General features: G+C 34.4%; 3 protein-coding genes across 5 annotated transcripts; 2 read left to right on the top strand and 1 right to left on the bottom strand.

Moving 5' to 3' along the window:
- Positions 1-9,656: 9,656 nt before the first annotated feature.
- Positions 9,657-56,027, bottom strand: LOC128229944 (unconventional myosin-Id-like). The gene is made up of 23 exons (XM_052941869.1): positions 55,895-56,027; positions 50,390-50,598; positions 49,516-49,609; positions 40,524-40,689; positions 40,048-40,197; positions 39,575-39,694; positions 38,871-39,083; positions 38,098-38,243; positions 36,949-37,009; positions 36,306-36,470; positions 35,643-35,702; positions 35,185-35,330; positions 31,477-31,531; positions 28,574-28,651; positions 24,453-24,619; positions 22,186-22,390; positions 21,404-21,525; positions 20,269-20,370; positions 19,714-19,858; positions 19,007-19,108; positions 18,583-18,699; positions 17,807-17,955; positions 9,657-17,540 (listed from the first exon to the last, which is right to left on the bottom strand). The coding sequence occupies exons 1-23, from the start codon at positions 55,993-55,995 to the stop codon at positions 17,378-17,380; spliced, it is 3,036 nt and encodes a 1,011-aa protein (XP_052797829.1). The 5' UTR covers positions 55,996-56,027; the 3' UTR covers positions 9,657-17,377.
- A 3,655-nt stretch (positions 56,028-59,682) lies between these two features.
- On the top strand, positions 59,683-89,405 carry LOC128237159 (proteasome activator complex subunit 3-like). 2 transcript variants are annotated; one of them, XM_052952451.1, is made up of 10 exons: positions 59,683-59,828; positions 66,078-66,110; positions 66,514-66,576; positions 67,114-67,206; positions 69,226-69,259; positions 69,636-69,748; positions 73,497-73,565; positions 84,900-85,022; positions 85,312-85,398; positions 87,040-89,405. In XM_052952451.1, the coding sequence occupies exons 1-10, from the start codon at positions 59,784-59,786 to the stop codon at positions 87,118-87,120; spliced, it is 741 nt and encodes a 246-aa protein (XP_052808411.1). In that variant the 5' UTR covers positions 59,683-59,783; the 3' UTR covers positions 87,121-89,405. The 2 variants fall into 2 exon arrangements, with proteins under 2 accessions (XP_052808411.1, XP_052808406.1); XM_052952446.1 differs by lacking the exon at positions 59,683-59,828 and adding an exon at positions 65,662-65,776.
- A 7,021-nt stretch (positions 89,406-96,426) lies between these two features.
- LOC128243218 (complement C1q-like protein 2) lies at positions 96,427-134,305 on the top strand. Of its 2 annotated transcripts, none has more exons than XM_052960867.1 (4): positions 96,427-96,566; positions 127,672-127,871; positions 128,276-128,335; positions 132,704-134,305. In XM_052960867.1, exons 2-4 carry the CDS (start codon positions 127,694-127,696, stop codon positions 133,114-133,116), a joined length of 651 nt encoding a protein of 216 aa, XP_052816827.1. In that variant the 5' UTR covers positions 96,427-96,566; positions 127,672-127,693; the 3' UTR covers positions 133,117-134,305. The 2 variants fall into 2 exon arrangements, with proteins under 2 accessions (XP_052816827.1, XP_052816913.1); XM_052960953.1 differs by lacking the exon at positions 96,427-96,566 and adding an exon at positions 97,401-97,461.
- The last annotated feature ends 9,874 nt before the right edge of the window (positions 134,306-144,179 follow it).

Raw genomic sequence — 144,179 nt, 5'->3', positions numbered from 1 at the left:
GTCTATAAAAATCATAACAAGACTTTTGAGTTTTGACCTACGGAATAATTTACTGGTCAAGTACAAACCACTAATATTTAATTGTCCTCTATGGCAAATTTTGTTAATAAATTTCAACCATGTGAGTCGTGACCTTGACTTTTCACCTACTGACCTAATAAACTACAGAGGTCATGTCACCATTAACCCAATCCAGCTAGACCATTGACATACTGGCCATGTACAAATAAAAGGTATGAGACTGGTCAAAAGCTGCCCTCAACTGTAGTTTCATCATCATAGATAAAGTTGTTCTTGAGTTATTGAGCCGAAAAGGTTTTCCAAGCATCTACTGTGACATTGACCTTTGACCTAGTGACCCGAAAATAAAATTAAAGGAAAATATGTATGTGCTAAGTTTCATAGAAAACGTCGAACCGTTTCTCAAGTCATGATGTCTAGGCAATAGTGCATATATGTACCTCTTCACCTCATCACGCAACGAATACAAATTTATTTCCAATGCTCCAATTTACATTGTCATGCACTGAATATCCAAGACTGCTTTTGGCATGAATTATTCTATCTGATTGGATCTTGCATATCATGTTTACAGTCAATTTGTTTTATTCTCGATTTGTTATGCCTTGTGCAAACGGAAATGTGTTTCTTTGCATTACAAGTCTTGCATTGGCTGCATTTTTGTATTCAGCTATTATTTCTGTAATTTATTATTCATGTTGTTTTTGAAACTAATTTCAAGCACGAACATTTCTTCAATATTTTACCTAGGACTTTTAATTTTATACTTTTGTCATCTCAGATGTGGTATTCATAAATTACGAATTTAACAAGATAAAAAATTAATGACATTGAGCGCAATGATAGAATACGACTCAGATGTTCACAATATTCCTTAGGTGGTGAAATTCATCGTAGTTATGTTTGTAAGCACTTTAATTTTGATAGAAATTAAAGTACATTTTCCATTCCCTCTTAAAGCAGAATACGCCAAACTTTCAACTATTTTTCAAAACAATGACCTTGATATCCTTGGAAAATTGTCTATGTTTGTGAGAAATATTATGCAAATAGTATATGTACAGCGGACCGCTAAGAAACTACGAGCAATGCTGTTTTAATGGCACCAAAATAAATATTGCATCTGTGTATAAGTTAGTCTAGAGTTTATTAACAAGAAAGTGAACGTATAACAGAGCGGAGCGCAGCGCAGCGAGGTATCCGTGGTTTCTTTTTGGAAATGCCATAAACTGACAATCCGTTTATTTCTTTATAAAAAGGAGAATTTCATACAATATATACATAACACAAACAAAGAAATACAAAGACATACTATGAGCTTATCATATCTTCGAATAAGTGTTTATGGATAAACTTTTATAAAAAATGCAATTAATGTTCTTAACAATACTTTTTGTTCTTAAATAAGTTTGTACGGTAAGAAAATCATAATATAAAGTGTTTAAAATACTAATTTGCTTTGATCTCATATCACCAATGAAGTAAGTTGGTAAATACAGTTGAAAATTTGACTGAAAATTGTATTGACACAAATATATTTTTTGGTATTTTTATAGCCTAGGACAATGGTTAATGGTGTTAAACAATTTGTTTACACCAAACTTGTTAAAAAGCTTAGCTTGGCTCTGTTAGAAAAAGTGAATCATGTGTATTAAAGACTGATTATATTTCTGCTAGAAAATGTTTTGACAGAGAGGTACAGAGACCTAAATGATTCTGCTGGTACAATATGCAAAATGGAGTTTTAAACAAGGCCGTTATAAATAATGACAGGTTTTGGAAATCTATTGGTAAAATAGGAGTTAACCAAGAAAGGAGGAAACATATTCCAATGGAAATTCAACTTGATGATGGTTCTATATGTCATGATGTTAATGTTGTACTTGATAAATGGAAATCAAGTTTTAGTTCTTTGTTCAGTACGCATAATAATAATGTCTTTGCGCTTAACACTAATACTCTTACAGATGATTTCATTTAATGCAAAAATCTCTGTTATAGAAGTGAAAAAGGCTGTAAATAAAGCTAAAACTGGTAAAGCCATTGGTGCGGACAATGTATATTGTGAAGCTTTAAAAATGATTCTGCAAATTTGTTCATGCATTCCTTATTTAACATTTGTTTTAATTCTAGTACGGTGCCAAGTATTTGGAATCAGTGTATAGTTAACCAAATACCGAAGTCATCAAGTACGGACCCTAGAGATCCGTCATCACATAGAGGAATTAGTCTTGCCTCCTCATTGTATAAAATTTATTGTACTGTGTTAAATGATTGGCTTGGTTATTTGGTTGAAAATCAAAAGTTACTGGATGACGAACAGGGCGGTTTTCGCAAAAACAGAAGTACAATAGACCAAATCTCTAGTCTTACTAGCATTATTGATACCAGAAAAAAACGCAAACAGTCGACATTTACAACTTTTAGAGAAAATGTGTGTTTTATTATATGCAAATGACATTGTTCTACTAGTACTTTTAAATGCTTTAGCTGATTGGTGTATTCTCAATAGCATGATAATTAATAATACAAAGAGTAACATAGTTCCCTTTTGTCCTCAATTTGTACGATTTCAACTTTATATGTGGCAATGACAGTTTATATGCTGCTGGTAAGTATACTTACCTTGGCTTTGTTATCAATGAATTTCTTGATTATAATGTGACTGCTAAATCCTTGCTCAGAGTGCTAGCCGTGCCATCGGGCTTCTTATTGCTAAATATGAAATCGTTGGTGGTATGCCGTATGACGCATACACTAAATTATATGACTCTATTGTTTGGCCGATTATAAGTTACGGTGCATCTATCTGGGGTGTAAAATCGTTTTTCTGCATCAACGCCGTGCATAATAGAGCCATGCGTTTTTTTCTCGGCTTTGGGAAATACACCTAATGATGCTGTTTCAGGCGAAATTGCATGTGTACCAGCGATTATCTGTCAGTGGAAGTCTATAGTCGGACATTGGTCTAGGTTGTGTAATACACCTGTGTCTCGTGTTTATAAACGAATAAAACTTTGGGCAAACGGCAAGGCATGTAGTAAGAACAAATCTTGGTTTTATTATGTAAGTGAGAGAATTTTAAGCCTTGACGTAGATATATCTACTAATGTGAATGACAATGTACCAAAATCCACCGTTGTTAGCCAGTTGTATGATAAAATGATGTCATCGTATGTCAATGATTGGCACGAGTCTATAAATGGACCGGAAGGTATACGTGGAAGGGGTTGAAATAAGCTAAGAAATTATTGCAAGTATAAAAATAACTATTCTGTTGAAAATTATTGTAGATTGATTTGCCGCCAAAACATAGGGCAGCGTTAAGTAAATTTAGATGCGGGGTAGCTCCTATTCGAGTCGAAACGGGCCGATATGAAAAACTTGACCTAAATGATGGCCTTTGCCCTTTTTGCAACTCTGTTGAATCAGAAATACATGTGTTATTCTATTGTAGGTTGTATAATAATATACGAATGCCATTGTTAGAAAAGGTGAACACAATTAATCCATTATTTCAAAGTATGTCTGATAAAGATAGTTTGTTATAAGTTGTATTTTAGCAAATAACATGTTGTCAAGACTTAGTGCCAAAACCTGCAACGATAATATGATGTTTTATTTGTGAAAGTAAAGTTGTTGTTCTAATACTTAAATTATTGTGTTATTTTACGTATAGCTAAAAATTAATGCTTTATATAAAAATCAGTTCATCTACGGTCTGACCGGGGTGATAATCGATTTTTACACCCATTTTTTAATTATGCACGATTGTGCGCGTTCATGTTTTCAGTACTTTATTTTGTTTGATTTAGCAAACAAGATTAGCATTGGTTTCTAGTTTCTTACTTTTGTAAATAGATATATGGTATTCAATATTTGTGCAATACTTTGTGTTGTATATATATCGATTTTAGATGTTGTATTAATTAAGTATAGTATTATTTTTTGTGTGCTATGGTCTGTAGTACAGAAGAGGAATTGATACAATTCGATATTTTGTTTAAAATATCTCGCTTTTTGGGGGATATATTCTGAAAATGGGGAAATCAGAGGCTAATTTGTGGAATAATAAGTGTCCGTCGCGTGTACCGAATACGACAAAGAAAGGTAACAGAGCCCCGGCTATTACGTTAGTGAATAATAGTTTACTTCAATTCTTTAAGGTTTATTTTGGTATTCGAATATTCGAATATTCGATCGAAAGAATTAACGAATATTCGAATATCAATTTTGCCATTCGTTTGCATCCCTAGTCTGTACATTGAGTGGCAATGCATGTTTCAAGGTATATTTATTATGTGATGTATATATGTTGTATTGATGAGACGTTAATAAACTATCGAATATAAATCTACTATTTGCAACAAGATTATGTAACAATTTTATTTTAAACTATTTACGTTTATTTTATAATAATGTATACCATATATAATAATATCATATTATTTTTCGATGTACCTATCCAAAGGCCATGTTTTCCAAAATGTTTATTATTTCTAGAACAGAAGTTCTTGTATTTCGTTATGATGTTTTAGGAATAAAGAAGTGTCACCTAGTCTCCAATTTTTACTGACAATGACTATACAATAATAAAAAATAGCAATCTATGTATACCATATGTTGAATATGATAAATATGTTATACAATAACATGTTTTATATTGATTTTGTGTATTTTGGGCCGGTGGCCCTTGTTCACTTGAATAGTATGAAATGAATTTAATTGAAATTCCTTGTCATAATTATTATCATTATTAATATTTTAATCATTATTATGAAGATGATGATGATGATGATTATGATGATTATTATTATTATTATTATTTTTTTTATTATTATTAATTTTCTTTTAATATTCAAGTTAATGCAAACATTTATCCCATGATCTTTGTTTAAACTATGGTGTCAATGTTTCTGAGTGTTCATGTCTATTTGAAAGTTGTTTTTAAAACTGATGTCAGTGTCCAGTGCCAGTGTCGAGTCTTTAAAACTGGAAACTTAAGTTTCGCAATGTATTTCATTTAATCATATTTTAACTCTAAGCTAAATACTTAGATATTTCAATGTTCATGTTTGACGTACAAAATATATCAATTGGCATTTGTTGTACTCTATAACCTTGCATCCATTCAGCGTAAATACCATTTTTTCATTTAGTAATTATTTTCCTTATATTATGTGAAGAAGAAGGTTTATTTTCAAAATCCAATAAGCTATTAGGCCCATGAAGACAAACACAATATTTACAAATATTCACAATTATGGTACATACACATTCATGATTAGAAAAAGGCACACAATAATGTTTAAAACAATGCTCAAAAGAAAATAATGACGATAATAGTTATAATATTCAGTTGAGTGACATTGCAAATACACTACATTTTTCTTTATTACTTCAGATCTAGTACAATGTTTACGTCTGACTTGAAATTATAATAAAATTAAAGGAGATTTCATAATGGAATAAGATATTATGACGATAACGTGCTTAGAATTATAACAGTTGAATGATGTACTATATGTAAGAGTTGTCTCCCGTTTAGTGCGAGTTTGTGATGATGTAATACTATTGTGCGTATCGTTGTCAGTAAAAACGTCAATATTGTTTGAAACTTGACATAATGACGTCAAAATAACGGCATCGTCATACGATATGACGTTTTCCCGGGGAAATTGACGCAAATGTCTTCGCAGAACATAGATACATAGATAGATAGATAGATTTATTTCAGGAGGGAATGCACATACATGGACATTTAAAATGAACAACATGTATAGTAAATAACATTATACATACATAATATTATCAATAGCCATGACAGGCACACCGAACCAAGGATGACACAAAAAAGAGAAAACTCTTATTTCCATTGTGGTCCTTGGTTTTGGTGGCATGGCATATGGAGACATTGCATATTTAAGTAATAACAATTTAATCACAACTAATGATTTTTCTAACGTTTGTTTATCAGACTGCGCCGGTAAGGTATACTTATACATTAAAATCAATGTATGAACACTTAACTAAACAATAACGTTTCAGATTTTCTTGATTTTTTTATTTGTTATATATTGAATAAATTAGATGCAAAGTATTTTTCATATGTGACGTCGTATATTTTTTTAATCAACAAAGTCTACGATTTAGTGGGACAGCCCTCGTATATGTGCCTTACCCTCGTGCCTCATAACAGTGTTCGCGTCATTTTTTGTTGTTTTAATGCACCAGTCAATTGTAACCACGGCCCCCCAGGTCCGGGGGTATACCGGGGATAGCCGGGGAAATGGACCGTGTTTTTACCTTTCAGGTGGCCCCGCAGTGCCGGGTGAGTGCGGTGGTTTTGTCTTCGCTTTAAATATAGCGGGGAATGGGCCTTACCTAGGGTCCCTGGGATGCGGGGGCATTTGGCGGGGATTTTACCATCTGTTCGTCCCCGCAGGGCGGGGATTTTAGCCGGGGTTGGCTGGACCGAAAGTCAAAGTCCCCGCTTTTCCCCGGACCTAGGGGGAACCGTGGTTATAATTGACTGATGCATAACTACTTACTTTGCCCTGCAGTTTCCATTGTATTTTCATTGATGTATGCATTGCTCTAAACAAGATTATGGTGGTTTTAGTACCAACTGACGGTCGTAAAAGGTCGACCCGTACTTCGCACACACTGTAGTTATTAATTTTGTGTTGCTCAGTTGTGATCATTGAATGAATTTTGGAAATAGATCTTTGCCTACGCCGGGGCCGAGGATTTAGATCGCAAACCATGAACGTATTAGTCGAACCTATGGTTTCATTGTTGTGTCCTCCAAGAGAGGATCTCTTTCCCAGAATGTATTGCTCTTGTAGTTTTTTTTTGTATTAATGTTAAGTACGCAGGGCTTGCCCTTGTCTTTGTTGCTGCGCCAAGTTGAATTAGATTACCCGTATGATATAATTTGTTTTGTCATATTTCAAACCCTTAACCATGTTTCCAACTAAAACACATATCAAAATAATAACTTTGTAAAAAAGTCAGGACGAATATTATTCTGTATATATATCTATTGTACTTACAAAGCTTAATCCTGCCTGAAAAGTGTAAATAGTTTTAATCCATAAAATTACTGTCAAACAACACACCTTAACATAATTTAATATATACATACATCAGCTTGTTTGTGTATAAAATATGTTATCAGTTTTCCTGGATTTTTTACCCTCAAACCATATAATGAAAATGTAAATTATTCCCTAGTTAATATGCGTATACAATCAAACGGTTGGTGCAAAAACATTTGCGTGAGAGATATGTTGAATAAATTCAATTTGAATACGTGTGTAATGTTAATATAACTTTCACCCAAATACAAGCTTATATTAAAGTTCGATACATTGTGTAAATTTGATAGTATAATGTTATTAAGCATATACTATATTCTGTAACCCTCTCAATAATGCATGTTAAAGTTGTTTTTAAATATAAAAAAAATGTTACGTTATGAATGCATGTAGAATGTAAAAAAAATGAATGTTTAAATGGTATCATTTTATTTTCTACAGTTTGATTGTAATTTTGAATTATAAAAAAATGCGATATGTTTGCATTTGTCGTTATTTTGTAGTATATTCGGCTATATGGGTCTTTGATATTCTGGTTAAAAATGTCCGGTTTTGCAAACTAGCCAGAATATCGTTTATAAATAACTTATCAAAGCTGTACCATATTGCCTGGGAACAAATAACAACTAGCTTATCTGCGGGTAAAAACCTATCCTGGAATATTTACTTTTGGTGTGGACGACGTAGAATATACATATTTTGCAAATTTACATTAAAACAAGAGGCCAATGAGGACCTACACTCTACCAGCATGGCATGTTTGATCATTTCCTTTTCAGAGCTTGTACGTATGGGTAATAGGCAAACATACTGATAGTTTACTTGGAACGTGTAAGTTTATAGGCACCGCAAATACAGTACTGTAGCTTATAACGCGCAATGACAATATGAATGCTCTGCTGATAACAGAAATGTTGCCAATTCAAGGGCCATCATCCAGTCATACATAGGTGGATCTGGCTGTAGGTTGCTAAGGACGCCATAGGTTGATGTAGGCAGTTACTAAGAAGTAAGTGGTTGCTTAGGAGATCATGCCTGTTAAGAAAGTGATTGGTTGCTAAGGAAGTCATTGGTTAACAACGAAGTAAGTGGAAGCTAGGGAATAATCTAATTGCTTAGGTAGTCACTGGTTGTATAGAAAGACATTGGTTACCAGGAATGTAGGTATTTACTTAAGGTTGTCATTTGTAGTTAAGGATGTCATTGGTTGCTAAGAAGGTCAGCAACCTAGATTTTTGTCTCATTTTACGTAATATCAAGCATAGAATAATTGCATCTCTATGTATGTGTATTCTCTGTAAACTCTAGTAAAGGTTTACTTTCTATTGATATACGTGCATGATTGCAAGTTTCTTCCTTTGTACGTGTGCCCTACTGCCTTATTTCACACAGCATGATCAGACGAAATGTGCGACCAATCCTTTGACATTTAAAGTACTGTGGTTTTTGACTGAATTTATAGTATGTCTTTTTTATACAAGGAAACAAATTGTCAATAAAGTGTCAGAATATAGTGTGGTAAAGTGCTTTTCCTATATTAAATGTTTATTCATGAAAAAATGGTATGTAAATATAATGAAATACAAAAATATCAACATTGAAGGATTTAAAATGTGTTACAGTAAGAGGTTCAAATTTACACATTTTTCATAATTCTAAGATATATTTATTCTGTTCCTTAGAAGTCACTAAATGCATTATTGTGTTCTGAAAGGATATCACCATCATAAAATAACATTATTATTTATTTTTGATATACAATTATCGAATGTGATAACATAGCGTAAAATCACTCTTTTTTATTAAACGTTGCAAATAATCAAATAAGTATTAATGAATTAAGGAATATCTCATTCATAGTCATTCAATACGAAATTTATGAATCTAAAACATTGTAAAACTTGTTTAATAAATTCTGTATTGAATGACCACCAATGCTAAAATTCTCGATAGAAAGTTTAATAGAGTGATTTCGGCAAGTAATATTGAGCCTTTTTGAACCGTGTCCTCCTGGAAATGGACCTTTGTGGTCTGGGCCTTCCTGGTTCTGGACCTTTTTGAACCGGGTTGTTTTGGCACTGGGCCTTTTTGAACCAGGTTGTTTTGGCATTGGGCCTTTTTGAAACAGGTTGTTTTGGCGCTGGGCCTTTTTGAACCGAGTTGTTTTGGTACTCGACCTATTTGGACCGGGTTGTTTTGGCACTTGCTCTTTTTGGACCAGATTGTTTTGGCACATGGGTCTTTTCGGACAGGATTGTTTTGGTATTGGACCTATTTGAACCAGGTTGTTTTGGCACTTGGTCTTTTCGGACAGGATTGTTTTGGACTGGACCTATTTGGACCGGGTTGTTTTGGCACTTGGTCTTTTCGGACAGGATTGTTTTGGAATGGACCTATTTGGACCGGGTTGTTTTGGCACTTGGTCTTTTCGGACAGGATTGTTTTGGACTGGACCTATTTGGACCGGGTTGTTTTGGCACAGGCCTTTTTGACACCCCACTGTTATGTCCGTATATAGAAAACACAACTAATAAATACTTGACTCGCTTTTAATAGTGTCTGGCAATAAAAATATAATAATTACAATGTATATGATTTACAACTAATATGACAGAATACACATTAAGCCACCATAATAAGTAACAATGCAATATAATATATACAGACCGTGTCATATGAACAAAAAATAAGCACTTCGCATAATAACAATTGGATTTTTTTCTGTAACATATAAAAGCGAAATCCATTCGTGATCCCTGTTTGGTGATAAAATATGTCAAGTAATAACTGAATTTGGTGGAAAATTTGTAGGAATATTCAATGGATATTTCATAAATTTGACAGAAATAAACCCTACATGTACAACATGTTAATAATTCAAGATTATTTTTTTTCATACTATCAAAATTACATACCAAGGTAAAAGAATATATGCTTAACTTAGTTATTACCAGTTATTTAGCTCTCAGAGGAAATTAAGGCCTTGACAAAGTTTCTCTTGTGCATAGAAAAAATAACAACTGTTTAACAGTTAAAATATCATAAAAAATAATCATATACAAATATTTTCAGAAACTTAATTGATAAAAATATTTTGCAACCTAATCAAAGTTACTTTGATATTTTTTTTTCTTGAAAAAATGACCTATTTAGTGTTAACTGACATCAGAGCCAGAAGGCTTATCAAACCATACTATGGGTATTATAATCCTGTAAAAACTTGTACAAAAAACTTCTTAAAACACAAAAAAATGTAAAATACATATACATGTATAAATACAAAAACAGTGTTCAAATAATATATTTCACAAACATGTAAAAAGTTTTAACAAAAGTTTACTCAGCAAAAATAAATTTCCATTCAATTTAAAATATCAAGATGGTTTTTTTTAAATTATGTCTGTTAATTTGCTAAATTTCTTGTATGCAAATCCATTGCAGTTATAAAATACATATTACTGAATTTGCTGGCAAGATTTCATATCACAAATTAATTTCATTCCATGTGTGTCATAACAAAGGGTTGATTTTTATCCTGGAAAATATTTTCCATGTACTTTTAATCATAGTGTATCTATTCAATGGGCTGACTGTTCAAAACTTTGTTAAGAAAAACAATGTTGTAAACGTCATTGTTGTTAAGTTTTAAATCTCTACCGCTCTGGATATTTAATGGATACACTTAAGATCTGCTGTGTTCTTAACAAGATTTAAGACAACCATTTCATCTGTACATTTTATTTAAATATTTGAGCACATTATCAACAAATTTCACGCTTAAAAATTTACAACAATGTTCTTAATCACATTGTTAACTGCAATAAAGTTCAGAACAATCGTCCCATTATCTACTGATTTCCTTTTCTAGGAATGAAAATGAAAGAGCTTAAAGTTTAGAAAAGCATTCTTAAAGAAATCAATGCTTAAAGCCTAAACAGATTCATACAAACTCACTTTTGTCCATGAAATATTAGTAAATAACTAGTATATAAGTTTGTAAGTATACAATCAAAGATTGATAACCTTTGCTTCCAATAAAGGTTGTTTTCAAAAGAAAGAGATACTTCAAAAATACTTGGGTTGAATGCAATATCCAATTTAAGTAAATCTTATGATCATACATCATTGACTTCATTCACTCTATTGGTCAGTTATTAATAACCAAAAATCTGATTAGCTACATCGTTCTTAGATCCAATTAAGACCAATATTGAATAACAGCCCTGGGTCTGAATTCACTAATGTCAATCTGGATTCTGAATTCGAGACTCAACACTCAAATCTGCTAATCTCTATTTCATTATATGATTGTTTTTAGCAGAGCAATTATGGTAAAACTGGTCATATATGTTGCACATAAAATGTTCAACAATTATTTACACATTCTCTGTAAATAATACATTAAAGATAATTAATGACATATAAGTCTTAAACTTAGACTCAAGAAGTTAGTGACCTATTTGTCCTCGATGAAAAATGAAGAACATTTCGTAAATATAATTACAAAATTGGTAACAATTCCAAAACAAGACGTTTATCCAAATTTATCTTACAAGTAACATTTAATGTACATTTGATTTTTTATTAGAACACAGCATTTCCAATACTGACTTAGAAGTTTTTACTACATATATCATTATTTTATTCCTAAGAGAACTAATCATTGATTGTATAACTGTATTCATAAATCTACTGCATACAATTGTATAAAGCCAGGTCAACTTGTTCACTGGTTATCCTGCGGCCATTTTGAAAATTCAAAAGAATTGATTGGTTATTATTGGCTAATCAATAACCATTGTTGGTATCTTTGACCAATCAAAAGAGTGAACCAGTTTTATACAATTGGCTACTGGTACCTACTATGTAGGGAAAATCAAACTCTGCCACCATCAACGACTACATCTAATAACAAGAATACTACACAAATATATCACCTAAAAATGGAAGCATTGAAAATATAACAATTAAACACAGGCATTTGAATAAGGCTAAGAAAAGCAGCAACAGTTAACAATTAACAGCGCTTGAAGCACTGATGCCAGTTGACTGGTCCAATTGATTGCCCACTTAAAACAATGTCTATAACTCCACATGCAATTAAGTTTGTCTCCCAAAATAAACAAACTGCTACACATTTGTTGGGTATTGTCACTGTGTGGACGTGTTTTATGTTTACGGTTTCAAAGTTAAAAAGTCAACATCTAGCTTAGCATGACAACAACAACATTGCTGTGAACACCATCATGTTTTTCAACAAAATAATTTCTACAACTTTTTTCTTATATTAAAAAAAGACAACAAAACAACAGAAACTAACCAACAGTCTAAGCTGACTCAGTAAATGAATTTGATTGGTTAGTAGTTCTTATTGGATAAATATTGACCAATCAACAAACATTTTAGATAATTTTGACCAATCCAAAAACTTCTACAATTTGCTGCTGATCAATTGATAGGATGTCACTTATAAAACAAGACAATATTTACAGACATAATAAATAAGAGGTCCAGTTTTGCCCAAATACACTTATGTACAAAAGTCATCATTTTGCGAATTTCCATAATAGTATATTAAGTACACAATATAGTTGAATAACATAACTGATTACATTGTATGATATATATGTACTTGTCATGTACCGTTGTCTTAGCTTTTAAGTCACCGGTTTTAATCATTATTTTTTTATCAGACTTTTATCTATTTTGCTTGTCATGGCTACGAATTAAAAAGGCACTTGAAAGTCACCATGGCTTAACTGAATCAGAAAGCCAACCTGCAACTCTCCTGACAAAAAGTACTTTTTCAAAGGCACTATTCATTTTACAATAATTTCATCAGATCTATTTAAGATTATGCATAAGTCATTGAGACAAGGGAAAAAATAAAAATTCTATATTCCAAAATAAAATTATTATATTCCAAAATAAAATCTGCATAAATTCTGATATGTAATTTTCCATGTCTAAGCTACATAGAACATCATATATTTAAAGTACACAGACGGCTCGCAAGAAAGAAATGAAATGGATGTGGATTTCAAATCCTAATTTCAAGACATATGATAAACTAGCTGCTCTAATAAAACACACAGTGAAGACATTGAACTAGGCTTAATTACAGTAAATATTTTCTTAAATAAGGATGATTAATTTTATTTAAGTCCAATTCTATATTTAGATTACCTATAAAAGGTTAATCATAATTTTGACTGGTTAATTAGACATTTCTTTAATACATCAAATTAAAGGTCAATTTCTAGTTTAATAATAATTATGTACTGAAGAAATAACTTAAAATCATGTTCGATCTTATAATCAAAGGTACAAAAAATAACCAAGATTTTTAGTTCAATGTGCAGTGGGCGTGAAAAACTAAAAAAATACACATAAGCAAGTACTTGACGCCCCACATCCACTTAAGAAGTTCTGTTGCTACGCAGGTGGTGTGTATTAATATATTCATGTTCAATATGTCATGTCAGGCGACTAGTCGCATTTCTGAAATACCGCTCTCTAAAGACTGTCGGCTTGCAGCTGACAGTCTAAAAATGAGTTTTCCTTTGAAATCAAATAAACATTTAATTTCAAGATGTTTATTCCTACCACTTATAAATAACACTTTGGTCATACGCGTGTTAATAATATATTAGAGGTAGTTAGACTAACTACAGATATCTTTTTCTTCTGCCAATATTAGCTCTGGTATTAAAATAACTACGGTACATGTAAATAATTTATACAGTGAACATAAAAATGACAAAAAGCTATGTATAAATACACAGAAGCAAGTTTACAACATTGATACACCCTGTTTAGAAAGTTAACTGGCTATCACTTACATATTAATAAAGCATATCAAACGACCATGAGGCCACACTGAATAATTTATTCGGCCTGACATGACCCGACTCACAAAAATACATATAATCCAAAAGTTCTTTAGCCTGTTGGGTGGGCATAACTTTTTTTTAATTTTTCATTACAAAAAAAATTAAGCTGTTAGGAAGTAAATAACAAAGAGCCCTACCTAGCTACCCAAACCTCAATATGTGAGTTGTTAAAGCTGCACTCTCACAGATTTAATGATTTGACAACTTTTTTATGTTTTGTCTTTGAACAAGCTAATTTTGCGAAAATTCATGGAAACTAGTAATATAAGACTGCTGACAAAAAATCAGATCTTAGGTTTGCATATTGATGTTCAAACATTGATGTTTTATGCATTTTTCTTAAAGTGTTAGTAACGCTTTTAGACATAAAACAGCAATTTTTCAAACAAAAAATATGAAAACCTGCGATATGATGTTTTGTCAGCAGTCTTACATCACTGGTTGTAAGGTATTTATGCAAAATTTGGCTCATTAAAAGACAAAAAATAAAAAAAATGTCAAAAGGGTAAATATTGGAGGGACCAGCTTTAAGGCCGAACAAATTATTCTTTAATTATATATATGTATATAAAATATTTCAATATGGAATAATTCTTATCACAATAGTAATGACATGGTGACAACATACATGTTTTGATCTAATGGCTTTTTTACAGAAGCAGACGTTAAAATATAATAATAAATAATCCACCGTTACACATATATGGAAGAGTTAATGCGATGAGACCATAGTAGTCTAACAAGCCGAAAAAAAAATTGTTTGAAAAGTTATGGTAATGCCACCAAAATAAAAACATACAGTATATAAAACAAGAGGAACCCAGAGCCAACACAAACTCTCATCTGTTGTTGTTGTTGTTGTTGTTGTCAGTCAAAAAAGGGACATAACACAACAATTATTAATGCCATAGTTAGGTGCCTTGCTGTACATCTGTGTGGGTTTTTTTTTATGTTGTATCAATGCATACCAAGTTTCATTTGAATACCTTGAATGGCTAAGGTCACCATCCACAACAACAACGCCATGGAAGGCTATGACAAAACCTCAACTTCATTCTTAGAAAGACAGAATCTGATGAGGAAAAAAGCGAATTATAAATATTTGCAACATGCATGTATAAACCGGCACCAGGCCTACAATAAACCATTATGAAAGCAAACTGTATGTAGATTTATAACCATATCATAATGTACACAAAAAACAATTTAACCACTTCAAAAATGTCCAACATCAATGCACCAAAATAGTATTTTCTAATCAATTTTCAAAACACCCAACAACAGCAAATCACTTTAGGCTTAAGTTTAAAAGCTAAACAGAAATTATTGTAAGGCCAAATTAAGCAAATAATTTACAACACCAATTAAACTCATTTATAAGTCATAAAGGCAAAAATGTATATCAAAACAGTTCAACAATCAAGTTCTATTCATTTCATTCATTGAAACGCTTGTCTATGCTAATGTTGTACATTGGTCAATATCTTAGCATCTTATTTAAAGATAGTGTCTTATAGATTGGCAAAAAGCTACTTCTGAGTAGAAAAGTTCATGGCCCGAATGCGACTATTGTAAATCATTACCCGTAGTAGAATGACTCTAATTGTTTGTATCACGCCTCCAACATGATTGACGCAATACTTTTGGTCCAGAACTGGTCACGCGGTGGCCCCAAATTTTTCCATATTTTGTCACTAACATATAGTGTACCAAATTGGTGTCTTTTTTTCGGATTCTGATGAATAATGAAACCCTTCCCATAAATAGATCAATGAAAACAGGATGTCAACGTGATATATACATTTTGGTGTTTGTAAGTGGCCCGATATGGGATATATGGCGCTCAGGCAACCATATTGGGGTTCAAGCTTTGCTCTTAAAATGCATTTATCACTCAGTGCTGATACGGTATGCTAGAATATTCATATAGTTTGGCCAAAATCAAGTGTTTTAATGCTTATTTGATGGATAAAGCAGTTTGATGTCAATGTATAACACAATCCCTTAAAGCACTCGATCAGATCATTTCTTCCAGCTTTTGAAAAAAATGTTATAACTGACACTTGATTATAGATATATGTAGTATTCCATTTCTTATCAAAAAGTATTTTAATCCTCAAACTTTTCACCTTTACCCAAAATTACATGGCTAAGGAAATATCATTTTGTTTATAAGTAAAGATGAAGGCATTCAGTTGCAACGTTTAAAAATCAAAAGCTGAAAGCAAACTCATGTTTGTTTGATCAAATCATTACGCATTTAATAAATTTCAAATACAACGTCTAAATTTTGAAAAATTTCTTAACTTCAATAATAAAAACCTGTACAGTAGTGACATTTTATTCAAAGTTTATTGATCTTACCGTAATACTTACCAACATTCAAAGGCCAGAATATCACTTAACAACATAAAGCTGTAGGCCTATTGTGAGTCATTCATAATTAACTTCAATCGAGCAAACATTTTAGGTGTGTAGAAATGTGAGGCCTAAAAAATTGCTTGTTGCCGGTAACCTGACCCTACCTTATAAAAGCCACCAACCCGTGTAAAAAAATTAAAAAAATAAATAAAAAGAAACTGGTCTACCTACTACAAACACATTTTCTAACAAACTGTCATTAATTTTTGACAGTAATGAGTTCCATGACAACGTTCCATGACAACAGCAATTTATGAGTGACATTTGCAAGAAATAGCGCTATTTGCAATTTGACAAGAAGTATAGTGAAAAAAAATCCCTACCAACCCTACCTTGTAATTTTGGGATCTTACCATAAACAAATATATTTTTAGGTCTGAACAGTTCTCAACACATAACCTAAGTTAATAAACATGTGAAAGAGTGTTGTCCCAAATGTAAGACAAAGTCATAAAGGTTAATCAAATCCTTTTATTATTAATCGGAAATCATCAAAATCTTACATATTAAAAGGTCAGTAAAAGTTACAAAAGTTTCAGTATTAGACTTCAAACGTGAATTATTTAAAACCTACATCACTATTATAACGAAAAACCCCTTGGGCGAAAGAAAATTCTTGTCTTACGGGCATTACTTGACAATAAATAAAGGAATAGTTATGGGCCTTCTTCATCAACACAAAGGACCATGACAAACTAGTATCAATTACGTACATGACGTAAATGACTTCTTAGGTGCTCATAGAATACATTTCAACATGTACAACAGTATCATAATTTTTGTTCTCACAACTTATAATGTATATACAAGCTCATTAAAAATGTAATCCAAATACACTTCACTTAAAATTCAACCCTCGCTACACTTCACCTAAAATCAACCTTCGCTACACTTCACTTAAAACCTATTGCTGCTACACCCAACTTAAAACCAATCTTGCCACTACGTGGCGCTAGGCCAAAACAATGCCAGCACTTGTCCATCTTTCTTAAACACTGGTCCTCCGTTCGCTGCGGTGCTCTTTATGGCCAATTGTCGGGACTTGTTTCCAAGGTTACACGTTGGTTGCTTGGATACGGTGAACTGAAGTTGACTATGGATCACTCTGAAATTTGCAAAATAAAGTTTCAATATGTTTAAGCAGTATAAAAAATGAACAATTTCTTAATATAAATTAAACTTTGACCACTTCCAATGTTTAACAGTAAGGCACGTAGCTAGGGCCAATTTGGTATTCGGAAGATCGATGACAGACGGCATATTAACCCCTTCAGCCCCTATTTCAACTGCATATATACGTACAGTCATCTACACGTCTGACATTGATATGTGCGCAATGCTTCAATATAGCATAAATTTTACAATACTTACGTTTCCCATATCCTTGCCATAATGCCAACGACTTCTCCTACTCGCTCCTCGTGGCTGGGCGAGTTCAAACAAATGACAAGGTCATTTCCATCAGTAAGCTTGAAAACTATCAGTTGGTCCACATCAGGGCTAACTGTAAGTCCTGTGACCTTGAATGGATATGTAAAACATTTTGTTAAGCATCTTTAGACTGGTATGGATATGTAAAACACACCAAAAGCTGTCAGTGGTTCTGGGCTCACTGCAAGACCTGTGGATGAGTTATGTAATATGGATAGAAATAACATTTTATTTGTATTGCTTGTTACTTGCTGGAATGGCACAATTTCATGATAGGCTTGTAGTTCTCCAAGGGACCATTGTCTGATAAAATTGTAATAAAATTGTAGTCAGTCAATCAATCAATCAATCAATCAATCAATCAATCAATCAATCAATCAATCAAATCAAATCAACCAACCAACCAATCAACCAACCAACAAACCAACCAATCAATCAATCAATCAAACAACCATAAATTTTTTGGCGTTACCCTGCTGGCGAGCATGAGCTTGTACATCTACATTGTACTTCTTAATTGGACTGCTATCAGAGGTCTAGAATTTTCAATCAATAGATCAATCAATCAATCAATGTATTGCTATTTCCTGTTGCAGAGGAATGATTACATTCATGGGCTCGTACATTGTAGTTTTATTTTGGATTGTTACCTAAGTATTATTATTTCCAATCAACAAATCAATCAATTAATGAATCAATCACTGTATTGCTATTACCTGTTGTAGAGGAATGATTGAACGCATAGGCTTGTATTTCTTTTTTGGATCCAGCTTGTAAATGCCCCTGTCTGTAATCACGATTGCACGATCTGCACACTGGTTGTGCTTGTTCACCTGGGGAAAAACAGGGGAATCATATTTTACTGCACTTTGATATGTCATTATGAGATGACAATTTGTAAAATAATTGCATTGCAGGTTAAAATAAAAATGCATACAGTATGATATTAAGTTGATTTTTTTTAGATTTGGCTTAATATTTTATTTCAAAAGCACAAAATTATGAAAAGTGTAATAATGAAAAACACTTTTAGTCTATATGTCCCTCCTGTTGGTTTATAAAATGTTCACATTTAGCACATTTTCCCATTTTCTCATTTACCACAGGTAAGCTATTATCTTGGAAAAGAGGCTTTCCTACCTTCTTACAATACGATGAGAAGAGCACCTTGTTGAAGCCATCGTGGGACTTGAGGGAGGTCATTTTGGTGACAAAGTCAATGGTTGACGCATTGTCCTTGGTCTGAAAAAAAGAGAGAATACTGTGGGTCAACTAAAATCAGATTGCACCGGTACACTGAAGAACATTGAATAACAATACTCCTCACACTTTCTCAACCCCATCCTATTTATGTTCATGGTGATTCATTGCTATTTAAACAAAAAAAAATAACATTCAGCTTAAGAACAGGCCACATTCTGTGGCTTTTTGTTTGTATTCCCACTTTTGCCCTGAATGCCTTGTAAACCAGACACTTGAGCAAGCAAGGAGTTCAAAACATTCTACAGTGTGAACAACACCAACCATTTCTACCTTTAGTCTTTGGGCACTGAGTAGGCCATACACTTGGACTAGCTTTTGAAAGAATCAAACATTATCTATAACTGTAGCCTGGTAGCCATGTGATTCTCTTCCCTATATTCTGCATGTTCTATTCCGATCTCTGTCCACAAAGCAATGAGTGGGCTGTTTACTGTAGCGCTGAATGGACAAATGTAATTTAAAATTCTGAACAATACTAACAATTCCCAGTTATTTTCCCTCCTTTGTCTTTCTTTCTCCAGACCAAATAGAGCAATGTGAACTTAACAATATTCAACATTTAACAAAATAACCCAAACTCTTACGGTAGCCAAATAATTTCCTTCCCACTTCCTTCTCATGCCCCACTCGGATCTCTGGCCCCGGAGCATGGAATGTGCCGAACACTTGAGCTGTAAGGCTGGCCGCTCATCCTGGGGCACCTTCTGTAATATCATGTTTGCACGCCACCTAAAATGGACAATGGTATAACATGTTAAGAGGTTTATTTCAAATACAATATTGAAGTGCTTTTAGGAGAGGCCTTGACTCCTGATTAACACAATCATGTAAGGGAAAATGAAAAGGAAACTCAAATAAAATTGATTTAGATACAGCTGAGACACAACAGTTACAGACGACAGTTACAGATGATAGTTACAGACAACAGCTACAGACAACAGTTACAGATGACAGTTACACATGACAGTTACAGATGACCGTTACAGATGACAGCTACAGACGACAGTTACAGACGACAGCTACAGACGAAAGTTACAGACAGCAGATGGACAGACAGTGCAACCACTACATGCTATCATAATGCCTCCTCTCTGGGACCAAACAAATAGCTTACCAATCAATATGCCAAAATTCATTACCTATTGTGAGCCTTTTGGAGTTCTCCCACCCAGCCTGACAAGACCTTGGGTGGGGTCGGCCATTTTATGCTCTTTCCATAGTCTCGCATCTTACGGACATTCCTGAAATCCAAATTAAAACAATAAAGCTCCTGAGCAAATTCATATTTAGAAACAGTGGTTGCGTTGGACAGACACTGATGAAAAACAATTGAGATACCAGGTACAGGTTTTCACCAACATCGTGATTTTACGACACCGCATATTATGTTGGTTATGTGTAAATTAATTACTTAAAAAGGCACTCTTACTCCCAAATACAGTTTACCTATTTTACCATTTACCTTTAGCTATTTGAATACACAGTTACAATCTTGTGATCAGTAATTAATATTTTCCATAAATGCATTATTTAGGACGTAGTTAAAAGTTTATCACTCAAAATTGAGGATCAAAATACATGTGTTTGTATTGATTTTGAATAAGAGTGTCACTTTAATGTTACAAATTCACTCTTCTCCTGAACTACACAATAAACAGGTTGAGGAGTGAGGTAACAATCCATATAAGGGGTAATTGTCAACCTGTAATTGATCGGTTGATTTCATAATGAACTTCACTGACCAATAGCATACTCAGGTTGGCTATTTTACATATGAATACATGTAAAGAAAACCAATAAATATGTCTATACTTGTTCTGCATATCATAACCCTAGTGCAAGAACTCAATATTTGCAAATAGAAATAGAAGCAGTTATTGAATTCTCGCATTGAGATGATGATATATGTACCATAATTATTCTATTAATAGCCCATCCTCTGATAATCACCCACCCCCCCAGTTTTCGACTTGAAAAACAACCATTTTTGGGCAAAGTCATGCAAAAACATTGCCTCCTTTAAACGCGTTCTATCTTCACATTTTTGTCTTTACGCCCAAATATTTAATGATGAACAATTTTCATCTCGGATTATTGAAAAGCAATTGTCTCTAATTTACACCCAATCCCCTACTTTGAACTCGGGTATGATTCTCATAAACACCTGGGCGATTAAAATAATAATTATGGTATCTGTGGCAAATACCAGATGTTCATTTTTTACTTTAATCCAACTTGTGAGAATATAGAAGTACAGTTTTCTATCAGCCTCACCTGAACTTCTCCACAATCTGTTTAATGTACGACCGCATTTTGTATCTACGAAATCTCGACATGATGAAGTAGATGGCTCGCATTTTCTTAGCCTTCCTTCTTGCATTTCCACCGCGCCAATTCTGTGTAAAAGTAATTTTTATATGTATATGTACAGGGTGTGTTACAGCTTAATCTTCATAATTACGGTATGTCAACCAAAAAATAAATGTAAATTTATGTCCAATCAGCTGCTTATTTTGAATTTTGAAAATGCATTCTTGACAAAAACTGTTTTCCCCTATATTATTTTAAACATGTGAATCACAGGCCGATTGTTCAGACCTTTGATAAAATTAACAACATGATTAACAACATCCTTGTAAACCTTTGAATGTTGAATAGTCAATGCATATGCTCACATATTAATAATCTAGTCATAAGAAACATATTTCTTGCTTATGACATGTTTATGATAAGATCTAATTTTGCTTGCCATGTTTCATATACTAAGAGTATAGCACATGGCTCTTAAACTTTACTAACATTTTTGTAAATCAGCTTTAATGAGGACCTAGATTTGATGAAATCAGTCAGTGGCACAACCCAGTAAATCCTATAATGGTCAAACATTGCCAATTTGGCTCAAAATCTGAACATTATACAGCTGTGCCAGTAACATTTTTGTTGAAAGTTGAAAGGTTAAAAATCAAGCTGGTTTTAAAAAAAAACTGATTTTGGTGACTACGAATTATAATCTTAAACTCAGAGATTTGTTTTTCTTTCATTGTGACAATTCCTACCTTCTGCAGGAAGAGTATGATGCCGGGAATGAACTTGTCACGTTCTTCCTCCAAAGCAAACAGCGTCTGTGGTGAGCGAATGAAGATCTTGGACTTCCCATATTCAACATCGTCATCAAACCTCATATGGGAGATGATCGCCTTCACTCCATCATACGCCGAGCCATGGAAGTTGGGCCATGTGTACTTGGTGATCATTTTGTACCTGGAAAAATAAAAGATCATGTGAATATTAACAAGAGCTGTCACAGAGACAGCACGCTCGACTATTCCGCCGCTTTTCAATGTAAGGATTGAAACGTTTTGGCGAAACATGCATGGATCACTGTTAGATTAGATTTCAATGCAATACATGGTGTGCTGAGCATAAGAAAGGGGCAAAAATTATATATTATAAAAGATAGGGTTCTCTTACTTGATTAAATAAGAAGGTTAAATAGATGGGAGCCTGTGTGTAAAGTTTCAATGCAATACATGATGTATTCGCTGAGGTATTGACTTCAAAGTGGTTACATGCAAAACCGTAACCAGAATTTCTATGTCGAATAAAAAAGGGGCCATTATTTTAATTTAATGCAAACTGGAGTTATCTTACTTGGTTATTTAAGTAGATTGGATGGTTGAGTACCATTGCATAAAGTCTCAATGCAATCCATCAAGTAATTGCTGAGATATTAACCTATGTGTGCTTACATGCAAAACCTTAACCAGAATGTCTAAGTCAAATAATAAAGGCCCATAATTTGCATTAGATTAAAAAAAGTGTTATCAGGGAATACATATCTAATGTTTCAATGCAATACATGATATATTTGCTGAGATATTGACTTAAATGTAGTTACATGCAAAACCTTAACCAGAATTTCTAAGTCTAATAATAAAGCGCAATTATTTTGCATTAAATGCAAACTAGAGTTATCTAACTTGGTTAATTAAGTAGGTTTGATGGTTAACTATCATTGTATAAGTCTCAATGCAATACCTCAAGTAGTTGCTGAGATATTAACCTATGTGTGCTTACACGCAAAACCTTAACCAGAATTTATAAGTCAAATAATAAGGCCTATAATTTGCATTAGATTAAAAAAAGTGTTATCTGGGAATACATATCTAATGTTTCAATGCAATACATGATATATTTGCTGAGATATTGACTTAAATGTGGCTACATGCAAAATCTTAACCAGAATTTCTAAGTCTAATAATAAAGCGCAATTATTTTGCATTAAATGCAAACTAGAGTTATCTAACTTGGTTAATTAAGTAGGTTTGATGGTTAACTATCATTGTATAAGTCTCAATGCAATACCTCAAGTAGTTGCTGAGATATTAACCTATGTGTGCTTACACGCAAAACCTTAACCAGAATTTCTAAGTCAAATAATAAAGGGCATTTATTTGCATTAAATGCAAACTAGAGTTATCTAACTTGGTTAATTTAGTAGTTTGGATGGTTGAGTACCATTGTATCAAGTATCAATGCAATACCTCAAGTAGTTGCTGAGATATTAACCTATGTGTGCTTACACGCAAAACCTTAACCAGAATTTCTAAGTTGAATAATAAAGGCCTATCATTTGCATTATATTCAAATAATTGTTATCTAACTTCATTGATTTAGTATCTTAGATAGTTGGGAATACATAACCAAAGTTTCAATGCAATAACTGATGTATTTACTGAGATAATGACTTAAAGGTGCTTACATGCAAAACCTTAACCAAGGTGTGACGCCAACGCCAACGCCGACGCCACCGCCGACGCCAGGGTGAGTAGTATAGCTCTCCTTATTCATCGAATAGTCGAGCTAAAAATGAACGGATTGAGGTTTCAAACTTTAGAAGCCCTGCTGTGTACCCAAAAGATTTCAAGAAGGCTGAGATAAATTACCTGGTGTTGACCTTGTGTGCCAGCAAATTTACTATATAGTTCTTCATGAGTTAAAAAAAAATAACCAACATAGCTAGAATCACTCAAAGTGAGTGCAGAGTGCAAATCCTGCTGAAACTGTGTACTTGCCTGTTTTCAAGGCAGAGATAAATGACCCGCGGCCATATTCAATAACAAACTAAAATTTAACTTAATATACAAGTAGAATCAGATTGGTTTGATTAGAATGTAAAATATATTGTCAATAAACTGATTGAATCACTGAGGCATGTCTAAGGATAAGGACATGCACTATATTTAATATCAGACCTGGTGTTTACATCAAATGCCAGCAAATTTAATAAACACTTCTTAATAATTTACACAAAATTACCCACCTAGCTAGGAAGCGCTCATATTGAGCACGGAATGCAAATCCTGCCCTGCGTACTCGTACGTTTTCAAGCAGACCAAGATACATGACCTGGTGCTTACATCGGGTGTCGTCAAACTGGCACGGGGATTTGATCTCGTTGGGCTTGATGCAGCGTACATAGTGCGGCTCCTGAAATCCAATGAGTTTTATGATTTCAAACGAAGACCTCATTACAACACACAATATCAATATACACATTATACCGAAATAACTTTAAAAAACCAACTTTGGTTCGGTGTTTTTTTTATATCACAATATTATGTTGATGGTAAAAATGGAACTAAATAAAACTTAATAAGTGTTATAATACCTATTGTCTCTTCAAAAGTGAACCATATATATATATATTTATATATATACCATATTTATGTAATATGCATGGCAAATATATATCAGTATACAGACAAATAGCTTAAAATACAGAAAATGTCTCATGTACAATGAAGAATATGGTATAATGAAATAGAGAAGGGAGTCAGTTGTATGTACCAAGGTCAGTCATATGTGTGAGGGTCAGTCTTATGTGTGAAGGTCAGTTGTATGTGTGAGGTCAGTCATTTGAATGAGGGTCAGTCATAATTATGTATGAGGGTCAGTTGTTTGTATGAGGGTCAGTTGTATGTATGAGTGTCTGTATTAAGTAGGGATGCAAACGAATATTCAATCAAACATTTGGTATTCGAATGTCAAAATCGGTATTTGAATATTCGAAAAAAAGTTCAATAAAGAGAATAAAAACACTTTTGTCTACAGCACTTGTTGTTTATAAAGTTTGTTTGTCTTGTTTTTACAACGATTGGCCCCTAATGCCAGAGGTGTGAATGTAATGACAATACACTAAACATGCGTCGTATGTCATCAAGTTAGGGACATATCATCGGGTACTATAAAAAGTTCCCCTAATTTTACAATTACTGGCTAATCAGCTTTAATACAAATGTGTTATCTTGGCTGCAAAATAAGCTGTGCAACATAGCTCAAATTGCCATGATGATATGAATGCCATGTACTACAATAATGTTGTTACATAATATATGCTTTAAACTGTTGTCCATGATCGATACAGTGTTCGTGCTTTGAAATGTAGATGTATAGTATAGCTTTTTAGGATATATTTTTCTATCGTTGTAAAATAGATGAGTCAAATCCACATATGTTTTCGTTTTATTATTTTACTAGTTCCTGAGTTGGTTTGAGTTTTCCATAGTTATATTAAGTCAATTTAGAGGTCAATATCAGAACGAGGCTGCTCGTCCTACGGAAAGACCCTCCATTGGTGCAAAACGCTATTTGACTGGGAATCCATCCATTTTCACATTGTTTACAAATAAAAAGGCAGCGGAATTGAAATTATTTGATTTTGTTTTTTGTTTGTTCAAAATGTATTGCTTTTCTCTTCCAGATAATGGAGAATTTCAAAGATACATTTGGGTAAAATCAGGGTCCAACCCGCTTACTGGCTACGACAAAGTAGGGTAAAAATGCCCCGGCTATTACTACAGCGAATAATAATAGTAGTTTACTACATATTTTAAAATATACATTTCGGTAATCGAATATTAGATCAAAAGAATTACCGAATATTCGAATATCAATTTTGCCATTCGTTTGCATCCCTAGTATTAAGTGTGAGGGTCAGTCATAAATATGTAGGTCAGTCGTATGTACCACTGTCAGTCGTATATATATATGAAGATCAGTGGTATATGAGTCAGTCATAAACACATGGAGACGTTCATGCTTTATTTACATGTTTGAAAATGATATCAAATTCAAGTTGAAATCTCAGTATATTCTAAGATATGATACCATTCAATAGATAATAAATCAAATAACATTTTCAGAATAGTATTCACAAGTTTGATGATAAACTTAACAGGAGGTTTGTTTAATTGTACCTGTCCACCATCCTGTTTCAATAAAATAAGGAGTCAAAAATATATATATTGAAAAACATTTCATAAAAACCTGTAATGCAACCATAGAAAAAAATAGTTGGAATTCCCCTTTTAACATTTTTATTTGACAAAAATTGGCCACTCCATAAAAATTACAGAAATCAGGGAAACATGCTGATAATATATATATATATAACTAAAATCCACCAACTATGTTTAACATAATATAGATAATAATATGTACAAATTATTTTCATCTTGCCTAAGATGACTTGAAGAATCAGCTTGTACATGTAACATGATTTCAGCTGGATTAGTTTAGACTTATTTTTTTTAACGATTATGAAACAAGTTATTATAACATTATATGAATCTCTCTCGGTGGCATGATTTTATGAGAGAGTGTGATCTTGTGTTGTGGGGGAAACCAGAGTACCAGGAGGAAACCCACTTGTCCAGCTTGGTGACCACAAACCAAACTCACATGCGCCCAGGCTGGGAATCAAACCTGAATTGCCCAGGTGAGAAGCGAGTGGGCTAACCACTGCGCTAACTGGACAACCAGCATTGAACATATTCTTAAGTTAAATTGGACAAACAAACATTTTAAATTTAACTTTTAACAATAAATAAATTTTGCAACATGAAAATATAAAGAACAAGCAATCAACATTATTCTTTCATGGCCTAACAATAGACCTTAAAGTTCAATAATTAACACATTTTTATGAGTACTTTGAAGTCAACAGTGTCAATGCCCTCAACTACTACCGTATTTTCCCGAAAATAAAACGAGGAAATTGTCTCCTGATTTTAACCTGAAAGTAAGGAACCTGTCTGATAACCGAGGCAAAAAGAATTTCAAAATGAATAAAGTTAAAATCAGTAAAATATTAAGACAAAAATCATCAATTACAAATGCTGTTACGCTGACTCTCATATGACTGATATTGATTATTATTTTTTACCAGCTATTTCGCAGGAAACGTAATTAATTTGTACGCCTGGGTTTACTGGAGTATGTCTATGTATGTATTTGTTTTGACCTTGCGGACAAGGATAACCTGTGAAAGTGCAAGCACTTATTTCCAACGGGGTCCTTTGTATTTTGCTGAAGGGACAGCCTGCTGAAGAGACAATGGTGGGATACAAGGAATCCGGTTGCGATACCCTAGCTCTTTTTCGTAGCGATCCCTTGGTTCTTTTACGTGCTCGGTGTAAAGCACTGATACACGGGGTACAACTTTCCTGGGTTAAACCAGTACTGAGTACACCACTTTTCCAAGCACTACCCTTTAAATGCCGAGCGGCAGGCAAGGAAGCTACTTGTTCCAACTTTTAACGTATTTTGGTATGTTGCAGCCAGGGATCGAACCCACGACCTCCTGCTCCGTAGGCGGTAGCTTAACCACTAGGCCACGGAGACGGTATGCCCCTGATAGTAGTTGGTTTACCAGTGTAGAGACAAATGTGATCATACAGTATTCGAATGACAGATTTATTGTCTGTTGATTCAGGAAGTATGAGGCGATAAAATAACAACAACACAGGCAATCAGGCCCCCGTGTCAATCGAGATCTAAGGCTTAAGATCGTAACTTTCTAGGCGTAACTCCATTTTTGGTGTAAACTGTGTTTCAATAAAAAAATCATATCTACCATAACCATCATGTCAAATAAAAATTTACATGACAATAACCAAAAACCAAATCATCAATTTAAAAGGTACATGTACAATAATTGTTTTATATTTTCACAAGAAAGTGCATTTTCTGGCAAAAATATAAAAAAAAATCAGTGCAACCTGGATTTTTCTGTATTTGAGTTCTTGCGACAAAATGCATAAACCGTTTTTTTATTTGGTGTTATCGATATGCACCCGCTTCAGCAGCCCATCCTTTTCAATACCTAGCTAAAACCCTATAAACATGAGTGTCACATATCAAAGCTAGAGTTATGGGCCATGCTGTACGCTGTCCATATTGTCCCAGGCAACATGTTTACCAAGTTTCATCTTTTAGAACCTTTTTCAAGTTATGGCCAAGCTTAAAGTTTTGCACGACGCTAAGGGTTATGACAATACCTCAAATCTTTTCTTTGAAAATAAAACACAACATCACTGTATTTGGGGTTTCCATCCAAGGACCGAAATCCTTGTGATCCAAATCAGTTCAATGTTACCCTACCTTTGTGGCAAGCCTGTCGACCAAGGAGATAATGGAGTTCTTGAAACTTGTGCCCGCCGTCTGTGGTCTGCGAGTGGTCTGAAAAAATCATAATGTCTTTAAATGTTAGTTTTTATTCCCTTATGTTCATTACATATCATCTCTAATTACACTAATGTAATGTAACATTGGCGTCATTTTGCCCATCTAACTTAGCGTCAAGCTAAAATTATCATATGTGGCAACAATTGTGTCGTCACAGAGCGCAGAAACAAATTGCTTTTATTTTCCTAGCCTGTATGTATGTATATAAAGTATATGTACAGTCCAAACTCACTATGTCGACTTAGGAGTCTCGACTTTCCTATTGTGTCGACTTTTTTCCCCGGTCGGGAATTTATTCCTTCTTACTCTATATGAGATGAATCTGCTTGTGTCGACTTTTTTATCTCAATTTTTTCGCAATGTAGACCTCCTATTTCAGTCCCTGTGGTCTAATTTCACACTTTTTCTTTGTTCCTTATGTCAAACTGTAAATCGAGTTGTAGGTGAGAAAATATTCATGACGGTTTTCGGCATTTTGCTAAATTACCATGTGTGTCAAAATAACAAACTGTTATAATTGGAGGATAATTGGTAAGTGTGAAAAATTAAAGTTGCCTGTTTATGTTTTTGATTAAGAGACATTTATTGCTCAAGCTCAAGTTTATTGGTCTTATATCGTTCAACTGCCGATGTAAACATCAGACATCAATCAAACTCAAATGTGTTGGGATTGGTGATATCTTTTGTAATTTGGGTGTGTCCAATGTTCCTGACTTTTTTTCCTAGGTGCCGACAAAGTTGACCAGTCACCAGTTTCAACTGTATATATATACATATAGGCTAGGAATAATAAAAAATAACTTGTGTCTGCCCACGTGTGTGTAGTGTTATAAAGATATCCTACATTGTTGCCATTTAGTACAATACTTAAGAAACTTGTTATGAAAAGTTGTCAAGCTTGCCTAAGGCTCGCATTTGAACTTTTCCATACTTGATTCATAATTTATTAGTTTCAGATGGTAACTTAAGTAAGATCCTATATATAATTTATATATTATGTAACACCATTTAAGCCTAATTTCGTAGTTGGTTATAGGCTTATATGAATCACACAACTTACATACATGAAGTGTTATAGTTTGCAGCCATTAACTTCAGTTTGATTGTGAAATCGATTCATGTATAGAGCATGTATAATATGTTTATAATTTTTCAGTCTTTAATCTGTGTAGAAACCAGGGCTGTTGTCCATTTTGCAACTCCATGGTAAAATAACAGAGAAAAAAAACATACATTGTTTTCAAAAACAGATGGAAAAAAATGACATACATCAGTCAATAAAAAAGTATTTAATACAAAATCAGGGGAAGTTGTATGATAAAACAGGATCCGTCTCTTCAATACAATACATCTGTATATGGAGTTTGAAGTCAATACCACAAAGACTTCTGGAGTTATGCTCAGTACAATATGTATATATAAAATAAAGCAAAGGGCAATAACTTTGTATGAGAAAGAAGAGTTATGGTTCATGAGTTATGCACTTCTCATCAATGCCAGCTATCAGTCATATGAGATTCACACCAATATCTTGGATAGTTATGAAGAAAGAATCCTTACAAAAATGTGTGACAGACACATGCATGCCTACTAGCCTTAACCTTTGAGTGGGGTATAATAAAGCTGCCATATTTTTTTTTTACTGTCCTTACAGAAGTTCTTATCAAAACAGTTTACAAACCACTATCAATACAGATTTAAGATATACTTGATATTGATGATTGTTAATTAAATTACCATAAATACATGCCATATTTTCTCAAGACCATTCAGGGGGATTTGTTCAGAAAGGCTGAAAATTCAGGGGGATTTTGGTAGTATTCAGGGGGATTTTTTAAGCATGGTTTAAGTTGGTGAAATTTCAAAGTATTTTTAGACACAAGTAAGAAAAAATATTCACATATATTTTGCTATGAAAACTTTTTCATTATACAGAATTATATGATGTCATGATTTATCGTATTCTTATAATACACTGTCATGTCATACTGTAATGCGCTTGTAGAACAAAATATGTCATTGGAAAATGTTTTCGAGGCATTTATATTAAATTTACCATCCTCCAAAGTCCTTTAAAAAATTCTGCTTAATACTATCAACTATGATGACATTCAGACAATAAGAGAATGGAATAAATATTATTAATTTCTTCCTTTTCAAAAATAGTAACATTTTTTTGCCTAGGATCATTACTACAAATTAATCACTTGTTGTAAAAGTTTCCTTTTGGCATTTATCAAACCTTTTTAAACAGTCATTTCACCCTTGCGGAGTTGTCTCTTAACATTCAGTTTCACTCACATACTGTGGTTTCACTTAATGTCATTAGTGTCTATCAGATGTAAAATCTGTCCAAAAATCATTTTTTTTAAATTCCAGGGGATTTTTATCTCCCGCCGGGAGACCGGGGGATATGGATCGAAATTCCAGGGGATATTTACCCCCACCGGGGGATATGGCATGTATGCATTACTGACACCTAGGCCATCCTTAACAATTATTGGTCTGCAGAGGAACTAAAATCACACCAAAATTACCCAAGAGTTTATAATGCTAAAAATTTCTATTTATCTGTTAAGCATGTTGTTGATTTGGATGATTAGTCATCACTCAACCATAAAAGCCTTCTGACCTACTAATATAAATCTGCATCGAGCTACAAAAATCTAAAAAAAATTGAGAAAGACCCTTCATGTACATGTATACCAACTTCAATATATAAATATTCAAATCAACTTCGGGCCACATATATGTACTGTTTATATTTCATATTGATAACCAGTTGATAGGGACACCTATACACAATTTATAATCGTTACCTCGGTGATTGACACTTTCCCCTCGGGCCACATCATTTTGATCAGCTCATCATTGCTGAAAATCACACAGTAGTCAGTAATAACTGAGCAAGCCATAAATTAAGTAATGTTAATGTATCTTATATAGCGAACAGTACAGTATATAATGTATTCACACAAACACACTTACTCACATTAATTAGGTGTTGTGTTTATATAAAGTCTTTTGCCTAAAGCATTTTTTTTATATATTTCAACCCTTTTCATCATAGATATGCCTTTTAACTCTATATTTCAACCCTTTCCATCATAGATATGCCTTTTAACTCTATATTTCAACCCTTTCCATCATAGATATGCCTTTTAACTCTATATTTCAACCCTTTCCATCATAGATATGCCTTTTAACTCTATATTTCAACCCTTTCCATCATAGATATGCCTTTTAACTCTATATTTCAACCCTTTCCATCATAGATATGCCTTTTAACTCTATATTTCAACCCTTTCCATCATAGATATGCCTTTTAACTCTATATTTCAACCCTTTCCATCATAGATATGCCTTTTAACTCTATATTTCAACCCTTTCCATCATAGATATGCCTTTTAACTCTATATTTCAACCCTTTCCATCATAGATATGCCTTTTAACTCTATATTTCAACCCTTTCCATCATAGATATGCCTTTTAACTCTATATTTCAACCCTTTCCATCATAGATATGCCTTTTAACTCTATATTTCAACCCTTTCCATCATAGATATGCCTTTAAACTCTAAGGTTATGTAACTAGGGGATTAACTAGGATTTGTTGATGTGTCAACTTATCTACGAGGGAGAGAGATAATACCTTGTTAGGGCAACAGTCTCAAGAATTTTATTCAGGGATTTCTAAGAGGTTTTGTTTTTATAATTGCTTGTTTTTTGTTATTTTCTATTGAAAATGGAAAATCAAGTTGCATAAGTCCAATGGATGAAAACTGGTCCAAGCAAATGAAATCTTACACACCTGAGTGTGAGTACCTTTTGCCACCAACAACTCCTTTAACACTTGTTTTTTTTCACACAAGTATTGCAAAAACACGATTCCAAATGAATTTATTTTCAAAACAATTTTCCACCATTGTTTTGTTTAAGATTGTGTTTTTTTAACAAATAAAAGTCATTAATGGACAATTATTAAAGCCTTAAATATTGGATGGAATGTGAGTATTGACTCTGGTAACATATCTACGAGCTTCATTTAAAGATTTAAAACAGCCAAAGTTATAGTCTTAACACAATGTTGCCATTGCCAACACCAAGGCTATGACAATACATCACCTTTATGCTTGGTACAACAGACAAGCTTAGAGTAAGTCATATGCTTAACTAGAGATTGCTTTTTTGAAAAAGCGCTTGTCTCCCCTATTGTGTGGTCGTAGCTGAGAAAAAATAAATGATGGACATGAAATTTGTAACTTTGGACTGGAGACAAACCAACAGTGAAGTTTGGTTTATTCGATTATATTAAATAGTGAAGAGAAGAAAGTGTTGTTGATTAATCATGGAAAATGTAAACGAAGTTTGCATTGTATGAAGTTCCTGGGCGCAAGCGTTATTCAATTATTGATCGGAAACCATTTTTCAGCTCACAGTCATCGTGACCATGACCTTTTACCTACTGATCACAACATCAATAGGGATCATCTACATAACCAACTTGCATACCAAGTATTAAGTTCTTGGGTGCAAGTGTTCTTTAGTTACTGAGCGGTAACCATTTCTTCAACTCAAGGTCATGGCAACCTTGACCTTTGACCTACTGATCTCAAAATCAATAGGGGTCATCTACTAGTCATGACCGACTAGCGTACCAAGAATGAAGTTCCTGGGTAAAAGCGTTCTTAAGTTATTGAGCAGAAACCATTTTTAAGCTTAAGGTCACCGCCAACGTATCATTTTTTACCTGAAGGTAACCTTGACCTTTGACCTTTTGATCTGAAAATCAATAGGGGTCATCTTCTAGTCATGAACAACTAGCTTACCAAGTATGAAGTTCCTGAAACCAAAGGATCTTTAGTTATTGAGCGGAAACTTTTTCTTCACTTCAAGGTCATGGCAACCTTGACCTTTGACCTAGTGATCTCAAAATCAATATGGGTCATCTTCTAGTCATGACCAACTAGCATACCAAGTATGAAATTCCTGGTTGCAAGCGTTCTCTAGTTATTGAGCGGAAACAGTTTCTTCACCTCAAGGTCACGGTGACCTTGACCATTGACCTACTGATCTCAAAATCAATAGGAGTCATCTATTAGTCATGAACAACTATGAAGTTCCTGGGTACAAGCTTTCTTTAGTTATTGAGCAGAAACCATTTTTAAGCTTAAGGTCACTGCCAACATAACATTTTTTACCTGAAGGTAACCTTGACCTTTGACCTTTTGATCTCAAAATCAATAGGAGTCATCTAATAGTCATGAACAACTAGCATACCAAGTATGAAGTTCCTGGACCCAAAGGATCTTTAGTTATTGAGTGGAAACCGTTTCTTCACCTCAAGGTCACGTTGACCCTGATCTTTGACCTAGTGACCCCAAATTCAATAGGGGTCATCTACTAGTCATGACCAACTAGCATACCAAGTATGAAGTTCCTGGGTCTAAGAGTTCTATAGTTATTGGGCGGAAACGAAGTGTGACGTACTGACTGACTGACTGACAGACTGATGGACTGACTGACGGACAGGGCAAAAACAATATGTCTCCCCATGAATGGGGGAGACATAAAGATATTACACGCAAATGATTTTTACATGGAAGGTCACCACGACCTTGACTATTGACCTTGTTACCCCCAAAACAATTGGGATCATCTAGACATCATGACCAACCTCACTTCAAAGTTTGGTGAACCTAGATCAAAGCATTCTCCTGATATTGCACGGAAATATTTTTTTACATTAGAGGTCACAGCGACGTTGACCTTTGACCTTGTGACCCCCCAAAATATAGGAGTTTTCTAAACCTCATGATCAACCTCCCTACCAAGTTTGGTGAACCTAGGTCAAACCATTCTCAAGATATTGAGCGGAAATGTTTTTTACATTGGGGGTCGCCGCGACCTTGACCTTTGACCTAGTGACCCCAAAAACAATAGGGATCTTCTACACCTCATGACCAACCTCCCTACCAAGTTTGGTGAACCTAGGTCAAACCGTTCTCAAGATTTTGAGCAGAAATGTTTTTGTATATTGGGGGTCGCCGCGACCTTGACCTTTGACCTAGTGACCCCAAAAACAATAGGGATCCTCTACACCTCACGACCAACCTCCCTACCAAGTTTGGTGATCCTAGGTCATGCGGTTTTCCAGTTATCGATCGGAAACGAAGTGTGACGTACGGACAGACTGACGGACTACCGGACTGACGGACAGGGCAAAAACAATATGTCTCCCCCAGAGAGGGGGAGACATAATAACAAGACAAGGCCATTGTAAGATCAGTGCTCCAGCTAGAATTTGAAAAGGGCAGGGTGCTTAGGTCAGAAAGGGCACTCTTGATGCATATGAATATGCCTTAATGGGGCACTTGCAAGGGCCAATGTTCAATTCTTATTGTTAAAATTGACTGTAAAACGAAAGGGCACAGATGTGTGTAGTAAAAAGGCAGCACGGTGCTGGAAAAATGCCCCACTCCGCTTTTAAGGCCTAGCTGGAGAGTAACAACTCATCAATTTCGTACCTGTTGTACAGCAGTCTCTTAAAGTCCTGGAAAAGTGTATCTTTGTTCTTGTCAATGAAGCTGTTGACGGAGTAGGTGACGTCGCCGGCGTAGTGCTTGATACGGAAATCACGCTTGTGTTCCAGGGTTTTATCCGATGGGTTCAGCTGTGAACATTGGATAAGAGCTCGTTCTTATTAAAAATCTCTCTAAAACTAAAGACTCTACGGTATGGGAGGAATTCAATTACAATGTTACTTAAGCCACAAACTAAGTCAATTTAAGGAAACACTTTACTTAGGAGTTGCAGACTTGGCTGATCTAGGCTTCTCATTACAGTATTAAACATGCATTTAGAATCAAGATATCAATATATCAAATTCTTGCTTTTCAAAAGCAAAGCAGACTTAACTCTAATGTTTTCTACTTAAAGGGAAGCAACTCAATTACAGTTTTCAACATCACAAATAATAACTCACAGATCTGCATGTGTATCGATCATTCTTACTCAACTTCTGGCTCATAGCGGTCAAGAACATCTAAAAAATCATACAGAGGAACATATGAAAAATCATACAGAGGATTTTTAATTCTATCAAATAAGTTAAACAGAACCATGGTTCAACATCATATATAACAGTTATCAATCTGTTATCACATGCCCAACAGAGAACACAGGAAGCTTTGTTGAAGTATCCGGACAAACCCTAACTAGAAGGCCAGGGACCGTATTCATAAAACAACTTCAATGATTTTTTAACTTATGTATATGTCCTCAAATTTCATAGTCAAATAAATATAAAAGTATACTGTGTTTAGCATAAAATGCTCATCTGTGACGTTCCCTTCATTCAAAACAGCAAGAATGCCCTTAAATTGTGATGTCATTCCAGGATGTCACATAACACAATTAACAAAGGGATTTAACACCACGAATTGGTTACTTACAACTTCAGTTTGTAAATATTAATGGAATCTACGTTCTCCCCAACTCCATTTCTTTCCCCACACTTATACAAGCCTAGTCAAAGATTGCCAGAACTCCCCTCTGAGGTTGTTCCAGATTGTTACCTTCCGCTTAAGTATGACATCAAATACCAGTAGCAGGTTACATACCACTATATATTTAAATAAGTTCTCACCTCATCTGTGACTTTCCCAACACTTAGACAAGCTTCATCCAAGATGGCCAGAATGCCCTTGTGAGGTTGTTCGACGAGGTCACAGATGACTTTGTTGTTGAAGTAGTCCACGTGTTGCCACGCGATCCCCTCTCTCATGTACTCTTCTTGTTCCTGTTTCAACACCTAGGCAAAAAAAATGTTTGCTTCACAATTTTGGCAAGAACATTAATAGAACCTCTATTACTAGAACTGGTAAGTCATCTAAATTAACACTTTTAACAACCATAATTTTTACACTAGTGCTTGGCATCCGAATTTTTTTATTAAGTTCTGCTAAATAAAACCCGGAATTTGAAAAAGCCCAGACAATATTTTACCAGTGAAGGGCTTGCAGACTGGTGGTATTTTGAATAGAGTAGAAATTTGGCCCCCCCCCCCCCAAATAGGACAATGTGCTGTATGTGTAGATTTCACTGTATAGTTTTAATTTGATATTCAACTAGTTTAGGAAAACACACACAAAAAAACACCAAAGATGTATCAAGAACATTGTGCCATCAAATATCTCTGTCTCCACGTTAAGTTCAAAGTCAAATCAATAACTAATTTGTAAGTACAATAAAAATGAAACAAATTCTAGTAAAGACTGGTTTAAACTCACCAATTCAATAAACAGCTGCTGAAGCTTCTCGTTACAATAGTTGATACAAAACTGCTCGAAACTGGAAACAGAAAATAGTTTATAGACAATTACGACTGGCAGTCACAGACAGAAACTTAATGGTATTGGTGTTTTCCTTGAAAAAAAATGATAGCAAAATTAATACCTCACAGATAATTGTAGCTGGGAATCGACAAGGGAGAATTAATGGCATCTAAGTTTCTAATTTACCTGAAATGTCATTGCAGTTTTAGAGATTTCATAATATTTATTGGAAAATCAATTTAGTAATATTATTTTGCAGTCAGTTTTAGCATTTAATGTTAAGGTATATAGATAGAGATGTTTTAATTTTATAGTTAAAGGGAGGCTATTCAAATATGTTATACTTAAGAAAGTAAGAAAAACTAATAAAGTAAGTTTAATTGTATTATCCATATCCAGATTTTCAGAAACAAACAATGTTAGTTAATCATTTATCTGGCTACCAAAGAGACAGTCAAAGCCTTTTGTGTTCACAAATCTAAAATCTGAACAAATGAAATAAGAGTTCAATTAACACCAATCTGATTGTAACTCAATCATTCAATTGAACAATAAAGGTATAATAATTCACTAAATAATAGCAAATGGTTTTATAAACTAATGGATAACATTAACCATCTCTTACATTCAGCCTCCTGCAAGTGACCAGGAGGTCAGTTAGGCGCCCATTTGTGCTATGTAAATTACAACCATCATATCAATATGGTAGAATACTTGAAGAATGAAGACAGTGGGTCTGAATTTCTCAAAAATCTAAAAAGGCTAACATGTTAAAACATCTTGTTCATTTAGAAAACTTTTTGCTTGAACTTGACTATAAATCAAAAAAAGTTTATTGTCATTATGTTAAAAAAATTGCAGTAAAAAGTCTGAAAACTCTTCAAAATGGAGAACATTAAGCATATACCAAAAGACAAAAATAGATTGTTCAAGATATCAGAGCCTATATTTCACTAAATCATACTTTCAATCAACAAGAATAAACAATGGAAGAAGATTGCAAGCAAAAGTGTTTTAATTTTTCACTTTTAAACATTTTCTGCATAACCGATGAAATTCTATTATTTTATCATTTTTTAAATTATTATTTATTCCATCACAAACCTGTTGTTGTCGAAGATCTCAAAGCCGTAGATATCGAGGACGCCGATGACAGTATTCTTGCCGACAAATTCTACGCCCGCTGTCTTTGGATCAATCGCCTCGTTGATTCTTTTTACAATCCATGTGAACATTCTGTCATAGATTGCCTGAACACAGAGCATAAAAAGGAAAATGAAGAAGTACACAGAGCATAACAATTGAAAATAAAGATTAGAAGTACACAGAGCATAAGAAATGCAAAAAAGGAAAGCAATGGATCAACCAAACTTGGCATAGAAGTTTAAGTCAGTAGACCAAAGTTTTTGACATAGGCAAAGTCTGATGTTTTGAAAACTATTACTGAACTTCAAGTTGTCTATCCTTTCTTGATAACATAGTGTTGAGTGTTAAGTAAATTTCCTGCTATGAAATACTTCACCATGAATTCGGAAATACTATCCAAATCAGGTAATTCTTTTGCCATCAAAGTCATGTTCTTTTACATAAATTTCACAAGTCGTTGAGTCCAAAGTTATAAAACTTTGGTAAAGTTAACAATGTGATTTACAACATCGTTGTTTACTTTAAAAGGCAAAATACTTTATGAAGTGCTCAAATATTGAAATAAAACAAATACAGCTGACACTGTTGTCTCAAAACTTGCTAGACGTACTTTGGATCATAAGCATATCTGTGAAACTTCCAGACCAGTACAGATTTGGAAGTTAACAAAATTGTTGTTGAATTCAATAAAGCTCTGAACAATTGGCCCTAAGCGTTTAAAACCAACTTACCTTGGCAAAGGCATCCCTCGCATAGTATGCCTCTGACACAGTCAGCCCCTTATCAACAACATTTCCTCCCGCAGCGATAACACGGTGCGTTAGAGCCTTCGCTAAGTCGTCATTGGTAACGTCGATAAGACCAGCGATATCCGACATCAACTTCCTGTCTTTCACCATTGCAAGGTCATGAACGTCGTCTTGAGCCTCATATTCTATGTTGCCCTACAAACCAAAAAATATTTAATGCAACATATAATTCTTGAAATAGATGAATACGTACAGAAAAATGAGTAATTTGGATTTTAACATAGTATTTCTCATCCATACCAAAAACACAAAATTCAGTTATACAAATAATACAAACAATATTTTTTTAAACATGCAAATATAATTAAATGGTAGCAATCATGATCAAATTTCAAATTTCAGTAACTCTAGTAATAAATGTTCAAATGTTTTAACACCAATATATTCTTTGAGAAGAACAGCTTTATCAATTTCCATATTCTTGGGAATATGTGTCATTTTACAATTTCTAATTGGTAATAGTGTCAACTATCAGCCTATCAACATTGCCGATTTATGAGTCTTTATGACTGTTTGTTTTGCCATGGAAACAAATCCAGTGGATAAGTGATCTATTAATGTACGAAATCCAAATCTTAAAATCATTGTTTCTGTCCAATATATAATAGGAAGTAAGAAGTCATTACCAGAAGTATGACTGCTGCCACCACTTTCCAGAGTGTCTCCGCGTGTTTGAAGGCAAACCCCATGGTCTTCATGGCATTCATAACATTCCTGTAGTCTGATTGGTCATTTATGGTCGAACACTGGGGAAAAACACAAGACAATTTCATTCATGTTTGCACATTGATTGCAACTGCCTTTTTTTACAATTTTAAATCCAAAATTTATAGGCTATACATTACTATTCTATCATTATGGATCAAGGATGTTTATCAATGTAAATTATGTTAAACAAGTATTTTTCTTTAACAGTATCAAATCAACTTTAACAAATTGCCTTAAATATTTAAGGAAAAGCAGGATTACATATCAATCAATTCTTTTCAAATTAAACAGTCACCCCACCCCCTCTTCCCCCACCCCCTGAGGTATACATCCCATCAATTCAGACCCCTGACATTCACAACACCAAACTCAACAACCGTTAATGCATTACCTTAGAGTCGCCCCCCTGACAAACAAAGTGGTATTTGTCTGTACTTCGAGCTAGTTTCATCTCAGCCAGTTTGGGGTCAGTTGCCCCCGACAACAGTTGGTAGAAGGCATGGAAATTCCGTTCGCCATGTTGCTGGTGAACTACTCTTGACTGAGAGATGAATCATTGTTATTATTTATCAATAAAGTTTCCAATTGCAACAATATCAAAGTATGCAATATTTTCCTCTTTTAATATATATACTTAAAAAAAAATGAAATTAAATTACCTTATGCATTTTCAATGCAAATTTACCAAAATGTTGACTTCTTAGATTTATAGGATCTACTTGATGTCATCATGAGACTTCTATTTCTATTGTTTTTATTTTTCATTTATACCACACGATACTTATAAATGTTATTTTCAATTATCTTGCCATTATCAGGAAATTGGCTTTTGAAATAATTAACAAACACTAAGACAAAAGTCCCCACCTTTTCAAGAAGATAATTGTTAATATGGCCTCCGATCGGATCTCCCTTGAAGTCGAAGTTGATGTCCATATATTTTCCAAACCGACTAGAGTTGTCATTCCTGTTGGTCTTGGCATTTCCAAATGCCTCCAGGATTATGTTTGACTTGATTAGCACCTCCTTTACTCTGAAAAAGATAATTATATTATAATTTAGTACTATAACTACCTTTAAAACCTGACTGGCAATTAGCTAAAAATGATAAAGCATCTGACTGGTAAACAGTTAGCTCATTTGGTAGTGAACCTGACTGACAAACAGTTAGCTCAGTTGGTAGAGAACCTGACTGACAGTCAGTCAGCTCAGTTGGTAGTGAACCTGACTGGCAAACAGGCAGCTCAGTTGACAGTCAGCTCAGTTGATAGTGAACCTGACTGGCGAACAGGCAGCTCAGTTGGTATCGAACCTGACTGGCGAACAGTAAGCTCAGTTTATAGATAACCTGACTGGCGAACAGTTAGCTCAGTTGGTAGAGAACCTGATTGGCAAACAGTAAGCCCAGTTGGCAGAGAACCTGATTGGCAAACAGTAAGCTCAGTTGGCAGAGAACCTGATTGGCAAACAGTTAGCTCAGTTGGCAGAGAACCTGATTGGCAAACAGTAAGCTCAGTTGGCAGAGAACCTGACTGGCAAACAGTTAGCTCAGTTGGCAGAGAACCTGACTGGCGAAAAGTTAGCTCAGTTGGCAGAGAACCTGACTGGCAATCAGTTAGTTCAGTTGGTAGAGAACCTGACTGGCAAACAGTTAGCTCAGTTGGCATAGAACCTGACTGGCAAAAAGTTAGCTCAGTTGGTAGAGAACCTGACTGGCAAACAGTTAGCTCAGTTGGCAGAGAACCTGACTGGCAAACAGTTAGCGCAGTTGGCAGAGCATCTGACTGGCAAACAGTTAGCCCAGTTGGTAGAGAACCTGACTGGCAAACAGCTCACTTGGCAGAGAACCTGATTGGCAAACAGTTAGCTCAGTTGGCAGAGAAACTGACTGGCAAACAGTTAGCTCAGTCGGTAGAGAGTCTGACTGGCAAACAGCTCACTTGGCAGAGAAACTAACTGGCAAACAGTTAGCCCAGTTGGTAGAGAACCTGACTGGCAAACAGCTCACTTGGCAGAGAACCTGACTGGCAAACTGTTAGCTCAGTCAGTATAGAGTCTGACTGGCAAACAGCTCACTTGGCAGAGAAACTGACTGGCAAACAGTTAGCTCAGTCGGTAGAGAGTCTGACTGGCAAACAGCTCACTTGGCAGAGAAACTGACTGGCAAACAGTTAGCCCAGTTGGTAGAGAACCTGACTGGCAAACAGCTCACTTGGCAGAGAACCTGACTGGCAAACTGTTAGCTCAGTCAGTATAGAGTCTGACTGGCAAACAGCTCACTTGGCAGAGAAACTGACTGGCAAACAGTTAGCTCAGTCGGTAGAGAGTCTGACTGGCAAACAGCTCACTTGGCAGAGAAGCTGACTGGCAAACAGTTAGCCCAGTTGGTAGAGAACCTGACTGGCAAACAGCTCACTTGGCAGAGAACCTGACTGGCAAACTGTTAGCTCAGTCGGTATAGAGTCTGACTGGCAAACAGCTCACTTGGCAGAGAAACTGACTGGCAAAGTTAGCTCAGTTGGTAGAAAACTGAGTGACATTACACCCTGTGACACTTGCAAAAGAAGAGCAGCCTACCTAGCAATATGGATGTACTCATACAAGAAGAAAATCAAATCTTTGAAATACCAATGTAAGGATCTTTTTGTAATCAGAGCTCCTACATATTTTGAGTAAAACTACCTTGTTAAACTTTTCTATAAACAAAACCTACTTTTACAGTTAAAATAAAATAAAATTAATAGATCTTTTTAAATTCTAATTTTTATGTTGAAGATGCAGTTGAATAAAAATTTACATACTGAACTTACGAAGAGATGTAGGGTACATCTTTACTAGATTTTATCTCGATATACCTATTTACTTTGTGAACATGCATATAATAAACCATTGTAAATTGAATGCATGAAGAGATCATTATGATATCTTTTTTAAAAATGCATACATCTAATTCAAACAAACCATCTACTAATGTTATAAATCAATGAGGGGCGGTATCAAAGGTATGCATTCAATATCTTTATCTAAAGAATCTTTACACTAAGTGAAATTCAAGATTGACTGTCATTGAAAATCAGCGAATCAAAATATCCAGATAAAACTGCATTTATCACTCAAAATATTTATGCAGAGATAAAATTCTGTATCTCTATATATTTAGTTTGAAATACTTCTATATTTCACTGAAATGCAAAATATGTATAGATATTTATGTTGATTTTTATATAACACCTTTAGAAGTTTTCCCCGAGATAAAAAAACAACATGATTGTATCATAAAGAACAAATCAAATTCTAAAACAGAGTTTGCTGATTTCTTAAAAATGAAACATAATGAATATTTTCTAAATTCTGAAAACAGGCACTTCACATGCAGCATACTGGCAGGCATACTTAAATTGTGCACACACTCTTTAAGGACTTGAATATAAGAATTAACTGCAGATATGGCAATGTTTGAGTTTTTGCATTCATGATGTTTTGTTTTAGTAAATAAACTGTGAGGCTATTGTTATAACTGTATATGAGATAAGTTACATTTGCAGTGGCGTTGTTGTTTTTTCAGTTTAATTTCCGATGCTTATCAGAACATATACTTTTTCCCAAAATGTGATAGTAAAAAAATCGCAATTATATTGTTTAAAAATAAAAATAAACATTTTTTAATGAAAATAATTGGAACCCAATCACAATTGTGTACGGAAAAGTTGGTGTTGGCCTTTTTGATGATTCAGTTCCCAAAAGGCATTGACCAGGGTGGCAGGTAAAAACCCCACGCAATCCATGTCTGTCCACCCGGCTACTTTTTTATGCCACCCCTATGACCTTTAGCAGGAAAGGTCTCCTTAGAACCCGCCCACTGTCAGTGATTGACCCTGCTTCTTTTAAACATGTTTAAACTGTTATGAAATCCCCAACTTCTAGGGAGAAATTGAAATGCCTATTTTGTCTGAATGACAACTTTGTCCCAATCAGAATGGCCTCAAGCCCCATTCCAAAAATGTTGGAAAAATGCACCGATTTGAACCTTGAAGATTCAAGCATGATAGACTTGTCACTCAATTATAATCATTGTAACCATTGATATGTTTTCTTTCCCAACATCTAATGTTCAACAGTCAGTGTTATTGTTTTTCATTTATGTAAATATGAACTAGTTTGGAAACAATTCATAATATCCAGGGCTTTTTCTGCCCAATTTGGGAAAAAGACCCTAGACATTTTGGGAAATTTTGCGTCGTGAAAATGCCGAAATTGGGAAATTTTACAGTTAAAAGAAAAAGCTGTCTAGTCTCCAGCGAATTGGAAATGGTTTTATATTAGTTTATTTCCCTTTAAAATACCCAAAATGGCTGATATATCAATCCTTGGGTGTAAATATCTATTGCAATAAATCGATCATGACATAATATTTTATACAGATATCTGAATGTGATGAAAATGAATGATTTCCGAATTCAATTATCAAAAAACTTAACATCACATAATTGATATGATGTTGATAATGATCCAGTACATGTAAAAAGACTTTCTAAAAAAAAAAAAAAAAAAAAAAAAAAATTTTTTGATTGGGATTTTTTTCTGAAAATTGGGAAAAATATCTTATATTTTGCTTTGGGAATGGGTCCGATAGTCGGACCCGTGGGTACTTTAGAAAAAGCCCTGATATCATATGAAGGCTGGCGCGCCTTCAACTTCAATTACACACATATATAACACCTACTTTCTAAATGTCATCTGATATATGCTCTTATTATAATACACCACATTCCACCAAGGAAAATGAGTAAACTTAAAACTCCCCCTTATTTATAAACTTTGCCATTTATTATTGAGCATGATATTTATTTTCATGATAAGAGCCGGACATAGGCTTTTAAGTGGCGATATATATACGTACATTATAAAACTGGGTTAATGTTAACTTTAATACAATGAATAGATGAAAACAAAGGGTGTGTTTTACAATAAAAGAAACCAAAGTTGTACATATATTGAATGGGGGAAATTAATCACTTTTCCTTTTGTATTTTGTTTTTGAAGTTAAAAGTGTTTCCTTAAGACGTAAAAAACAAGGGCTTTCACAGAGACAGCCTGCATGACATTTTCACCACTTTTCACCAAGATTTTTCAATCAAATAATAAAGAGCCATTATTTGCATTACATGCAATATAAATATCTGGCTTGACTGGTTAATAAGTAGGATGGTCTGGACTCTGGAGCCATTGTATAAAGTTTCAATGCAATAAATCAAGTAGTTGCTGAGATATTGACGAATGCACCCTTATATGCAACACCTTTACCACTGGATTTTCTAAGTCAAATCACAAAGGGCCATCTTTTGCATAATATGAAAGATAGAGTTATCTGATTTGATTAAATAAGTAGGTTAGATAGATGGGATAGTAATGACCTTGACCTTTGTTTCCTGAAGACCTAAAAACACAAGGGCTGTCTCAGAGTCAGCTGATGCTCGATGTCTTTACTGCTTTAAACCATAAATTGGATTTTAAGTCCAATAATTAAAAGGGCCATACTTATGCAAATCAAATATCTGACTTGTTTGATTAGGTAGGTTGGATGGTCGGGAGCCATAAATGTATAAGGTTTAATGCAATAAATCAAGTAGTTGCCAAAGATATTGACAAATGCAAACATATATTAAAAATCTTTACCACTAGAATTTCTAGGTCAAATCACAAAGGGCCACCGTTGCACTATATATATGCAAGATAGAGAGTTATCTAATTTGATTAATTCAGTATATAGATGGGCTAGTTATAACCTTGACTTTTGCTATAATAGCATGCATTTTATGCGCGACAAACTTTCCAATGGTGTTCTACAGTTGTGTAAAGTTTGATTTAATTCACATAAAAATGATAAAAGTTATGGCATACAAATGAATTTCAACTATAAAATTCATAGTTAATAAGGCTGACCTCCAAGTGTGACCTTGACCATTGAGATGAGAGCACAGATATTATGCGTGACAGACCTTATCATCATGTTCTCTACAATTGTGTGAAGTTTGAATGAAATCACTTTTATATTGACAAACTTAAGTATTGCTGAGACAAGAATATAACAGACAGTCACACAGACGGTCACACAGACGGTCACACAGATGGACGCACAGATGGACGCACAGACGGTCACACAGATGGACGCACAGATGGACGCACAGATGGACGCACAGATGGACGCACAGATGGTCACACAGATGGACGCACAGATGGACGCACAGATGGACGCACAGACGGTCACACAGATGGACGCACAGACGGTCACACAGATGGACGCACAGACGGTCACACAGATGGACGCACAGATGGACGCACAGACGGTCACACAGATGGACGCACAGACGGTCACACAGATGGACGCACAGATGGACGCACAGACGGTCACACAGATGGACGCACAGACGGTCACACAGATGGACGCACAGATGGACGCACAGATGGACACACAGACGGTCACACAGATGGACGCACAGACGGTCACACAGATGGAAACACAGACGGTCACACAGATGGACACACAGACGGTCACACAGGTGGACGCACAGATGGTCACACAGATGGACGCACAGACGGTCAGACAGATGGACACACAGACGGTCACACAGATGGATGCACAGACGGTCATACAGATGGACGCACAGACGGTCACACAGATGGACGCACAGATGTTGCAAAAACTACATACCTCTCTAATCAGCCTGTACATGCATTGTATCACAATTTTCTCATGAGTCATAATTCATATCAATAAATTAACAAGATGTTGCAGACCATTAATTCTTGTGAATTCAGACAGGAAATTGGAAGAAATCTTACAGCATTGTAAAGTTAATATAAAGAAACATACATGGACTCCTAACAGCTTGGAACAACCAGTTTATGATATTAATGTTTCATAAAAAGACATGAACACAGCAAACTGATGCAAACATAAATGTCCTTTGTTCTAATAGTTGATAAAGGGACTTAATTGCTATTATTTAAGCAAGAGTTATTGGACTGATACACAGTTCCAAAATTTATTTTTTTCTCTTAGTTTAATGCAGGGAAAAAAATCATATTTTTCTCTTAGTTAAATACAGAAAAAATATCATCCATACTTTATTGCAAAAAATTGGAAAATTCAATCACCTTATAAGATATCATTAAGCATTGTTTTTCATAAATAGAAGGCTAATTTGGTAGGTTTTTCTCTGACCTTGTGAAAAACCCTTGCATGTCAGTGTACACATATCATCTGTATTACTACGGAAGTAGATTCCCCAGACACTAGGTACTTTTTGTAGCAAACATGATCACATCTTTCCTCATAACAACTGATTAACATAGGTATACTGTCTACGGAAGCCAAAATAATTATCCTGAATCATGTTTAAGCTACAATGTAGCTTCCTTATCCTTTTTTTCTAAAAACAATCTTTCAACACTGATTACTAATACACAAGTTTCTAAACCATCCTTGGAAATTGTACAAAAATAAAACAACTGTTAAGCCATCACACATATTTCTACTACTATCTTGGGTTACATGAAATTTATTATAAACAAATGATAATATTTATTCCATTCTCTCTATTAGTCTGAAAGTCATCATTTCTGATAGTAAGTAGAGTTTTTATTTAATTTGGTGGAAGGTAAGCCCAATAAATTGTCTCTTATGTATATTTTTCTATGAAATATTATGTTCGGCAAGGGTATAACATATTCTTATCACCATCACTGTGTCTCATAAAAATATAAGTGATTTAAACAGAAGTATAAATAAATTCTTCTGAATGTAGAGAAGGTAAAATGATGGTTAGAGAGCAATAGCAATATAGATGTTGATTGATAAAAAACCTGGTATAATATCAAAATCCCCTGGTATTATTTAAAAAAATCCCTGGAAAAATGTCAAAATTCCCTGGTCCAATGTCAAAATACCCTGGTGAAATGTCAAAATTCCCTGGACTAATGTCAAAATACCCTGGAATGGTCTCCAGAAAAGGCATGTATGTTTATGGTAATCTCTAGCAAAAATTATTTCAGAGCCTTTTCTCCGGTATGGGGAATGCGAGGGGGAAGGGGTGGTCTAGCCTATCTTTGAGAACAGCAAATGCTGGAAATACTATCCGGGCAAATTCCTGAGGCTTTTTTTAAAAACAAAGAGGGAAGTTCAAAGATTGAGGAAAGCTGATTTTTATCAAGGACACCTGATGCCGAATCTTAACCAAGAAAACAATCAATGAACATAATTTGGCCTAATGAGGAAATATATATATACAGACTTTTTTTTAGAATAATTAAGATGTTTTCAGTTGGAAAACACCAAAACACACTTCAAACACAGGAAGATTGGCAGTTTTTTTCAAGATTACTGTCGCTTTTACTTTCATTATCTAAGAGCTACGCCAAGAGCAAACATGCAAATTAAACGAAGTTAAAACCTACCACATGATGTATATGCATACATTTATGCATAAAGCCACAAACAGGATCATTCAACAATCAACAGAAATATACTACCTATCTTGATTTAAAAGTCTGCATTTTTTAATAAATGAAACTATTTGTTAAGAATTTTCGGTATTCAAAATATTTTATTTTTTAAAGCACCTTTTTGAGAACAACAAACAATTATAATTTTGGTCATGCATTTTAACTGAACATGCGTGAAAAAGTCAAAATTTATATTTTAAAGATGATACTTTAACATTTAATGAAGATTTATAGCCATAAAATACAGGTAAACCCATCAAAGCAAATACAAGATTCATTGGCAAATATTTACTGAATTTGCAACTGATAAGAAATGAAAAACTGTACATAAATAACATTGAAATCTAAAAAATGTCCTAATCTATGGAATTTTAATTTATGATTACGTTCAGTCTACATGGTCTGTAAGACATGAAACAAAAAAAAGAACTTTTTTGTTGATTTCTTCTTAAATAATAACAGTCTATTTTCAATGATGACCAAGAACTTGAACTCACCAACATCTTAGCCAGAGTTATGGATGTGCTTTACGTTTGACTAATTTATGGCTTTGCAAACATGTTCACCTGGAAGTTTCTATTTAATGTCTCGGTTACCAGTTAAAGACAATCTTCTCAGGCTCTCTAGTTTATACTTTTTATATTGGTTGTAAGGCCTAAAAAAAAAAATTGTTTGGTTAGGGTTACATCCTTTTCAAAAATAGGTAGGGTAGGTAGGCTTTTTATTTTTTTTATATATTTTTTTTTATTAGGCTTTATATAAGAATATCATTTTCATCATTGGAGAATGGTGTTAAAGCTATCTTCTTTATAAGCATTTAAGGTTTAAACTACATATTGAAAAGCAATTTAAAAAAAAACGAAAAAAAAAACAATTTTTTTTTTTTTTTTTTTTAGTTTTTCATTTTTTTGTTCAAACTGACTATAAAAACGGTAGGGTCGGCGCCTATTCCGTAGGTAGGGTCGGGTAACCCGAACCAAACGTATTTTTTTTAGGCCTAACAGAAGCTAACACTAGCTTATATAAACATGCACAAATTTGTTTCCTGGGTAGAAACCAGTACTGATGGGTTTGATCTCGAAAGCTGAGGTTATGCCTGGACATTTATAATCTTTAGCCCTTATGGATCTTTATTAAAATGGGGCCACGGTCTGCACATCTTTGGTCTAAATATCCCATGAGACAATGTCATTGCACCAATTGAAGACTTGGCAACAGATGGATACTATTCCATATAAAAATAGAAGGAGTAAGATCCATCTTGCCATGAGCCCTTGCAATGACAATTCCTTCATCAATTACATTTGTGTTGATTCTTTAACAAGGGGATTTAATTCCAAGGTGTATGCCATACCGTTCAACCTCCTTTCTCCCGCCAACATTGGTAACCGCGGCGATGTAACGCATGATGATCTTCGATGCTTCAGTCTTACCGGAGCCACTTTCCCCTAGAAATAGTAACAAAACGCATGTCTTTGCAGCTTTAAACATCAGATCATGAGCAGTCATACTGAAATCATTTCCTTCTATTATTCAAATTTCACTTCCCTAAATCCAAAGAGAGGCACATGGTGTTTAACAAATAATAGTATTTTTTGTATTTTTTTATGAAACAAGAATCATTTGGGTTGGGTCTTAAAACTAGGGTTGGTCAGGAAACCATAACCTTTACATAAATTATATTTGGCCTCAGCATATCGACCATTGATTCCAAAACATGCACATTTGGTATCAAATAAAGAGGCTGATGAACGCTTTTGACAATTTATGGGCTGATTGTCCAGATTTGTGTTCATATGCCATCATTGTTAACTTTAAAGGTGAAATATTTACGAGCTCATATACATACATAGATGACGTTAACAATGTTGTTACGGTAGCTTAAATAAATTCCTTAAGAATCAGTCTAATAAATGGCATTTTGCTTAAATTGCTCATGGAACAAATTATGTATCACTTCATAGTATCGACACACAAGTTTGCTTCAAATTTAAAAGCAAGGAAAGCCCTCAAGAGGGTTTCTCAAAAGTCAGTTTGGCTTCAAATTAAGGCAGGGAGCTTCCAATGGTTCAACCCCATTGGAAGCCCAAAACGCCCCCCCCCCCCCCAGAAAAAAAAAAAATGCCAAAAATGTTACTGCCTTTCAGTAGCCAAGTTAATCACATTTGTGCATCTCCATGTATTCGAATCACTTATATTGTATTGCAACAAACCTTAAAATAACGCACCTGAAATAACGATGCACGTGTCCCTAGACTTCCGTTTCATGGTCTTGTATGCGCTGTCTGCGAGCGCAAAGATATGTGGCGGCCTCTCGTAGATCTCGCGGCCCCGATACTGGTCCACATAGCTCTGGTTATAGATATCCATGGTTTTATACGGGTTGACGGATACAACCACCTCGCCAATGAACGAGTAGATCTTGTTCTTGTCATATCTGAGAAAAATGAAAATACATGATGATAAAATATCCAAGAATAACAAAAGAGCTGCAGAGGAAACGTCAATGCTCGCCTGTTGTTTCTTTCAGTAAAAAAGAGAGAGTTTATATATGCCTTGCGTAATTGTCTCTGGCAAAATAATATGTGTTTTGTCTCTGGCAAAATGTGTACCAAGTTTTATTTGATTATCTTCAACACTTTTTGTGGCATGGCCAAAGTTAAAGTTGTTATACTATATATATAATATTTGTACTAGTGTGATAAGGGTTGATTAGTTTCAACGTTTTATTCAAACTTCTTAACAGCATCATAAAAATAATGTCATAAACATCAAATATACAGGTCTACAAAATTAACATACAGTACAATTAATACCAACTTTTTATAAAAGAAATTAAAACACAAATTATGCATAAACTCTGGAAAAGTATAAATTTAGTGTAACTTTTTTCCAAAATCAAAGTATTCGATCACAAAATAGTTTTTGATTTTGACCCCACTTATCCTTGTAAAATAAGCCAACTTGCTACAGAAACTTTATAGCAACCAAACAAGGATTTTATTACAATTTTAGTGTTTCTTTTGAAATATTAATGCATAAGGTAGAATGTAAAAGGTCAAGCCAAGTGCTTCAATTGATAACATTGGTCATAAGGCATGCAATATTTTGCCCATAACTTTCATATTATGAACTGGTTTTGCTAAATTTTGCATTAATAAATATTTGATTTGAAAAGCCAGATAACCCATTTATCAAAACCCCATAAATGGATTGGAAAACCAGGAATGCAATCTAAGTGCTAAATTTGAAAGAGTACGAGTAGGAAAGATCTCATACATTTAAAAAAAAGTCAAGTTACTGACCAGTAATGAATTGTATAAATCTTGGATAAGTTGTCCACTGGTTATGTTTTGGCTAATTTGCACATTTAAAGGATTTGATTGGTCCATAATATATTTTGGATAAATATTGACCAATCAATAAACATTTTGGTTTTGGCTAATGATCTGTTGAGATATCCACTATATTTTTTGAACACCACCTCTTCTTAGTTAGAAACATTCAAAATAAACTGAAATTAAATGTCATTCTTTGTTTTATATCAGGTTCCTAAAATACAGAAAACAAATGGGGTAAAATAGTCGTTCGACAGTTTATATATTAGATGGCTGATGAGGTCATAGTAAAATTGTCCATTTGAGGAATCTCTGCTGAGTGTGTCGTAGCTAACATTCACAGTATTTCCGAAAGTTGACAATTTTAGTATAACACCGTCAGCCATCTTATACCAAAACAATTTAAGGGGAACAATAGTTTGTTGTTAAAACAAATTGACATTTCAATTAATGTTTTTATTTTATTATATCCAGAAATCTACATTGCTGTTGAAATAGAATTGGTAAGCAGAAAACATGCCTCATTTATAATCATGACAGATCATGAGATTCCATGTCTGACGATTCCTTCATAATTATTAAAAGTTTCGATGGTCAGTTGGATATTTAATATGCAGCGATAAAACAAAATGGTATTGGAAAAAATGTGCATCATTATTTTTGTACAACTGCTTTATACCATTATTTCATCTAAAAACAAAGCAAAAATCATGACTATCTGAGATCTACTCCTTCTCTAGATCTTAGCTGGCAACATTACAAAACAACTGGGTAAGAACAATTCATTAAAATGTGTTAGATAAAAAACATTTTAATTTGTTCTTGGTTGATTATCGTCTTCTTATTTGCTATCATAAAATATACTTGTTTTTACCGCTATTAAAGGGGCTGTACTCTGTATGATAAAATAGCGAACATTTAAAAAAAAAATTGTCGAAAACTGACATAAACATGGCAACGATGTGTACAATGCATTGAAACTTACTAACTGAAGTACTACATACATGTTGTTTACAATTTATTTAAGTTAAGCAGTTATTTCGTATTTTTCCATTAAAAAAGATTACTGGGTATGTCTACCAGGTAGAATTCATTCCTTATGCATGATTGGCTAGTGGGTGTTATCACATGATATTACCGAGGTAGGTGTATAGCTTAATTATGTCACCCAATTAGAGTAAGCCGTCATAGCTCAGTGGATATGACGCTGGACTGCAATTTTGGCGACAGGGGTTCGAACCCGGTTTCCGACACATTTTTTTACATTTTGGTACTTTTTTTTACAATTATGATATCAAAGCGTAACACATTCTATAAGAATATTGTCCTAAGATTCGTTACAGAACAAAACTTTTTTGGTGCCAATCTGGTGTACAGACCCTTTAAACTGCTAACAATTATCAATTTTAATTTTAAATTTTTGATAATCATTTAACCGATTTTTGCTGACTTGAAAGACAATTAACAGACCAAAAACTTGATCATTGTATTATCACTATCAAGATGTAGATATTTTTATCGAGAAATATATTGAAATAAATAATTTCCCACTAAATATTCATAAAAGTTATTATCAAAGGTTTGTTCGATCGATCGGCAATTATAAGAATTTCCCAGAAGGAAAAAAAATTACAATTATAAACAATGACAATAGAAACTCCAGCTATAGTCATTATCCTTCTGATGATTGTGTCAATAATGATCTGTTTGTATTCCGATTAATTGCATTTCCTATCTCCAACACGATCACTTAATGACATCTGTACTACCAGTCTACACTTAACTATGACTTACAAGGACATTTTTACATAAACTCCCACATACTATATGGTCATTAATACAAAACAAGTCAACTAAATTAGTACTTAGATGAAAGGCCTTTTGAGGGCAGTTTTGGTCAAGTCAGAAGTTCTGTTTATCATTCATTCTAAATGTACATATTCCACAGAGCCTTCTATGCATTTCAGAACAAAATGTTGAACTTCAACTAGGCAAATAATATCTCTTAAAATGAGATTTAGAAAATATCAATGAAAACTAGAGGTTTGTTTTCAACAATAAAAACATATATGTCTCCCCTCATATTATCCCTTTGTGTTGAGAAATCGTTGTTAAACTATAACACCATGTTGCTTTAATCCACACATGTATGCTTCAACTGAAGCCAAAACTCGGTAATATCATGTGATAACACCCACTAGCCAATCATGCATAAGGAATGAATTCTACCTGGTAGACCAAGAAACTTCTGGTTATGTCTCTAATTCAGTGTCACTATGACTACGCATGCTCTGTTTGGTATAATAGCTTGACACAGTCTTTAAAAAATAAGTTACAAACTTGTCAAAATAAAATAATGAGATTTGTACTTGACTTAGATTCCAGAGCCCATATTGACCCATCCCACTTTAAGTCCCTTAGCTGGTTACCGGTCCACAGAAGAGTTGAACAGATAATGTTGTGTCATGTTTTTAAGATAAAAAATGGCCTGTCTCCGGATTACATGGGTGAACACTTTATTTCGCAAGATTCCGTACATAATTATAGTACAAGACTTAGTCAAAAGGGTGGGTATTGTCTACCTAAAGTCAAAAGTCATGGTTCTAAGTCCTTTGCTTTCTCTGGAATTAAACTATGGAATGATTTACCTGTAGAGTTAACATTGATCAACAGGTTACAAAGTTTTAAGGTTGCCATCAAAAGGCATCTTATGAACAGTATTTAAAATTGTTTTTACCTATTTCGGCTCAGGATTTTAAATTGTTTGCTAATATCTTTTTACAATTTTAGAAATGTGTTTTAAATCCTAGCTGCAAACAGGAGTGTCACTAAATCAAGATTTGACTGTGATATACATTTTTATGACTCAATAGTACTTTTACACATGATTATATTTAGGTCCGCCTCTCTGTGTCATGCCGCCAATACAAAGGACCACAATGGAAATAAGGGCTTGCCCTTTTTTGTGTTATCCTTGGTGTTGGTGTGTATGTCATAGTTTTCTCATATGTGATATAGTATTTAATAATGCTCATTATTTTATCCTATGTTATGTTGTTAACTATGTATATGCTTCCTATGCCGAAATAAATCTATCTATCTATCTTGGTAAGTGTTTGAACAAATGAGAGGTCTCTAAGACGCCTATGAGCAACATCACATTAGTGGTCAAAATTAAATTTTGTTCAATGGGTTGGCATTTTTTTTCAAATTTGCCAGACACCTTTTTTGGTATATCAGCAGTCATAAATTTAGATCAGGAAGATTGGCTAATTTAACAGAGGCTGAGTGGTAGACAAAAGATAATTTTGAACTCTTAAGCTGGTTGATGGGTGTTATTATGTGCCTATCAAATTAAAATGGTCTCTTGGCATGTGCCAGCATTAACTATTCTTAATTCCACAACTTTAATTTCAAATTAAGTGAAACATTAACAGCTTTTCAAACAACTTCACACATTAAAGAAAACAGACTGCTCAGCGATCAATGATTCGGAGTACAATTTTGAATTATCATGTGGAATTTAGTACTGAAAAGGGGTGATCATATTGACCAAGCAGCCATACATTTACAGTTTGCAAAAGACTCACTTCAATCAATCAGTTGAATCGTATCTTAAACGTAGGCTGGTGTCAAACATTTTTTAGTGCTAAAACAATTCAGCTGTTCGAAGTAGTTCAAATAATTTTGTGTTGATGGATCTTTTTTATGATTTTCAATATGGCAAATCCTTCAAGTATAAATTGTTTTGTACCAAAAGTGGGTAGTTATTCCGATTGGGACTCCAGGTTAAAGCATATTGCACCTATAAAACATCATAAAAACAAATTACCAGATAATGCTATTTATATTTGTTCTGTGCTCTAAAAAATAAATATCCAACAAATTAGTATGAGTTTGATTTGTTTTTCTTCATTTCATACTATTAAAATATAACGATATATACATGAAGGGCACCTGCAATGCTGCGGTTCACAGTTCTACAACATTCCGAACACTTCGGATGGGGCTGAGTTGTTACGGTTGTATTTACAAGGTCTGTCTTAAAGCTTGCCAGAGATGGTCAAGTTTGGAAAAAGGATTTGCCATATCAAAAACCGTAAACAAGATCCATCAACATACAATTATTTGGACTATTCGAAGCCCGTGATGAGGCTGTATTCACAAACAGTTAACACTGTGACTACATGGTGCAAAATGTCATTGTGACAGTGTTTTGATGAACTGAAGTAATAGGAGTATGTTTCTCTTAATTTATTTGCAAACAGTAATAATACCACACCTGTAATCAATTATGACATTTATCGGCAATTTTGAAACGACCCCTGCGATGAAACCGGTTTGTCATTTAAAACAAAACGACTAAAAGGCAATATTAACAACAAAATGTATTACCTTAGTTTCAAATTGTTCATAAAAGCATCCAATGTAATGTCATTTAGGAGAACAAAGTCCCCAACCCCGAATTCGGGCCCTTCATGAACACTGCCCGCCATGTCGAGTGATTTCTAATCAACCCGGAACTGGCCTATTTACCTGACTAAATAAACGCCCTACCATGAGGCTCGTGTCCCTAAATTAAAGCGCGTGATGTTTTTGTTACTGTGTTATGATAACTTACGAGGTTATTTAACAGAAAATACTAGCCGCCCAGAAGTTGATCTCAAACAAACAACGTTTATGATCTCATACCATAATGTATGGCAAATAAGGTATACAATGTATAAAATAAAAATGAATGACATGGCGGCAGATACATGTTTAAATTTAGAAAAGGATACCAAACATGGGTATTGGAGGGTCATAAATTTCAACACACACAAACATACACACATATACATACCTTTATGAATGTATACAACTTGAATTTCTAACAAATAGTCACGTGTGAAATAAAATTCTACCAGTATATTTTCTTATTCCTAAATAGGCAAACATTTGTATCGTAGCATCATACATGTACATCTCGGACAGTCACGACAGTGCCTGTTGATCATTACTTAGGCTTCTGTAATGTTTCATATGTTCACAGTACAAGTAAGTTACACTTTTGTCGTTTTTTAGCATTGTTAAGTATACGCAATGTTCAAACATCATTAATATGAATATGAATAAAAAATATCAGACTAAATAACAGGGGCTACAGCAGTAGTATTTATTAACGACTGTTTCAAATTAATATATCATTAAAATCTGTCAAACACATACAACTACATTGTACTTGTGGATTTTTTTTCCCGGCAAGTATTGTTAATGTGATACGATTTAGCATTTTCAGTTAACATTCTTACACAGTGGTAGGTGCTGAAATTGTCAGGACGGTGGCCTGACAGAGATTTGGATGGGTACCTGTAGGTAGGGATTGACCCAATCATAGGAGCAACCATGCCTTTGTATGCTACTGTTTCTGATAATATAAGTAAAATCGAGTAGTATTTAAATTACATGATAAATTACATGATAAATTAAGTACTTCCTTTTAGCAATACTTTCCAAAAGTTTTTTTTCTAGCAAGCTGAATTAATTATGACATTTTTACCAACAACACATCACTGTCATAGTAATGTATCTATTAAAACTGTATGCTTTTATTTCCAGGTCACCAGCTCTTTGTTATGTTTTGATATGTTGTGTATGTTTGTTATTCGTGTCGAAAAAATAATAGCTTATGTTTCTTTCAGAATATATCAAACTTTACAGAAAGTTTCTTGTATATTGTATCTTGTAAACAAGGTACATGTACGTCAGACGATTTTCACTTTACATTTACTTTTCATTGTTCTAAATATTAAAATGTCTCAACAGGAAAATAAAAATTGTGACTTTTTTGGTAAACGTCCGAGAACTACCACTGTCAAACTAAATGGTTGTCGAGCGATGGAATAAACAAATACGATGGTTATTCAAGAACATGTAGATTTTCTTAATAACTTATCAAGTTTCTGACGTCTTTGCATACTTTTTGCCAAAATACAAATTAAGGTATTCTTTTATAGAAATTTCAATAAAAAATATATACATACGTACAGTATAAGTATTAATATAAAACATGACATACACATTACTAGCAAATGAAGAATACGTGATTGTTTTTATTTAGACAATTTAAACATGATCAAATTATTGTAAAACATACACTGACAATATTGGCTATGAACAAACATGGATTTAAAATGCATTGAGTTTCTATAACATTGGCCCTAGCAATAAGTAACCGTAATATACAGCCAGTGTCTGATGTAATCTAGTTAACACTGGTTTGGGCCGCGTGTGCATGCGCGTCGGCTGCATCGCAGTACACCAAAGATTCACCGAGGGTGATGAATGACGAGTCGAAAGATTGTAACGAGTGCAATACAATACCAAAACGAAATTTATTCAAAAAATATTTTGAAAAGGCTTAACAAGCACCGATAGCCCTGCACACAGCTCAATGGGTGTCGTTGTCGTCGCACTTTTACTGTCCCTTTAAAACCACCACTCACTTTTATTTTCAAAGTAGTTTGTCGCCAGTAGAACGTCATCGAAACCTAGCACAGAGTAACAGTAGACATAACTTTGTCCTCAGGCGTCTAATTGCTGTTACTTTAAGGTAAACAACTCAACATGAGTGCTCAATTAAAGCTGCACTCTCACAGATTGAACGTTTGACAAGTTTTTTTTTTATTTTTTGTCTTGGAACGAGCTAATTTTTGCAAAAATCCATTGAAACCAGTTAAATAAGACTGCTGACAAAAATTAGATCGCAATTTTTTAAATTAAGTTAAAAAATTGATGGGTTATGCATTTTTCTTAAACCGTTAGTTTAGGTCATAAAACATTAATTTTCGATAATTACGCAAAAATTTACTTCTCGAAGACAAAAAAAAAAAGTTGTAAAAATGGTAAATCTGTGAGAGTGTAGCTTTAATAGGATGTTATAGCAACAATTATCCCCGTTGCTATGTTTTTTATTGAAAAAGAAAGCAACACACTACATGACATGAACATATACTCAATTGCCATGTGTTATTAGTTTGCTTGAAGATACAAACTCAGCCTGAACACTTTCCTGACAATTATTTACCATACATGTATACAGGAAACTAGAATAATTATTTTGATATACTTACATTAAAAAATAGTTCTTGCCGTTTACTATTTCTGGCAATAATTTCCTATTGAAAACATATCATCAATACTACTCAAAACATTGTTTATTGGAGAGTCTCAAAAGTATAAATACGTAATGTCGTACATGTAAGTTGATTGCATGTATACGGGATTTCAACAAAATACGTATAAATATCCATTCGTACAAACTTGTGCAAAACCCTTAAGACATACGAAGCAAATGTTTGAGAACAATTGGACATCAAAACTAGGCATTTACCGTGGATTTCAGTTCGGATTAAAATGGTTGAAGAGCTAGACATGAAGCGATTGTTAAAGCCAGGCATAAAACGATGGATACTTTAAGACCGTGTAGTGCTCATCCCCATCTATGCTCTTTGCACTGTTTGTAATACTTTCATAACAAGTTGTGACTTGCAGTTAATAACTGAGCTAGTCTGTTGTCATGTTGTGGAATCTAAAACGTTTGATCCCTTAAATTTAAAACAAAGTCCGTTCTTAATAACTTTTTAACATAAGAGGTCTCGTTTATAAAAGCTACATTGTGTGTATCTATGATAAAGTAGTTATACTACAGAAACAAGCAAAGTTTAATGTGCATTTTAATATTTGTAGACTGATATAGATCTTTTACTACTAACTTGTCACAGGTTTAATAGAGTTGAAATACATGTGCATATTGATTGCGCGAATTTCAAGCAATGGTGCCCTTTGATCTTCTTTAAAGACTTTGAATTTGATCGAATCACACCCAGAAAAAGCATTTATGTTCAGTGGAACAATGATTTGAAGTTAACATGGGCGGCAGGTTCTAACGCACACATACATTTGTACTACCACGGACCTAGACCGTTATACTACATTCTAACATGGAACAGTTAATGTATATAGTGTTTTGGTCCATGCAAGATACAACTTATTGATTCCTTAATGACCTTATGGTTTGAAAGGCAATCGAAGCATGATTGGCATTTTATCTAGTTTTGGAACACGAGCCTCTCTCTAGTCATCTCCCTGTCGAATACTCTCGCGTGAACGATGGTTCCCAGTTTCTTAACGCAATAGTAAAAGTTAGCAAAGAGAGCCTGGAAAAAAGCCGAAAGTGTCGCAGAAGAATAAGAAAATATTGAGCCCACGTTTTAGTATAATTTCGTAAATTTAACGAAAGACAATGACAAAAGACTCAAAGAAACCCAAAGATGCCAACTTACAGAAGGTTTCCTTTTGGAAATATTATTTTTCGTTGATTATATACGTTATTGTTCAAGATCAACACAATGGCGGGTGGGGGAAAGCTGACGAAGGGACTTTTTTATTATTTTTTAAAAACACAATATCCATGATACGTTTTACATGTTGACCATCTGGCTAGTTCGGTCCTCACATGTGGGAAGTACGGCCTGCCCATCTGGGGTGTAAGGGATGCGGGTGTGGATTTTATATTCTGCCAATATGGTCTGGAAATCTCGGTTGGTCTGCCAATCTGGGTTGCAAAATCTGCCAATTTTGGTTGCATAGTAGACAAATCTGGGTTGTTTAGTCTGCAGATTTGGGTTGTGTAGTTTGCCAATCTGGGTTGAATAGTCTGCCAATCATTGGTGTATTGTCTGCAGATCTGGTTGGTATAGTCTGCCAGTCGTTGGTGTATAGTCTGTCAATCTTTGGTGTATTGTCTGCAAATCTGAGTTGTATAGTCTGCCAATCTGGGGTTGTATAGTCTGCCTATCTGGGAAGTATAGTCTGCCAATCTAGGGTGTATTTGCCAATCTTGTTAACAATTTTGATCATATTGTTTGACAATCTGCACTGGATGTTTTTTTTTATTTTGTGATACATGTATCGGAAGGTTCTCAATAACTTTCGGTTGAACTTTCTCAAATAGTAGGCTTCTACTTATTCAACTTAAAATTCACTTATTTTCCAAAATTGAAACGACCCAATTGCCTTTTGACCCATCCATTTCGGTATGCAGCCAGTTCTTACTGAGAACACTCAGGGTTCGAATTTAGACTCGCATACTCGCAAAATATGAGCGACATTTACAAATTGCGAGTGACTTTTATTCAAGCTCGCAAAATTCTGCGAGTGGCTTTTTCTAGACCACAAAATGTTAAAAGGAAAGTAGAATAGACATGAACTTAACTCTGCGAGGTAGTCGAGTGTAAACAGCCTCTAAGTGGCATGTTTACACTACCAATATAAAGAAGACAGTGCGGAGTCCCGCTCTAGTAAGTTTTCAAAAATAGAACAAATACGGAAAGGCTGAGTTTTATCTCGAATCTTTCCGGGATGCTCCGAGGCGTGCATTATACAAAGTGAATACGAATGACGTAATCACCTAGCTCAATCATTGGCTAAATTTAGCGCTTTCGCGCACTATATGTAAACCCCATCATCCTTTGAATATATTTTCGCCCAACTGTCAAAATGAATACAGTAGACTTCGTCGATCGATATATTTCATGGTCCAAAGTATCCACGCTACATTTACTGTTCTTTTTTTTATTTCAAATTTATAATGTTATTGATTTTAATACTTACAGACTTAATGAAATCTGTAGCGTGCTTGTCGAATGGGTATTAAATTACCCGATCCTGGCGAGGGTAAATATACAAAGTGAACAATGTCAAATTATTGGACAGCTTTGTAATTAAAAAGCTGCAAGCATATGATGAGTCTTTCCGTACCCCCCAAATAGAAAAAGCCATCAATAAGTTCTAGTAGTCGAGTCACTCAAGATTGATACCTTTTAATATTCATAATATGTCTTAGGTGTAAATTTCTACTTTAATTAGACAATATTATAAGGCAAGCTGATTTTTCATTTTGCGAGTTGCCTCAAAATGCACTCGCAAAATTTTGCGAGTGCTCCTCAAAGTTAAATTCGAACCCTGACACTGGTATTTTCTTTCAATCTTGCAGGTTGTCCTGTTAGCATATTGTAAGGGCTCTCGCTTCTAACCAAGGCTAGCAGGGTTTGATTCCCGGCCTTGGTGCATGTGAGTTTGGTTAGTGAGTTTTTCCGGGTACTCCAATTTCCCCTACAACACGAGTCCACACTCTCATGCAACATCATGCCAATGAGAGTGACTTAGTACATGTATAAGTTATTCTAACTTTCTTCACAACTGTTGTAAAATATATTATGTTAAAACTAAACTAATCTGGGGATGTATGGTCTTTTATATGGGATTTATCTGAGCCATATCAGTAATAGTATACTCATGTTAATCATTGATGAGTTATTATGACTTTAAGGATCATTGATATATTATTAGGACTTGATGGATCATGTAGATCATTGATGGTTAGGACATTAAGAATATTGTGGATCATTGATGAAATATTAGGACTTTAAGGATCATGTGCCTTATTGATTGACTGTTAGGGATCATTGATGAATTGTTAGGACTGTAAGCATGGCCTTCCCCTGGCCATTTTAGCACCAAAGCATCAATTTGTCTGATTTTGAAATCTGTATCGCTGGAGCGCTTGAAAATCGTAGTGTTATGATCAGGAAACTGGGCTGCTTGTATTTTCGTTTAAGGTAGCAAAAAATAGGTCTGCTAAGATCTGCATCTGGAGGTGCTTTGGTATTATGTATTTGTCGGTGACAGGGTGTTGTTTTAACAGTTTATTGATATCAGATTAATGGCTCACTTTATGACATATATGCCAATTGGTAATTGGATTTAGTCTGAGGTTTTGATGCAGGGTTGTTATATTTTTTAAATGAACATAGGAAGATCTCTGTGAAGTAAGCATACATGTAATTCACAACCTTAACTTAAACCACAAGTAAAAAAATATTTTTTGTGCTTACCTGCCCCAAATTTCACAAAAATTTACATAAATGACCAATGTAGAAAACTCAGGTTGCTGCTTTTTTGTGAGTGAGTATTGTAAGGCCAAACAAACTATTCATTAATTACGGTCTTTCTGTCACGTTATTTGTAGAAGCATGCTGCATCACATGAGGAAGACCCGGTAAATTTACAGACAAACATTGTATTTGTTTGGCACACGTTTCTTATTGTTTGAATTTGTTGAGTCTAACAAGTTGTCAATGATAATGGTTAAAGGTTGTTGGTACCACTACATACTTTCAAAAGTAAATGGTTTGATGCAACTCAGTTGTGTAAACATTTATTTTGTGTAGGTTCATACTAACAATCTTTAACTTTTTAGTGGTCTACATTGTGTTGTGTAAACTACCTACTAAAAGGGCCAGCCACTGTTTATATCTATCACCTCACCTGATTTAAATCAATAATGGCTCACTGCTGATTTAGTGAAATAAATGTATTGGAAAACTTGAGAAATAAATGCCTTTTCTTTGGACAAAAAAAAATGTTGACCACCTATATTTGTTATGCACCAATCAATTGTAACCACAGCCCCAGGTCCGGGGAATAGCGGGGACTTTGACTTTCGGTCCAGCCAAGCCCTGGCAAAATCTCGGCCCTGCGGGGACGATCTGCTAGTAAAACCCCCGCACCCAAGGGACCCTAGATAATGCCAATTTCCCGCTATATTTGGCGTGAAGTCAAAACCACCGCAGTCACCCGGCACTGCGGGGCCACCTGGAAGGTAAAAACATGGCCCATTTCCCCGGCTTTCCCCAGTATACCCCCGGACCTGGGGGGGCGGTAGTTACAATTGACTGGTGCATTAGTGTTTGTTAATATTAGGGATGCAAACGAATGGCAAAATTGATTTTCGATTATTCGGTAATTCTTTCGAAAGAATATTCGAATATTGGATTACCAAAAACTTTAATAATATTCTCTAAAGTAATAGCCGGCGCATTTTAGCTCTACTTTGTCGTAACAACTACGCGTGGCAGACCCTGAATTACACCAAATGAGCCTCTGAAATTCTTCATTTCAGAAAGACAAAAAGTCATACTTTATGAACAGAGAAAAATGAACAAAAACTTTTAATTAATATTCCTCTGCCTTCATATTTGTAAACAACGTGAACCTAGATGGATTTTTGGTCAATTGGCGTTATGTGCCAATGGAGAGTCTCTGTTGGACGAGCAGCCTCGTTCTGGGATTGACCTCTAATATATAAACTACGGAAAAACTAAACCAACTTGGGAACTAGTTTATTTCAGATTTTCTTAATTGGTAGAAGCAATTTACCTAAAATAGTTGGATTATTTTTAGGGATGGAAGCGAATATCCGAGTATCCGGATATCCGGATATCACGCAAGTATTCGGATACCAAAATGGGTATTCGAATATTCGTTAAGAATTAAAATTTCAATGAAATAGCTTAGCAGAGACATAGCAATTGTTATAAAACTTTTCAGATGATCAACAGTGTCTGTCGCGAAGTGAGTATGTGTAACACATCGTCTGCTAATTGGGTGTTTGCACAAGGCGTGATATTGTGTCCTTGTGCAGCACCCTGTGAAGTTCTATGACCTTGTTTACAATGACAAGTGTTGTTTTATGATCTCAGATGTGCTTAATTGACACTAATTGGCACTAGTTGATAGTAACTGATTGATCATTAATCCGTAGGAATTGATCGTCCAATCACAAGATAAGGGTCGTGCAATCAAAGCTATTAATGACCAATCGTATTTTTGATGAATATGTATGAAGAAATTATTAAGTAATCGAACATTTCGGACTTGAAAGTAGTGTGTGTACAGTGTTTAATTAAATTATCAAATATATAAATGATTTATTTCCTATTTAGTATTTATTCATTTTATTTATTCATTTATTTATTTATTTTTATTTTGTGTAGTGTAGTTTATTTTTCATACGATATGTAAACATGTTTAGTTTATTGATAAATAAAAAAGGACACGCATGTAAATAAAGAAAAATCAGATCGTCTTTTTGTCTTCTTATCTTTTCCGCAATTATATCCTTCATTACAAAACACCGCAGAAATTGTAGGTATTGCATTAAATCAAACAATGTAATGAAATAAAATTACAGTCGACTATCAAATAATCAAAGCGTCATTTAACATGAAACCTGCTGATAAATAACAAACTCGATAGCACGTGGCAGTAACCAAGCAACCACCTCGGCCGAAGTGACTATCAAATTCGCGAGGTGTTTATGTGGTATTCATCATGAGATTTATGACGTAAAATGAGTTGTTTAGCTTTGATTATAACATTATAAATTATTAAGACTGAGAAAGAATGAATGAAAAAGTGAAATTGTCATATGACGAATTATAAATTAAGTGGACAATTATGTCAAATAACAGAAGGTGGGTGACATATGATAGGAAATTTACTTATTATGAAAACAATTTGATACGAGTATCCGGATAGTATTCGAATACTTGATACGAATATTCGGATACCAATTTAGTATCCGGTTTCCATCCCTAATTTTTTTCTGTCACTTGTCGTTTTCTGTCACTCCCCGTGTTTTTCTAATAAGCCAGTTATTGTAAAAACAAGGGGACTTTTTATAGTACCCGACGATATGTCCCTAAATGATACATGCCGCGTGTTTAGTGTCACATTCACACCACTGGCATTATGGGCCAGTCGTTGTTAAAACAAGACAAACGAATCTTAAATACAACAACAATCATAGTTGTAGGCAAAATATTTATTATTATTATTAATATTCAACAAAAAAAAACATCGAATATTCGAATACCGACTTTGATATTCGAATACCATACGTTTGATCGAATATTCGTTTGCATCCCTAGTTAATATGCATTTATCAAATTAAATGTGATCAGAATAAGAATTTCCATTCTCCAGGCTAGTGATAATTATGACAACACAGTAATATTGGCAAATTTTGCAGAATTTTAAATTTTTCATACCAGCATATTTTTGTGTTTAATAAAATGTTAAATTTGTTTATACATGTAGTGAATGTACATGTAAGATTGACTGATTGAGTGAACATAAGTTATCGTTTACAATTGACATTATCCACATTCTTTATAAGTTCAATCAAATGTTACTGAGCATAATCACATGTTCCATATGGTTGATTGACTTCTGTGGTTTGTTTTACCGAGTTACATGCTCACTTTAGTGTATACTGATTATGTTGTTGTGCTGTGTTCTTAAAACATATGGTCCAAAGTTATGAACATGCATCGGATTTATAGACCGTCTAAACAATATCATCATCATGTATATTCTCATCAGGAAAGAAAGGTTTGCCATTAAAAGGTCAATTTTGATAAAATTAATGAAGAAGCACAAAAAATCATGACTTGATTTACAAGATTTTGGAATAAATCTGTTTTCAGAAATAAAATGGAATACTTAAGATTTTTGGAATCATTTTTAATTAGGCCGGTAAGGATATTTACTTTGAACTTTATACAAAAAGGAGGGAGATAAAAATGAGACGTCGAAGCATGTAAAAAATGATAATTGGCTTCAAAAACTACTGCATTTCCAATCACGAACTATTGCATTTACAGTTCTTAATGTAAATTTCATCTGTTTTCAGGTACAAGACTTTAAAGAAACATTCAAGTCTGAGGTAAGCTTCAATCAACATGCACTCAAATTTAGTTGGAAGATTTTACAGAGAAAAAGAGGCAATGGTTTTGTTGCCCTGGTGTTTTCTCGATCATCGATCAGTCGCATTGTGTTAATGTATTTTGGTTATTGATCAAAATATCAGTAAAATGTGTAACATATTAATATTTAGCATGATTATTGAATAGTTGAACTCGTTGCATCATAGTATGGTGAGGTTAATTGATTTTTGCACTATAAGTAACCAAATTAGTATATAATATATATAATACAAATGAAAACTTGCCAAGGCACATTTTAAACAATTCAGAAAAATTGTTTTATAAATTAAGTTATTCCATATTGAATGATAACCCTAATGTGAATTCATGAGTGTTTTAGTTTGTTAATTGTTTTATCTTTAGGGGGAGATGCTTGTCAAGAGCGTTTTTCCACGAAAAATCATCGAACTGGAAGATATTCACAAGGTAACTACCATGTTGATGTTTTTTTGTTATTGATCATTGACTGAGGAATATGCTTTAAGTTCTGGTTATCTCCCTTCCACCATACATTTTACTTAAGGCTATAAATACGTCCTAGCAAATGCAGTTGGTATCTTGAACTGGGGGAGTCTGCTCTGACCAAGTATTCTTTACAGTTAATGGCGCAGACGAGTAGGTGGGGTATTGAAGTACATGTTTTAATTATGATTTACTGTATCTGTAACCATTCAGAGTCTTATACTCCAACTTAACTGTCTGAGATCCACAGTGAGTTGAACAGTGCTGTCCTGACTTAGTGTTCAGCCTCTTTTCAGAAATTGGCTCAGACAGGTGAAGGGATGGGTCAGGGCGGGGTAATTAAGCACATGATTGCGTTATTGAGTACAAATTTACAATTTATTTCTCCATTCCGAGTCTGAGCCTGACCAAGCTGTCTGAGATCTACACTGGGTACTGACGTTTGAAGAGGTTGGTGGGGTAATATTGTACAAGTGTTTATGAATAATAATCTCTATTTAGAGTCTGAGTCTGGACAAGCTGTCTGAGATACACAGTGTGTTGAACATTCCTGTTCCTGATCCAATAATCCTTACAGACAATGGCACAGACGAGGTACGTACATAAATATTGTTTTAGCAATATTTATACATCTTTCATACTATATTTATTCATCAGTCTGTCTGGGTCCTGATGGGTGGCGTATTACGGTTGCACCATTTGGTTTTCTGTGTATGGGCTGTAACTTTGTTATGCAGGGTTGGATTGAAATTAGAATTACTTTGCACATGTTTTCCATATATAAAGACAACTTGTTGCGTGCAAGACCCACATCCCTAACTCAAAGGTCAAGATTTTGAAACTTCTTGGCACATGTTCAGTCTTTGCCGTAAAAAGCATCAGCACTTGTCCTTTCGGGGAAGTAATTGAAGAAAACCACTTGCCCAAAAACAGTTTTACTTGCCCAAAATAACCAATCCATGCGTAAATGTACGAAACCCAATTTTCAATATAATAATAACCTTCAATCAGGATTTGTGAACTGTTGCTAAGAAATTATGAAAACGGAGGGATCTAAATTTCGGATAAATGCACTTGCCCGTTCTGGCAACCACCTGGGATTTTTACTTGCCCGAAACAGTATTTACTGGTCCCGGGCTTCGGGCAACCAAGTTACGACGAAGACTGCATGTTTTTGGTACATAAGACCAGCTGTCAAGTGCATGTCATACCTCTAAGTCTTACTTCATCACTCCCCTACACTTGAGGCTAGCCATCATGGGGTCTTGCATATATACTTATAATTTATATTTGGTCTTCCTGTATGTAGACATAATAATAAGTAATTGCATTATCCATTGAACTGGATGGCATTTCTAGGGCATTCATCACTAACTGTGACAGCTCATGTTTTCTAAACATTTTTAAAAATATTTTAATAGGGTTTATGTCATTGTCCATTATTGGATACCCCCGATACACTAGTACACTTTGTGTACTGGGGTAATTTGGCTAGGAACATCTTGTAATCTTAAATTATTAATGAGGGAGTTTCATAGTTTCCGAACGGTACCAGATGCTTTCCTGTTAAAAAATATTCTGGCGAATTGAACCGGTCTGCTGTTTCAGTACAATAATATTAAACAGCAGTCAAGACCACTCAGCCAAGGAGGCTACTGACAGTCCCACATCAGGGTTATAAAGCATATTTGATTGTAACATGCAAATTCATTGGAAGGTGAGTTTTCTCCCCTGGCTTATGCATATTCATTAAAACGAAATTTTGTCTGTCAATTGTCCCACGGTATTTATGATGTATAAAAGAATTAAGTACCGTGGTTGCTGACTATGGTCATCTTTTCCCTATAATCTTTGATTTTGGCCATCTTGAACAAGTTTTCAATGAAAACCAGATTATTAGAATGGGGATGTCCTTTTTTTGTTGACCTAAAAAACTTCAAAGCTTGTTTGAAAATTTGGTGATTCAACAGGGTCCAAAGGGATTCTAATGTATATAGCAAATATAATAGCTAAACAGACCGGAAATGAGAAGAATAAGTATAATCTGTAGGTAAAGTTTGCCATGCAAAATAATTCCCTACCAACCCATTGTTTTTACAGGCCGTAACCAGAAACATTGTTTTTAGGCCTTATCATTTAAGAGAAAGCTGCTGGTTTCAGCTGGGAATTTCCAATTTTGACTAGTGGTTACACAATTTAATTATAGTCTTAGTTTTGAAACTCTAGTTTCGATAACATTTTGATAGGACTCAAGTTCTGAACATTTAGTAAAACCATTTGTTTGCAGGGGTACTTAAGTTCTGAAATAAACCTTAAATTAGCATTGAGAGCTTTAAACTTCAGACTAGTGTTTTTATTTTTGCTCAGACTTTTGCATAAAGAAATATCAATTACCTTAAATTGAATATAAATGATTTGGGAAACAATTTGAAAGGGGTCTAAGCTTCTTGATGCAGGGTTTAGGGGCGTAGACCCCTTTCGAAATTTTGGCATGAATCCCTCTTTAAGTCAACAGACACCCAACTATTTTTCAGGAATGACAATTATCAGCTGTTACCAGCCCTGAGTTAAACTGTTTCCACTGATAATTTCAACCCTCATTTTCCGTTTCAGCCCGCAGCTAAGAAGAGAAAACATGATTTACAAGGTAGGAATTGATTTGCAGTTTTCTGGTTGTAACATATGTTAAATATGTTCTGTAAGGATAACTCTTTGATACACTTTGTTCTTAGATTGTCTATCTCTTGAAGAACTGTCGTAGCCTTGGTGTCATTAATGGTGTCAGCATCCGCGGTGTTTATGTTTCAACCTTGACCATCACTCAAAAACCATTCAAGATATTCGACTGAAACTTGCTACTCGTGTTACTGGAGACAATATATACATGTACAACAAGACCAGTAACTCTGGCTTTAATACATGTAAATGTTGAGTTATTCCTCTTTTTTCGGCTGTAAGCCCCGCTACAAATATCAGGTGGGCATTGGTTTTCACTCTGCATAGCTCTTGTATCTATTTTACAGGTACAGAGGTCTACTCGTTGCCAGGCGGTGCAGTGACTATAAACAAGAAGCTGTGCGATATTTCTGAGCAACTCAAACCCTACATACGAGACCTCATCGACCACTCAAACACAGTCAGTCTTAAAGTCACATTTTTAAGCAAAGTAGACTCTTGAAAAAATATTTAACAACACAGTTGAAAATAAAGGAACATTTCTTTAATAATATATATCATCAGGCCAAAAAAAAAAATTGTTTGTTTAGGGTAACCTTCCCAAAATTTCTAGGTAGGGTAGGAAGGGATTTTTTTATGCCCCCGAAGGTGGGCATATTAAAATCGCACCGTCCGTCCGTCCGTCCGGCCGGCCGGCTCTGTAACTTTCCCTTGTATGGACAGATTTTAAAATAACTTCAGTGCTCCAGCCAGGATTTGAAAAGGGCAGGGTGGAGTTTTGAAAAGGGCAAACTACATGAGTCGTGTAGGGGTGATTGAGGGTGGTTGTGGGAGGGGTCCACCCCGTTTTTTTTTGGGGGGGGGGGGTCTCCACCTAGAATTTGTTTTGTTTTCATACTCAATATAAATCATTTTCCATGATTTCCAGACTTGAATAAAGAAAGTTTGGTTTTTTTCTCCAAATTTGGTAGGGTGTGTTTGAATATCAAAATTAAAATTTGTCTTTTTGTCTGTGGTAGTATGATTGTACTTGTTTGGAGTCTTCTTTAATGCAATGGCACATATTTCTAAAAAAAAATCATGTAAAATGAAGAAAAAAACAAAGACAGTTAAACATTTGAAGCAATCAAATAAATAAATACACAAAAAACAAATATGTAGGGGACGAATCTTAGTTTGGTACGATCGGGATTGGGTACGAATGTTACATTCAGCCTGGCTGTTTTTAAATTGTCTTTGGTAAAATAATGTTTAATATGCTAATGTTTTAGAATAAAATGACAATAAAAATCACTGCCCTTGCTTTAAAAATCACTTATAAAACATAGAACATTGATAAAATAACTCCGAAATTCGTTCTGACAAAATGGCGGTTTCGGCGAATTTTGACATGATCGTACCAACGATAGGTAAACACTACATAAAGCATCAACATATATTTGTGGGTTACAATGAAATTTTCATCATGAATATTTTACAAATAAACTTTAAAAAAACATTTACTGAAAAAGTGATGTATTTGATTGTGTTAGCGCCACCTTTGTTATGTTTACAAATCGGCAGTGGTCGTCTGCTTCAAATCAACAATGTTTAAATAGCGATTTTCGTCAGTACAATACAATTAACAATTATTTTAAAAGATTTAATTGTGCTTGACAACATTTTTCACCATCCCTTCACATTTTCTATCGCGTTTTACGAACTTTCATCATTAAATGAACGAATTCTCAATGTATATTCTGATTGGCTGTCATTCAATAGCTCCGCCTCCTGCCGATGTTTCCCTATTTGTCTCTTCTTAATTATTGGATTAGAAGATGACCGATTATGAATACACAGGTCGTCTGCTCACTACACAAATACACAATTAGCTGTCATATGACTTGGACAAGGCACATGGGAAGATGAAAGGGCAGTACGGCATATTTTAAGCAGTCAATGGGGGCATGGTGACACCTAGCGGGAACACTATTATCATAAGTATTACGTAATTTGTCTCAATTATGACAGCGGATTAAGGGCTGTCGATCTTTTATAATGATTTCAATAGTAAAAAGGGCACTAACGGGATAATTGATGCTTATAGAGCATTTGTAAAAAGGGCACTACTCAAAAAGGGGGCAGGGCGGTAAGAAAAGGTGCACGGGCGCTGCGCCATTGAAAAACGGGCTAGCTGGAGCACTGAACTTGCCACATGTGTACCACATACCAAGACGACATGTCGCGTGCAAGACCCGTGTCCCTACCTCAAAGGTCAAGGTCACACTTAGTGTTTATTCACAATAGAGTGCTGCATACAAGGACATAGGGTATAGGTTGTCGTGTCCGGGCTGTAACTTTCCCTTGTAAGGACAGATTTTAAAATAACTTGCTACATGTGTTCCACATACGAAGACGACGTGTCCTGTGCAAGACCCATGTCCCTACCTCTAAGGTGAAAGATACACTAAGTGTTTATTCACAAGGGAATTCTGAATATAAGGACATAACAGTGTAGGTTGTCAAGTATGGGTGGTATTTTTTTATGTTCAGAGGAAATTTAAAATAACTTGCCATATGTATTTGACACATAAAGGCAAGATCAACTTTTCATGTACTGACCTTGTTCGTAGGTCAATGTCACATTCGGGGGCATTCGTCACATACTGTGACAGCTCTTGTTTTATTGATTTTTTTCAAAATCTGTCGTAAGTTCAGAGTGTTTCCTTGCACATGGCAGTCTTTCCTACACTACTGTCATTGCCTGACTTTGTTTTATCATATAAACAATAATTCTGATTAAAATCTGCATTAATCCGCCCTTCGTAACTCTCTTTTCGCTAACGAATATTTTTTTTGCTCAGAAACAGAAAAAAATAGTTAGGGTCGGCGCATTTTTATAGGTAGGGTTGGGTTACCCGAAACAGACATATTTTTTTTTAGGCCTAAGTTGAAAATCAGGTAAATGATATTCATAAGTGGACAGTCGGTTGTCCGGTTAGCGCACTCACTTCTCACCGAGGCGACCTGGGTTGGATTCCTGGTGCATGTGAGTTTGGTTGGTGGTCACCAAGCCGGACAAGTGGGTTTTCTCTGGGTACACCGGTTTCTCCAGCAACACAAGACAACACTTTTGCCCAACATTGTTGCCAAGGAGAGTGAGTTAATATAACTCATAATCATTGTAAATTAAATAAAATTTAAAGTAATTGGACAGTTTCTAACTGAAACACTGAAAAATGTTATTTATTAATAAAGAAGTATAAAAATAACAACATTTAGGTTGTCATGGTTGCTTGTGGTTGCTAATAATTCACACTTGGAAAATAAATACTTCAATCATTTGTCTTCGACAGAAGTGTTATGAAACAGACTACTGAATGAACCCTATAGGTGTTGCATGTTCGTCAATGTAGTTTCGCACTTCTGAGAAAAGAACGGGCAGTAACAGGCTTGCCCTTGTCTCTAGATCATGGTATAGGGTTAAAAGAGATTCCGTACATTTTGTTGTGTTGCCATGGCAACATTTATGTACATTTTTGGTAATGGCAACTTTCAACCATACTTCCTTATATAGTTTGTATATCTGTTAAATAAATCATTTAAATAGTTTTTTCCCAATATATTTGAATGTAAAATTCCAATTGAATATTGAAAAATATATTTAAAAAAAGATATTAAAGATAGAAAGTTTTTCCTCTTATAATATTGGATGAAAGCATGATTATTAGATATAGTGAATGCTATTTTATTTCCTTCTGATGCCTAAAATACAACAACTTTCTGACATAACTTTCCCATTTCTTACTTTAACAAGCGCTTATTTCCAATTTGACAGATATTTAGAATATACAAGCCTCTTTCCTTATTTGCCAAAAAAAGCTTGACTGACTTGAAATGAAAATTTTTAAATTTTAATATAATCTCAAAAACAATTATTAAGGCATATTTTGTACTGTAGTTATTTCTGATCTATATTTCGGAGCAGTTGTAATACATATTTGGAAGCTATGAGCTTTTTGGTCAGTTTAGGCGAAGAGCTTTTTGATATTGCGAAATAAAACTTTCTATTCACTGACTTAAAATTTACCTTAATTACATATTTTCTTTTTTTCTTATGCTTCTTGATAACTTGCACCCAATAGAGAAATCTTCATCCATCTTTAAACATCAGTCTCACATTGTTTTGACAGTACTTTGAAATCAACGTTTGTGTTTTATGTTTCCAGATCAAGATGTGGATTTCATTCCTCATACCTAAAATAGAAGATGGTAACAACTTTGGAGTGTCTATACAGGTATGCAATTAACACATGGGAGTGTGTGTTGGCTTTCCTCATAACAAATATTTTAAGATCACCCAAGGCCATATTCAGTAAATAACATGTTAGAATTTATCTTTATATAGCTGTGAACGCAATAACTCGTCAGATAGACGGACATGGCTGGTAGATTTTCAAACTGTCTGTCATATTTTCAAAGAACGGAGGATATAATTGTGATACTCAAAGTTGAAATATTCATCCCGTATAAAGCCTTTTGACATCTGTCAGTTTTATCAGATGTTTATATTCCAAATTTGTATAGTGTGCTAGTGCACACAGATCAAACTAAAATGCGGCTTACACATATTTCCTGACATTACATTTATATCATACAAAACGACCATTTTGAGTATTGATATGTTTACTCAAAATTGTCTTACATAACAGGAAAATGTCCTGAGTAGACTTTAAAGACCACAGACAAAATGTCCTGCGTGTCAAAAAGGTTTTCGCGTACACTGATAGAGTAAACAAAAGTCCATGTGGGATATTTTTATTGCCATTTTCTCTCTAAATATACCAAGAAAGCAACTCTCCATTGGTATTTTTACCTAGTCCAGGCTTATTATGTAAATATAAATGCAATAAAAACAGATATATTCAATTCCTGCTATGGACCTCCACCATTTGTTTTTGGATTTTCCCAGTTTTCACCCATGTCAACAACTCGAGTTTTTACATTGCGTTTCATAACCTCTCTGTTATTTAGTATACAACTCGACTGTTATAGCTGCTTGCTTATTGTCTCTAAATCTAGTTCATGGGATTAAAATGAATTGTTCTCTTTGTAATTTTACTGTTTACTACTGTGTCATAAAACACATTGAAAACAAAACATCTGAGCAGCTGGTCATTCTTGGTCCCCTTTGCAAAAAGGATCAATTCAAGTCAGAAACTGAAATATTCTTTATGTCATATACATGCAGTGTTCAACACTAACGGGGTCCCGGGATCCGGAGGACACCAGTTTTTCGGGAGGGACACCTTAACTTCGAAGTGCGGTATTCCGTCGGAACACTTAAATTTCTGACCGATAAATGCTAAATATCAATAAATAAGTAGCATTTCATTAATTTATTACCTATATTCGGGTCCCCCTAAAGTTCTTGACAGTGCATGACAAAATGATATTATATTATTATTATCGCACACACGAAAGCAAAAGTATAGCTGACTTTTTTACTATAGTTACGTCATGAATCTATAAATAAACAGGTCATGTCACAGGGCGCATGCGGGTTAACGCTTCCGTTTTGTTGTTTACATTATTAACAAGGTCAGAGGTGACAGAGATTTATTATCGGCAAACTACTTATGTGGAATTGTTACGCGTATGTGTCAGAATCAAAAAGATGCCAACACTGCTGACTTTGATGCCTTAATGATGCGACCTTCGAGTAGTTACAGTAACATTTACGGCACAAAAGACCGACATCCTACATTCAGCATTCTTTGTTAATTGGCATTCAACTTATCAGTATTATTTGTTAATTTTAAAGACATTTATTTTAATGCTTTGATCAAAACAAAATAGTAATAAAATTTGCAAAGTTTAATTAATTATCAAGAATCAATTTATAAAATTTTATGACTTTTTGGCGCGAAAATTAACATACACAATTTTTGGTCGTCTGCTCTTCCAGTATGCACGACACCTGTTGAGCAGTCTGATTGATTTATCAGCAGCTCTTCTTAATATTGACTTGAGTTTTCACAAGCCAGATGTAATATTCCTACTGTTTCTCAATGAAAGGCACCGACATATGACAAGACCCTTGACCATGATGTAATTTATGCGTATTTCCCGAAAATCTAAAAATAGTAACAACATCAAGTTTTTGTTTACATTGTATTCATCTTTGTTTGTGACTGGGACATTCTACCGCTTTTGAACCCAATCCACCGACTAAGAGACCCAAATACACCTCACTGCCATTGCCAGAGGTTCACATGTCTGACATTCAGTGCTACTAACTTGTCATTACATGCTGTTAAAAACATGTATAATAGGGTGTATTCTTGAATTACAAAATGAAAAGTAAAAGACACTGTATGTTGAATTAAATATTAAAACAGGCTCAACAATGATAAAAAAATTAAAAAGTGGAAGGGACTCCTAATTTCAGGAAGGGACACCTGATTTCAAATGTTGGTGTCCCTTCGGGATCCCTTGGAAAAATGGTTAGTGTCGACTCCTGTACATGTACTGTCTCTTGATGAATTTTGGGGCTGCTATAAAGCCCAAGCCCATTGCCCAAGTCAAGGAATATACTTACATCTATTTCCCAAAATTTTGGTTAAAATTCCTCTTGATAATCGCAAAAATAAATAACCTTTAAAAAAAATGATAGCAAGTCAAATGTAAATACAAATGTACAAATAACACTATTTTGTAAACTGTGTTTTGATACATGTTTATGAATAACATTAACTTGCATTTAGATCTTTGTTATTGTTTTGTTTCTGTCAACGTGCAAAAATTCTCTTTTTGCCAAACAAACCGCTAAATTCCCCTTTCTCATGGCCCTGGCCCTGATCCCCAAATGTAGAAACACAGCTCTGCTCTTGGCAGGTGATCAATATAAATGAAAAGCGGCAGATACATCTAGAGAATAGGCGTTCATGTCAGGACTGTGACATGCTCAGTCTGATTATGAAATAACCTGGCTCTGATGTTTGGCACATAAAGACAACATGTCACGTACAAGGCCCTTGTCCTTACCTTCAAGATCAAGGTCTATTAGAGGTTAATCGTTATAGAAAGATTCTTAATTTCACATAGAGAATAGGGGGTAGTGTGCTACAGGGTTCCCACGCTACTGGGAAAAAGTCAGGAATATCGAAAAGTATGTTCCCGGTTGTAACAATGCCTTGATTTTTGCGATATCGGGTTAAATTGGGGAAAATCCGGGAAAAGTAAGAAAGTTCAAACCGATTTGGGTACGAAACTAGTAAAAGTTATTAGACTCGATAATCTAGACGCTTGCATCTGATCCGGCTCAATACTGTTCTGTATTGACGTCATTGACTCTAATCAGAGCGGCTGAATGATTGAGACTAAGAAGTTATCCGTTACCACATGAAAGCGTTTCTTGATCATGAATAGAAGCTGTGTCTGCATTGCCGCTAAATATATGCTTTCAGTAACAATCGTGGATGCTATCTACAACGATCTTTCTAGTCTACAGTATGCTATTGATCATGGATAGTAGTGATCTCTGCATTCAAAAGTTATTGTAAACTTGAAATTGGCAACTGTTCATGCAAATTCACTTTACATACGCTGTCAATAACAAACGTGGATGCTAATTACAAATGATCTCACTAGTCGGCTCTAAGTGCTACTCACCTGACCAGCCTGACTTATATTTGCTATTAAAGTGTCCATTCTATCAATGATGCCTTTAGACTTAATACAGCTATCGTGAAGACTCTGTGTACACTGACATTGCTCGTATTTAATATTTATAGCCATTTGTGGACTTTAAGCAGAAGATCAAAAGAAATTTAATACCATATTTGAAAAATTCAATGGACATTTCACACCAAAAAAGAACATTATTCATGAACGGCAGAGTTTCATTCTCGAAAACAAACTAAAGGCAAATCAGTCCAATCTTTCATCAGGAGTCTTTAAGAGTTAGTTGAGAGCTGCGAGTTCAACGCTGACGTAAAATCAGAACAAATCCTTGATTGCATAGTGGTCAGAATTCTCTACAAACAGTTGTCAAAGATAATGCAGTTAGAAGGCGGTCTATCATTCGAAAAGCCGATGTTTTACCGAAACTTGTGAACATGACAGTCTTTTCAAAGTTAGATGCAGCTAATGGTTTCTATCAGTTACTGCTTGATGACAATAGCCGTGATTGACGACATTTATAACGCCATTTGGTCGATATGCGTTCAAACCTGTTCCGTTTTGAATCACGTCAGCTCCTGAAATATTTCTAAGGAAAATGTCTGATCTTTTAGATGGTCTGCCAGGTGTTGATGCCATTATGGATGACATTGTTGTCTTGGTAAAGACGGACAGGAGCATGATAGAAATTTGAGTAAAGCCCTGCAAAGGATCGAAAATTCGGGACTGAAAATGAATAAAAACGAATGTTTGTTTAGACAGACCAAAATATTTTGGCCATATAATTAGTGATAAAGGGGTTAGTGTTAATCCCAAAAATCCTGTATCTCAAGCCGGTAACATATTGTTCGAGAACGTTGTCTGATGCAGAAAAGAGATAGGCGCAAATTGAGAAAGAAATGACCGCCTCGGTATGGGCATGCGAAAAGTTTGAAAAATATCTTATAGGGTTAGATTCATTTGTTCTATTGACAGATCACAAACCGCTGATTTCGCTTATTAACAATCAGGACAATGACCAAGCACCTTTAAGATGTCAGAGGCTTTCATGCGAATGAGAAAGTTTAATCCAATATGCAGTTATATACCGAGCAAAGAAATGGTTGTGTCTCCATTGAATGAGTTTGATCAAATTTTTGAGAAAATATAGAAATGGTCACTGAAAACATTCCTTTAAGTGACATTCGACTACAGCAAATAAAACAGTCACAACAAAATGATGAAAACATTCAAAAAGTTATAACCTACACAAAGTATGGATGGCAGAAAAAGGAAAACTTACTTACACAGGAAATAAAGCTGTACTTTCAAGCAAGAAACAATTATTCTGTGGCCAAAGGTTTACTGTTGTACAGGAGTAGAATTGTTGTACCAGACAAATAACACTCAGAAATTTTACAACAATTATATACAAGTCACATGGGAATTACTAAAAGTAAGAACGTAGCTGGCCTGACAGTCTGGTGGCCAGAATATCCAAAGACGTTGTGAAATTAATTCAAAACTGTCAAACTTGCCAAGTAAATAAACCAACACAAGGACATGAACCATTGAAAACAATGCCTTTGCCTAATGGGCCATGGGGGGAAATTGCCACAGATATTTGCGGAGTTGATAATAAACAGTTTCTTGTAGTTATTGATTATTATTCCTGTTATCTTGAGATTGGATACTTACTGAGAGCAACAAATGATAACGTGGTGGGAAAAATGTCAAACATGTTCTAACATTGGGGCAACGGCACAGAGCTATTGACTGATAACGGTACACCCTTCACATTTGAAAAGTTCACAAAGTTTATTGAAAAACATAATGTGAAACACTTATTTTCATCCCGGAGATATCATAGAGGAAATTCTCAAGCCAAAGCTGGGGTAAATTAGCGAAGGGTATTTTGACAAAATGGCCGACTTACTGTTTTGCTTTAAAAAAATATCTAAAACTACCAGGCCAAATTCAATGAAACTTTACAGGTAGCTTCATTGCATGACCCTTAACAAAAATATAACAAGGCATCGTCATCAGTAAAGATATATTTAAATTGCAACATTTTTATTAATGCTTTATCACAGAGTTGTGGCCCTTTGCTTAGGTGAGCATTTTAGGGCCATCATGGCCCTCTTGTTCTTATTACTGTTGCAGGCTTTTGTACATAGCAGAGTTGTGTTTACTTTCAGGAGGTGTATATCGTTATTTAAGTATAAAACATTGAATTGTGTTTATATACACTGACCACACAATTTCGTAACAAGTAGGTAAGCCCTAAAGTTTCCAAGTAGCAAATAGCATGGACCCTGATCGGCTGGCCGTGAAAAAAAGGTTGGGAAAAAGTCTGTTATTTGCAAAAAAACATGGAAAAAGTTGGGATTTTATTTGCAGAAAATTGTGGGAACCCTGTGTGCTAATACTTTCTCATGTAACAGCAGACTTGGCAGTGACATGCCACAGGTGTCAGACCGTGTCACTACTAAGACCAACATCACTACCTTGAAGGTTAAAGTCACACACATAGAGGTTAATCATTGTGGAATGCTGCATATATGTTAATACAGTATAGGTGTTTGTGTAGGTGCTGTTCACATGGGAGATTTTCGAAATAAAGTGGCACAGATGTTTGGCACATAAAGGCGATGTGTCACTTGAACAACCAACTTACCTACCTCTAAGGTCAAGGTCACACTTGATGTTGAATCATTATGGGATGCTGCATATAATTTATGCACATAGATTATGGTTGGTTGTGTCTAAGCTTTTTCAGTCAAGAGGTTAAATTTGAAAGTTATGTGGCACATATTTTCTGCACAGTAAGTGTCATGTTAAGTGCCAGACACAGTTCTTGATGTCTGGATGTGTGGTATAAAAGGTTCCTATATCTCTTAGTTCATCGCTCCCCACACTTGAAGTTAACAATCATAAGGCCCAGCATGTATGCTTATAAATTATGTAAGGTATTTCTGAATGCAGGCATATTCTATTGATCTGTCTGGCACACTGGGGGCATTCATCACTTACAGTGACAGCTCTTATTTTGTCTAGTGATAATCCATAGGGAACAACTGTCTCCATGTGCGGTATGGCATGGTGTGTGCTTATAAATTATTGCTGACATTGTGTTATTATGTTCTCTTTTTTGTGTACACACGATACAGTTGACCACAGGTCATAGCTATAGGCAATAAATAATCAACCGTTAAATAATGAAACATTTGCTTCCCACGTAATTTGAGGTCTGATCATCTACGTTTTTTATCAATTAGAATAATTTGTTCTGTACAGTTCTTAACTCTTTCGGCGCCAAATTTCTGACAGAATGGAACTCACAGCGCCAATTATTTTCCTACTGATTTATGCTGCTTATACCCTGTCTACTCAAATCATCATAACTTTTTGACTAGGCATACAATGATGTTAAAACTTGGCAAATGTCTTTAGAATACAACTTGCTTTAAAATGGCGGTAGTTTTGTGTATATATATTGGCTAAATGACCTTGACCTTTGACCTCAAATGACCTCGACCTTCAAAAAGACCAACTTTTTAACATGAAATCATATAAAAATCTCTATTAAATAGGCATTTGCATTTCAAACAATGACAACTATTAAATATGAATAAATAGGCTTTTGTACTCAAAAAATAAAAATTATTTTGTAAAAGAACATTGTTATTTATGACAGAATTAAACCCCCAGCGCCGGGTATTTTTCTACTGATAAATGGCATTTACCTCTTGTCATGGCTTGTGTACTAAACTCTTTATAACTTTTTAATTATTCATGCAATGATGCTGAAACTTGGCAAACATCATTTACATACTATTTACTTTAAGATAGTGGTAATTTTGTTTCTGTATATTGGCTTATGACCCTGACCTTAAACCTCAAATGACCTTGAACCTCAATATTTTTTTCAAAAAATTATTTCACGAAATATTCATCCACCAAACATTTTATTCAGTAGGCATATTCTTAAAAAATTAACATTTACATTTCAAACAGTTATACAGCTGTTTTATACAATTAAAAAGGGTCATGCTATTCAAATTGTACAGCTATATTTGTTCAAATTAGTTGTGCATGTTTTAGACTAATACATAATTTATTTACAATATTAGGTAAATCGCAAATGCATGTACAGGTGAATATTATTTGTAAACACAGGTGAGACAGGTAAAAATGCATTTAACAGATATTTTAACAAAAGCTAAATTTTTAACAAAAGCTAAATATAAAATTATACAGTTTATTTATAGAACAAAATGTTATGTAGATTGTCTGACAATTGAAAGTCTGATCTGAATCTGAATCTTGCATTATATGGTCCAGTGCTTCAGTTAGCACTCAGCTGAGGACGTTCTCGATTCATACATGCACTGACAGGTGAATATAACCTCTAAATAAACTTAAAATGACAAATTTTCTTCTTTTTTTCGCTTACTTCCGCATATTTTTTATCTGTTTACCGTAAAGCATTCTATGATGACTCATTTCCGGTTTTAAAGTCGTAACATTTATGTGTAAAGTCCGGGTCCTATGCACGTCGCCATACGGCGACATTGGCGGCCCACGCCATGTCGCTGAACAGCGACATTGGCGCTGAAAGAGTTTTAAACACTTGTGTGACTGAAAATGTTTGTTTTAGGTCCAAGAGCATGCTAATGGTTGTTGAGATACAATACAATCATTGTTGCATGACTATTTGATTTTTGTGTCACATGTGAATCATCACAGACATATAGTGACTACATTGTCCAGTGTTGTCATTGGCATCACATTTTTTTCCCGATTAATAACTTTTTTGGTTCAGTAGATCAAAGGTGAAGGTCATATCAACCTTTACTAGTTGTCATGGGCATCACACCTTTTCCCCCATTAATAAAGTTTTGGATTCAGTAGGTCAAAGGTGAAGGTCATATCGACCTCTACTAATTGTCAACGGCATCACACTTTTTTCCTGATTAATAACTTTTTGGGTTCAGTAGGTTAAAGGTGAAGGTGAAGGTCATGTCGACCTTTACTATTTGTCATTGGCATCACACTTTTCCCCCATTTAATAACTTTTTGGTTTCAGTAGGTCAAAGGTGAAGTTCATGTCAACCTTTACTAGTTGTTAAGGTTTTGAATAGAGATTGATGAAGCATGTTTCCTAAAATTTTGTGTAACAAAGATTCCACATTTGTGTCCTAACGAAATGTTGTGATTGTGGCCTTTTGTTTTTGACATATTATTATATCTCAATTTAGTCTGAATGCAACTGTGAATGTTTTCTCAAATCATGGTTTTCAAACTTTGGTAAAGTGATATTTAAATGTCGCACCATTGTTGCATTGCCATTTATTTTAAAGCAATTTAAATTGAATGAGCATTGCGGGGAATATATAATTTCAGATAATTCAAACGGCCATTATCAACTTTTTGACAACATGATATGGGATAAATTATGTGTGCATATTTAGGATAAGTTTTGTGTTAACGGTTGCATTTTAGAGGTTGGACTCAATATCTGAGCTTTTTCTTTGTGCTGTAAACCCAGTCATTGAATTAAGACTTTTGGATGAACAAGTCAGAACTAATAAACTGCTGCTTTGCATAACATTTTTGAACAAGCCCTGCTGTATAAAACCCAGAAATTGAGCAAGCCCGGAAAGCATTTAACCAGTGCAGGGCTAGCGGCTAATGTGCTCATTTCGACCACTGTAAACCTAATCTATATTTTCCGTTGAAACCATTAATCCATCTTAGATGCTGGTTTTCATGATATGGAACACCCAGCAAGAGGTGCTTGTTGGGACAGTCAAATAAATTTAAAAATGTTCTGTTCAGGCAGTCAAATAATTGTAAATAAACAAGATTTAGCCATTTGATTGGATTGAAAATAAGCATAGTTACAGCATGTATAATTCAATTTGGGAAAGATTCCAATGACTTTGAAAGTATATTAGAGTTTAGATATTACAATAAAAACTACTGAGACAGGGTAAATTCTATGAGGGAATTGCTCCCATACCTCCAAAATTGGTAAGAGAATTTTAATTTAGTGAAATATTTATTAAGAAATGGATAATGCAATGATAAAACAATGCCTAACAGTAATTTAATTTATGAAAATATCAATTATTTAGATATTTATATTTCTTTGACTAGAAGTCAACACTTGTATTGAAATAATCTGTTAACCCTGTAATACTCACAATTACAATTTAGTTGTTACAATCTTAATGGAGCGCCTCTGTAATTACTCATGGTTACATGTTATTTATTACCCACATGATTGGAGAACCGCTGTAAATACTCAAGATTACATTGTAATGCCTTCATGACTGTTGTCTGCTTACTGCATTAGTGTACGTAGGCATTTCAGGCTTGATTCCAGGCCTGCGTTTATGTGAGTTTTCCTTGTGGTCATAAAGTCAGATAAGTGGCTAGCTATTCTCTTGGTGTTCCGGCTTCCCCCACAACACAAAACCACGTCCTCGCTCAAGAACATGCCAATGAGAGTGAATTGGCATACGTTTATATAACTTTCTTCACAATCTTTGTAAAATACTCATTGTGTTAAGCCCTGTTGTCAGGCTGCAGAAGTTAAGATAAATTAATGGCCTGCAGTTTTGTGGGCGAGTACATTACTCTTTCGACTGTCAAACAACCAAGAAATGAAACAATTTTCAGCTGATGACACAACCATTTGTTAGTGTTTATTAGGTTAAAGATATGAAATAATGTTATGGACAATTAATTGTAATTTGAAAGGAATTAAATGCTGTATGGGGGTTTTCATTATTCAAATATTTTTTACTAGTATATTAATCTAATGATAAATGACACAACATTACATGAACAGCGTTTTCGTTTATTTTATTGTTCCCGTATATTTTGCACATTTAGATCTGACCCGAATGTCTTAAAATATCTCGATAACGTTAAAACAGGAGTTTGGTTTAATTTGTGTAATATTTACATTCTCTAGATGTTTTGGACTGAAAAGGAAATAATTATCAAACTAATTTTAATTAGTAAAATAAGGATTAATTAATTTAGAAATTTTGCTCAAATGATTTAAGCTTGTTAAGCCAGGAGGGGCTCAATTAATTACAAAGCTGCTTCAGACATATTTTTAACTTAAAAATATAGGTATGTTAATTAATTAAAGATTCCAATTAAAATATCGCTACATAATGCTTGCCAGCCTCAAATCAGTACATAATTGCCCATTATGATAATTAGTACACTGGCATTGAATTTATAATTTCAAAGAAATGGAACTATATTCCGTGTCAATTTTCTTTTAAAAGTTATGAGTTTAAACTTCATACATAGTTCTTTCCTTTATTCAGTCCTTTAAGCCAGTGACTTCAAAATATGTCTATCTGCAAGGACCACATTTCCTGAAATAAAAAAGTTTACCCCTTCAGTATTTTGTAACAGCAAGAAGACGCATTGGCGAATCTAGACAAGTAGAAAGTGATACTGTTTGGTATCTGGACCTAACTTCCCATTGAAGATATTTTCCGGCCCAGGCAATGATTTTGACCCGTAAACATTTCCATGTATCGAAAGTATTATTTGGATAAGCTACAAAAGAAGAGAGCAATGCTGCAACCGATCCAGACCAATAATCCTGTAATACCTTTCTTACGGGAAATATTTTCCCTGACTAGTTATATTGACCCTTTCGTTTAGTGGTTCAGGAAGAGACTTAAGGACAAAGGAGTCAAAAATTAGAAAGTGATAATGCCAAACTTGACAAAATCTCCCTGTATATCTTCTTCCTTGGAAAGGTTTTTCAAGATGAGCGACTTTGACCCATTGATTATTTTTTTCTCGGGTAGAGACAGTCAGTAACTAAAAAAAATGTTGTTGCCATCTGTATTTACCAAATTTCATTTATGCTTTATCACCTGGGAAATATTTCCTTGTCAAGAGAGATTGACCCTATAGCTTTTCTTGTTCAGGAAGAGACATTGGGAGAAGCTAGACAAGTAGAGAGCGATGCTGCCACATATCTGGACCAAATCTCTCGCTATTTCATCTCCCGAGGAAAACTGGTCTCCAAAGTGGCAAAATACCCTCATATAGTGAGTAGATTATATTCAATAGTAACAGACTTAATTAAAAATTGTGATCAAATAACCAATTTAAATTATAAAATGTTTACTTAAAAAATTAACTTGTATTGTTGTCTATTTTTATTGAAAAGGCAATTAGCAAATACCAAATTCCAGCCAGAATTCTTCAGTGTCAATTTATGAGAAAACTAATTTTTGATCAAAGCAAAGTAAATGGACTTGGCTCTGATTTTTTCACAGTTTACTGATCCTTAAAACGAAACATCAACCTGTATGTTTATATACATTTATATTACAGGATGACTACCGGCAGTCTGTGAGAGAACTGGACGAAAAGGAATACTTCAGCCTCAGACTCACCTCAGCTGAGCTCAGAAACCACTATGTTAGTACCAATTGAATAGAAGAAAGCAAAAACACTCCATCTGATTCTTAATTAAATATCACTTAGAACTTTTCTGCTTTTACCCTTATCTTTGAATGGTGTATAAGGGCAGGGGAGAATGATTTAGTCATAAAACAAGCGGTTGTGTAACAATGAGTAATGACATCTTAACCTTACAGAAACGAAATAATGGGATCAGCCCATGAGTTAAATTGGGACTGACCGGGCTTTTTGTGTGTCCCTTTGGAAAGGGTCATAGCCTGGACTTCGACTTTCATCCCATCACATGATATTCAGGGCCAATATCAACAATTTGACATATCAAATGCAAATATCATATGTGTGATGTCACAATATATAATAAACCAAGTGCTCATATATGTTGCAAGATTTAACATCAAATGCACAGATATGTAAGATTTCACAAGATAATTACACTCCAAATGCACACATAATAGAAATAAATACATTTGATGTCTCGAGATTAAACATACCAAATGCAACTTATATGTCACAAGCTTTAACAAATCAAAGTTATTATGCCCACAAGACATATACCATGTTACAAGATAAAACACACCAAGTGCACACATATTGTGCAGGATGTCGAAAGATTTAACATACTGTGAAATCATTAATGTTCGTGGTTTGTGTGGGTTGGGTGATCCACGAATTCAAGATCCCACGAAATATAAACCTCACTTCTTCAATTGCCTTCAATTGCCTTGTTACGTACATACTCTAGTATATTCTTTACAGAGGTCGCAGTATACAGTGTTTAAACCTGTCTCACTGTATAACTTACGATCATTATTCTGTTAATATATTATAACTGCCTTTAACAAATAATGAACCAAATCAATTAAATGTGTTTTATGCAGCAAATGACAGTTATAAGCACGTGGTTAAATGTGTGCTGTTAATGAAAATCTCCCAAGTTTACAAGATGTGCGTGATGAGTGTCCATACTCGATTTTTTTATTTAATGAAATAATTAATCAATTACTAGTACATTGAAGGTTACTAAGCAAAGAACGTGACAATATACGCACCTTTGGTGTTTTCACAGTTTGCAAAATTCATAGTTGGCATTCAATGGCTTCCCCTATCTGTATTTATGATCAGGGTACATCTTCTTTTATTACCTTTATTCCCAATTAAATCGATAAGTGACATGGGTATATGCACTAATTGGCATGTCGTACCACATTAGCGAGTGTCGTAAAACGAGTGACGTAGAAGACGGAAATCACGGGCCAGCGCGTGGATATTATGCAGACGATCTAGGAGGATCGCATCTTCGATTTTTTATTTTTTCAAAAATGAAAATCCATGAATTCAAGTACCCATGAAATTGTTGTTGTTTTTCCGGCAAACCACGAAATTTCATGCGCACGAACATTAATGATTTCACAGCACCTATACACATACAGTATGTCAAAGGATTTAACATATCAAATGCACACATAATATTTAATATGTCGCAAAATTTAAAATATCAAATGCACACATTTGTTTGATATCTCAAGATTTAACATACGAAGAAAAAAGCACACACATTATGCATGATGTCACAAACTTCATTCCATAAATTATGATTTGTATTGTTAAATTGTAACACTGCGGTTTGTTTACTTTCAGGCCAGCCTGCATGATTTGATCATCAAAAACATGGACAAGATATTGAAACCGCGCAATGCAAATGCTGAGACCCTATACTAGACACAACTGCTGCTGCTTCCCAACTTGTTAATGTAGTCTAGCTGGATCATTATGGTTTTCAACTTAAGTCTCTGGCTCCAATTTCTTGAAACTTCTTTAGCTTAACAGGCTTAAGCAGCTTATTTCAAATAGTCAAAACACATACTAAAATGTGATTTTGGTAAATGAAATATGGTTATTTGTGATATCTATAAAAGAAATTCCTATTTGAGGTTAAATTACTCTAAATGAAGTTAATATTACGCGAATTATAGTGAAAGAGAAATAGTGAGATTAGCTTAATCCTGTTAATATAAGGGACTTAAGAAGTTTCGAGAAATTGGGACCAGATGTACAAAAATGTGAAGTTTGAATGCCTGGTAACCTCATGTTATTTTGTTTAATGTGAAAGGGTTTTATGTAGGGGGAAAGGATAGCTGAATTTTTTTCTGATAATTACAATTAATCACATTTAAGGGCCTGGAAATATTGAAAAATAGGTAAATTTATGCGCACTTTAGTTGAAATATAGAACAAAAGTGCGAACTGTAATAACATTTTCTGTGATCTATTTTCTGTCATTTATTTTATATTCATTAGTAATAAAGATGCACTCTTACTCCCAAATAAGGTGTACCACAATTGATACAATTTCTTTTAATTTATGGAAAAGGACGAATAAATAGTGAAAACAATGGTTCTTATGAAGGATACAATATTTAATTTTAAAGAAAGGCACTGAAAACACAGTATTTTGACCCTATGAGACAGTAAATCAATCATTTATTTTTTTTGCATTTTATTAAATACACAGGTTAATCTTGTCATTGTTAAATGTTTCCATATATGCATTATTTAGTAAGAAGTTAAAGGTTTATTACTCAAAATACATATTTGTTATACTAGTGAATGTATTGATTTTAAATATGAGTGTAACTTTAAATTAGCAAGCAATAATACCCTTTCATATGAAATCAAAATAATGTAGGATCACTAGCATTAAAAAATTAGCATTATTGCCAATGTTTCAATACAAGCTTATGCGTACATCAGATACCTTAAAATAAGTTTTATTTAAATTCTTTACACACATTTTTTTAGGTTTTTCATTTTCAACATGAAATAATTGCCTTTTTATTTTTTGTTTTATTTTATATTAAAGTAATTTTGAACTAGTGATAAAAGGGTTATTTGTAAACAAATAGAGGTCACATGAGGGGTCATTCAAAACAGAATTTATTAAATAAGTTTTTTGAAATTGATAAAAGCAACCCTTGAAGAGTTTTTGTCCATTTTAGTTATTAAATTTACTATGTTTTGTATTGAAATATCACTCTTGATATTCTATTTATATCATAAATGCTAATTTGATGATTTGTAGGTATATTTTATGTGGCTATATATAACGTGCATAATTCACAACATTGTTTATTGATGACATCACGTTAACAGCTAATTCAGTAGTTACTGAATAAATAAAAAAATATATAACGATATTATTTCATGATGGCGATGTCAGTTATGATATAATAAGTTGTACTTATAACATGTTTAAAAACATAATACATATATCAGGTTTTACTTTTTTCTAAAGTTTTGTGGTGTTTTTAATAACTTAAACAAGCGTGTAACTATTAAATGAAGAAGAATATCAAATGTTCACTCAAATTGTAGGGAACTTATATTCTATGGTAATATTGTTGTTTGCATTTCATGGTGCTTAGTAAAGTAAGGGTTTCAGATAAAGGTTTATGGAATGGTGCTGCACACTGTCCTAAATTGGTCTTTAATTGGTAGACCCCCTACCCTTGTGGAGGCCAGCATGGGCTTCACTCTGTCTCACAGAATTAAATGCTCACGAAATTTGTTTTTATTAAAACTTTTAAAACCTGGTTGAAACGTTAAAAAATTGGCATTGTTTAAGAATATGGGTATAGTAAAGCTATCATTCAAAACTCATTTAAATGGTTTAATGTAATCAACATATACAATATTGAAAAAAATATGCTGTGTTCCTGTTTGGAATAATGTTTTAACAAATTAGAGATGACTGCTTGTTAACCATTTTAAAATGAACTTTTAAAATTGTGATGTCTGAAAATATAACTTAAACTAAATATTGAAAGGGTAAGCATTTTTAAAAAGAAATGGATTTTTTGCATATGCCTCTTATAAGGGAAACATGGGTAGTATTGATGACAACTGAGTCATTTTTACGTATGAAAAAAACAACAGTGAAATACTTTATTTTAACATTCATCTGTATAATAGCCATCAAATTCATCGCAATAAATTGTTTAAATGTTTGTTTTTGTCATCTTTTGTGTTTGGTTTTGTCTTAGAAATGTGTGTTTTGCAAATGCATTCTCAACAACTCGATATAATTGCGTTGATAATGTTAAAACGTTAATGTTCAATATAGTCTGGAACAACTGGACAAATGTCAATAAACTGTCCATTGGGAACCCGGGTATGAAATAAAGAAGATAATGGCTATGATTGATATTTTAAAAACCAAAAGTGTTTAATACAATATGTATTCACATCAGGGCGCTTTTTCAATAAGATGTCTGCCAAGTTGAGGGCTGAATCTATGCAGTAAATGTCCTTAGCCTTATGCTATTTTTATTGAAACGCAGTGTATGCCAAAAACGGAAGTTAAAGATATTAAGCCTTTGATTTTTTTCTATTGAAACGAGGCACAGTATCTTACGCCTTTTGAACTCTTAAAGTGGCATAGTGTCTTAAGCCTTTGGATCTGCTTTGAAACGAGACACAGTATCTTAAGCCTTTCGATCTCTATTGAAACGAGGCACAGTATCTTAAGCCTTTCAACTCTATTGAAACGTGGCACAGTATCTTGGGCCTTTCGAACTCTTTTGAGAACGAGGCACGGCATCTTAAGTCTTTGATCTCTATTGAAACGAGGCACAGTATCTTAAGCCTTTCGAACTCTATTGAAACGTGGCACAGTATCTTAAGCCTTTCGAACTCTATTGAAACGTGGCACAGTATCTTAAGCCTTTCGAACTCTATTGAAACGAGGCACAGTATCTTAAGCCTTTCGATCTCTATCGAAACGAGGCACAGTATCTTAAGCCTTTCGAACTCTATCGAAACGTGGCAGAGTGTCTTAAGCCTTTCGAACTCTATTGAAACGAGGCACAGTATCTTAAGCCTTTCGAACTCTATTGAAACGTGGCACAGTATCTTAAGCCTTTCGAACTTTATTGAAACGAGGCACAGTATCTTAAGCCTTACGAACTCTATTGAAACGAGGCACAGTATCTTAAGCCTTACGAACTCTATTGAAACGAGGCACAGTATCTTGAGCCTTTCGAACTCTATTGAAACGTGGCACAGTATCTTAAGCCTTACGAACTCTATTGAAACGTTGCACAGTGTCTTAAGCCTTTCGATCTGTATTGAAACGAGGCACAGTATCTTAAGCCTTTCGAACTCTATTGAAACGAGGCACAGTATCTTAAGCCTTTATATCTCTATCGAAACGAGGCACAGTATCTTAAGCCTTTCGAACTCTATTGAAACGTGGCACAGTATCTTAAGCCTTTCGAACTCTATTGAAACGAGGCACAGTATCTTAAGCCTTTCGAACTCTATTGAAACGAGGAAGAGTATCTTAAGCCTTTCGAACTCTATTGAAACGTGGCACAGTATCTTAAGCCTTTCGAACTCTATTGAAACGAGGCACAGTATCTTAAGCCTTTCGAACTCTATTGAAACGAGGCACAGTATCTTAAGCCTTACGAACTCTTGAAACGTGGCACAGTATCTTAAGCCTTACGAACTCTATTGAAACGAGGCACAGTATCTTGAGCCTTTCGAACTCTATTGAAACGTGGCACAGTATCTTAAGCCTTTCGAACTCTTGAAATGAGGCACAGTATCTTAAGCCTACGAACTCTATTGAAACGTGGCACAGTATCTTAAGCCTTTCGAACTCTATTGAAACGTGGCACAGTGTCTTAAGCCTTTCGAACTCTTGAAATGAGGCACAGTATCTTAAGCCTACGAACTCTATTGAAACGTGGCACAGTATCTTAAGCCTTACGAACTCTTGAAACAAGGTACAGTATCTTAAGCCTTTGATCTATAAGGAAACGAGGCACCGTATCTTAAGTCTCGATCTCTTAAAACGAGGCACAGTATCTTAAGCCTTTGATCTCTATTGAAACGAGGAGCAGTATCTATGGCCTTTGATCTCTATTGAAACGAGGCACAGTATCTTAAGCCTTTGATCTCTATTGAAACATGGCACAGTATCTTAAGCCTTTCGAACTCTATTGAAACGAGGCACAGTATCTTAAGCCTTTCGAACTCTATTGAAACGTGGCACAGTATCTTAAGCCTTTCGAACTCTTGAAATGAGGCACAGTATCTTAAGCCTACGAACTCTATTGAAACGTGGCACAGTATCTTAAGCCTTACGAACTCTTGAAACTAGGTACAGTATCTTAAGCCTTTGATCTATAAGGAAACGAGGCACCGTATCTTAAGTCTCGATCTCTTAAAACGAGGCACAGTATCTTAAGCCTTTGATCTATAAGGAAACGAGGCACCGTATCTTAAGTCTCGATCTCTTAAAACGAGGCACAGTATCTTAAGCCTTTGATATCTATTGCAACGAGGCGCAGTATATTGGGCCTTTGATCTCTATTGAAACGAGGCACAGTATCTTAAGCCTTTCGAACTCTATTGAAAAGAGGCATAGTATCTTAAGCCTTTCGATCTCTATTGAAACAAGGCACCGTATCTGATGTCTCGATCTCTTTTAAAACGAGGCACAGTATCTTAAGCCTTACGAACTCTATTGAAACGAAGAACAGTATCTTAAGCCTTACGAACTCTATTGAAACGAAGAACAGTATCTTAAGCCTTACGAACTCTATTGAAACGTTGCACAGTATCTTAAGCCTTACGAACTCTATTGAAACAAGGCACAGTATCTTAAGCCTTACGAACTCTATTGAAACGTGGCACAGTGTCTTAAGCCTTTCGAACTCTATTGAAACGTGGCACAGTATCTCGAGCCTTACGAACTCTATTGAAACGTGGCAGAGTATCTTAAGCCTTACGAACTCTATTGAAACGAGGCACAGTATCTTAAGCCTTACGACCTCTATTGAAAAGTGGCACAGTATCTTAAGCCTTTCGAACTCTATTGAAACGTGGCACAGTGTCTTAAGCCTTACGAACTCTATTGAAACGTGGCAGAGTGTCTTAAGCCTTTCGAACTCTATTGAAACGAGGCACAGTATCTTAAGCCTTACGAACTCTATTGAAACGTGGCACAGTATCTTAAGCCTTACGAACTCTTGAAACTAGGTACAGTATCTTAAGCTTTGATCTATAAGGAAACGAGGCACCGTATCTTAAGTCTCGATCTCTTAAAACAAGGCACAGTATCTTAAGCCTTTGATCTATAAGGAAACGAGGAACCGTATCTAAAATCTCGATCTCTTTATACGAGGCACAGTGTCTTAAGCCTTTGATCTATAAGGAAACCAGGCACCGTATCTTAAGTCTCGATCTCTTTTAAAACGAGGCACAGTATCTTAAGCCTTTGATCTCTATTGAAACGAGGAGCAGTATCTTGGGCCTTTGATCTCTATTGAAACGAGGCACAGTATCTTAAGCCTTTGATCTCTATTGAAACATGGCACAGTATCTTGGGCCTTTGATCTCTATTGAAACGAGGCGCAGTATCTTAAGCCTTTGATCTCTATTGAAACGAGGAGCAGAATCTTCGGCCTTTGATCTCTTTTAAAACGTGGCACAGTATCTTAAGCCTTTGATCTCTATTGAAACGAGGAGCAGTATCTTGGGCCTTTGATCTCTATTGAAACGAGGCACAGTATCTTAAGCCTTTGGAACTCTATTGAAAAGAGGCATAGTATCTTAAGCCTTTCGATCTGTATTGAAACGAGGCACAGTATCTTACGCCTTTTGAACTCTTAAAAGGGGCATAGTGTCTTAAGCCTTTCGATCTGTATTGAAACGAGGCACAGTATCTTAAGCCTTTGATCTCTATTGAAACGTGGTTCAGTATCCTGGGCCTTTGATCTCTATTGAAACGTGGCACAGTATTTTAAACCTTTGATCTCTATTGAAACATGGCACAGTATCTTGGGCCTTTGATCTCTATTGAAACGAGGCACAGTATCTTGGGCCTTTGATCTCTATTGAAACGTGGCACAGTATCTTAAGCCTTTGATCTCTATTGAAACGAGGCACAGTATCTTAAGCCTTTCGAACTCTACTGAAACGTGGCACAGTTTCTTAAGCCTTTCGAACTCTATTGAAACGAGGCACAGTATCTTAAGCCTTTCGAACTCTCTTGAAACGTGGCACAGTATCTTGGGCCTTTCGAACTCTTTTGAGAACGAGGCACGGCATCTTAAATCTTTCGATCTCTATTGAAACGATGCCCAGACTCTAATACCACAAAAGAACTAAGATAATTCTCAAACTCAACGACTCATTTTACCATATACTAGTAACTGCATATCATTATTTTGAAATTATTTCTATTTTAAAGCCCATTTGCTAAATATTATATTGATGAATATAAAATAAAAAGTTTATAGAAAAATATTTTGAAAGCAAAAAAGTGCTCGAGTCTAATTTATTATTTTCGAGTTATCACTAGAGTTCATTTTTTGCTGTACAAATATTTTTTCTTTATGATAAGATGGAATTCATATAAAAGAAGATAACATATTAATTAATTTTAAATATTAATTAATATCATGCCATACTGTAATATGGGGAAATGTCTTGTAATTTAGACAATACTTAAGTATTTTTGTGATGTAAGGGCCAGGGATTCTTAAAGTGATACTTCTATTCAAAATCAGTACATACACATATATAATGAACACAAATTTTGACTTTAACTACTCACTAAATAATGCATTTATGGCAAATATTAATTACTGATAAGATTGGGAGCGCGCATTTAATAGCTGAAAGTGCAAAAATATTATATGATTGGTGAGTGCTAAAAGATTTACAGTGATCTACTTTCGTTTCATAAGGTAAAAATGCCGTGTTTTCTGAACCTTTCTTTCAAATTAAATTCATTAGACATTTATTCATTGACCATTGTTCAGTTCTCGAGATGTTTATTTGCTCAGACATTGGCAACAAAAACAGTAAGAAGTCCCTTGAAGACGAATATAAATGACGACTTCAAAAGAGGTATTGGCCCGTTTACTCTGCTTTTGGCATGAATCCCTTATATTCAAACCTTAGGCTACATGCCGAACATCATACTTCACGCAATCTACAAACTACATACCTTAGGCTACATACCAAACATTTTAGGCCTAAGCAATCTATAAACTACATACATTATGCTACATTGAGAACATCTTAGGCCTAAGCAATCTATAAACTACATACATTATGCTACATTGAGAACATCTTAGGCCTAAGCAATCTATAAACTACATATGCTACATTGAGAACATCTTAGGCCTAAGCAATCTATAAACTACATACATTATGCTACATTGAGAACATCTTAGGCCTAAGCAATCTATAAACTACATATATTATGCTACATTGAGAACATCGTAGGCCTAAGCAATCTATAAACTACATACATTATGCTACATTGAGAACATCTTAGGCCTAAGCAATCTATAAACTACATACATTATGCTACATTGAGAACATCTTAGGCCTAAGCAATCTACAAACTACATACAATATGCTACATTGAGAACATCTTAGGCCTAAGCAATCTACAAACTACATACAATATGCTACATTGAGAACATATTAGGCCTAAGTAACCTACAAACTACATACAATATGCTACATTGAGAACATCTTAGGCCTAGGCAATCTACAAACTACATATAATATGCTACATTGAGAACATCTTAGGCCTAAGCAATCTACAAACTACATACAATATGCTACATTGAGAACATCTTAGGCCTAAGCAATCTACAAACTACATACAATATGCTACATTGAGAACATCTTAGGCCTAAGCAATCTACAAACTACATACAATATGCTACATTGAGAACATCTTAGGCCTAAGCAATCTATAAACTACATACATTATGCTACATTGAGAACATCTTAGGCCTAAGCAATCTACAAACTACACACAATATGCTACAAACCGAATATCTTAGGCCTAAGCAATCTACAAACTACTAACACTATGATACCAACCAAACATCTTAGGCCTTAGCAATCTACAAACTACACACATTATGTAACATACTTACTATTGTAAGGATCTTAGTCGTACCTTCAATAAGGACTTAAACTATTTCTTTTATGTTTCCTCTCCGACAAATGATCCAAAACATCTGCCTCACTGAACTGATTTCATTGCTGTAAATGAGATGATATTCTATTTGATCCAAAGCATGTCTTGAGATCCCCAAAATAATGTACTTTCTTACGAACAAAATGGTTACCAGAAATTACAGCAGCGAAATGTAAAGACACTCGTTAATGACAATTCAAGCGAAACAAAGGCATGTTTAAAAACTCGTGGACACCATCTGCCTGGAGTTTTATTATTACGCCAAACATAAAGCATAGATTCTTTAAATAGTTTCTAGGTTGTTTTTTAAAACAAACAAACATGAAGTGACATTTTGTATGCTCTTTAGCATCAAGAGTTCAAAAAATTGAACAACACCTGCTATTCATGATAAAAACATGCATAAACTAACCGCTCAAATTGAAATGCCAAAATTGTATCAGATATTTGAAATATTGAAGTGAACTTTCGAAAGGGAAGACCCCGAAGAAATTGAACAACATAGAAATAAATAAAATTTCTTCACATTTTTAGTGTCGATGTCACTTGGGTGTATCGTTACAGTTAATTGAAAATTACCTTCCACGGCCATGCTCTTAAAAATGCATTACAATTCATTCAAAATTGCCATCAAAGACGATTTCAATATTTTACGCCATTCAAGCCCTTAAATAAAACTTTTAACTCTCTATTCGTGATAAACTTTGCGAAATGATAGTCACTTTTATGGTATACCAGGACATGGCAATGAAAAAAAGAGAGAACGAATAATATTTATCGCCAAGAAACTATTAGTAACATCGTACAAGATGCAGCGAAGGAGTAATGAATAATGCAAGCATTTCTGGCTCAATCATAGATTCAGACTCTAAGCTTTACGTCGGGGGAGATCCTGTTGCTAATAAATTTAAATAGTAAGACGAATACAAAATGCACAAAACACGCCCCACAGCCTACGCTTTGCATTCTGGACGTTATAACTAGATCCCCCCATCAAACGCGGATTGTGCAGTCAAGCAGTTTGTCGTGCAACACGACAGATCGTGGGCATCCAGCTTGTAAAAACACTAACACAGCTGACCGATTGTGAACTACAGAGTTTGGAGTTTTAGCGGACAGGGGATATATTTATTGAAGGATACATATTACAAGGGTAAATTTTACACTCAATATTAAAATATATAGATCACATTGTGTGTCACTGTTCAGTACCCGTGGCCGTTACCTCACCATTATTGCTTCTAGCCAAAATACGAGCATGTCACATTGTGTACTGTTATTAATCAAATGTATTGAACTTGTACATGATTTTATTTACATGTTTATATTATTGTTTATGTAATAATGTTAACTATTAGACACCATATATAATTGCAGAAAACAACAAATAAATAATTTAGTACCCCGAGCTTTTTAAGTAATGGGTAAAGGTAATTTGTCAGTATTTATTTTGTAAACAATTTATTGGAATACATGCAAATGCTATTAAAAATGTTGAGTTTCGATTTTTCTTGAATTATTTGATCGAAATACTCCTTTTAATTCGATTCGATTATCGATCTCATTTGCGTTTGATTCTGCAACACTTCTAATAACCTTTTAACCGGCTTAGTGGTCGAGCATATATTTTTTTCACCGGCCCAGCCTCTATTTAATTTACCGATTTATCTGATTAAAATCGAAAACAGCTGACTTCGGATTTACCAAAATAAATGTACTTGAAAAATAATGTCATTCCAGTAGACAAAATATAAAATCCAAAAACATTATAGTTATCGTTTCTCTAAAATTGAGCTTGCAGCGTTTTTTTCTTTATGCTGTCATTATGTAATGATGACATGTTGACATTTTCGTAATGCCAAACCATTCTGGTATATAAACGCACATAGTTTAAATTAATGGAGAGTTGACAAGTCACGTGATAACCCTGGACAATCTCATGAACGTGGACTTCGATTCAATATATGCTCTTGTTATACAAAGTAAGTAACTTTTCAGGAGATTTGATGTGAGTCTTTGTAGACTGGAGTTAGTATAATGATATAAAGGTAAACAGAAATACTCTTCTTGGCATTATACAATAAAGGTATAGAAGTTAAAGGGACTAGACACCAGATGATACCATTGCAAGAAAAAAAGAAGATAGTCGAAACTTTACACAGAATTAATATCGTTGTTTACACTGCATAACTTACTGATGTTTCACATCGCTTACGACACTGTCTTGTAACTTTCGCAGTTTTTACGGGTTTTTTCCAATTCGCAATTTAATGGGTTGTCTACCACGTAAATCCCAGCAAATTTAAAAATAGTGTCGGTATATCTATCTCTACTAATCAAGTGACCTTTGCATGCTAAATATACACTCTAAAAAGGAAGCCATCATGCGCTTTTTTAATCGCGGAGAGTCAGCTTAGACAGCGTCAAAATAGTATTCTAATCATGAAAAATGATGTATTTTCGGCATCATACTAGCTCATATTGACAACTTAATTTTGAGGAAATAGTGTATGTGCCGATTTGGGGACTATCTGGTGTCTAGTCCCTTTAACATTGCTGTGTCGGTTTCGATAGTTTACTGTTTTTCTGTGACTGCAGGAACAAAAAGTTCGCCTCGGTTTGTTGATGTATCATTGCTAATTTTGGTGATGATTTACCATTGTTTATGTAATATAACCAAATAATCAGCTAAAATTCACATTTTCTATGTATATTTTATCAATATACGAATAATTGGGAATTTGGAAAATCGCGTTTTTTAGGGAAAAAAACACCAGACAACTAATACGAAGGATGATACAAAATAAACAGGACTGGCGTTCCCATAACACTATAGAGTTGTCAAGTGTAACAATATATATATATATATATATATATACCAGTACCGTTTTAACCCGCAATATATTTCCTATCGTTTCATGTAAAAAATATGAAATGTGTTTGTGTTGCGCTTTTCTCTAAACGGTCCCTTTCATACCATGATAACGCGCAACCGCGGCAGTACACTGTGCCGAGGTAACATATGTGTAATGCAACTGTAATTACCTCCAAAACTGTTGCTATTAAAAATGATAATGAAAAACCGTCAAAACGTAAAACAGTTTGCGAAAAAATTACGTTGACTGCATGCATCGTAAAGAAATTCACAACTATGTTTTTTATAAAAAAACAACCTAGGCTTGATTTTGAAATGTATATTTTTTAATTGTTTATCTTGTCAAAACAGGACAGATAAGTTGTCACATTTTGTCTGTTTACAGCTTTATACACCAGTTCCTATAAGCGTATGCCCAAAGCATGTGTTTACGTTCCCCACTTTGACATAATACGTTTGACAGTAGTCTTTGAAGTCACAACACATTTAATTTATTGCATATTTGATAGTAAAATGTCGCAACTGTTTAAGGGCATGTTTAAGTCGTAGTTCTACCTCTAGTGGAGATCGTCGAAATGGCGAGTAGACTATTATTTATAAAATATATTTATATTCTAGAAGTCAGGCCCAAATTTCTCGAAACTTGTTAAGCTTTACATACTTTAAGTGACACTCTTATTCAAAATCAATCAATACACATGTATAACAAACATCAATTTTGACTGATAAGCCTTAACTACTTACTAAATAATACAGTTATTGAAAATATTAATTACTGATAACAATGTTGTAAACGTGTATTTAATAGCAGAAAGCGCAAACATATTAAATGATTGGTAATTCTCATATGTTAAAAATACCATGTTTTTGCTTATTTATTTCAAATTAAACTCGGTATCCTTCATAAAAACCATTGTTTTCGACATGTATTCATCATTTTTGGAACAATATTATTAATTATGGTAAATCTTATTTGGGAGTAAGGGTGCATCTGTAGCTTGCGTAGACTATTAATTATATATAAAAAATATATTTTAGAAATCGGCCCCAACTTTCTCGAAACTTTTTAAGATTAACATACTTAAGAAGATTATTTCAATTAGCCAAAATACATACTTAAATTGATTTTTGATAAATGAAAAATTGTTTATTGAGATTATCTTAACGATAATTCGAACCTTGAGTATAAACTCTTAAAGAAGTATATATGGTCTAGGATCGAGAAATACACAAGGGCAGGTCGGCAAACCTGAAACGTCTTTTTACGCTTTAACCATGCTGGTTAAGAGGGATAGTAATAGTCTTTCCCGTTTGAAACTCCTTTTTACGCCTTAACCATGTTGATTTAGAGGAATATCATTCGGAGCTCCTCGGCCATTTTATCGAAAACAACCTCGGATGTATTTGGACGGTTTACATACTGAAAAAGTGGTACGTTTAAGTCCGCTGCAAGTAGATCGCGTAGTAATTTTATTTAGCAGTTAAACTTTGTGACATTACTCTTGGGATTCTTAAATATGTTTGCAATAATACAATTCAATGGCAATCAATTTAAACTTAGATCAATAAATACAACTCTAAAACACTACATTTAATTAATGATATAATTCAAAAATTTACGAACTACTTCAACTGATGTACCTGCATACATCCGAGGTTGTTTTTGAAAAAAATGGCCGAGGAGTTCCGAATGGAGGAATATAAGTGTTCTTTCCCGTTTGGGCGTACCTATATATTTTGTTTTAAATTCAGTGTGATAACTTGAATAAAAATGCTCATGTATGATGTACATGGTTAGAAGAAAGTTTATTCAAAAAAAGATATTACACAATACAAATTTGAAAATATACCAACATGACTTGTGATCAAATCAATGGAATATGATGACTTATATAATACATGTATGGTGGAACAAATTTATAAACTTTAATATGTATTCATATTATTATATCACCGATTTAACAACCACATGTTAACCTATAGAATTTAATTCAATTCTCTTTCAATTTCAATTATGAATTGTATCTTTAATGTTTATCTATAAACTGTACAACTTAAGCACAAAATTATAATGATTTTAATAAATTTTTAATAAGTTACAAACGTTACTATCATACTCATTATGTACAGATAAGTTTAATGAATGGCTAGTTTTGACTAAGGTCTTTGACATAGATACTAGTATTCAAAGCTTGAACGTTCAATTATGCATGGCTTTCATCGATATAATCGGGTTATTGTGTGTAGAATTATTCCGAAGAATTAATTTATCTATAGTATTTGATATATACAGCCCAACCCCGTTGGTTCGAACTCGCTTGGCTCGAACTGATGTAAAGGACTGATTTTTTATACTGACTGTAAGCATTCCCGCTTGGCTCGAATTCCCCGAGGTTAGAGGTATTTTCGCTGGTCCCATTGGAGTTCGAGCCAACGGGGTTCGACTGTTCGTATAAAAACTGTATTCAATTGATCTTATATTCAATGCCTAAATATCCATTACCGGTCAATAATTAAACCAGGAATAATCTTTAGTGTGGTCAAATATTCAAACCACCTTCAGACACTAGTCAACCGCTGGTTTACCACGACCAAGTATCTTATTTAAAAATATTTCTTGTTTTCCTCTTAAAATCAGTGCGACAATGCGACAATTTGATACCACTTAGATTCTGTATTATGTCCTCTGTAATAATAAGTGTATCATATTGTTGAGCTTATCTATATGAGCAGCCTATTTAAGAAAAACAGGTTTGATCTAATTTTGCCCGGAACAGCAGCTTCACTAAATATTACGAGAGCATTTAGCCTCACCTAAGACGATGAGATTATATTTTTTTAATAAAAACTTCACGAAACCGCACCCTTACGCTTTAAATATGTTGCAATGTTGATGCGCGTACGTATAACAGAATGTGTCATGTATTAGAACGCTACTCGAGGATTGGTCAGTACGTCATAATGAATGGGTGTTGCAGTCCGAACGAGACACATTTATGTCCGAGTACATTTTGTAAATTGTGTGTAACAAGTACACTTGTTATTGTGCAATTTTCAATCGAAACCTACCATATTCAAGAAAAATAACGATCATTCCAGAAGAAACCAAGTGAACACAAACTAGTGAAATTACAGTTTTAAAATGACTTTCAATGCGGTAAAAATGTAAACAATAAAAATAGATAAAGTAGATACAGCGTGTTTAGCCAGTTTTGGAAATCACAAACCTTTCAGCTTTTGATTCACTGCCATGTGTGAAGTTAAAGAAAAAAGGCATGTAACCCTGAGTCGGCACTTGCGAATTGGTGTAATTTGCTCTACACTCTCGTACACCAGCGCGATGCAATCGGAACACCTCGGCCAGTATCCATCAGGAATTGGCTCGAAACTTGCCGGAGATGGCCGAGTTGTTACGATTGTAGCGCGATGACGCTATGAGTACAACAGAGATTTATCATTGTCAAACCTCTGGTGAAAAGAGAATGAGGTGTTATGAATTATTGTTGAAACAGCTTGCCATATATACGGCATCACTAACACAGACTCCAGCGAAGTCCGTTGGACTTTAGTAAAAAGCAAGTCAAATATGATACGGAACGCCGTTTAAGGAAGGACAAATTCCAACCTAACCTTAAACGTATACACCGAGCACAGCAAGAGGTTGCAACCTACATCCTGGACTGAATCTGTGACGAAATGAGGATGTATATCGTGTAGAAGGCTTAGGTTCAAGCTTAAATTATAGTTATACAGAACAAAATCCAAGCCAAACCATTAGTTTTATCTCCATACTCAGCTGCCATGTGAAAGGCTGCAACTCAAAGCAAGGGCCTGGGTACAGCCACTGCTTATAGCTGTACTGATGCGATGTTTACAACCCAGAACATATCGTTGTATCATTGTTTTATTCTGTCATAGGGTAAATAAGGAATGCATTTTGAACACAGACTTACTTCCACTCTGCAAATTATTAAAACGTTGACACTAAACGCTTATCAACAGACATAATTGATACACAGTGACCTTGAATGATAAAATGTTGTCCGAGTGATAAGTGCCTGCACCCATGGTCCTAAAACTTGACTTGGAAGTTGAACCTGACCAGTAGTTGACCCATATTGATTTTGGGGGTCATCTGGCCAAAGGTCAAGGTCACAGTGTGACATTGAATGATAAAAGGTTGTCCGAGTTATAACCGGACAATGGCTGCACCCATGACCCTCATACTTGACTTGGCGGTTGGGCTTGTCCAGGAGATGACTTATATTTTGGGGGTCACCAGCCAAAAAGTTAAGGTCACAGTGGCATTGAATGATGGAAGGTTGTCCGAGTGAAAACTCCACAATGCCTGCACCCATGGCCCTCAAACTTAATTTGGAGATTGGACCTGACCAGTAAATGACCCCTATTGATTTTAAGGGTCATCTGGTCAAAGGTCAAGGTCACAGTTGCTTTCGATGGTAAAATGATTTTAAATCTTTTCCGAGTGATAATTCAACAATGCCTAGACCTATGGTCATCAAACTTGACATGGAGGCTAGGCCTGACCAGTAGACGACCCCTATTCATTTAAGGGGTCATCGTTTCAAAGGTTAAGTTCACAATGACCATGAATGATAAAAGGTTGTCAGAGTGATAATTCAACAATGTCTGGACGTATGGTCATCAAACTTGACATGGAAGCTGGGCCTGACCAGTTGATAACCCCTATTAATTTGACTAGTCATCGGGTCAAAGGTTAAGGTCGAAGTGAATTTGAATGCGAATATGTTGTTTGAGTGATAACTTGACAATGCGTGCACCCATGGCCCTCAAACTTGACTTGGATGCTGGGCCTGACCTGTAGAATACCCCTTTTGATTTTAAGGGTCAGCAGGTCAAAGGTCAAGGTCCCAGTGACCTTTTACGCAAAAAGCTTGTCTGTGTGAAAACTTGACAATGCCTGCACCCATGGCCATCAAACTTAACATTTAGGTTTTCGGTGACGAGTTGATGACTCATATGGATTTTGAGGTCATAGAGTCAAAGGTCATGGTCATAACTTACATTCATCATTAAAGTTTTGTTATATTTACTTACTTCTTTCTGCTAAGAGGATGCATTTTTATCTGCAAATATCGGTAAACCTGTACCTACTATCCTCACACTTTGAATGGTCATACTCTAAAAAATGCCTCAAAGGCATCCAATGTAAATGACAAATTAGCTGTCATTTCGGTCAATGCCAATTTCATTCAATTGTCCCAATAATCCTAACTACATGGCGCTCAGTGTGGGGGCTGGTGGTGGGGGCATAATGTTTGACAAACATCTCTTGTTGAGTTATTGCGTTAAGATAACATTATACAGATAGATCTCATTGAGGAGAAGTGCAATGCTAAAGAACTGTTACTGCCATATTTTTATTTATTGTCCTCTGTTAATTAATTTTCATTCTTATCCGTTGTCGTAATGCAAAGTTAATGCTGGTCTTATTGTGGCGGGGAATATGGCAGTCTGTGACTGCTCTTGTTTTAGCTTTAATTGGTTCTAGTGGATACACATTATGAAGTATTTTATACATTCTAAAAATAAAACTGGGCATTCCGTATTGAGTTCAACTTCCAAAATGTGTTTCATTTCTGTAGCTTTATTTTTTGTTTTTGTTATCTTTCAATTTTAGCACTGATAAACTACAGTACAAGAAATGTATTATTACTTTATACACAAGACCACAATTGTAGGCATCATGTTTATTATTTTATTGATTCTACAAAAAAAATTATTCGGATATCAACAAATATCTTTATTACACTCAGGTCATACATACATGACAACATGAGGACAAATAAGTTTAGTCAGCAGTGTCAATAAAAGCTTAATTATACTAATACGAAGAAGGATGGCTTTGTGTCGAGTCGATATCGATGAATATCTATTTTGGCATTTCAAATACCAAATGTTATGTTATGTTACCAACTATTTTGTATTTTATTAACTTTATTGAACTATTGTGCCTGAGTGATTGTAATAATCATATTTATGACGTGTTTGTAAATCAAGTATTTGTGGCGACAATAATTCTTGCTGTTGTCAATCTAGATAAGGCCAGTCCATTTATCAATACACAATATGTTCTATTTGATTTCTCAAGGGCTGTACGTTTTGTTAGTCTATATTCATGAACCACAGTATTTGAAATACAATCCTATTTCTAAATTTCCTTCGAGAGTAAGCCGTCCACTACGTCAGCGATTGTCGATCCGGAAAAACTTAAAACAGTATTCATTAGCAAGATCGCCTGCGTACATGAAACTACGTCAGCCTCAAATTATCACCTGATGGTTGGCATTTGCCTTTAAACTTTCTTAGGTGCACTATTTTTTTCTGAAGAGTCATTCTCAGTCACGCACACACAAACACACAAACGCACGCACACAGACACGTAGGTATTTTTCCGTCTGTCTGACTGTCTGTCCGTCCATCCTTCCGTCCACAGACATCCATCCGTCCGTCCGACCTTCTGTCCGACCGTCTGCCTGCCTGCCTGCCTGTCTGTCTGTCTGTCTGTCTGTCAATAGACTGTACTGAATATGCTTAGATGCTTGTCTTTCTTATTCTTCAACCTTGCACTTTTAAGCCCAGAATGTGTTTGGCTGGTTAATCGCAATAAATAGTGATAGGATCATTGAATTGCACTCAAGTTAATGGTTTCAATTTCAACATTACTCTCAGGCCTTTTGAAAGAAAACATCTACATCGCGATCAAACGGAAAATGTAAATTACATTTGAGTTTATGTATGAACCACACACATGGGCTTAGGTATGATTATTTCATCGTTTTCTCAAAGGCATGACAGTAGCATGTGTTTCAGGATAATTGTTTCGCTTCACATTTCATTATGAGATATACTGTAAAGTGTTTGTACTGAATAAATTACAAGTTATACGGGCGCCAAGTCGAATTAAGGCATTGTGAAGCTGCAAATTGTTAATTTTAATAATTTTAAAATACGTTAACACTATCTCAACTCGTTTTTCCACAAAACATCAAAAGTCGCAAATGTTTTTACTGATTTTTAAAAGTGCATTTTCCTATAGAAGATGTTGATTAAAATCTTTGGTAAAGATAACAAAAATGTATATACAGCAAAAACTGTACAAGAGTACAATTAATTGTTTTTGAACATTTACTCAAGTACTTTTTATGCTGTAGAATATGTTTTCTTATAATCTTGATACCATATTTAGTCAACCTCTTCTTTCAGATATACGATTGTAAAAAGAGTGAAAAGTGTGTGTTTTAATATGTGTTTTTTAAAGTGTGTTTTTCTAAAGAATACTTTTATGTCATTTCCCAATGATGAAATTTATACTCCAATGAAAAAATAGAAATCCTACCTCCCCTACCTGTGTTTGGACAAGATGTAAACCTAACCACACAATATGTTTTGGCCCTTATAATGGGCTTTTTAGATAATAGATTAAGGGTTCCTGTGTACACTATTTTATATTGTACACTGCATTTACACTCATTATGCTTTAAGCATGTTGTATAATTAAAATGCATTGCAAATTTAGATTAAACGCTGATAACAAGAAAGAAAAACAAAGGGAAATAACTATGTATTTAGCTGAAATAGAGTTATGATTCTTATTGTATACTGGACTTTCTCTCATTGTGTTTTACCATTATATGCATTTGAATTAAATTACATCTTTTGGTTTTCAAGATATGCGGCGGAAAAGAAAAACAAAACAAAGAGAAATTACTCTGTAATTAGCTGAAATTTAGTTATGGTTCCTGTACACTGCACGTCCTCTCATCGTGTTTTACCATTGTGTGTAGTTTAATAAAAAATCCATCAAGTAGTTTTGAAATAATTAATGCTTCGGACATAAAACGGCAATAACTCTGTAATTATCTAAAATATAGATATGTTTCTTACATTCTGCGCTTCCTTTAAGTATGTTCTATCATTGTATGAAGTTTTTTGAATTCCATGAAGTAGTTTTCAAGTTATGCTTCGGACAAGAACAAGTAACAAAGTCCAATCACTTTATTATTAGCTAAAATATAGTAATGGTTCGTTCACACTTCACTTTCTCGAATTGTGCTTTACCATTGAATGAAGTTTTTATTTAATTCAATCAAGTAGTTTTTAAGTTATGCTCCGGACAAGGAAAAGTAACAAAGGGGAATAATTCTGTGGTTACTGAAATAGAGTTATGGTTCTATGGTTTTTGTACACTTCAATTTCTCTCATTATGTTCTACCATCATATGAAGTTTAGATAGATTCCATCCAGTAGTGTTCAAGTTATTCTCAGGACAAGGAAAATCGTATTAGACCGACCGAGCGTTCGACCGCAGGGTGACTCCATTGCCTCTTTCAAACTTTGTTTGTCGGAAAAATAAAAATACCAAATTTTAAAACGTCGCATCATTTACGCCAATGGCTCAAATCAGTTGCAAACTCATTTGTACATAGGAGACCTGCAGGTGGTGTGTAAGGGCAGCGGGAATAATCACCTATAATTGGTCAAACAAGAGTCCCGTCTACGCATGTAAATATACATGTTCATGTATAGGAGAAGATTTCAGATTTGCTTCTTTATGTAGGCGTAGCACTCTCCCGTAATGGGCACCAGATGGCCATACGAATATGGAACTTTAGATTTCGCGCGAATAAAGCCCCGAACTTGGTTATCAACATCCGAACCAAGTACGATGTCTACAGGAGGTCACACAAAGTCATCCGAACCACACAAGAAGACAACACGAAATCATGATTTTTTAATGAAGAAGTTTTCCCACAGGACACATGAAAGCCACACGATGGCTACAAGACCTCGTATTGAAAGTACGATTAGTTCGAACTAGGTCTCGATAGTATCAAACGTTCAGTCTCAAAGCGGTGTCCCCTAATATAAACTAGGGGATAGGAACGTTATAACTAGATTGAGATTTCTCTTTGGAATATGAATTGAATATGTTGTTCGGCCTCTCCAGGCCTCTCCAGCAGTGTGTGTACACCACGTGATAAATTGCGTCATAAATGCTACGTCGGAAGGCAATATTTTGCTATAAAAAAGACTTTAAACAAAGATATCTTCACAATTTCTTTACCATTTTAATTGAAACATAGTGCAGTCTACGCAGCTTACGGAGCCCTGCCTTCGATCTTTTACCAGATTTTGATTTTGAGTTTAGTTTCTTTAAACACTTCGACAAACCTTTTCGCAATACGGCCGTCTGACGGAGCACTGTCAAAACATTATTTTGGAAACAGGTTTGTCTAAGTGTTTGATAAAACTAATGACTTTATCAAACTACGGTAATAAAACAAAATACGGGGCTCTTTAAGCGGCATAGACTGGCATTTGTTTCATTTAAAATGGTGTTGTAAAAGAAAAGTTATCTTTGATTTAAGATTTCATTTTAAGCAAAATGTTGCCTTCCGTGGTAGCATATATGACGTAATTTATCACGTGGTAAACACACTGTCCAGGCCTTTCTTCATTTCTGACCCATTGCAGAATGTGGCATCGTTACTTAACCATCAAGGCCAAAATAAATCCAGAGAAATGTGTTGTCAACGTCGACCAAGGTCAAGAGGACATTGGAAAAGAATCCCTTTGTTGTTTCTGTACACAGAGCGAGTCCTAGTATTCCAAGTATAGGTGACGCCAGAGCACCACGGCAAGTGGAAATTGTCATATATTCTCAAACTGCAAAGTTGTAGTAAGGACACTGCATACCTTCAGCAGCAAACTCGACTCTGATGACATCGCATGCTTCATCAATGTTGAGGGAGATGGTATTCGAAGTAGCTCTGAAGTTGTAAGGCAGGCTTGAATAATTGACACCGCATGTCAGATGTGGTAGATATAGACTTTCTGTACCATGTGTCCTTCTTTTCTCTTCTCCTTCTACCCTTCACGGAATCTCATCGAAAAGTCTCTTGGAAGTACAATGTAGTTGTAGAAGGCATTCTCATCTCCTGTCTGTAGCTCATTAAGTAGATGCTTCATTGCCCATTACGTCCTCTTTTTTTGTCAGACAGTCACTTCCTTTCCCACGTAGACATCGGTATGCTACTCGCCAATGTTTGCCCCTACCCTAGATAATAAAAATAACTAAAAAACAAGAAATATACCTTGTAGAAAGCTAGAAAGGCAAAAAGCAAGAAATGACAAAGTGAAAAAATATCTTTGCCTTTAAGAGGAATTACTTAGCCTGTCTAAGGTGCATAAAAAGCAATACTATCGCCTTCTGTTTTCTGGTCGGCTCATCATCAAAGTAGGTAATTCTGCAGGAAGTGAATTGTGATTCATTGAGATTCAAGCATTGGGGTACACACACGCATGTACTCTGTAGAGTATCTCAGGACTGATTGAGGAAGATGTTTGCTTGTTTATTTGAGTGTATCAGTGCCTGCCCGCGCCTAATGGCTGCATTATATGGCTTGCCAACCACGACTTAAGAAGTGTTTAAAATGCCATTAGTGACATGAGATAGAAGTAGCTGCATTTCGCAGTTAAATCTAGGAATAAGAAAACTTGAAGAAACAGAGAAAGATACGAGAGATCTGGGTGCGATCTCCAAAGCCTTTTGTGAATAGACCTCTTGGTTATTCAACGTGCTCGGTGTAAATCACCGATACACGGTATGCAATTTTCCTGGGTTAGACCAGTACTGAGTACACCATATTCCAATTTCTATCCCTTTGATGCCTAGCACTAGCAATGGAGCTATTGGTACCGTATTTTACCGTCTGTCGGTTTGACAGACTGAGGAAGATGTTTGTTTATTTTAGTTTATCAAGGTCTGCCCGCGCCCATTGGCTGCATTATGGCTTGACCCCGCCGTGACGCCATCACGACTTAAATTGTGTTTTTTTTTCAAATGCCATAAGTGACATGAGATAGAAGTGACAGCAATTCGCAATCAAATCCAGACATTGTAAGACTTGAAGAAACAGAGTGAGATACAAGAGATCCGGGTGCGATACCCTAGCTCTTTGCGAAGAGACCTCTTGGTTCTTTAACGTGCTCGGTGTAAAGCACCGATACACGGGATACAACTTTCCTGGGTTGAACCAGTACTGAGTACACCACTTTTCCAAGTACTACCCTTTAATGCCGAGCGCCAGGCAAGGGAACTACTTGTACCAGCTTTTAACGTCTTTCGGTATAACGCGGCCCGGGATCGAACCCACGACCTCCCGCTCCGTAGGCGGACGCCTTAACCAATGAGGAAGATGATCTGAGGCTGGCCATTTATACGCCCACGTTACCATGACACATGGGAAACGCGTGGGTTACTCAAAATCGGCTGTCTTCGCCGACACCGTGGTCCCATATCGATGTCAACGCACTATAAAACAATGGCTAAACGATGGCTACTCGACAGTACTGCGACAGCTACAAGTAGTCGCGCTGCCTTTCTTAGACAATCGGGCCGCTTCTTGTTTCCTGAGTACTGTAATCGTGAGGCATTAATGCCCGATGGCACCGATGACCACACGAAGTAATGACGAAGGTGGCACGAGTTGACAAGATGCCCCCACGATGTTCTGACAAAGGGCAAAATGAATTCACACACACTAATTCAACACGAAAATGAATATTCGCAAGATCTTCGGGATATGATTTTGGCATGCAAAGAATTTTTGCAACAGCTCACGAAGTTACTGCCGGAGCTTGAGAAACTCCACCGGCAGTCATACGATGGCCTAAGATGCCCTCACTATCGTGGGTCCATCTCATGTCAATATCGAGACTGTGTGACGCCTGCATTAGTGAATCGGGACTAAAATAGTTTAATAGTTCATGAAATATATGCACTCTACTATTTCATCGACTCATGTTTTAGTTTTATCATATTTAAATATTTGTTTAATTTGTTCTTTTTATATTGCCTATCTGAAAATATAAATGTGATGTTATAGTTTGCTTGATTTAAATAGTTGATTTACTGTTATGGCCATTAAACGTGAATGATGATCGAGATAGCGTGCCATTACAGTAAATACTAGTAAACAATATTTGCTTTATGGTAAATTGAACTTGAAATGTTAAAAACATCAACATGCAATTATCGGATGATCTAATTTGGCCTTAAGGAAACTTAAAAGTTAGGCTTCGTGGTCAAAGTGACTCATGATGCCTTATATATCACCTTAATTAACACCAGTTTTGTTTTTGACACGAAAACATATGACATCGCAAATGTCATCCCTTTGCTTGAAGAACTTTTAAACAACTTTGTAAAGGTAGATGGCTCCCATTCAAAAATATTTAAAGATAAGTGTTACACTAATTACACTGTTCAATATGCCTATTTTAAATTGAAGTACCGCAAATAGCAATCTGGTATAATGAGATCTACTTTTGGACATGAAACGCATGGTCTTATTCGGTTTAAAATAGTGCAAATCAACGACCACTTTATTAAAATACGTTCATAAAATTGCAACGGTAATGCGTATTTGAAAGGAAGCGAAAGAATATTCAATATATATTAGTAAGGAATCGAGGGGATAGATGATTATAGATGAGTACGCAGAAAATTGAAATGTGTTGACTACAAGGCCCTGCCTTACCTTACCAACCACAAATAGTCAAAACTTCCTCAGCCAATATCGGGTTTTACTTATTTAACTTTACACTAGCTATAAACTAACGTGATGAAAGCAATGTGTAAATATCCTGATAAATGTTAGCGCTGATAGTGTTGAAGAAATGTAGGCGTGAGAAGCTGTTTATTTTTTTTCACAATTCTGTTTATAAATAGGTAATTAAAATCAAATCCAAAAAATAGAGTGGGCACAAACTTTATCCGATAAGTGACTGTCGTTAGCTAGGAATAGGTTATGTAAATTGAAGATATTTTAGTGCATTTAGCTAGTTTCATAACAGTAACTGATAAACCTATATGTACTAGGGTATATTAACTATATTGCTTTCATCTCGCAAGTAATTGCCTCGCGTTCCAACAACCCCCAAAATGCGCAGCGGGGTTTGTTAATGTATCGTTTTAATCAAACCATAGCGTAAATAACAAATGCATTTTAAACGCCGCCTCAGTTGCATTCCACAATTAATTAAAACATTTACGCTGTACTCTTTTCAACAGACATATGACATGTTAGCAACTGACAGTTTGCATTATCGTATGCTCTTTCAACGTGAACGTCTTAAATTACACCTAATGTTAATCAATTACCCTTGTGGCATCTGCAGTTCTAGTTGCTGTCATTCTAGATAAGACCACTTAGTGAATCAGTTCACAATGCATTCAATCTTATTCCTCAAGATATTTTGTATTTATAAGTTGGTAAACCAATCTATTTGAAAAGAAGTCGTAATTATAAAATATTTTGTCTACGGCTTTAGTACTGATCAATACTCTTACTCCCAAGATTTACCACAATTAATACAATTGTTTTGATATACCAAAAAGGATAAATAAATGGTTTTAGGAAAGATACCGAATTCAGTTTGAAAGAAAGGTACAGAAAACACGATATTTCTACTTTATGAGACTAGAGTAGATCACTGAAAATCTTTAAGCACTCACCAATCATTTAATGTTTTTGCGTTTTCTGCTTTACACAAACACGGTTATAATATTGTTATCAGTTATTAATAATTTCCATAAATGCAGTATTTAGTAAGTAGTTAAAGTTGTATCATTCAAAATTTATGTTTGTTACACATGTATAATTTATGTATTGATTTTAAAAAACGAGTGCCACTTCAAGGTACATCTATATTGAGGTTACGAACTTCATATAATGATTGTCAAGCAATGACCTTTTGAGTATGCAACAAATAATGAACAAATAAGTCATTCACCTTGTCTTCAATACCCTACTAGTGTATTTTAAAAAAATAGACCTTTATTCCAAGGTCTGTCAAAGGCTTTGGAAATGTCACAGAAAATATGCATGCATGAAATGCCTTACATACTTGGTTGTATATGTCATTGGCAAACTGTTGAGTGACCAGACAAAAATCCGAATAGTTATTATTCCAAGATTTGTCAAAAGCTTTGGAAATATCACAGAAAACATGCATGGATGAAATGCCTTACATACTTGGTTGTATATGTCATTGGGAAACTGCTGAGTGACCAGACAAAAACCCGAATAGTTATTATTCCAAGGTTTGTCAAAATCTTTGGTTATATCACAGAAAACATGCATGCATGAAATGCCTTACATACTTGGTTGTATATGTCATTGGCAAACTGTTGAGTGACCAGACAAAAACCCGAATAGTTATTATTCCAAGGTTTGTCAAAATCTTTGGTTATTTCACAGAAAACATGCATGCATGAAATGCCTTACATACTTGGTTGTATATGTCATTGGGAAACTGCTGAGTGACCAGACAAAAACCCGAATAGTTATTATTCCAAGGTTTGTCAAAATCTTTGGTTATATCACAGAAAACATGCATGTATGAAATGCCTTACATACTTGGTTGTATATGTCATTGGCAAACTGTTGAGTGTCCAGACAAAAACCCGAATAGTTATTATTCCAAGGTTTGTCAAAATCTTTGGTTATATCACAGAAAACATGCATGCATGAAATGCCTTACATACTTGGTTGTATATGTCATTGGGAAACTGCTGAGTGACCAGACAAAAACCCGAATAGTTATTATTCCAAGGTTTGTCAAAATCTTTGGAAATATCACAGAAAACATGCATGCATGAAATGCCTTACATACTTGGTTGTATATGTCATTGGCAAACTGTTGAGTGACCAGACAAAAACCCGAATAGTTATTATTCCAAGGTTTGTCAAAATCTTTGGAAATATCACAGAAAACATGCATGGATGAAATGCCTTACATACTTGGTTGTATATGTCATTGGCAAACTGTTGAGTGACCAGACAAAAACCCGAATAGTTATTATTCCAAGGTCTGTCAAAAGCTTTGGAAATATCACAGAAAACATGCATGGATGAAATGCCTTACATACTTGGTTGTATATGTCATTGGGAAACTGCTGAGTGACCAGACAAAAACCCGAATAGTTATTATTCCAAGGTTTGTCAAAATCTTTGGTTATATCACAGAAAACATGCATGCATGAAATGCCTTACATACTTGGTTGTATATGTCATTGGGAAACTGCTGAGTGACCAGACAAAAACCCGAATAGTTATTATTCCAAGGTTTGTCAAAATCTTTGGTTATATCACAGAAAACATGCATGGATGAAATGTCTTACATACTTGGTTGTATATGTCATTGGCAAACTGTTGAGTGACCAGACAAAAACCCGAATAGTTATTATTCCAAGGTTTGTCAAAATCTTTGGTTATATCACAGAAAACATGCATGCATGAAATGCCTTACATACTTGGTTGTATATGTCATTGGGAAACTGCTGAGTGACCAGACAAAAACCCGAATAGTTATTATTCCAAGGTTTGTCAAAATCTTTGGAAATATCACAGAAAACATGCATGCATGAAATGCCTTACATACTTGGTTGTATATGTCATTGGCAAACTGCTGAGTGACCAGACAAAAACCCGAATAGTTATTATTCCAAGGTTTGTCAAAATCTTTGGAAATATCACAGAAAACATGCATGGATGAAATGCCTTACATACTTGGTTGTATATGTCATTGGCAAACTGTTGAGTGACCAGACAAAAACCCGAATAGTTATTATTCCAAGGTCTGTCAAAAGCTTTGGAAATATCACAGAAAACATGCATGGATGAAATGCCTTACATACTTGGTTGTATATGTCAGTGGGAAACTGCTGAGTGACCAGACAAAAACCCGAATAGTTATTATTCCAAGGTTTGTCAAAATCTTTGGTTATATCACAGAAAACATGCATGGATGAAATGCCTTACATACTTGGTTGTATATGTCATTGGGAAACTGCTGAGTGACCAGACAAAAACCCGAATAGTTATTATTCCAAGGTTTGTCAAAATCTTTGGTTATATCACAGAAAACATGCATGTATGAAATGCCTTACATACTTGGTTGTATATGTCATTGGCAAACTGTTGAGTGACCAGACAAAAACCCGAATAGTTATTATTCCAAGGTTTGTCAAAATCTTTGGTTATATCACAGAAAACATGCATGCATGAAATGCCTTACATACTTGGTTGTATATGTCATTGGGAAACTGCTGAGTGACCAGACAAAAACCCGAATAGTTATTATTCCAAGGTTTGTCAAAATCTTTGGAAATATCACAGAAAACATGCATGCATGAAATGCCTTACATACTTGGTTGTATATGTCATTGGCAAACTGTTGAGTGACCAGACAAAAACCCGAATAGTTATTATTCCAAGGTTTGTCAAAATCTTTGGAAATATCACAGAAAACATGCATGGATGAAATGCCTTACATACTTGGTTGTATATGTCATTGGCAAACTGTTGAGTGACCAGACAAAAACCCGAATAGTTATTATTCCAAGGTCTGTCAAAAGCTTTGGAAATATCACAGAAAACATGCATGGATGAAATGCCTTACATACTTGGTTGTATATGTCATTGGGAAACTGCTGAGTGACCAGACAAAAACCCGAATAGTTATTATTCCAAGGTTTGTCAAAATCTTTGGTTATATCACAGAAAACATGCATGCATGAAATGCCTTACATACTTGGTTGTATATGTCATTGGGAAACTGCTGAGTGACCAGACAAAAACCCGAATAGTTATTATTCCAAGGTTTGTCAAAAGCTTTGGTTATATCCCAGAAATCATGCATGCATGAAATGCCTTACATACTTGGTTGTATCGACAGAAAAGACAAAAAATTATTCAAAGTCCCACTTTTATACATTCATGGGATAAATACAGATAAAACATGAAATAATAATGTATAAAACCACTCCTCATGGAGTTATGAGAGACTATTTGCTCAATAAAAAACAATAAAATATATCATTTTTAAAACATACAATATAACTTAAAATATTCAGTAATAAAGATAAGGTGAGAATAATCATTATTGTACAAAACATGCAATAAAACATATAAACACTAATTACTTGTTATACAGATACTGACGTCGGAGTTTTAGGATATCAGGACAGGTGTTGGCACTGTATTTAACAATAGTTTCATTTGAAAGAAGGAATGAAAGTTTTTCGTTATCCGATAATGAATTGAAATTATCATTAATATCAATAACTTTAACATCAGTAAATGTCGTAGATTATTATATATAGGACAATATAATAAAACATGACATTCATCTTCTACTATGTTATGACAGTTAAAACAGGTTCTTTGTTCAACATTGAGTGATTCATAGCGGCCCGTTTCGAGTTTTAATGGCGCCACCCCACATCTAAATTTAGCTAACGCACTTCTGTCAAGGCGGGTAATAGATGGGCTCTGAACATAGTATTCTGTTTTATATGTTTGCTTAAAAGTTCTGTATAGCCGCAGTTTGTTGCCTCCATTTATCTGTCGTATGGTTGTATTTACATTTATAACATTACGCCATTGATGTAAATGTCATTGGCAAACTGTTGGGTGACAAGACAAAAACCTGGATAGTGATTTGCAAACAAGGTCATTGGAATGAAAGTGATTCACATATTCAGAGACTGTACGATCACGAACGTTTTCGACACAGCATGTAACATAAGTTAAAATTGATGGACAGCAATGAAAATTGGTGTGTAGCTAAATTATGTGAAGAGTTAGCTTGGAATTGGTTTTAAGGTTGGGGGGGGGGAGGTCAAGGTCAATGCTACAAAAAAATAGAAAAATGGTTTCAGCCTAACAAAGTAAGTTAGAATTAATGGAAACTGAACAAACGAGCATGAACACTCAATAGCTTTATCACTCGCAACATGGTAAATGTTTGAAGTTAAAACTTTTTGCTTATTTTATTAAGAAATATATAAAAAAAAAATACATGCAAACTAAACCAGAATAGCGAAAAATGATAGAAACGTCCCGTATAGTTTAATTTATTCAGAATAGTTTGATCAACATTTCCTTTCGTAATTTTTCGCTGACATTAGCTTTAGATAGTTATCTCGTGATTTCCTCTATGGTCGATTTGGTTCCTTTAGGGCCGCTCTCAGGGATTTGATATCCCGACGGTTCCCGTCATTAGATATACATCTAGTAGTTACTTGGAACGAATCTAGTTTTCTTGCATTTAATTCTTGGTTCTATAGAGATTGGATCTTCTTTTCCGACTGTAAACAACAACAACAACAACAACAACATCATCAAACACGCATATATTAGATAGTATCGGCTGCGAGTGACAGAATATAGCCAAAGTTATTCTTTGAATATTAAATCACAATTATAACTATTGACGTTTGTCCGACTTGTCTCTACTGCAACATTCCATTTTTCAATGTAAATATGACGGATTGATTCCGCACCGCGCCGGAAAGAACCCGCTAATTGCGAATATTGATGGAAAGAATCAGGTTTGCCTTATCAGCTTGTTTATGCTGAAGTTGTTGACAACCATCGTTACATGTTTACATCAACACTCTTAGCCTGATGCACGTCATGTATGTGTTAATATACCTATATATATATATATATAAGAGACTTGAGTATCAAAAAGTTTTCAGTTAAGATAAAGGACATTGTGATATTGATAATATACATTTCAATTAGAACAATATAAGTACATATATGCCATAAATAAATTACAGTTATACCTATATAATATATAAATAATTACAAAGTGTTTTATAAGGAAATTGGATAAACCATATAAACAGAAGACAATTGACAAAATTAAATTTGTCACGAGATCTTGAAAGCAAGTGGACAGTAGTACCGAGTTTCACCACTCCGCCATGCAGTCGGTGCTCGCTTTGGTGTCGCCAAGGTTTATTCGACAGCGGTTTTTGCTACAAGAAAGGGAAGATGTTGACATGTCTGACGACACTTTCGTCAAGAGTGGAAAAGTAGAGATTGTCAGCTCACAAGGGAATAAAAGTTGTCAACACCCGGCATATTTAGAAATCCGCCGTTCTGGAAAATGTACTCGTGCAAAACTTTACTCGGACGATGATAAAACATTCTGCTTTGGTTGTTTGACGTTGGACAAATGTCGCTGTAATATTTCCAAAACAGACCCCACATATGTTGAGATTGCCAGCATTGTCAACAAGCAAACGCGTATTTGTTCGCCGAAACCATCTCGTTCTATCGATATCTCCAAAGACACAAAACCGGAAGCAGATCCTGGCCAAGCAAAAAACAAAACAGAGGGAGTTGATCCCGGCCAGTTTAACGGTCTCGTTTTTAAGACTACGTCGCCGACAGAAGCAAGAGATTGGATGGTAGCGTTATCATCGCGATGGAAGGAAAATAACTCATCTCCAGACGTTCAAAGTAAAAAAAAAACTCGTTTGAGTCAGAAATAAAGTGAGAGAAAAACACATCATTATTCAATTGAAGACAAGTGTATTTTCGGTGGTTTAACATACTCACAATGGGAACTATAATATGAACCTGGTTGCAATCAAGGCGCATTTGTACTTCATGTAGCACAATGCAGCTATATTTTCCGACATAATTATAGTCATTGAATAAATGAATGCCTATGGCAAAACAATTCCATCTGCTAAGATTTTAACGGATGGTCATGCAACTTTGCACATCTTCATGCTTTGGCATATGTGTATATTTATTTAATATTTAAACTAATTGTATAACCATTATTTTTAATTTTCTGTTCGTATGAAATATTTATGCGAGAAAAGATATATATTCTTTATTTCTGTTCTTCTCCAAACTAGAGATCAGACCCTCGGGCTCCGGGCCCAATCTTTCCAAACATCCTATAATTTTTTATAGAGGGATTAAGCTAAGGTCACTATTTCTATTTTTGTATGATTTGCGTCATGCTTTTATTCTTAAGAATCTATAAACAGTGTAAGGTTGTAAGGAAATGTTATCCTTATAATTACCACGAAAAACATATTTAGTAAAATTAAAATAAAGTAAAACGTGTATGTTTACAAAATAAACTACTTCATCAAATAACGTTGAAGAACTTTTGAAAAATTGGGGCCAGGTCTAATATGTTTTAATTACCCAATAACTAACTTACATGTAGCTCATTCTACCACTTTACAACGTATTATGGTTTAAATTAGTATGTTTTTTGTTAAAATTTTATATCTCATATATGATTTAAAAAGTGAAGTTGAGTCAAGCCAGAACAAGAAATGTACTGGATTATGTTCTAGAAAGTTTCGTAGAATTTGCTCAACTCCTTTTTACCACAAAACATGTTGCAAAGGATGTATGTTCTACTCCTGAAAAAATATTGTTCCTCAATACTAAATTAACATGAACTTTTCACAAACATTTTAACTGTTGACCTTCCCCAGCCACTTTAACAATACTTATTGAATCCTTCTTTGTCAAGAGTAACAATAATATTACTACATGCTAATTCAAAAATCGATAAGTTTCAATTGCAATTCATCCTTTCCTATCTTACCTAACAATTTCAACTCCAATGAATATGTTAACAGCATCGTCTATCAACTTGCGACGATTTATTATTTACCAATCAAAAATAAAATTATGCGGCAAATTGCGAAATGCGATCAAACATTCTTTGTTATAATTGGCAAGAAGCTTCATGTAAATATTAATAACCCTATGTCTAAGTAAAACGAATTAGGTATGAGTTAAGGGAATCTCGTTGCAAACAAGAAATCTTTTTTTTTTTAAATTAAATAATTGTATTAATTTGTTTATATAAACCTATTATAGGAACGGATGACAATGACTTAGGTAGACACTGTTCGTTTTTTGAATTTCAAATTGGGTAGTTACATTCGATACAAATGATATGGTAATTATATTTATTGATTTTCAAATAGACTTTAGAATTATTATCGTTTTCGTTTATATATAAATACAGCTGGTTTCTTAATGCATTCATCCACTCAGCTAAGTTATGATAAGTTTTATTCTTCTAGACAATGGAATCAGCAGGCTTTGCGCAGAACACCAAAATAAATACTAACGATTTAGTGTTTAGCGCAGTGCATATTGAATGCCTTTATACGAGCCGGTGCGCATGCGCGAGCTTCTATTTTTTATAGTTAAAGCAATTAATGACTCAATGGAAATGTGGAGGATATTTTTGTCGGAGGATTTCTCAATGATTTAATGTAATTCATACCGGCGATCCTTTGAGGATATTCAAGCGTAGACAATATCCTCTCTTGCGAAGTAACTTACCAAGATACTTAATTATCACTATATCATTTTATTAATGGTTTTACAAATGTTTTATATATTGCATACGTAGACCATTATTCCGATTGAAATAATGTTTTTTTTCAAATTAATTTTTATCGCTCATTCATATTGGTTCAATTACATTGATACAAATTTCTGACTGTAAGCGGCTTCATGAAGTTATTGGAAAAGATATAAGAGTGCAGTTGTTCTATGAATTAATCGAAAATAAATGTTTTGCTATCTACGTCCATAAATTGGATTTTACTACTGAATACTTTCATTTTCAAATGAGAAATAACTTAATGTCTCTTTTCATCAGAAAACTGTTTTGCGATTTAATATGAAAATAATTACATTTCAAATTCAAGCATTTTAGCAAATCCTATCTTGTTCAGTCTAGTTGGCCACATTAATATTCTCGTGACTATAACGTCTATGTGAATACGATATTTGGCATGTTCTGTTTTATGGCCAAGAACAAAGACGAGACAGATGGTATAATATGTCTGTCAACTTATAGCGGTAACCATGGAGGTAATCATGGACTGATCGCTTCAATTGCCTTACGGATAGGCACAGGTAAACTAAACAACTATTATTTTTGCAATAACTAACAATAAAACCATTACATTTACTACTGAAAGCATCATAAAGACGCTGTCAAAGACAATTGAGATGTTTGTAAAGCTTTTCACTTTAACAATAGACTTAACATGGCTATTTAATATCACACCTTCTTGCAATGATGACCATATTCTATGGTACTCTTGTTTCCCCTACTACTGCAGATTATGCAAGAATCAGTGGTTTTGTCTTGCAGTAGGAAATGCCTTTTGTTTATTGTTTTGTCAACTTTGTAAAAGTTTAAAACCGGGTGTAAAAGCCGCCCATTTATCAAATAAATTTAAAAACTGTTAATTATTGTTAAACATTAATATACTTCCTCGTCTTGGTGGGTAGTCTATTGGAAAGGTCGATGTAATCTGTATGTGGGCGATAGGCCATTTTTTAATTGTTTTTAGAATATTGAACAATAATGTTAAGCGGTCAATTTTATCCAGGCCGTACCTTCTTGGAACAACAACCCGGAATCTGGTATTTTATTTGCCATCGTCCATGTGCTTTGGCCCCAATATCACGAAAATACTTAAGTCAAATCTCAATCTCAGTCTCAACTCATTCTTCCACATTACAGTATGACATTATTTAAAATTACTAATGTTTTACTATTTTTAAAAGCACATTCTCACAAGCATTACGTTGATTGACATTATTGTTCAATATTCTAAAAACAATTATTTCTACAGCACAAAATGTACTTGAGTCAAACTCAAAAATAATAAATTTGACTCAAGTACAATTTTTGCTCTCCAATATTTTTTTCTATAAAATATTTATCAATTTTTTAATCAACATAATGGATGAGAGAATTCGATTTTAAAAAAGGTCAAACATTTACAATTTTGAATCATATAATGCTGTAATTTGATAAAAAGAGTTGAGACTGAGATTGAGATTTGACTTGAGTATTTTCGTGATATTGGGGCTTGGTCTTTTATTAGAATCCTAAGGTCATAAATTAAATATGTTCCATGGCGAGAATGTCGTTAACATCACCCCAACTCAACCGCCGTTCGGGGTTAATTGGTCCATCGCCAATTTAGCTGATAGCGTAAGGTATTGCAACAGTAAACGTCACCTCGTTACGTTATTTGTTCTATGGTCCTTTGAGAGCATTGCCTATATGTCAAAGAGAAGTCATAGTTAGTTGTCGATTAAGCCATTTCAGTGGGAAAAGAAAGTGTTGCACTTGTAATAACCACCACTGAATAAATCCGATTAACGGGGTGCGTACGTTTATTTCACGACGTCAAGGGGAAATTCATCAATTGGCGTCTGATCTAGAGAGAGTATCAGTCTCATAATCCATACCCATTACCACCATGTTGGGTCGTAGAGCCTAGCATTTATTTTGAACACATTTTTATTGATCCCATTTAATGCAATTTTTTGGGTCGTGGGCCCTTAAAAACATTTGTTCATAACTTTGAATATATTCCACATTTAAACTTGTTCTTGTTGCATATAAGAATAACTTACCTTGATATAGTCTAAAAACGTCCGTTATATTTTTTATTTTGATATTAACTGAGTCAATATATGACATTCTATGTCAAGGCGGCGCTTGGGGTAGTCACTCTTTCTGTTGACTTCTAGTTAAAACAATTTATACCATTACCGCTTGGTGGACGGCTATATAGGAATTACCTAGTCCCGTCCGTCCGTCAATCCGTCCGTTCTTGGACATCCGGAGAAGTCTACAATTTGCCATTACAAAATATGTTTTGAGGTGTTTTTGGAACTTCAAATTTCATACACATGCTAACTTTGTTGAGGTGAAGTGTTGTACAAAAGAAACCTACCTTTGTGTAAGATATTTCTAGAGTAATCGTCATTTTATTATTTTATACTTAATTTTTACTGAAACAACTCTACTTTTCTCAATAACTTCATATATAATGACGTTATTCCGCGAACTTCTGGGACACCCCTCGTAAGTGTATGGTATTTACTTCAAACTTCATTCACAAATTGATTGTATTGAGGAGTAGTGTTGTGCATAAGAAACATTATTGTGTGTTTTGTATTTTAAAAGTTATTGCCCTTTGATATTTTTATACTTATTTTTATTACTGAGACGAGTCTACTTTTCTCCATAACGTCATATTTTTTTTGTTTAATTGACTTCATAATTCATACACATATTGTCTTTATTGCGGAGAAGATATCGACAAAGATTAATTGCTCTTTTGTTTTATTTTCATAATTATTTTTTGCCGGGACAAGTGTAATTTTCTCCATGACTTCAAGTGTTTTTGATGTTATTACTTTAATCTACAACACGTTTTGAGTGTGTTGCGGAGAAGTGTGTGAAAGTAATATTGTTTTGTGTAAGGTATTTATTAAAGGTACAGTTCTTTCATTGTTTTTATACTTAATTTTTTACTGAGACAAATCCTCTTCTCCATAACTCCATATGCTTTTTGAGGTATTGACTTCAAACTTCATACTCATTGTGACTTCGTTAAAGAGAACTGCTGTACGCAGTATCGGAAATGTAAACGATTTCTTCGGCGCAATAATGACCCTATTGCTACCCATTTTATTTCAGCAAAACCGTTCTTCCCATTCGGGATGATTTTTTTCCTTAGAATATTTGCTGTATTATTACCTAGTTGATTTAAAATATTAAGAATAATAATATCATTACGAATCGAAAAGGATATACATTTTTGAGCAGTAATCGCCGTATTCAGGGTGAGGAATCACGTGACTTCAATGGGGTTCTCACATGTGTCACCACGGTTCAAAACCGATGTAAACAAGCATGAAAGAGACAGTAATTCCTAAATAACTTTTTTTTTACAGAAAAGATAGGAAAATATTTCTTAGTCTATAAAAGACTATGATATTTTATGCTTCTACACTTATAAAATATTTTAGATTTGCCTCTATTTTAACGATGCAATCCTTGGCCAAAATTTCAACTCGACGGAATTTTGTAGAACGATGCTACGCTGTGTGCGCCGTGATTTTTTGTTTTGTACATATTTTTTATTCATTTGTAATAGTTAAGAAGTCAGACATGCGTAAAAAAGTTAGTTTTGCTCATTACTTTCATAAAACGAATTGTTCCTTAAATGTTATTTAAGTATTTTCAATAAATATCAAATTTTCAAGTGCTGTTGTAAACGTAAATGTTTTATGTGCTGTAGTTAACGTGAACTTTTTCTCTTCTAAATCAAGCTGACTATGTTAAATCGGTATGCTTAACAACTTGTCATAACATGCTCAGTTTATTCTATTTTATTGTTTGTATTGCCCTCTCATTTGTGACGAGAATGTATACAACCTAAAACTCTTATTCATGGTATGAATTTACACCAACTTGATCGATTTGAAAATGTTCAATTTATGTTCAATTTATGTTGCCTGAATTCCATCAAAAGGAGTCTTCCAAATTCAAGTTTCACCAAATGTTTACAAAGATGGATAAATTAAATAAATAAGGTAATAGATACACTAAAATGGAAGGCAAAATTAACATTTCAGCCAAACACGTCTCATGTACGAGTAAAAGAAATTCAACAGCCAAAACACAACAAAATAACAGTACAAATTCAATAACAAAATCGCCATTCATAAAGGGTAATTATAAAACTGCTCACGCTCCGGTTAAATCCCATGCTTCGAAAATGGTCAAAATATCTTTATCCATAAGAAATCAGGAAAAAATAAGAAGCACTGAGAAAGAAATTGACTACCATGAAAATGACCTTCCCTCGTAAGATGATAATTTGGATGTTGCATGGCCTTTCGTGTAAAAAATTCATCCCAACCCGAACCTAGCGTGTTATTCGGAAACAAGGTAACAAAGTTTTCACTTTTCAAATAATACCATATGACAATGTTTCCATTGTGCTGCAGACGACGGTCTTCAACAAGGGAGGCAAGTATGTGATGACAATTTTTTTTTATCTGTAGCCATTGTTGTGTTTCAATGTAGGTAGGTAATAAAGACACTTAAAATTTTACTTCATTTATTCTACAAGTGTATAACATGTGAGTACATCAATAGTCCGAATCGTACTGCCTCTCTGATACTTCTAGGGGTTCCACCTTGGTGCCTTAGCAGGGCGGTTACTGATTTGCATATAGAGGCGGAGCTTCTATGCTCACAACATTACAGCCATGAGCACGATAAGGATGTCCAGCGTGGCCAAATATTTGAATCTACTTATTTGGGGAGAGGGGGGGGGGGGGGGGGGGGAGAGAGAGAGAGAGAGAGAAATTCTATAGCTTTAACGCCATAGAAGAAATTATCATCAACCAGACACCTTAGGTGGAATCACAAGCCTCGAGTTCTGATAAGTAAGTTTCATAGTTTATTCAAATGCATTAAGGCCATAGGCGCATGAACATACATCAATGTTATTCATAATATATATAATTAAATGCACTTCTATTAATCGATCGTAGGTCACAATACATATTAATACACGTGTACTTATCTTTACTAACAAGGTACTTTCGAAACACAAATTCAACATAGACAGTACACATAAAATATAATATAACCATAGTGAGGTGACAGTGGTTACACATATTATTTAAATGAGTTATTTAACATCATTATAAATACAACAGGGACTCTCAATTAAAACGTTTTGTGGATAAACATTGCTAATTGCCTTTGAATAGTCTTATTGGTATTAGTAAGAGTTGAACAAATTTGGTAATATTTGGTCTATTTAAATAGTATTTATGTATGTAATGTCTTCTTAAATAACTAAATAAAATACATTCAAACAAGTAATGAAATTCATCTTCTATTTTATGGCAAACTTGACATTTCCTTTCATATTCAGATATAGGAGTAGGTTTGTGCCATCTACCGGCCTCAATTTCGCACGTCAATGCTTCCCTAAATTTAACTACATTAACAGCACACAAAAATGGCTGTAACTTACAGTCTGCGAACAATACAAGCGTTTTGGCTCTAGATGAAATAATAAATTCAGCAAACCATTTTTATACATATACATTTTAGTCTCTGTTTCAGTTCACATATAAATATATATTAAAATCACCAACACTTTGAAATAACCATGCAGCATAAAATCCTAGTGACTTTAATATATCTATAATAACTTTTGCCCGTGACTAACAATTTGGCAATTTTTCTAAATCTCTATACGATTTTCTTAATACAGCTTTTGCACTCTCACAGATTGAACCTTTTGACAACTTTTTTTATTTTTTGTCTTCGAACGAGCCATTTTTTGGAAAATGCATGGAAACCAGTTATTTTAGACTGCAGTCAAAAAATAGATCGCAGATTTTATATTTAAGTTCAAAAATTGATGTTTTATGCATTTTTCTTAAACCGTTGAGCGAATTAACATCAACTTTAGAACGGAAATATGAATCTCTGCGATCTGTACTTTTTTCAGTATTTTTTTATCATTGGTTTTTCAGATATTTACGCAAAAATTTACTCTATCTAAGACAAAAAATAAAAAACAAATTGTAAAAACGGTCTATCTGTAAGAGTGCAGCTTTTACATATTTAATATCATCACATTGTGAAATCTTTAACAAATAATTAATCACATTTACAAATCCTATAATTAGTAATGGTATTCTACCAAGTTCTCTATACACAAAATTGTTCTCAGTTTGGGTTCTAAAACCCAGTAATTCTTTACTTGGAATAAACTCTTTCTAACTTAATGCTATCTTGTAGACCCAAAACTTCGTAACCATAGTTTAAAACAAGATATATGTATTTATCAAACAAAGATAAATAATGGCATGTTGCTATACCAGGAAATTTAACTAGGTCAGAATTAAGCTTGTAAAAAAGTCTTCACAGCTTGTCCTGACCAAGAGTCAAACATTGTGCTAAATGACCCACCAGTGCTAAATACTATTCCTAGATAAGTGAATTTATTCACAATTTCTAACTCAAGTCCTTGATACAAAAATATGAAATTTCGCCTAATGTTTCAGTCATTTTTAAAAATTATTACCTTTGTTTTATTTGCATTTACACTAATATTTATGTCAAAAACGTTCTATCTTTAACAGTAATCTTTTAACAACAACAGGTTATTTTGTAACTCACTTTGTAACTCAAATTGTGATAAAATTAAGTGCCCTAAATACGTTTCCTTTTTTAAAAAAACTACACCTATTTTCAAAACTCAGACAGTTTTTTCATTTTTGTACACATTTCCGATGTATAATGTATTCACAGTTGTACGAAGGCCATGCCAAACAACAATGGTATATGATTATATTTACGTAAATAACAACATGACTTTACTTATGTAATATGCAAACATATATCAAAGAAATTGTTATTGCATCCACTACATCCACATACAACTTAAAAGGGTTGAATTTTTACATTATGAGCGCGACGTTTTGAATCATTTCACTCAAAGGGTGTGTCTTATATCATGAAAAAGAAATAAGTCGTTTATAATGACGTCATATACAAATAAAATGGATCCAACCAGCAACACATGTATTCACTAGTACTTCTATTCAATAGTTTAATGATTAATTGTACATTAAAACGTAGTTCAATCACTTCTTGACTGTTGACTTTCTTTAACCAGGGGATGTACATGGAACGGAGTCAGCTGGAGTATATCTTGTCTTCCATTTGAATGTACTCATCACTGCATCAATTGAATTTATCCATCTTTTGTAAACATTTGGTGAAACATATGAGGGTTGACCCCGTCTCTTACAGAGGGAAAATGGATAATTTGGACGTATCACCATGACGGCCAACCTAAAACATCAATTTAACATTTTAAAACCGATCAAATGGATGGATATACATTCATTTCATGAAAGAAATATCATTTGGAATAATAGTTCAATGTTGAATGCATTATCGTCACAGTTGAGAGAGTAGTTCAAACTACTTATTAAATAAAATAAGCATATAATGACATTTAAACACATGTATGAGTTCTTAAATATTACTAATTACTAAGAAATGTATACAAAACAAAGACTCACGGCGCAGACAGCGTTGCATCGTTCTACAAAATCCCGTCGAATCGAAATTTTGGCCAAGGATTCCATCGTTAAAATACAAGCAAATCCAAAATATTTCCCACTTGTAGAAGGAGAAAATAGCATAGTCTTTTATAGGCTAAGAATTGTGTTCTTATCTTTTCTCTCAAAAAAGTTATTGAGAAATAACTGTCACTTTCTTGCTTGTTTACATCGGTTTTGAACCGTGGTGACACATGTGAGAACCCCGTTGAAGTCAGGTGATTCCTCACCCTGGTTTTGCTTCGCAATATCCTTCAGCATATCCGAATCAAGAAGGAAACTATTTTTCTTCTTTACAGTTTTTTGTTGTTACAATGGTTTTTATAATAATCGGGCTAATTTAATATAAGTAATAATGGAATAATCCAAACTTTCGACACGATTGTTGTTGATATTAAAATAAGCTTATATACCTATAATAAATAATATTACCATTCATCGGAAATTGAACCCAGTATTTGATCTTCGTCTGCCAGATTGGAATAGTTTTACGTGTCTATTTTCAGATCAATCTTCGACTCACCAATAATGGAACTAATTTTCTTCGGTGTAATAACTGCTATGGCACTATTTAGTGTTGAATGCCACATAAATTGGTCGTATCAGTTTCCAGAAATATGCGAAAGGGAAACCTTGAAGCTAAGGTCCAAGGTCAAGGAGTTGGAAGACAAACTGCGTCAATACCAAAGTGTGGAGAGTAATGTCGGTAAGGATCATACAATTCCCCCAAAAAATACATACCATTCAATTTGAAATGAATGTATGAAAGAATTGCGGTAAAAATCATTTGCTAGTACTTTTTGTTCTCGTCTTTATAGAGATTCGTTTAATTTGGAGTTTTTAATTTACTACAAAACAATATATTAACAGTATTGTTATATTGATCATATATGAAGGAGTTGTATTTTTTTATGATCACATATCAGAACACGTGTCAATCTGTACATGTTGTTTCAACTTTACAGTGTGCAATGAATTCATAAAATATATTTTTTAAGTATTTTCTGAACCTAAGAGGTGTTGATCAGTCTACCATTACTGTCAACGAAAGTTTAAATTAAACTACATGAAAATTTGTAGATGTACAAACAGTTTCATATTTCTTTTTAGTTTACGGAGGACCAGTGTCCCTACAGAAACGCCCATACGTGCTCTCTAGTGGACCTTATGGTAAACTTAATATCTTATCTGTAAAATTTGGTACTTTGCAGAATATTCATATATTTTCCGGAATACTTCGGTATTTTCTTGGAAATTCCGGTATTTTCCGGAATATTCCGACACTTGTTGGAACACATCGGTGAATTTTTTTCTTGTTGTTTTAATGTCATTTTGACATTTGAAAAATAATCAATTTTTAATTAAAAATAAATAAAATAAACATGTGATATATGTATGCAAGATATTTAATGATAGAAAAGTATAAAAAGGGTGTTCCTTTTTTATCGTTTGTTAAAACATTCTTTCGCAACGACTCTTTTGCTACATTCTAGGTAGATTGACTTCTTTATTCCAATGTTTTAAGATCGACAATTCAAATAATAAAGAGTGATATACTACTCACCCTATTGTTGGCGTCGGCATCGACGTCACACCTTGATTAAGGTTTGCATGTAAGCACATTTGAGTCAGTATCCCAGCAAATACATCATATATTGTATTGAATCTTTAGATACGTGTTCCTTAATAATATATATAATATTGAGACATTATAAAAAGGTTCTCAATCCAACCCACTTAATTTACCAAGTAAGATAACTCATTTAGCATAAAATTCAAATTGTAGCCCTACTGTTCGACCTAGAAATTCTGGATAAAGCTCAGCAATTACATTATGTATTGCATTGTAACTTAAGACATGTGTTACCAGCTATCCAACCTACTTAATTCATCAAGTTAGATAACATGATCTTGCATATAATGCAAAAAAATGCCCTTTGCTATATGATTTAGAAATTCTGGGTAAGGTTTTGCATGTAAGAACATATAGGTGAATGCCTCATTAACTACATTTTTAGCATTCAAACTGTATACAGGGGCTTTTTACCATCCAACTTTCTTAATAAATGAAGTAAGATATCTCTTATATCTAATATCTTGCATATATCTTTTTTCACCTTTAGTATTCGATTGAGAAATTCTGGTTAAGGGTTTGCATGTAAGCACATATATATCACAAATACTTGATTTATTGCATTGAAACCTTAAACAATCAAGTATAGCTCTATTTTGCATATAATAAAAAAAGTTACCCCTTTATTATTTGACAAAGAAATTCTGGTCAAAGTTTTGCAAGTATAGCTTATTTTACATGCTTGCATGCACCAAACTTTGCAATCCTTAAACTTCAAAGCGGCGTAATAGTCGGACGCGCTGTCTCTGTGGCAGCTCTTGGTCTTTATTACACAAACAAACAAACTATATATGCCAAATATAAAGCCCCTGAGCGACGCATTGTCAGAAACATGTGGAAGGTGTTGAACCGAAGGTGTTTTAAGAAAAATACACAGATGGTTTACTTTTGTTCTAATGACCTGTAATTTGATTGGGGTCATCTGCTGTTAAATGGCAACCTACCACTAAAGTCTTTATGGTCGTATTTCAAACCGTTTCTGAGTTATTGTGTGGATAATGTTCCATAAGACTGTCAACCGTGACCTTTGACCTACTGACCCCCTAATCAATTGGTTCATTTACTTGTGTATGGCAAACCACTGAATTCTGGTGGTCCTAGATCAACCGTTGTTAAGTTATTATGCAGACACAGATTTAATAAGACTGTTGATTGAGGCCTTGACCTTTGACATGCAAAGCCCAAAACAATAGGGTTCATCTACTGGTAAAGGGCAACCACTCTGTAAAGTTTCATGGTCCTAAGTCAGACCGTTCTTGTGGTATTGTGACAAAGTAAACATAAGACTGTTGAACGTGACATTGATCCTACACACCACAAAACAAAAGGCTTCATCTAATGGTCAATTGCAAAATATCAGTGAAGTTTTATGGGTTTTTTAGTCAAAGAGTTTTCGAGTAACTGTGCAGATAAAGTTTTCATAAAACCGATTACAGTAACCTTTGACCTTCTGATACCAACACCAATAAGGGTCATCTTCTGGTCACCGACAACCTACCAGTGAAGTTTGATGGTCCTAGATCAAACTTTTCTAGAGTTATTGTGCGGACAAAGTGTTCTTAAGACTGTTGACTGTGTTCCTCACCTGAATTAATGGCCCAAAAACCACTACGGGTCATCTACTGGTCAAGGGGAACCTATCAATGAAGTTTGAATATCATAGTAAAACTGTTCTCGAATTATTGTGCAGGCAGAGTAAATGGTAAATCGTCTTTTTTGTAAAATTAAGTCGACCACAAGATAAACATTTTTTTTATATAAATATATATTTGATATTGACAAGTATATACATATAGTAGTTTTTGATATTCGTGTAGGTTTATTTAACTCGTATAAAATTCCTTTGTAATGTAATCTAGGAGCCCTGCTAGGTGAGCTGTATTGTTTTATATTTAATTTTCGTTGTCTATTTCTGTTCTTAAACAAAAAGTAGATAGTAAATAGTGTTTTTACTTTTGAATTGTAAATATTATGTAACCCTTCTAATCATATATAGAAAGCATGCTTTGTTAGTAATTACTTAATCAGTGTTCATGTTACTAGTCACTGAACAGTGTTTGTATGAAATCTGATTTTTTTATATTTTGTTTTGCTTAAAAATAAACAGACCCAAGATAAATCGACCAAACAGTCGCAATAATCATAGATCCAAGAACAGAGCAAGATTAAATTTACTATTTCAGATTAAGAATAAAAAAAAAGATAAATTGTTAAAAACAAAATTAAATTAACCTTTGGGCCCATTTCGAAAAAGAATAAGTCGTTAGTTGAAAATATCGTAGTGTCCAGATTATATATGCGAATTGAAGTTTTAGCTAGTGTTTCAGATGAAAAAAAAGTTGAGAAAATAAAAAAAACATCAAATAATTGCCATAATTATCTTGGTCCAAATGAAGCAATACTCCATAATCCTGCATACCTAATCGAACGGTGTACACATCACGTGGTTTGATTTCGATATGTAGCTCTCATTTTTCTTTCTTTTTTGATATCTTCTTGTATGTTCTTTAATTTAACTTTCTTCTTTCCCTTTCCTTTCCTTGTATTTATGTCATGTATCATTGTGATCATACTGACTATAATTTATGTATACAGTATGCTTATATTTATTATTTTTTGTCAACATAACCCTATTATATAACATGTTTACGGTAATAAATATTTCTGTCTGTCTGCCTGTCTGCTAATATGTCATATGTAAACAGAAACTTGATACGTGATTCCGGGCAATATCGACTTGCACTTATTTATTTTATTTTCCCAAAAGTTCAGCAATGCGACAAAAGTAAAAACAAGAGGACTGCAAGCTGGGTCTACAACAAAGATCAAACCTGCAGTTTTATCACGTGATTTATCACGTGATAGTTAGTGTTGTAGTAACTCATATAATGATACTGAAAAGCTTTGCTTCCTCTTATCTGATGAGTGAATTGTAAAATATACTGCCAAATCCTGCCTAAATATGTTTAAACTTAAAAGGAATATTATTTTACAACTAAATTAGAAATGTGTGTGCCATTAATGGATCGTATATCCTTATCTGTTTTATATTCCTTTTTAACTGTACAGGTACTACCTTTTAATATGGAAATAATACGATACGTAATATGTTTTGTTTTATTTTAAATATCCATAAACTTTTATAGACTTTTAGGTAATAAAAACAGTTTCAATAATTGTTCTTAAGGTTTAGTGATAAGTTTTATGTATTCGTTTCATTATGTTAACATTTGTGACATAAAAACATTTTAGTTTTTTAAATATTGTATTAAGCCTCCTATAACTCTAATCAGAATGGCAATGTACTCGTGGATATGTATATAGTGATATAAACTGTATATTTGATGTACATTGATGGGACGTAAATAAACTATAAAATATAAAATATATATAGTATAGAAATGTAGAATTGTCAGGTGCGCATGCGCTGTTTTTTTTATTCCTATTGCAGCTTTAATTTGGATTTAAAATGCCTTTTTTTCCTTCACATTAAATGTTTAAATTTAATTATATCTTAACATCATGGAAATGTGCATGCGTAGTGATATAATATTTTGTTTTCCAGCAAATCATTCGTTCTTAAATCACTCGGAGTTTGGTTGTAATTCATTGTATTAATAAAAAAGAAAGAGGGCCATTTTATCCGAATACGCAAATCTCATGTCCTTGTCTTGTATTCTATAAATAGTACAGATAGATGATGTTGGCTGACGTTGAAAAGTAATGCAAAATGATTTTTTAAACATTTTTTGAAATGATAAAGTTATTTTTCATTTGAACGGTAGTTAATTAATTTTAGAAAAAAAATAATCGAAAAATGTACAATACTGCAAGTGTTTGTGATGTCATTAATAGCCTATCCATCCATAACTTACATATAGCGGCCATTATTCTTGTCTTCCTAGATGGTGGTGAGTCCGGCTTCCACGTGACCTTGGATAAACCACAAGAAGTAGAAACCAAAATGCCTCTTAAGTTTGATGACGTTGTGACAGACATAGGCGGGGCCTACGATAAACAAACTGGGATCTATACTGCTCCTGTGGCTGGTACCTACATGTTCACTCTCAATGCCGTCTGTGCTGCACGCAACTTTCTGCATCTGGCCATCTATAAAAACAACGCGCCTGCGTTTAAAGTGATATGTGATGATTTGAAAGGGGAGATACAACATCAAGGCGGTGGCACCACGATTTTGAGACTGCGAAGAGGTGACAGGGTATATGTGACTTTGATGTTTCCGCTTGGGACTGTTGGTGAAGTCCGAGGTAATGGGATGACGTCATTTTCCGGGTACCTGTTGAAAGAGTTATATTAAATAGAAAAACGTAAAACTATATAATTTCTATAGTGCTACTTTTTGTGAACGGGTACATGTGGTGAATTTATGTACTTCTTTGATAATGAAATTAAGCTGAATGCTAAATTAATATAAAGAAATGTATTGATTTTTTATATTGCAAAATCAATATTTAGCTCAGTAGCAAAAAGTTTAAACATAAACCCGGTTTAGTGGCACTGAGCAAACGCCAAAGACATAGAACACAAAATCACAAACAAGAAACATAGAAGAACAGCACAAAACTCCACAAACAGCACAACCAACTTTGGCTAAACTACTCGCAAAAGCAATCGTACGATTCATGCTTTAATAAGAAGTCCCCAGTGATTCTGTGCCAACACTGTTTCTATGCCAACACTGTTTCTATGCCAACACTGTTTCTATGCCAACACTGTTTCTATGCCAACAGGCACTATTGCTATTGCTACTCATGATACATTCATTCATTGCTTTTACAATTGAAACCTTAATTGATGGTTGTATTAAGCATTGTATTCAAATGAGGTTTTACGACTGATCCACTGCTTTTAGTTGAAACGGGAGATGAACACATTTTTCGATTGAAGTGACCTGAGAAGTTATTGCTTTTGTAATTTGAAAATATCGTTGAAGTTTAAAGAAATCCGTGTATTGCTGTTGTTTTGTTTGCATTTAAAGCTGCACTCTCACAGATATACCATTTTAACAACTTTTTTTTTTTGTCTTGGAAAGAGCAATGTTTTGCGTAAATATCTGCAAGCCAATGATATAAGATTGCTGACAAAAAAAAAAACAGATCGTAGATTTTCATATTTCCGTTCGAAAATTAATGTTTTATGGCTTAAACCGTTACTAACGGTTTACGAAAAATGCATAAAACATCAATTTTTGAAATTAAATATAAACTCTGTGATCTGATTTTTGTCAGCAGTCTTATATAACTGGTTTCCATGGACTTTCGCAAAAATTGGCTCGTTCCAAGACAAAAAAATAAAATAAAAGTTGTTTAAACGTTCAATCTGTGAGAGTGCTGCTTTAAAGTTGGCAAAAAAATTATAGAAAATGTCTTAACCTGGACGTTAATTTGATATGAAAGGAGTTAACCATTCTCTTTTTGTTTATTAATATTACACGTATTAGTTTATATTTGTCTCAATGTCCATATAAATAAATTGTTACAAACTAATTTGCTGTTTTTTCTTCACTTCAATATAACAACATATTTATTGTAAATAGTATAGGCATCTTTTCATAAATGTTTTACTTAGATGTTACTGTTGCCGTTTTTGTTTGTGATCTCGACCAATCGAAGAGTTAGGAGGGCTATACTACTCGCCCGGCGTCGGCGTCCTGTTAAGTTGGATTGTTCACCTATATCACCAATATATTTCATTCAATTCACTTCATAATTTACAAAGTTGTTCAGAACCATGACACTATAAGGTTAGAAATCTCCGTATTATCATTAATACAAAGTTTGGCCCCTGATTGAGTTTTAGGGCACATTGTGTTACTGGTTCAAAGTTATAGTTAGGAATTTCACTTTTAACGACCATATTCTTTATTCAATTGACTTCATACTTCACACAACTGTTCACGACTATAACATAATTCTACATTATCTTAAATACAAAAAATGGCCCTTGATCGACTTGGAAACTTTGGCTTAAGCTTCAGTGCAACTTGGGGTTTTAACTCAGATCTCAAATACCCTTTATTCAAAGGACTTCATAACTCACACAGTTGTTCAGGGACATCACACAATTAGGTTACATAACTTCATTTTATCCGAAATACAAATTATGACCCTTGATTGACTTATGAAGTGTGTTTAAAATTTGCCATCAATTTGTGATCATATCTTGAATTGTATATACTGTTTGCTCTTTAACTTGATTCTTTACACGGTTATGTGAGATAAGTATGCATTTCCTTCAAAGATATCCAGATCTTTTGAACCTATTTATAACGAAGAATACAACTTTTGGAGGTGAGTACTGTAATCAATGTGTACTGTACTGTTTAAACAAAGCGACGTGCAGTCGAGCGCGTTGTTCTACGAAAACTTGTTTTGATAATACAAGGTAAACTACAGCGAAAAGCCCAGTAGACATGCACATTGAACTGTAATCTTGTTCAGAGGCACACGGGCAACATACAACTTAGTGAACATACAAAAAAACGAGAGCACACAATCTTTCAAGACAACATAGAAGATAATTGTTTCAGTAGACGATTATAGTTATACTATTATTCTACCGATTGAACACCAAACACAAGTCACGAGTGAAATATTTACTTTCGGTGTTTACAATGTGAAATATATTGTATTTTTTGTACTGAAAAATGTTTTTTTCTTCTTTTATTTAATGCCTTAAAAGGAGTTAATTGTAGATTGTTTTATAGGAAAGCGCGCTAAATTGTATGCAAAAGTAACCTCATTTCGGAATATTTAATCGTTGAAATTGTGTGATAGCTCGGTTTGCTCTGACGTCTGATGCGGGCTAACATTCCGAAATAGTGAAAATATAAAAGAAAATTCATTGTTTGAAACAATGGACTACAATTTTCTTTCTCTAATAAAAAAACAACAGAAAGCATAAAATAAACATTACATGGAAAATGAACATACTGTTACCCATTCATGTGAGGATAACCGCCTTGAAACGTCAGCACAATTCCTGTGTCGGTATATTTAGGAAGAAATTACGAAAACCATCTTTCAATCATGGAATTGAAAATCTCTTTCTCAATTAAAAAACAACAACAACACAATACATTTCTTTGATACCACAAAGTATTGATCTTTCATCGAATGGAACATCTCAAATAGCGAATATCGCCCATTGAAAACCAGAAGGGCTCAACTACACTTTTCATAGTTTTGAGTAAATGACGATTAAAGATTTGAGTGAGTATTATAAATCTGTTTATGTTTAGATCCACATGAAAATGCATACATATATCAGTATACATCAAGTTTATTTGCACAACAAATTTGAGTTTTCCAAAGCAAGATATTATGCCTTATTTGGTATGTTTTGTTAATGAGTCCTTTTGGCTCTAACATTAATATTATTTTCAATGTTACTTTTGCAAAGCTAAAAGGACTCAACAGGTTATACATATCAGAACATAAACCGTTGTACTCGAGCAGTTCACTGTATTTGCGTTTCTTCACATATTGTATCTATATTTAAGTCATTGACAATTGATCAAACATCACACACATCACATTCAACATACAACGTCAATGTCATCTACTCAATGTCTGTGTCAGATTCATCCTCTAGAATATCTGGACAGGCTAAGCGGTCTTTAACTTTTGCATTTGTCGGCAACATCTCATAGAACCTCCAGTACTGTTCAGGTATTACTAAACTTTTGCAAAGGTCCAACAAATCCCTCTTCTTTGCTACAGAGATTGGATTTTTTTCTTTATATTTCATTGGCAATTTCTGGTTGGTTGCGGGTTGTCGTCCTCTGGATGTTTTACCAACATTGATTGATCTGAACTCTGTTTCTTCAAAGTGATGTTTTACTAGGATCTGGTCTGGGGTTTCTTTAGACACTTTCAAAATTTTAATTTTCAACCAATTCACTTTAACTCCTTCAGTGTCAGTTTTGAAATTTTTATAGTTTGTTTTAGAGTGCTCTTTCAGATCCTAAAAGCTGTCGAATCTCATGGGCACTACTGTGTAAGGGTTGTTACGACGTGCCATCTGGAAAATAGTGTCCCACTGATCCGATGAAAAAATTGATGTGCGCTTCTTTGCATGTTCGATTGCAGAGTGCATGGAGTCACACTCTATCTGGGTGTGACCGGATTCTAGAAACTTCTGTTCAATTACTTTGATGTGTGGGTGGTTACACACTGTGTACAATAAACCCGAAGCCAAAAATTGATTCCGGTTTTGGCCCGCGCAACAGTCAGAATAAAGTATTACATGATTCACAGTTGACGGCAATGAGTTTATATGGGTCATGACACAGGTACCAATTTCTAATGATCCTCTCTGACCGTGTGTCTCATCCCATACGTAGCATGTCCCTTTCCTATCAGCAAGTGAGTAAAATGTTAGGTTGTAAGTATTTTACTTCCTTTTGTAGTATACTTGACTAACATTAGAACACGGGGTTGGAAGTACTGCTTCGAGATCGAAAGTTGCAGCGTAGACAGATTTGTTAGACTTTGCCCTTTGCTTATCACGTTCCTTTTCTTGCCTAGATATTTCCTTTCTTTCCATATGTGGAGTTTGCTCGGATTCATCATCTGGAGATAAAATTCCTGTTCTTTTCTTTTCGTCATATGTGTGACACGTTTGACAAGCATCCTTCTTTGGTTTGTGGAATGAGAAATTGTACTCTTTGCAAAATATGTTGCGGTATATTCCCTCAGAAACTGGCTGGACTTCATCCTCTTGACATTTGATTTTGTATAGCTGATGCATTTTTCGGATTGTAAGGTCTTGTTCAAGGAACTTTCTCTGGGTCTGTTTTCTCTTATAATGTGACTCCACCACTGGAAATGATTCGATATGTGTTTTGATATAGTCTGTTCTATCAATGCCTGTTTTATTGGCTGGTGTATGTTTGCCTCGTTGATCGGTTCCACTATAAGCTCCATGTTGTTTCTTTTGAAGTGTACACCTGACCAATTTATCTCCAATGCATAACGTTCTCAGGAAAAAATGTTTGCATACTCTCATCCGCTGTGTTCCAACTGGTAAAAAGTAACGTCTTGAAATATGCTTGTATGTGCGACCAAATCTCTTGCTAGTTGCTCTGATCTCAATGTGTTGACATATGAAGTCACGCTTGCGTTCAAATGTCATATCTTTATCATAGTAGTAGTTAAAGATATTAAGTCTCGTTTCCTCAGGAACATTTTCTAAGCACTTGTTTTTGCAGTTGTTGCAGTTAGCAGGTGTACCGATTTTGACGCAATTACTCTTTTGTTTGCAGCGGATATATAGGCTTTGCCTGTGTTTCGGTTATCTTTTCTTATGGACTTTTTCCACTGTTCAGTATTTGGTGTACGTTTTCTCGTCAGTTTAACTTTCTTTGGAGAAACATATTCCGCTCCTTTTCTTGGTGTTATTACTGCGCCAGTAGGTTTTGAAGATTTTAAAGGTGTTTTAGGCATTGTATTTGCATTCTGTTCATAGGAACTTGAATTGGCTTGGACTGGTGTGGATGTGTCTCCTGATTTGCTAGTGTGCTTATTTAAAATCACTCCTTGAACACATGCGTCATAATGTTCAAATCCGCGTACAGCCAGGTATAACAATTTAATCTCATCCAACACTGTAGGCTCACGAGGGTTTAAATCTGGAGAAACATGAATGATTGGATTGTTCAGTCTGCTAGTGTATATCGTGATATTCTTGTTCAAGAAGTTTACAGTGGCAAGAGGCAAAATGTCAGACATCTCAACATTCCAGACACCCTCTCATTTTAGTTGGTTAACCTTTTCAACATATTGTTCTGATATGTCAAGCTCATCCATGCTTCTATTTGCCATATAACCTTTGTAATGTTCTTCATTTTCCAGCAGATGTTTATACAATTCCGATCTGAATTCATACATTGAAAATTGTGAAGTAATTTGAGAAAGAACGGCATTAAAATAACAGTTTCCGTCAGGATTAATGCTTTTTCTTTCTAATCTTTTACTATCCAGCAGATTTGACAACCTTTTTTCAGCAAACCTCTGCAAGATTGAATTGACGTTATGTTCTGTCCTACTCTTTCTTAAAACTCTTTGCAATTCATCACCAGATGCCTCCCTTTGTTTTTCTTTGGAGTGAATGTTTTGTCTGTTGATTTTCTTTGAATTCTTGTTACGATTGTCACGTGTCTGTGCTAGTCTCATTCCCTCTTTCCTCATCCACTTTGATATTCTTTTTATCAATGGTGTTGTGTCACTATCCTCACACGAGAGGCTTTCATTTGAAGGTAAGTAAGTTTTGTCATGATCGCTGTCGTCCAATTCTGAAGACTCAGTGGATACTTGTTTAGCTTGTCGTTTTCTTTTCTTTTGTAACCGTTTCTGAATTTGACACAAGGGGATATCGTCATCGGAAGATTCACTCTTTGGCTGAGCTGGCTTCTCATTAGGTCTCTCTGGCTGAGCTGGCCTGTATGGCGGTCTCTCTGGCAGAGTTGGACTGTTGGGCGATCTCTCTGGCTCAGTTTGCTTCTCAGTAGGTCTCTCTGGCTCAGTTGGCTTCTCATTCGGCTCAAGCTCAGCTAGCTTCTCAGATTGTCTCTCTGGCTCAGTACATTTATGTGTCGATGGTAGCAGTCCATCTGTGCCTGGAAGTGGTGTTGCGTAGAACTCCTCATCCGACCATTCTGGATCTGCGTCCATTTTGTTGATAATTAGGAATTCTGAAGAAAAAAACATTTACATACAAGATGGTAGCTTAATAGCAAAGAAACAACTTTTAGTGTTTTAGCAATCTTCGATCCTGATTTGTTTTAGACAAATTTGTCAAGTTCTTGTAGCAAATTTATAAATTAGCGGAAGCCAGAATGGCTCAACAGAAAAATTATGCGCAAAAAAATACAGAAAGGGTAGCAATCATTTTTCAATATTTTGTTTTTTATATATTTTGAATACTTTGCTTTGCATTTTTTTGTTCAAATACCCCTATTTACAAATGGATATCGTAATGTCATGCAGGATTTAATTGGTTGCCAAAAGGTCTCATCAGCACTCTGTTGCATCAACTAAGTTGCAGTCATTATAAATGTTCCTAAAAAATAAGTAACTTAATAACTTGGCAGTCCATTATAAAATATAGAAAATATAGTTTACTTACCAGTAATAGTTTATTCTAATATTCACAGTTTGTTGTATCTTTTACATATCCTACATGCAGCTTACACTGAAATTCCTGTGAACTACAGTAATCACTTCATGCTAATCTTTACACAACAAGAACAATACAGACACCACTGTATCACATAACAAGATAAAGTCTGACTTCAGCTTCAACATAGGTGTTTCTACTAATTAGTTTTCATTGCCTGGACAGTATCATACTTGAAGGGCTTATCAGCACATTGTTATGCTGTTGAGTCCTTCTGGCCATATCTGTGTAGTTTATGAGCCCTTATGGACCCATAATTTTCCACTGTTTGCTGTTGAGTCCGTTTTATAAAATGACAAAATATGTCCTATTTATACAAATATATCTACAATACTAATTTTACATGAAGATAACATCCAAACTGGTTGAAATATGTCATAAAGTCAATTTTGACCAAAACTGCTGTTGAGCCCATCTGGCTTTCAATGGGCGATATGCTGTTGTGTAGGCCAGCATTTTCCAGTTCCGCCAAAACGTTAAAGTAAAAAAACATGAAGATGACAGTTTCGTATATTTCATGAAGTGCTTTCAAAAATAATATCCGTTATTTTTTTAATACAGGGCTTGTCATTGTTTTCCCAAGATGGAGAATGCAGCCGTAGTATTCACGAAAATAATGGAACAGGTGCGCTAAAAATCGGGAAGAAAAATGTGTAAAAATATATTCTTTAATAATCTTAACAAATGTACAGTGTCAGGAATGCGCATTATTAAAATATTTTAATCGGTCTCTTATCTGTTGCTGTGAATTGTGTCATTAGATCCTGAAAGTCAAACAATTATCTGTCGGTTCGTGAATTGTACTCCTTCAATTTGTCAATATCGAGACGCCTTTATCGACTCTTAGAGTTAGCCACGCCTTTCACAGTAAAAAAATGACTGATTAAAGGGTTTACTTAACGCACATTCCGTACACATCATGGTTTTAAGAAGAATAATAAATGGACTTGTTTTTACTCCAATTTTAGCGCACTTGCTTCATTATATTAGTATCAAATACTACGGCTAGATTCTTCATCGTGTTTCGGATATAAACGGTGTTTTGTTGGTTTCAAAATTATGCATATACCAAATGTATAAACTTTCAACGCTCAGGAGCAACTTGTATTAAACTTTGCTAAATTGTCGACGATTATCTTTTGGCTAGTTTGCAGATTTTAGTAAATTTATTGGATACATATTGACCAATCAGTACTCATACTGGCTTACTTTCACACAACCAAAAAGTAAATTAGTTTTATATAATTGGCTGCAGGATAAAGATCAAAGTGTTTGAAGTAAAACAGTGAGAAGTTATTGCGTTCAATGAAAATAAGTTCAGACATTTACATTAATTCGCTTAACAGCTTACTCGAGAACGCGTTAAAATACATTGATATGCATGGGAAATAAAGCCCAATGGTTATTTAATTCGTGAATACATTATGATTTACATCTCCACCTCCGTCACCAAGTTTTTTCATGGATATTTTGTACAAATGAAAATAATGAGTCAACGTATTTGTGTTACATGTGAACATATTGCAGTTGTAAACATCTCCTTAACATCTACGTTAATATACCTACAGCCAATGATTTAAAACCTGCTTGTCGATAGGATATCTAGTTTGCGCGTTTAAAGGGTTTGTTGGTATATATATGTTTTTTCGATAAATATGGACCAATCAATATTTATTTTGGCCAAATTTAACCACACCAAACATATGGCCAGGTTTGATACATCTGGTCACTGTGGCTGTATTCATAAAGCTTCTAAGTGAAAAAAAACAACAACAACTAAGTGAAAAAATCGGCCTAGATGGCATAGGTGTTGAAATGTTTAAAATATTTCTTATTTTATATGCTGATGATATCGTTATATTGGCAAATACTGAAAATGAGATCAGATGTTTAACTTGAATATTGTAACAGATGGAAGCGTGTAGTAAATACTATGAAAACTAAAATTATGATATTTTCTAAGGAAAGACGACTGAGAAGGGGTATGAAGTTTTATTTCAACAATGTTGTCTTACCTTGGTATTGTGTTTAGCAATGGAGGATCGGTTTCTGTTGCACAAACAACAATAGCTGGTCAAGCACTGAAAGCTATATTTCCAATGAATAAATATCTGTATAAGTTTACTAGCATATCAGTTAAACATAGACTTGATTTATTTGACAAACTTGTTGCGCCTATTTTAAATTATGCTGGAGAAGTCTGGGGATTTGCTCAAGGCAATCAAGTTGAACGGGTTCATTTAGAAGTCTGTAAAACGTCTTCTCGGTGTAGGATAGACGACACAAAATGTTTAAGACCAGAAGGCATATGAGTATAGTTAAATACTGGGTGAAACTAAACCAAAGTAATGATAGTAAGTATTATAAAGATGTTTATAACATGTTGAAAACAGATATGAAACAGAATCCTAAGTAACCAAATTGGTGTTCATTCACAAAAGACCTGCTTTTTAGTCTAGGTCTATATGACTTGGTTTTCCAAGAAAGTCGAAATACTAAGCTATTTTTTGTGTTTAGCGAAACAAAGGTTAACAAATAATTTCATACAAGATTGGCAAAGAAGATTAGAAATGTCCAGTAGGGCTTGATTTTACAAATATGTGTCAGGATTTCGATTTTAACTATATCTTGACATATCAAATACTATTAAATTCAGAATGTCGGTGTCTTCACATAGATTAAACATTGAAACGGGTCGATGGAATAGACCAAGTCAAGTCAAGTCAAAGTTTATTAGCATAAACGTAAAAATGTCATTGCTATTAAACTGCAAACACTCGTAAATACAAAATACAAAATAAATGACGGTGAACAAGTTATTTATATACAAACTCAAATGTAACTATTCAATAATGAGAAAAGTATGTTGTTATATATTTACAAAATGAACTAGATCAATTTAAGTTACCCATGTACACAATAATACTTTTAGTTTGTAAATAGCATGCATGATGAAAATATCTGGTTTGAATATTGTTATATATAAGAACAGATTTAACTAATGGACCAGTTACATATAAGAGAGGGGTACTCGAAAAGTAAGTATCGCATAAGAACGTGCACGAGGATTTCGTGTTTGACAAATCTCCCACTGTCTTAGTTTAATAGAATGATACTTTTTAGTGTCTATACATGTGAGTTTTAAATTCTAGTTTGGATTTATATATTGGTGGATTATCTATTTAAATGCTTTTACTTTACTTACTTAACTGTTCTAGTTCATTTGAATATAACAATAACATGTACATATTTACAACTTAATTACTACGTAAGTATGCTAGATATATAAATTTTGCAAGTTTATGGAATAGACCGCAATCGACGCCCCTAAATGATCGTATATGCACGGTTTGTTCTTTACTAGAAGACGAATACCACTTTCTTCTAGAATGCACATTGTATACTGACCTAAAAGTGAGATATATACCTAGGTACCATAGACAATAGCCTAGTATGCATTAAGTAGTTGAACTCAACAACACAGAAAATAAAACTATTTTTGAAAAATCTAAGTGTGTTTATATTCAAGGCTTTTAAACAAAATGTTCTGTTTTGTTCTGTAGTGTGCTGTGTACGACTAAATACAATCATTCACGTTTAGAAAAATATAAACTTCAGGACTATTGATTTCAGGAGATTGGTTCAAGTACTAGTAGTACTTCAATACTTAGGTGGATTAGTTTGGCTGGAGACTAGTAACACGATTTCCTCGTGTTTTTGTGGGTATATGGGGAAAACGACTTTGTTTTCTTCACTCGAGGTTTTGTATTTGGTGAAATAAGAAGTTATTTTGAAATGTCTGAAAGCGAATATATAAATTTGATAATATTTCCCGCCCATCCCATCCCTATTTTCAGGTTGATTTTCCTGTTACACGTGCTCTATCAACATGCATATTTATTTTCATTTACAGAGTTCCACTGTTTGATTGCCTAACATAAGTTAGTAACGTATTTGTTACTTTTATGATTTAAGATTTACCGTATGTTTAGTTTCGTTCCAGTTGTTTCATGATGTTTTCTAAGATACCAGTCATTATTGATGTTGCTGATTCTAAAGACGGACGTGGCAACGATTGACCAAGGTTACGATCCAGATGTGCTCAGACGCTATAACCAATCTTCCAGCATCCGAATACTGCCTTTTCCTGTGTACACGTTCACCAAATACATTACCAATTCC

This window comes from Mya arenaria, chromosome 1, assembly GCF_026914265.1.
Source record: "Mya arenaria isolate MELC-2E11 chromosome 1, ASM2691426v1".
Taxonomy (NCBI): Eukaryota; Metazoa; Mollusca; class Bivalvia; order Myida; family Myidae; genus Mya; species Mya arenaria.
This window is presented reverse-complemented; position numbering and strand designations above follow the sequence as displayed.

Bases quoted from the DNA above. Each gene is read 5' to 3' on its own strand.
- LOC128229944 (XM_052941869.1), bottom strand. From the start codon at position 55,995: ATGGCGGGCAGTGTTCATGAAGGGCCCGAATTCGGGGTTGGGGACTTT. The intron at 39,695-40,047 runs GTAATGCATTAA...GTTTTTCCCCAG, and splicing joins GTCAGGGGGGCGACTCTAAG to TGTTCGACCATAAATGACCA. The intron at 20,371-21,403 runs GTGAGGCTGATA...TTTGGATTTCAG, and splicing joins CAGATTGTGGAGAAGTTCAG to GAATGTCCGTAAGATGCGAG.
- LOC128243218 (XM_052960867.1), top strand. From the start codon at position 127,694: ATGGAACTAATTTTCTTCGGTGTAATAACTGCTATGGCACTATTTAGT. The intron at 127,872-128,275 runs GTAAGGATCATA...ATTTCTTTTTAG, and splicing joins AAGTGTGGAGAGTAATGTCG to TTTACGGAGGACCAGTGTCC. The intron at 128,336-132,703 runs GTAAACTTAATA...TTGTCTTCCTAG, and splicing joins GCTCTCTAGTGGACCTTATG to ATGGTGGTGAGTCCGGCTTC.
- LOC128237159 (XM_052952446.1), top strand. From the start codon at position 65,705: ATGAACATGCATCGGATTTATAGACCGTCTAAACAATATCATCATCAT. The intron at 67,207-69,225 runs GTACGTACATAA...TTTCCGTTTCAG, and splicing joins CAGACAATGGCACAGACGAG to CCCGCAGCTAAGAAGAGAAA. The intron at 85,023-85,311 runs GTGAGTAGATTA...TTTATATTACAG, and splicing joins TGGCAAAATACCCTCATATA to GATGACTACCGGCAGTCTGT.